The 144,179-nt window shown below is 36.8% G+C and overlaps 1 long non-coding RNA gene and 1 other non-coding gene across 2 annotated transcripts; both read right to left on the bottom strand.

Annotated features, from left to right (window-relative positions):
• Positions 1–9,913: 9,913 nt before the first annotated feature.
• LOC129037621 (U6 spliceosomal RNA) lies at positions 9,914–10,016 on the bottom strand. Its single transcript, XR_008502865.1, has one exon. It is a non-coding gene; the product is annotated as a U6 spliceosomal RNA (small nuclear RNA).
• Positions 10,017–53,362: 43,346 nt separating this feature from the next.
• On the bottom strand, positions 53,363–138,875 carry LOC129037384 (uncharacterized). The gene is made up of 4 exons (XR_008502787.1): positions 138,728–138,875; positions 138,416–138,543; positions 136,780–136,916; positions 53,363–53,505 (listed from the first exon to the last, which is right to left on the bottom strand). It is a non-coding gene; the product is annotated as an uncharacterized LOC129037384 (long non-coding RNA).
• Between the last annotated feature and the right edge of the window lie 5,304 nt (positions 138,876–144,179).

Here is a 144,179-nt window from a genome sequence, read left to right as displayed (position 1 = left end):
TAAACCACCATGCTGACTAGTACAGGCACTACCTGGGATATAATTGGCACTATCACCAAAAGTGCCCTTTCTGACATAATTTATAGTAGTTTACCTAGACATACATTACATCTATTTTATATATTTCACGAAAATATTGGTTTTATTTTATAGTTACAGAGTAATATATGAGCCTTTCAGCACAATTTGTTGGTAGTGATAGCATAGGACCCGTTTTTTATAAGCATGCACCATATTTTATTTATGTGATCCCCTGTTGTGTAACATTTGTCTCACCAGTAGCCTTTCATCATGGTTAGAGTAAACAATGATGTGATGGGCGTTCACTAAAAGTGTTGTGTTGAAAGGCAAACACATTACTGAATTTTTTTTAATACAGTGGCTATGTATATTCCAACATAGAGTCTACCAAATTTAAGTTTAATCTATCTGGAATTAATTTTGGTATTTGTTTTAAAACAAGGATCTTACTGCTTTTTTCTATAGTAAGAAAATTAACCTGGGAACAGTAGGAAGTTCTCCTTTCCTTTTGGTGATCTGAAATGTCACCTTTAGACTAATTTAAATCCTGTACTTACTTGAATTTAAATTTGAATCAACCTGTCTATTATTGTTCTCTTACCACATTGCTATAATTATTGTGGTTTCAAGCTTAGTTAATATTGAATGAATTAATTCACACACTAAAATAACATTTTAATTTTTTTTTGTTGTTCCCGATCCTTTTCTAGATGATGCAGAAGGTCAGAGAGGGATATGCTGGAGCCCATGCTTAATTCACAGCTGCTGTAACACCTACCAAATATAGCTATGTCACTTCTTGAAATAATTTCACCTGCTATATTCTAAAAGCATGCCGTTTGCTTTTCATAACGCACAGAAATTTTAAGCCTTGGTAGAAAGCTTTCTTTAGTCTATTCCATGTAGAGAACAAAAGTGGGAAGAGTAGTAAAACCTTATGCAAGTTTTCATCTGGTATTTCTTAATGTTGTTTGAAACATAAAGGTGATGTGACATGGTGGATAAGTGAAGCAGCATTTGAGTTTCAATTTAACTGCATCCTAGTGTGTGTGGCTTTGGTTAATCTTAACTTCCATGGGCCTCATTTCCCAGTAAAGTGGAAGTATCAATAGGTTCTTATAGCATAGAGTATTTCCAAGTAAGCACTCAAAGAAGGTAGTTATTCTTGTTGTTATTATTATTATGTGCCTTTAAATTCCCAAGTCATCATAGACAAGGGAAATACAGGTTATAGGACAACAATTATTCTTCTAAACATGAAAGATGGGTTTGATGGTGATGGACTCCTATTAGCAACAACAGAAAGAAGATAGGGAAAATTGTTGTTTTTCAAGTTGGACATTTATTTTCTGCTTTAAGAAAATCCATTATATAAATCACTTCACAAGAATGCAATTTTAAGTATTTAAATATGTGTCTTTGTCTGTGTGTTATAACAAAAAAGAAAATAGAAAATATGTAGTGGCTTGGTGGGGAGAAAAAAAGAACAAAAGGGTTAAGTGTGTTGTGTCTGTATCTGAAGTTTAAAAAACAAAGGGCAGATATTTCTGATATATTTAAGATGTGTCATATTTTGACCTAAACTTTTACATTCAGAATCCTTGATGCAGTTTTTCTAAGAGTGCAGGTGTTATGATTAAAATAAAAAAAGAAAAGATGAAAAAAGAAGGGAAAACAAGAAAAAGGAAAGAACAAAAAGAGGAATGCTTGCATATTTATTTGCCTGGGTAAATCAGGCTGGCCAGGCTTTCAATCAGGTCTCAGCTCCTGGTCTAGGCTGCCATATTTATAGGAGTTGGGACTTGGCCTCTCTGCCCTACTTTGTCAACGAGTCTTCAAATCACAGTCCCCTGAGCCTTGGGACAGCAGAGAAAGCAGCTGAGCTGCATGCTCTGCTTGTGATGTGAAAAAATAAACCCTTGACCAAAGGCACTGGCAGCAAATTCATTAGTCCCTCCCCTAGCTCTGCGGAGCTGCTGTCAGCTTTGATTAGCTTTTCTGACTGCGAGATTCTCCCGCTCTGTAAACTGTTCCGTCCCCTCAGCCCTCCTTGCTACTACTACAGTTGGCTCCCTTTATTGTTTGATGAGCTGTCACAGCTGGCTGATCAGACTGCCACCCAATCATCTTTCCTTTTACTCAGGCCCCTGACTGACCTTGTTCTGTCTTTGCCTTTCCTGTCCCTCTGATCTTCTGGCAGTTGAATCGCCTACCCCCGCTGGTTGATCCCACTGCTTGTCTAATCAGCCCATTAGACAGTTTGATTAGCTGCTCCTACCTCTCATCCTGCCAGCTCTTCCTGTGGCTACCAGCTGTGCTCAGGGCCTGCTAGTAACTCACCATCAATTCCTTCTGACCCTCCATTAGTGCTGCTGGGTGATCGACTTAATACTTGTTCTCAATAACTCTCTGATCTACTGTTGCCTCTCTCCACCTTAGTCTTCTGATTAGCCTCTGATGTCTTTCTGTGTTCTATGAAAATTTCTTGCTATTAATTGAACCACTCTGGTATCCTGTGCCGGGCACTTTTTAACCTTTGAGGTTAGATGGCTGTCTTTGGCAAAGGACGTCATTTCAGCGCAGTCAAAGTTCAAGTGCCCACTTCACGGCTCCCCCAAGATGTCAACAGCTGCTCTTGCATCTGACTTAATATCGTGAGCTGTATCCGTGATTCCATCACTCTTCCTGGGGTAGCCTGAATCCTAGCATTTTTTAACTAGGTGTTGAAGTATTTCCTGAGCATAATCTTCCTCCTGACCTTCCCTCTGAGTAATAATTATTTATGGTAGTCCCAGGCCCAGAGTGAAAACCTATTTGAATTCAAAGTCCATAGGTTCACTGTTTACCTGTGCGACCTTAGGCAAGTGACTTAACCTCCCTTTGGGCCTTAATTTCTTAATTTCTAAATTATTTCATGTATTCATTCAACTAATGGCTATTGAGTAACTACTACAGATAGTCATTGAGCTTAGAGTCTTCTGTAAACAAGACATTCAAGTTCCCTGAATACCTAGGGTTTACATACAAGAATGAAAGCACTAAACATATGAGAACACAGACAACAGAACTCCAAACGTGGCAAATGTTGTAAGAAAATACAGTACGGTAATGGAATTGAAAAGGATGAGATGGAAGGGTTAATTTAGATGGACTAATTGAAAAAGGGATCTTTGAGAAGACAATATTTGAGCTAGTATCTAAAAGATTAGAGGAAGACAGCCACGTGGGTTACCTAGGGAAAGGATGTAATGGGCAGATATAAACAAATGCAAAGGTCTCAACAAAGTTTTCTGTATCAGAGGGGCACAGAAAAGCCACTGTGTCCAAAACATAGTGAACAACAGAGATTGCTATGAAGTAAAGTCAAAGAAGTAGGCAAGGGCCAGAACATATCAGCCCAGGAATGCTACAGTAAGGAGGCTGGGTTTCATTCTAATTGTAATGGAAGTGTTAGTGGGGATCTAGTCTAAATAAGCATTGTCCAATAAAACTTTATGTTATGATGAAAATGTTCTATATCTGTGCTATCTGATATAGATTCCATTTGACATTCAAAATAGAGACAGTGGGACTTAGGAACTACATATTTTATTATTTGTAATTTTAATAAAAATTAAATTAGTTTTAAATTAAAATTTCTAATCTAATAAATTTTTTTGTTTTGATAATTGAATTTAACCTATTTAATTAAAATCCATAATTTAATAACAATTAAAAATTAATTAAATGGCCAGGTGCAGTGGCTCACACCGGTAACCCCAGAGCTTTAGGAGGCTGAGGTGGGTGGATCACTTCAGGTCAGGAGTTTGGGACCAGCCTGGCCAACACGGTGAAACCCTGTCTCCACTAAAAATACAAAAAGTAGCTGTGCGTGATGGCAGGTGCCTATAATCCCAGCTACTTGGGAGGCTGAGGCAGGAGAATCGCTTGAACCAGGGAGGCAGAGGTTGCTGTGAGCCGAGTTTGTACCACTGTACTACAGCCTGGTACAAACTATATATAAATTATTAAAAAATTATAATAAACAGTTAAATATAAATCATACTATGTGCTAGAGATGAGGACTACTCTAGAGAGTTAAGGGTTGCCTTAGGTAAATAATTTTCAATATGTACCTCAGAATACTCTTGGTCCATGGAGGGTCCACCTCAAGGAAGCAATGAGTCAAAGAGAGTTGGATTTATGGCCCCCTCATTTTTTGTTAAACTATAGAAGTTCTACTTTTCTCCTCTTTATTTATTGGGTTTTACAAGAGATTTCATTTAGAAAAGTATAGGCTGCTTAAAAACATTGGAAAGCACTCAACACTGGATTGACAACAGCGGTGCTGTCAGAGTGATATAAATTTAATTAAGAGCTTGATCACTTGCTAGCTTACAGAACATAAACAAAATATTTTACTTTATTTTTATTATCTGTAAAAAGAGATACAAATAATAATACCAATGTTATAGGTCACCTGTGTTGATTAGATGATGTCATCCAGGCAGAGTGCTTAGCAGAATGCGAGACCTATATCATGTGCTCAGCAGATATTAACCTCTACAGTTACTGTTATTCTGAGGTTAATCAGTCCAGAGGGTTTTTGCCCCTAGTCATATATAACTGGAAAGTCAGTTAGCTTGATAATCTACCTATAATATATAATATAATATAATATAGCTAAACCTTACTATTACCTTATTCAAGGTCATACAACTATGAAGGGTGTGAGTTGAGATTTGAATTTACTTTACTGTGATTCTAGCATTAGTGATACTAACCACTGAGCATTCATCTGTAAAATATAACTTCAGAGTTATACCGTAAACATATTCTTTAAATCAATAATTTTTTTTGTTTCTGAGACGGAATTGTTGCCCAGGCTGGAGTGCAATGGCATGATCTCAGCTCACCACAGCCTCTGCCTTCCGGGTTCAAGTGATTCTCCTGCCTCAGCCTCCCGAGTAGCTGGGATTACTGGCATGCAACATCATGCACAGCTAATTTTGTATTTTTAGTTGAGATGGGATTTCACCATGTTGGCCAGGCTTGTCTTGAGCTCCTGACCTCAGATGATCCACCTGCCTCGGCCTCCCAAACTGCTGGGATTACAGGCGTGAGTCACCATGCCTGGCCAAATCAATAAATATTTAATCCAGTAAAGGCAAATTGCAAAGGAAGCATGGTGAATAGTTATGAGAGGATCCTAATAATAATGAGAGGCTACTGCTATTTTAGTAATTTAAGCTCCTTTCAAATGATTGCAAAGAAAAAACTACTCTATGTTATATTCTAGAATTTAGTGCAAAAATGCTGAGCTGGGGCTATGACAGTTGTCTTCAGACAATTCTGATGTTTACCTCCCACTAAGAATCCCTGCTACTCTTGTTGACTGGATAGGTAGCTTACAGGAGCATTCATTTGTTCAATCATACTGTAACTCTATCACATGAATACTATTATTTCTATTTTATGTTAAATAAAGATAATACCTTAAAAGGTTAAGCAACCCATTTAAGGTCACATAGCTAGGAAGTATTTGACCTAGCATTTGAATGCAGTGACTGTGTGAGAGAACAAACTCTGGAGCTAAAGAGAGGAGTCAGTGTCTTAACTTATACAATGCAAACATGTATTATCATATGGATTTTAAATAAATTAGTCAAATTCAATTATCAAAAAAAATCTTAACCTGTTAAGTGAATGCAATAATTAAATAGGATCATGTGGTAAAACCCTTTCTGGTATTTTTGAACTGAAATTTCAGATTGCATAGAAGTTACCCTTTCTCTAGAAATAACTGGTTAGTTGGAAAGTGTGCAAAGCAGAGAGTGACAGAATTGATGTATCTCTAAAGCTGATGGAATAGGCAAGCTATTCAATTGGGTCCCTTGTCCTGGACTCTGCTTCTTGGTTTGTAAAGGGCTGATACACTCAGGAGAGAAAACGTCTTACGTATGACCACCCTCAATTGCCAACATAAGCCAAGTTGAGCTTTTATGACTTAAGCAGTTGCATCAATACTATTAATCCCAACAAAAATCTTAACAAATCCAGATTATATAATATACAAAACTCCCCAGCCTTTAACTGGGTTTCTGTTAAGCCCTGACAATTTAGAACACAGAGCACTTAACAAAAAAGGTAATTCATAATAGCTCAAGCTTAAAGATAAAAACTGACACCCTTAAACGAAGCGTTCTTTTTTGATATTTATTTCATGAATATTTGTTGAAGCCCCCAGGTATCAAATAGTTCTGTTAGGTGCTTGAGATACAGAACACAGCAGACGAAGTTCCTATATTCATGAAACGTACATTCCCACAGGTCAGATGATCAGTAAACAAAAAAGTAAAAGTATTACTAATACGTAGTAATGATTAATTCTAGGAAGAAAACTACAGCATTGTAAGTGGTTATATGGTAAGGGTATTTTGGACAGGGGAGTCAGAGAAAGCTGCTCTTAGGAAGTGGCCTTTGCCTGAGGATTTGATGAAGTGAGGAAATTGCCGTATGTACTTCTGGGAGAGGATCTTTCAAGGTATAGGATAGAAAGAGGGTGAAGGAGTTTTAAGGAGGAATGAACTTGGGCATTTGACTGAAAATAAAGAAGCCAGTGTGCCTGGAGCCCAGTGAGCTGGGTGAAGAATAGCAGGAGGACAGCATTGGGGAAAAAGGTGTCCTTCTAAACCATGATGAGGGCTTTAGATTACTGTCTTCTTGGAGGGCTTTGAGTAAGAGGAATGACATGATTAGATTTACATGATGAAAACATTATTTTGTTGCTAGATGAAAAATAACTGCAAGGAGGCAAATGTGGGAGCAAGGAAATTAGTTAGAAGGTTATTATATTAGGCTTGTCTAAAAAAGAAGATGGTTTGGACTAGAAGGGAGCTGTGACAGTGATGAAAAGTGGTCAGATTTCAGATATATTTTGAAAGTAGTGAACACAGAACTTACTGATGGATTACAAGTGGTTGTGAAAAAAGGGGGAATCTAGAAATAGTTCACTGAATGAATATAGCAAATGAAAACTTACTGAAGAGGCCATTCCAGGGATTACTTTAAACACTTTGCACAGAACATGGAGTTGAACAAATAAAAATTCCTAATAAGTGGTAGGAGTGATTTTTATTTTTATTAGCATTACTTCACAAGTATGTATTAAAACCCAAATAGGTGAATGTGTCAAGTGCTAATCTCTTTCCTATAGTAAACACAAATATCAAAAACCAGCTTACCTCATGATGTTCATACAGTGGTTAGCAGCTCTTCTCGTGCTTCTGTGAGTCTTTCTCAACAGTTTACTTTTTGTAGCAAACATCTTACATATTATACCTGTTCCTCTTTAATCTTATTTTTATCCTAGGCTTGTTTCTAAATCCACCATATTCATTATTTCTACTATATTCAAACACTTTTGTTGTTTATGGAAGCTTTGATTTATATAAAGTTATCCTCTGCTACATTTAATATTCTTTCAACCAATTTGACATATCAATCATGTTACATTAATTCAATAAAATATTATGCATCCATTAAAAAGAATAAAGTAGATTAATATGAGCTAACATCCGTAGATATTTTAAGTTAAAGAAGAGCAAGAGGAAACATAAAATAATAAAATATAAATATGAATACTGTAAAATAAAGAATAAGGCCAGATGACGTGGCTCATGCCTGAAATCACAGCACTTTGGGAGGCAAAGGTGGGAGGATAGCTTGAGGCCAGGAGATTAAGACCAACCTGGACAACATAGTGAGATCCAATATCCACAAAAAATTATTTTAAATTAGCTGGGTGTGGTGGGCACACTGGTAGTCCCAGATACTCAAGAAGCTGAGGTAGGAGGATCACTTGAGCCCGGGAGTTGGAGACTACAGTGAGCTATGATTGGGCCAGTGCTCTCTAGCCTGTATGACAGAGTGAGACCCTGCCTCAAAAAATTATTTTAAATAATAAAATAAATAAAGAATAATTAATCTAACTTCTATATCTATCAGAAAAGGCTGGATTATGCTTTGGAAATAAACAACCTCAAAATCTCAGTACATTGAAACAATAGTCTAGTTCTTTCTCATGCCTCATATCCATCACAGAGTGCTAGGGAATGCTACACTTTGTTGTACTCACTACAAGGACTAGGGCCTATGGGGCAGGGGATTAAAGAAAACATCCCATTTATTTTCAACTATGTATTTCTCTTTAATTTGACATATACCAAGGAAAACAACATTCAGGAAGTATTTTGCTATTGAAAAATATTTTTCTGGTGTTTTAGACATGAAGTCCTTGCCTATGCCTATGTCCTGAATGGTATTGCCCACGTTTTCTTCTAGGGTTTTTATGGTTTTAGGTCTAACATTTAAGTCTTTAATCCATCTTGACTTAATTTTTGTATAAGGTGTAAGGAAGGGATGCAGTTTCAGCTTTCTACATATGGCTAGCCAGTTTTCCCAGCACCATTTCTTATATAGGGAATCCTTTCCCCATTTCTTGTTTTTGTCACGTTTGTCAAAGATCAGATAGTTGTAGATATGTGGCATTATTTCTGAGAGCTCTGTTCTGTTCCATTGGTCTATATCTCTGTTTTGGTACCAGTACCATGCTGTTTTGGTTACTGTAGCCTTGTAGTATAGTTTGAAGTCAGGTAGCATGATGCCTCCAGCTTTGTTCTTTTGCTTAGGATTGACTTGGCGATGCGGGCTCTTTTTTGGTTCCATATGAAATTTAAAGTAGTTTTTTTCCCAATTCTCTGAAGAAAGTCATTGGTAGTTTGATGGGGATGGCATTCAATCTATAAATTACCTTGGGTAGTATGGCCATTTTCACGATATTGATTCTTCCTACCCATGAGCATGGAATGTTCTTCCATTTGTTTGTATCCTCTTTTATTTCATTGAGCAGTGGTTTGTAGTTCTCCTTGAAGAGGTCCTTCACATCCCTTGTAAGCTGGATTCCTAGGTATTTTATTCTCTTTGAAGCAATTGTGAATGGGAGTTCACTCATAATTTGGCTCTCTGTTTGTCTGTTATTGGTGTATAAGAATGCTTGTGATTTTTGCACATTGATTTTGTATCCTGAGACTTTGCTGAAGTTGCTTATCAGCTTAAGGAGATTTTGGGCTGAGATGATGGGGTTTTCTAGATATACAATCATGTCATCTGCAAACAGGGACAATTTGACTTCCTCTTTTCCTAACTGAATACCCTTTATTTCCTTCTCCTGCCTGATTGCCCTCCCCAGAACTTCCAACACTATGTGGAATAGGAGTGGTGAGAGAGGGCATCCCTGTCTTGTGCCAGTTTTCAAAGGGAATGCTTCCAGTTTTTGCCCATTCAGTATGATATTGCCTGTGGGTTTGTCATAGATAGCTCTTATTATTTTGAGATACATCCCATCAATACCTAATTTATTGAGAGTTTTTAGCATGAAGGGTTGTTGAATTTTGTCAAAGGCCTTTTCTGCATCTATTGAGATAATCATGTGGTTTTTGTCTTTGGTTCTGTTTATATGCTGGATTACGTTTATTGATTTTCGTATGTTGATCCAGCCTTGCATCCCAGGGATGAAGCCCACTTGATCATGGTGGATAAGCTTTTTGATGTGCTGCTGGATTCGGTTTGCCGGTATTTTATTGAGGATTTTTGCGTCGATGTTCATCAGGGATATTGGTCTAAAATTCTCTTTGTTGGTTGTGTCTCTGCCAGGCTTTGGTATCAGGATGATGTTGGCCTCATAAAATGAGTTAGGGAGGATTCCCTCTTTTTCTGTTGATTGGAATAGTTTCAGAAGGAATGGTACCAGCTGCTCCTTGGACCTCTGGTAGAATTCAGCTGTGAATCCATCTGGTCCTGACTTTTCGTGGTTGATAAGCTATTAATTATTGCCTCAATTTCAGAGCCTGTTAAAAATATGGAACTCTTCACGAATTTGCATGTCATCCTCGCTCAGGGGCCATGCTAATCTTCTCTGTATTGTTCCAAAACAATGGCAACAAAAACCAAAATTGACAAATGGGATCTTATTAAACTAAAGAGCTTCTGCACAGCAAAAGAAACCACCATCACAGTGAACAGGCAACCTACAGAATGGGAGAGAATTTTTGCAATCTACTCATCTGACAAAAGGCTGATATCCAGAATCTACAATGAACTCAAACAAACTTACAAGAAAAAAACAAACAACCCCATCAAAAAGTGGGCAAAGGATATGAACAGACACTTCTCAAAAGAAGACATTTATGCAGCCAAAAGACAAATGAAAAAATGCTCATCATCACTGGCCATCAGATAAATGCGAATCAAAACCACAATGAGATACCATCTCACACCAGTTAGAATGGCAATCATTAAAAAGTCAGGAAACAACAGGTGCTGGAGAGGATGTGGAGAAATAGGAACACTTTTACACTGTTGGTGGGACTGTAAACTAGTTCAACCACTGTGGAAGTCAGTGTGGCGATTCCTCAGGGATCTAGAACTAGAAATACCATTTGACCCAGCCATCCCATTACTGGGTATATACCCAAAGGACTATAAATCATGCTGCTATAAAGACACATGCACACGTATGTTTATTGCGGCACTATTCACAATAGCAAAGACTTGGAACCAACCCAAATGTCCAACAATGATAGACTGGATTAAGAAAATGTGGCACAAATACACCATGGAATACTATGCAGCTATAAAAATGATGAGTTCATGTCCTTTGTCAGGACATGGATGAAGCTGGAAACCATCATTCTCAGCAAACTACTGCAAGGAGAAAAAACCAAACACCACATGTTCTCACTCATAGGTGGGAATCGAACAATGAGAACACATGGACACAGGAAGGGGAACATCACACACTGGGGCCTGTTGTGGGGTGGGGCAAGGCGGGAGGGATAGTGTTAGGAGATATACCTAATGTTAAATGATGAGTTAATGAGTGCAGCACACCAGCATGGCACACGTATACATAAGTAGCAAACCTGCACGTTGTGCACATGCACCCTAAAACTTAAAGTATAATAAAAAAAAGAAAAATATTTTTCTAAGCATTTAGCAAAGATTATATCTAAAAGTTATATAAAATAAGCTTTTTAAATTACGTTTTTGTCTTCTTTACATTTATTTTCTTTATTAAAAATAATAAGGCTAGGCGTGGTGGCTCACGTCTGTAATCCTAGCACTTTGGGAGCTTGGAGCCCAGGAGTTCAAGACCAGCCTGGGCAATATGGCAAAAATAAAAAATACAAAAATTAGCCAGGTGTGGTGGCACACACCTGTAGTCCCAGCTACTCAGCAGGCTGAGGTGGGAGGATCGCTTGAGCTTCGTAGTCAGAGGTTACAGTGGGCCAAGATAGTGACACTGCACTCCATTCTGGACAACTGAGTGAGATCATGTTTCATCATCATCATCATCATCATCATCATCATCATCATCAATCTTTATATTATTTAAAGAGTAATTCAATGGTTTAACATTATGATGAATGTTTGTGGCACATGGGATGTGTATAAGGGCCAAGCCAATTTTTTTTTTTCCCCTATACAAGCTTGACTTTCCCATTGAGTTTTTGAGAAAAAAAGATCGATTGCCTTAATTTTCAAGCAAGCGTCCCTCAAAAAGAAGTTAGAACTTAAAAATAATATTTCTTTTATGGCATCTAACAAAATACTCTTCTCTTCTTCCTCAGCTGCAAAAGGGTCCTAATGTGGCTAATGCTAATATTCATGAAGATGAAAGATACGTTTTTCTAGTCCTTTCTGTTAGTAAAGGATGTATATATTCCATTTCCTGAATATGAGAAGAAAGTTTAGAGATAATAACGTAGTTATTAGCCCTCCTCTCTTAAAGAGTTAATAGAAAAGGAGAGTCAACATATGTAGTGGAATAAATGAATAATAAATCCAATTATTTTTATATATATACATATATGCCATATATGTGTATATATAATGATAATTGGATTTTTATATTGTATATGTATATATTATATATACATATATGGCATATAGGTATAAATAATAATAATTTGATTTATTAATTCTTTCAGTTCTGTTAGAAAAGGTTCATTTTTAACTCCAGAACACTGCACCCTGCCTATCAGAGAAAGTAGGTCAAATATTCACTTTTGAGGCTATATAGAGATAAAACTGCTAAATATGTAAAACACAGATTGAAAGCTCTCCATGATGCTTTTTCCTTATGATGTTTGGGAGTTGCTGATGACCAAACTCTTTAGAGAAATTACTGGATGCCCAAAGGCCTCTGACAAACGCAGGAACCTTGAGAGGAACAGAGTTTGTTGTCTGGGGAATTCTGAAAGCTCTATTAAAATAGGCCTAAAACTGCCATTGGCATAAACAAGGTGTCACTGGGATTTTCAGTCTTTATTCCTTTTTTTTTTTTTTCCTGAGTCATCTCAGGTAGACTGGCAAAGGGGTAAAATTTTATCTTTTCAGTACTTTTGACTCTCTCCCTATCTTCCATTTTTTCTTGTTGACTGACTACATATATTGGCTCTCCTTTCTATTAACTTTTTAAGAGAGGAGGGCTAATAACTACATTATTACCTCTAAACTTTCTTCTCATACTCAGAAAATATTGTATATTGCTTATTTTAAAAAAATGTTGAGAATATATATTACTTACCAAATAAAAGGTGGTTTGATTCCGAATTTACAAATTGAAATTGTTTTGTTATTTTAACATGCCATTCTTCTTAATATAACCCATAAATTGGATTTATTATTCATTTTCAGCAAAATTAAATGACTGGATTCACCCTAGACTACTTAATGTTTCAGGGAAACTGCATTGAGCTCTATGTGCTGCATATTGTTGAACTCAATGCTTGGGGTACAAGGACCAGTAAGATGTAGTTTTACACTTAGAAGAATAATGTTTGAGTAGGGAAATATAGATAAAGAAGCCAAATGTAAAAAAAAGTGCTACATTGGAAAACAAAGTAGAGTATAATCTTGAAAGTTCAGGGAAAACTTCCTACATATATGAACCTGGAACTGACTGGGTTTTGGAGAACAAAAAGATTTCAGACAAAAAGTATCATCCAGAATTACTGACCATAAATCTTGACATCTAATTATCTCTCCCACACCCACTCGCAGGCATAAATGAATAATCTACATTGAATACCTTTTCAGACATTTTGTCATAATACTTATCATCAATCTTTTCAAAACTTTATTGTTTTCTTTAACTCCTTCTGAATTACATGAGAAACTTTTCAAGGAGAACTACAAACCACTGCTCAATGAAATAAAAGAGGATACAAACAAATGGAAGAACATTCCATGCTCATGGGTAGGAAGAAGCAATATCGTGAAAATGGCCATACAGCCCAAGATAATTTATAGATTCGATGCCATCCCCATCAAGCTACCAATGACTTTCTTCACAGAATTGGAAAAAACTACTTTAAAGTTCATATGGAACCAAAAAAGAGCCCGCATCGCCAAGTCAATCCTAAGCCAAAAGAACAAAGCTGGAGGCATCATGCTACCTGACTTCAAACTATACTACAAGGCTACAGTAACCAAAACAGCATGGTACTGGTAACAAAACAGAGATATAGATCAATGGAACAGAACAGAGCCCTCAGAAATAATGCCGCATATCTACAACTATCTGATCTTTGACAAACCTGAGAAAAACAAGCAATGGGGAAAGGATTCCCTATTTAATAAATGGTGCTGGGAAAACTGGCTAGCCATATGTAGAAAGCTGAAACTGGATCCCTTCCTTACACCTTATACAAAAATTAAGTCAAGATGGATTAAAGACTTAAATGTTAGACCTAAAACCATAAAAACCCTAGAAGAAAACCTAGGCATTACCATTCAGGACATAGGCATGGGCAAGGACTTCATGTTTGAAACACCAAAAGCAATGGCAACAAAAGCCAAAATTGACAAATGGGATCTAATTAAACTAAAGAGCTCTGCACAGCAAAAGAAACTACCATCAGAGTGAACAGGCAACCTACAAAATGGGAGAAAATTTTCACAACCTACTCATCTGACAAAGGGCGAATATCCAGAATCTACAATGAACTCAAACAAATTTACAAGAAAAAAACAACCCCATCAAAAAGTGGGCAAAGGACATGAACAGACACTTCTCAAAAGAAGACATTTAGGCAGCCAAAAAACACATGAAAAAATGCTCACCATCACTGGCCATCAGATAAATGCGAATCAAAACCACAGTGAGATACCATCTCACACCAGTTAGAATGGCGATCATTAAAAAAGTCAGGAAACAACAGGTGCTGGAAAGGATGTGGAGAAATAGGAACACTTTTACACTGTTGGTGGGACTGTAAACTAGTTCAACTATCGTGGAAGTCAGTGTGGCAATTCCTCAGGGATCTAGAACTAGAAATACCATTTGACCCAGCCATCCCATTACTGGGTGTATACCCAAAGGACTATAAATCATGCTGCTATAAAGACACATGCACACGTATGTTTATTGCGGCACTATTCACAATAGCAAAGACTTGGAACCAACCCAAATGTCCAACAATGATAGACTGGATTAAGAAAATGTGGCACATACACACCATGGAATACTATGCAGCCATAAAAAAGGATGAGTTCATGTCCTTTGTAGGGACATGGATGAAATTGGAAATCATCATTCTCAGTAAACTATCGCAAGAACAAAAAACCAAACACCGCATATTCTCCCTCATAGGTGGGAATTGAACAATGAGAACACATGGACACAGGAAGGGGAACATCACATTCTGGGGACTGTTGTGGTGTGGGGGGAGGGGGGAGGGATAGCTTTAGGAGATATACCTAATGCTAAATGACGAGTTAATGGGTGCAGCACACCAGCATGGCACATGTATCCATATGTAACTAACCTGCACATTGTACACATGTACCCTAAAACTTAAAGTATAATAATAATAAAATTAAAAAAAGAAACTTTTCAGTACAAAAGCTCTTCAATAAGCCCAGTTTACATTTTTCATTCATATTCCACTGGTGTTTACAAAATGTCTTTTAGAAGCTTGAAACACTTTCAAAGGGACCAGTGGGAAATAGCTGTTTCACATTTGATTTATCATCACCACAAGTTCATTATTAACTCCATAACACTGCACTCTGCCTATTAAAGTAGGTCAAAGATTCACTTTCTACAAGGATATGTAGGGATAAAACTGCTAAATATGTAAAACATAGACTGAAAGCTCTCCATCTTCCCTTTAGTCAAGGCTTCTATGTGATAATGATTATTTGAGGTTGCAAACAGGACACAAGGTTGTGGCAGAAGTAATTCATAGGGATTGGATGGGGCAAATAAATTGGAGGAGTATTTTTTACATATTAGTGTTCTTTTATTTGTCATTCGATCTATTCAACAAATGTTTTTTGATTATCTGTGTGCATATTACCAATATCCAGTCTAGGTGATAGAAATAAAGCATTGAACAAGACAGACAAATTTGTCTTCTTGTGGGATTTGTATTTTAGCCATTTAAAAATTACAGCAAATTAAATTTAAAAAGTAACATGACTTCAGAAGATTAGTATAAAATGATATACATGTAGAGTGGAGAAATTTTTTTTACTGTAATGGCTAGGTAGAATAAATATTTGCTTAAAATTCTGTACAGTATTCACCCCCTTCCTCCTATAGAGGAGCAATTCTGCATTTCATGTGGTTTTAGTGAGAGATTGTACTCCACATTCTAGTCTGGAAGCTAAAAGGATCAGATCCTCTCTTACTTCAGTTTGACAGAGCCAGGGCTCAAAAATGTGAATTAGCTTAGTTAATTAGATATTCCGGTTTGCAATTTTTAATCTTGATCAAAGGATGCAAAGATGTGGTAGGATACCTTTAGGAGTCATTCACTACATCAACTACAGCAATGATGCCCAAACTTTTCCTCTTAGGAAGAAACAGACTGTGTTTTCTGTTCCAAAGCTATTTGACCCAACTTACATCTTTGTTTTCTAAGCCTGCATCTCCAAATTCCCACTAGCTCTGTGAATTCATAGTATTGCTCAAATAGATATCCATCTGTGAAGCAGGTCCACTGTGTACTGGTTACTAACTTGTCTGATTTGGTGAGACAGAACACCCACACACAAAACAAGTTACATGAGGCAGATTTATTATCTAACTGAGAGGCAACAAGTGACAATAAAAGCCTAGGATTCAGGGCATGCCAGTCCCCCAAGGCTCAGGAAAGCTGCCCAGGTTGGATGGAGTCTTGTTTGAATGTACCGCACTTGCACTGCAGCTACAGGACCCTTGAAAGCATCCCACCCTAGGTTTTATACGAGGGGAAGGAAAACATGACCCACTGGACTAAAACATTGAAGAGCAACTTGTTTCTAGGAGGAACTGGAACAGAGCCCTGGCTGTTCTAGTAAGTTTCTCCCTATCTTAGTGTGTCCAGAATTTAATCCTTCTGTTGGGTTCCTGGTCTCCCTGACTTCAAGAATGAAGCTGTGGACCTCACGGTGAGTTGTTACAGCTCTTAAAGGTGGTGCGTCCAGAGTTATTTGTTCCTCCCAGTGGGTTTGTGATCTCGCTGACTTCAGGAATGAAGCTGCAGACCCCCGTGGTGACTGTTACCGCTCTTAAAGTTGGTAGAGATCCAAAGAGTGAGCAGCAGCAAGATTTATTGTGAAGAGGGAAAGAACAAACCTTCCAAAGCAGGGAAGGGGACCTAAGCGGGTTGCTGCTGCTGGCTGGGGTGGCCAGCTGTTATTCCCTTATTTGTCCCTGCTCATGTCCTGCTGATTGGTCCATTTCACAGAGTGCTGATTGGTGTGTTTACAGTCGTTTAGCTAGACATAGAGCACTGATTGGTGCATTTTTACAGAGTGCTGATTGGTGCATTTACAATCCTATAGTGAGACACAGAGCGCTCATTGGTGCGTTTTTACGGAGTGCTGATTGGTGCATTTACAATCCTTTAGCTAGACACAGAGCACTGATTGGTGCATTTACAATCCTCTAGCTAGACAGAAAAGTTCTCCAAGTCCCCACTTGACCCAGGAAGTCCAGCTGGCCTCACCTCTCATTAAGATGTTACATCCTCAGAACATTCTACAGTTGTACTTAAGAACTACAAACAGGAAAGGGGGAGAAACTGGGTGAGTCTAAGGTCACCCAGAAAACTGTTCTGCAGTTTACCACTGATCCAGATGGCCCCCCTTAGCAAAGCTTGTCCATTTCCTATGCCCAATGACTTCCCCAGATTTGGAGTTGGAGATTGGTCTTGTCAGATTGATGTAACACCTGCACTGACACAATCTCTTTGCAACATCATTGAGCCATCGGCAGTATACATTTCACTAGGCCCAGGAGTATATTTGACTACTATCCATAAGCAAGGTGCTCAGGCCTGCCCAGAGCAGTGACCTAACAGAGGATCCCAGTGATACAGGTAAGAGGTTACTAAAGTTGTCAAAAAAAAGATCCTTCCAGTGATCCCACTGTCTGCAGCCAGTGCACCTGCTTCTGTACCTCCTCTACTTGTGCTTCTACAATAACTGAAGTTTATCTAGGTACAGCAGAAGGTGTTGGCAATTGCATATACTCCTCCAAGTTGGGCTAAATAGATCTAGATCCATTCTGTTGCCTAAAACAATCTTCCCAAGGAAGTTGGGGATGTCTGTTGGGCTGGCAAGGCAGTGGCTGTGGAAGAAGCAATATTTACTATGGTCAGAAATAGGTTTTGCATAATTTTTTCATGAGCACGGACTCCTGTATCTGGTATCAAAGAGCTCACAAAGGGCATAAACCCAGAGCCAGTTAGTAAGCCTGCCAGGCCAGTGGTGCATTTCATTTTCAGGGGTGATATCTAGGAGCACTTCCAGCATGCAGGATCCCACCATTCATCAGGCATGACATTGCTCATCCTATATTTGAGTCACCACTGAACCACTGAACCACCTGCAGAGAAAGATGTAACTTTCAGGTGTACACAGCAACCCTTCTCTCACTTTATTGTTCAGTGACACATTCATGGGTACGAAGGCATTGGAATTCACCAGCCAAGTCTTGAGTTAGTTACATGAACTCGGTTTTCTTAAAATATTGTCCATGAAGCCCCTACGCAGAGGGCTAACAACAGTTCAGTCCTTGTTTTCATTTTCACCAATGGGACACTTCTTGTTCAGGTGATCAAAGGAGCATAAAGTGTCAAAGTGCAAGCCTACCAAAGTTTTCTGTTATAGTTGTGACATTTTGGCATTGAGTCAGTTAAGTTAAAACAGAGCACCTCTGATTCTCTTCCATGTGGTGGGCGCCAAATCCACACTGAAGTGTGTGCTGTGGCATTAGGAATGTGTGTGTAGTTTACCACTGACAGGATGAGAAGTTGCTGCTGTCTGTAACAGAGTAAGGTCTAAGATGGCAAATCTAACCCTTAGTCAGGCTACCCAAGGTGGCTGCTGCCTGGGAGAGCCTAATGAAAGTGTTGTGCTTCCAGGCCTCTGCTGCCACATCGTTGTAAAATAAAACAGATTTATAGATGAGTGCCCTACACTTCACCCCTCTTGGGGTTTTAGGTGTTTCTACTTATTGGATAGGGTTTGGGCTGGGTAGACATAGTATCCAATTTTGTCTGTCCCAGTCCCCAGGTTACCACATCTGCAGGTACTAATTGTCCTTCTTGCTTGAGCCAGAACATTAAAACAGCTCTCCAGTTCAGAAAGGAAAGTCACATCCTGTACCAACAAGACATGTTTGGTAATGCTGCCCACTTGACTGAAGGGTTTAGATTTCCCCAGTGTCCCTAGAGAGTCCTGGCATTCTGGTATTCCTTGGTTCCATCCAATAATCCTGTGGGATCCCATAGAGAGCAGTGACCCAGGAGAGGCATCGTTTTCAGGTTAGACTTAGGGGTCCTGTCTGGGGTATTATGGTGGCCTGAACTGCAAACTGCCCCCCAGGACATGTACTCCAAAGGAAAAAGAAAGAAATAAATGGTTGGGAACACTGAGATTGGGATTTGCAGATGTAGCCTAATCAAGCATCTGACTGGTTACCTCCACCCCGACTGAGGCCATTGTTTCTCAATGGGTGCTGCAGTGTCATGTTTCCCTCACATCACAGTGCAGAGTTTAGTGTCCATGCTGCTCTAGTCAGATGGGGAACCACCCCACTAGCAGGACATCCTAATGCTCTTTCTTCAGTTGCTTTGCAAGTCGGATCACAAGCTCTCTTCCAGGGAGGACATGGTAGGCCTAGCATCCATATGAGTGATACACATTTGTCCTTTCCAGGCAGCAAGTTATTGTCATGGTCCTTGTCCCCATATAGGGGATCCTTTGATAGTCCAATCACTCAGTTGCTGTTCTCTTGACTACATGGCTAGGTTGTAGATAAAGGCCCATACATTGGTGAAAATGTAGCAAGATAGGCTGGTAAGTGGTGGCCTGCGTGGCCATCATTGGTGCATGTAGTTTGACCCTTGGGGCAGAATGTTCATGTTCAGCCTCAGTAAAAATATGGCCATTCACTCACCAGATGGGGGCTGCAGTCCAGTGGACCCTGTCTGCTTTTAGTTTTGTAGGGGCATCAGTGAATCATGCCATACCATCAGTAGGCACAGGAGGAGCCAAAGCATCCCCTGAGGGTCACTTGGTCCATTCTAGAAAGCTAGCCATTTATTCATGGAGCCCACTGCTTCCCTGGAAATCTGGCTGAAGCCAACCTTAAATGTATGCTTTCCATTTGATAAGTGGGCTCTGCTAAGCCTGTCCAATTTTATTGGTGAGGTTTGTAGGCAAACACATAAAAATAGGCAGTTCCTATTGCAGCAATCACATGTGGCATTCTGGCCATAAAACATTCTATTTTTATCAGTGCCCAATAGTAAGCAAGGAGTTGCCATTCAAAAAGGGAGTATATCTGTTGGCTATATCAGGAAACTTATAAAGTGCTAGGGCAGCCCAATGGCAGTTTTCTGTTGCCCCAGATGACAATCAGTGTGCATACAAGTTGCACACTTCTGTAATTCCAATGGGCTAGCAGGCTCTGAAAGTTGCAAAGGCAGTACCTGGGCCACAGCTTTTTGAATGGTTTCTCAGTCCTGCTGTTTCAAAGCCTTTCAGAGTTGATGGCTTTGTTGGCCACTTTGATTATGATGGCCAAAAGAACACTAAGGTGGGGTACGCTGTCTTCAGTACCCAGAGGCCTCTTGGCTGCTGGGCCTCCATGTTACTTAGCTGGTGCCACCAAGACCAATAGTATTTTCTTAACTGTATCTGAATATTCACTTGGCTTCCCATCTAACTGGCCCTGGCATTCAGCCTGTAACAGTCTTAATGTTCTAGAGGTCTTTTTGAGCAGCCCAACTGTAGTGTTACTTTGTGACATGGTGGTTTGTAATATTTTTGTTTATAGCAATTCCTCAGTTAACCAGGTAATGTGCTACTCTCTACTTAGTATGGAATACTACTTTAGCTGAATAACTCATTTGGACTTGGGTAGTTTAGGTGGCAAGCAGGAGTAGATATGCCCCATTGTTATGGCATGAATTTTTAGCTATGAGGGGTCATACCTCTGCAGGTGGCAGTGATGTTCTGCACCACAAATGATCAAAATGTCAATGTCTATAATGCACTGAGTGGGGGAACCATGGTCATTGGTACCTGAAATGCCCCAAAAGGCCTGACCCATAAGCAGATAAGCAACATGGGTGACCTCATTTGTCTCAAAACCTCCTAATGTCATCAGCTTAATGTTTTTCTCTTTTCCCCTTTAATCCTGACAGGAGTAAAGGCCACTGGCCTCCAGTGGGGACCCTATTTCTAACTGCACTATTTGGCCCTATCACTAATTACACCATTAAATTTGAGAAATTTGGGCCTGCAATGTCCTTTTATCAAACAAACACACCAACCAAGCTGCCTAAGACTTGCCTGGCTTTTCCTCATATTTGTCCTTTAGATCACAAGTCTCCATTTCTGTAAAGGCTCAAATTGCACATGTTGGTTCCCTCTCAAATGCCTCAGGGTCCTTATGAGCATTTACTTTTTGAGCCCTCTGGTCCCAGGAATGAGTGACCACATACATGTCTGACAACCAGAGAATTGTATTCTGTGCTTCCCCGTTTCCATATTCCTTTTTCTTTGCCTCAATCCATGCAGCCAATTCATTCACATCCATTGGGAGTGACCTATGTCCCATTTATTGCGCTTCCTTTCCCATAACGCATCCAGCTGCATGTCCAGTCCCTACATCCCCAGGCTGACATTTTTTCTTGGGTCAGGTCCTGGGGGTTATTGTCTTCTCAGCTTCACCAGGAAGCCATGATTCTATCAAGGAGGACACTGCTCACTGCACCATCTTTGTGAAGCAAGGTCACTGTGCACTAGGTACTAACTTGTCTAAGTCTAGTGAGACAGAACACACCCACACATAACAAGTTAATGAAGTTGATTGGACTTATTACAAACAGATTGGCAGCAAGGAACAACAGAGGTTTAGGATTCAGAGCCAGCCAGTCTTCCAAGGCCAAGGGAGGCTGCCATGGTGGATGGCATTTCCTCAGTGTATGTCTCACTTGCACCAGAGCTGAGGAACCTCAGAAACCATCCCAGCCCACGTTTTATAACAGAGAGCAACATGCCATCCTGGGCTAACATGCGAAAGCAGACCCTTTTTCTAGTAGGGACTGGAACAGAGCCTGAGCTGTTCTGGCCAGTTCTTCTCTATTTTAGGATATTGCATTCCCAGCACATTCCACAGTTACTCTTGATATCTACAAATGTGAAAAAGGAGAAAACTGGGTCCATTCAAGATCACTTAGAGAACTGTCCAGCACCACCCTTTTGCATGGAGCTGCCAGAGCTGGTTTCTGTTGCTTGCTGTGCTCATATCTTAACTGTACAGTAGATTTGAGTACTTCAGTGATTAAAAATACATTTCAGCACATTGATTCCTGGTGACTGGAATTACCTACTATTAGTTCTGCTATATTTTCAAATACCTGTATCTCCCTCAAAAACCCTGATATTTAATCCAAATAACTTACTTTTTATCTCTAAGAAGTTATATACCGAGAAAGATAATTTAGATAACAAGAGGTTTTGACATGAAAACTTGAAAATATGTTTTCATTTCCATAGAAGGTCATGATGTAATAATGCCTTTGCTCTTATTTCTATAATCCATAGTTTCAAAAATAGACATTGTGTAGATTTGTCTGAGAATTAACTAGGTTGGTTCTACACCTTCAGCAGTTTTTTAAACTGTTTATGAAGAAAGTGTACATATACATAAACATAAATTTATTTAGGCAACTTGTTGGTATTATATCAGTGGTAAAAACTTTGGAACTTATACTATATCTTATGTAGTATAGTATACATATTTATAATATAGTACATAATGTATTATTATATTATTATATTCTAGATATAATTTATTTACTATAATTATATTATGCTATGTACATTAATATTAAAGTATAAGTTTGTTAAGAACTGTAACTACTAAGTAGCTTATACTCTATAGATAATGGATTAGTTAATTTTCCTTTAATCATATGTAGGTAGCCAGCAATTTTGGTACAACTTTCTGGTAGTCGTTGCTGACAATATGTGCTCTAGAAAATATGCAAAAAATGAAAGACTTGTGCAATGTCTTTGAGGAATTTAAGTGTTTTCCAGTTTTTTCAAAGTCATGGCAAGGGATGTTTCAGAATGAAAGATTACCTTGTATGTGTGTATATGTATATTTAAACAGTATAATTAAAAATATATGTATGTTGCCTTCTGGACTAGCAATCTTTATATTGGAAAATGTTTTTTGACCTTTTATAAAGCAATTGACATATTATGATGTATGATTTAGTTTGAAATAATGCAAAGGGCATTTTCTTGTTCATATTTGACGGAAGAGGGGGGAGTTTTAGAAACAAAGGCATTTTGTGGCATTAAGCAGAAAATCAATATAGTAATTATTCTTTTAGCCAGAATGTTTACCTTATATTTCCTAATTCTTGCTCACTTCCTTTGTGCACTAAGGGAATACAATCACAAACTGAAGATGTGTGGTTCATCTGTAAGGAAATGTGGTCTTACGGTTGTTGATAAATAAGAAAGAAAAAATAACTCAGAGTTACTTATCTGCTAGGTTGGAACAATTATTATCGGGAATACAATGGAAGGGAAGATTGTGGAATTGGGATATTAATGGTGTACCCCATTGGGTTCATTTTGATTAAATCTCAAAGTACTTGATAATTGTTTATCCTTGACTTGTTTGTAATTTAGAAACAATAATGACAGATGAAGAATGCTTATGAGTAACTGATTAAGCAGTGATGGCAGTTGCCAAATCCAGTGAATGTCAAATACGATTCTGTTCTGCTCCATCAAGGGCCTATCATGGATGAAACAAAGTGTTTATTCTGGGAATCGACAATTTGAGTCACCAGTTGGCTGATATAAGATTATCTGTTGACTTTGGCAAATAGGAAAGTTGAATGTTACAATTTGTTATTGATGTTCTTGTTGCAGGAGAACTGTGATCCTCATTGTGTTTTTCTTTAATCAATCTTGGCCCAGTGGTTTGTGCTTTCAGGCACTAAACAAATATTTGTTAAATAAAATCATGAATGTTTAAGGAAATCAATTTCTATTTCCTGAGGACATATCAAGAGGATCTAAGGTAAAAAGAAGACAGATATGTTGGGCAGATGTGAATATAGGAAAATAACCTGGGTATAATGAGATGACAAAAAATAGTATGCAGTTTTATGAGTGTATCCTTGAGTTCTTGAATTGATTAACAGATGAAAACACAGGTTTTTTTGTTGTTGTTGTTTTACTGGTATAGTCTGTCCTACAGCAGACATATGCTTACATGTTTTAGAGAACTAGTGGTAAGAAAAGATGGGTTTGCATAATGGTAAAGGGATCAATTCAACATGAAGAGCTAACTATCCTAAATATATATGCACCCAATACAGGAGCACCCAGATTCATAAAGCAAGTCCTTAGTGACCTACAAAGAGACTTAGACTCCCACACAAAAATAATGGGAGACTTTAACATCTCACTGTCAACATTAGACAGATCAACGAGACAGAAAGTTAACAAGGATATCCAGGAATTGAACTCAGCTCTGCACCAAGCAGACCTAATAGACATCTACAGAACTCTCCACCCCAAATCAACAAAATAGACATTCTTTTCAGCACCACACCACACCTATTCCAAAATTGACCACATAGTTGGAAGTAAACCTCTCCTTAGCAAATGTAAAAGAACAGAAATTATAACAAACTGTCTCTCAGACCACAGTGCAATCAAACTAGAACTCAGGATTAAGAAACTCACTCAAAACCGCTCAACTATGTGGAAACTGAACAACCTGCTCCTGAATGACTACTGGGTAAATAATGAAATGAAGGCAGAAATAAAGATGTTCTTTGAAACCAACAAGAACAAAGACACAACATACCAGAATCTCTGGGACACATTCAAAGCGGTGTGTAGAGGGAAATTTACAGCACTAAATGCCCACAAGAGAAAGCAGGAAAGATCTAAAATTGACACCCTAACATCACAATTAAAAGAACTAGAAAAGCAAGAGCAAACACATTCAAAAGCTAGCATATTCTCACTCATAGGTGAGAATTGAACAATGAGAACACATGGACACAGGAAGGGGAACATCACACTTCGGGGACTGTTGTGGGGTGGGGGGAGGGGGGAGGGATAGCACTGAGAGATATACCTAATGCTAGATGACGAGTTGGTGGGTGCAGCGCACCAGCATGGCACATGTATACATATGTAACTTACCTGCACATTGCGCACATGTACCATAAAACCTAAAGTATAATAATAATAATAATAATAATAAAAGAAAAAAAGAAAAAAAAAAAAAAGAAATAACTAAGATCAGAGCAGAACTGAAGGAAATAGAGACACAAAAAAACCTTCAAAAAATTAATGAATCCAAGAGTTGGTTTTCTGAAAAGATCAACAAAATTGATAGACCGCTAGCAAGACTAACAAAGAGGAAAAGAGAGAAGAATCAAATAGACGCAATAAAAAATGATAAAGGGGATATCACCACCGATCCCACAGAAATACAAACTACCATCAGAGAAAACTATAAACACCTCTATGCAAATAAACTAGAAAATCTAGAAGAAATGGATAAATTCTTCGACACGTACATCCTCCCAAGACTAAACCAGGAAGAAGTTGAATCTCTGTATAGACCAATAACGGGCTCTGAAATTGAGGAAATAATCAATAGCTTACCAACCAAAAAAAGTCCAGGACCAGATGGATTGACAGCCGAATTCTACCAGAGGTACAAAGAGGAACTGGTACCATTCCTTCTGAAACTATTCCAATCAATAGAAAAAGAGGGAATCCTCCCTAACTCATTTTATGAGGCCAGCATCATCCTGATACCAAAGCCTGGCAGAGACACAACCAAAAAAGAGAATTTTAGACCAATATCCTTGATGAACATCGATGCAAAAATCCTCAATAAAATACTGGCAAACCGAATCCAGCAGCACATCAAAAAGCTTATCCACCATGATCAAGTGGGCTTCATCCCTGGGATGCAAGGCTGGATCAACATATGAAAATCGATAAATGTAATCCAGCATATAAACAGAACCAAAGACAAAAACCACATGATTATCTCAATAGATGCAGAAAAGGCCTTTGACAAAATTCAACAACCCTTCATGCTAAAAACTCTCAATAAATTAGGTATTGATGGGACGTATCTCAAAATAATAAGAGCTATCTATGACAAACCCACAGGCAATATCATACTGAATGGGCAACAACTGGAAGCATTCCCTTTGAAAATGGGCACAAGACAGGGATGCCCTCTCTCATCCCTCCTATTCAACATAGTGTTGGAAGTTCTGGCCAGGGTAATCAGGCAGGAGAAGGAAATAAAGGGTATTCAAATAGGAAAAGAAGAAGTCAAATTGCCCCGGTTTGCAGATGACATGATTGTATATCTAGAAAACCCCATCGTCTCAGCCCAAAATCTCTTTAAGCTGATAAGCAACTTCAGCAAACTCTCAGGATACAAAATCAGTGTACAAAAATCACAAGCATTCTTATACACCAATAACAGACAAACAGAGAGCCAAATTATGAGTGGACTCCCATTCACAATTGCTTCAAAGAGAATAAAATACCTAGAAATCCAAATTACAAGGGAGGTGAAGGACCTCTTCAAGGACAACTACAAACCACTGCTCAATGAAATAAAAGAGGATACAAACAAATGGAAGAACATTCCATGCTCATGGGTAGGAAGAATCAATATCGTGAAAATGGCCATACTACCCAAGGTAATTTATAGATTCAATGCCATCCCCATCAAGCTACCAATGACTTTCTTCACAGAATTGGAAAAAACTACTTTAAAGTTCATATGGAACCAAAAAAGAGCTCACATCGCCAAGTCAATCCTAAGCCAAAAGAACAAAGCTGGAGGCATCACGCTACCTGACTTCAAACTGTACTACAAGGCTACAGTAACCAAAACAGCATGGTACTGGTAACAAAACAGAGATATAGATCAATGGAACAGAATAGAGCCCTCAGAAATAACGCCGCATATCTACAACTATCTGATCTTCGACAAACCTGACAAAAACAAGAAATGAGGAAAGGATTCCCTATTTAATAAATGGTGCTGGGAAAACTGGCTAGCCATATGTAGAAAGCTGAAACTGGATCCCTTCCTTACACCTTATACAAAAATTAAGTCAAAATGGATTAAAGACTTAAATGTTAGACCTAAATCCATAAAAACCCTAGAAGAAAACGTGGGCAATACCATTCAGGACATAGGCATGGGCAAGGACTTCATGTTTAAAACACCAAAAGCAATGGCAACAAATGCCAAAATTGACAAATGGGATCTAATTAAACTAAAGAGCTTCTGCACAGCAAAAGAAACTACCATCACAGTGAACAGGGAACCTACAGAATGGGAGAAAATTTTCGCAACCTACTCATCTGACAAAGGGCTAAGATCCAGAATCCACAATGAACTCAAACAAATTTACAAGAAGAAAACAAACAACCCCATCAAAAAGTGGGCAAAGGATATGAACAGACACTTCTCAAAAGAAGACATTTAGGCAGCCAAAAGACACATGAAAAAATGCTCATCATCACTGGCCATCAGAGAATGCAAATCAAAACCACAATGAGATACCATCTCACACCAGTTAGAACAGCGATCATTAAAAAGTCAGGAAACAACAGGTGCTGGAGAGGATGTGGAGAAATAGGAACACTTTTACACTGTTGGTGGGACTGTAAACTAGTTCAACCACTGTGGAAGTCAGTGTGGCGATTCCTCAGGGATCTAGAACTAGAAATACCATTTGACCCAGCCATCCCATTACTGGGTATATACCCAAAGGATTATAAATCATGCTGCTATAAAGATACATGCACACGTATGTTTATAGCAGCACTATTCACAATAGCAAAGACTTGGAACCAACCTAAATGTCCAACAATGATAGACTGGATTAAGAAAATGTGGCACATATACACCATGGAATACTATACAGCCATAAAAAATGATGAGTTCATGTCCTTTATAGGGACATGGATGAAACTGGAAACCATCATTCTTAGCAAACTATCACAAGGAGAAAAAACCAAACAACGCATGTTCTCACTCACAGGTGGGAATTGAACAATGAGAACACATGGACACAGGAAGGGGAACATCACACACCGGGGCCTGTTGTCGGGTGGGGGGAGGGGGGAGGGATAGCATTAGGAGATATACCTAATGCTAAATGATGAGTTAATGGGTGCAGCACACCAACATGGCAAATGTATACATATGTAACAAACCTGCATGTTGTGCACATGTACCCTAAAACTTAAAGTATAATAATAATAAAATTAAAAAAATAAAAATAAAAATATAAAAGAAAGATGGGTTTGTATTCTAGCTCTACTTTGCCCTTTCTGTGGGACATAGAGCCAGTCCTTAAACTCTGTGGTTCTCAGTAATAGTCAATCTTTGGCTTAGTGGATGAAGGAATACATTAAATATTGTATTTATCAAAGGGGTCATGATGCATAAAGAATAGTAAAATCACACAGCTCATGTTGAGGGAGTCTTCAAACAGATTACTTCTGTGAAGTGTCATGCATATACCTAGCATACAGTCTCAAAGCATCCTCTTAGCAGCAGAACTATAGAGCACACGCAAGGGACTTCTTGTAATATAGACCAGTCAGGGGGATGTCAAGTCATGATTCTTTTCTCAGAAGTACAAGTCTCTATAAAGAGTCATGTAATCAAGGAAATGTATTCTGGTAACTTTTATTTATTTTTTGGTTTTTTATTTATTTTTTGAGATGGAGTCTTGCTCTGCCACCCAGGCTGTAGTGCAGTAGTGAGACTTTGGCTCACTGCAACCTCCACCTCCTAGGTTCAAGTGATTCTCCTGCCTCAGCCTCTGGAGTAGCTGGGACTACAGGTGTGTGCCACCATGCCCTGCTAATTTATTGTATTTTTAGTAGAGATGAGGTTTCACCATGTTGTCCAGGCTGGTCTCAAACTCCTGATCTCAAGTGATCCTCCCACCTCAGCCTCCCAAAATGCTGGGATTACAGGTACAAGCCACCATGCCTGCCCAAATTTATTTTTCATAAAACAATAACTAGTGGGGAGCATCACCCCATGTATGCTCCTCTGAAAGTAAAATTAAAGATAGTTCAATTTTAGAGAACTGTGTGAGTTCTACACTGTATATATTTTATATAACTGTATATATTGTATATAAGGAATAATTTACATATAATTTGCATGTTAATATTTGCTTTCTCATTTATTCTAGTTCGTATTCAGTAGATATGTACACAAGCAGTACTATACTGGTTGCTTCTGACTGTACAGTGTCTGTTGCTGGTGCATGTACCATACCAGTTGTTAATTTAAAAAATTTTTACACACTTGGGAGTACAAGTACAGGTTTCTTACATGCATATATTGCATAGTGGTGAAGTCTGGGCTTTTGGTGTACTCATCACTCAAATAATGAACCTTGTACCCAATAGATAGTCCTTCTACATTCACCCACTTCTTACTCTGCCATGTTTTATGGTCTCCAAGTGCCCATTATTACATTCTGTATGTCCATCTGTACCCATTGTTTGGCTCCCACTTATAAGTGAGAACATGTGGTATTTGATTTCTGTTTCTGAGTGGTTTCACTTAGGATAATGGCCACCAGTTCCATCTAGGTTGCTGCAAAGGGCATGATCTCATTCTTTTTTATGTCTTAGTAGTATTTCATATATATATCATTATCCAATGACATTCTTTGTCTTTTTCTTGACTGTTCTTGTTTAAAGTCTATTTTATCTGGTACAAGTATATCTACTCCTGCTTGCTTTTGGTTTTCATTTGCATGGAATACATTTTTCCACTTCTTTACTTTCAATCTATATGTTTCTGTGGGTCAGGTGATTTTTCTTGTAAGCAGCATATAGTTGGATCATGGTTTTCTGAAATACATTCTGCCTAACTGTGTCTCTTAAGTGGAGCATTTAGTCCATGTACATTCACAGTTAATATCGATATGTGAGACTTTGTTCCTGTTACATTGTTTATTGTTTTCATGTTGTTTTACATATTATTTTTTCTTTTTCTCTGTCTTTTTGTCTTTGTGCTTTGATGAAATTCTAACATGTTGCCATTTGATTTCTTTGTCTTCTTTCTTTGTGTGATTCTTTTATATGAACTGTGCATTTTGTATTTCAATGTGTTTTGTGATAGTGAATATTGAACTGTGTTTCCATGGTAAAGACCCCTTTGAACATTTCCTATAGGCCTGGCCTAGTGGTGACAAATTCTCTCTGCATTTGTTTGTCCAGGAAATACTTTATGTCTCTTTCATTTATCAACCTTGTTCTGAAAGGATACATAATTATTGGCTGGCAGTTTTTGTTTGTTTGTTTGCTTCTTCTTTTCAACACTATGAATATGCCATCCCATTCTCCTCCGGCCTGTAAAGTTTCTGCTGAAAAGTCTGCTGTTAATCTGATGGATGACTACAGGTTTATAGGTGACTACATGTTTCTCTCTTGGTATTTTTAAAATTATTTCACTTTGACTTTAGACATTCTAAATATAATATGCTGTGGTGAAGTCCTTTTTGCAGTGTATTTTCCTGGGGCTCACTGGGGCTTTTTCTATTGGTGTCTAACTTTCTTGATAGACTTGGGAAGTTTTCATCAATTATTTTCTTACATATGTTTTCTAAAATTTTTGATCTTTTTTTCCCCTCAGGAATACCAATAATTTGTAAGTTTTGTCACTTTATTAATCCCAGATGGCTCAAATACTTTGTTTATTCTTTTTAATTATTTTCTTATTTTTATCTGACTACATTGTTTCAGAAGACCTGTCTTTAAGTTCTGAGATTTTTTTCTTCTGCTTGGTCTAGTCTACTATGGAAGCTTTCAAATGTATTTTGTGTTTCCCTCAATAAACTTTTTATTTCCAGAACTTTTGCTTAATTTGTTAAAGATATCCATCTCTTTGGTAAATATCTCATTCCCATATACTTAATTGATTTTCTCATTTCTTTGTGTTGGTTTTCAGATTTCTCTTGCATCTCATTGAGCTTCTTTAAAAATCAATATTTTGAATTATTTATCTGGTATTTCAAGGAATACTTTTGGGTTGGAATCTGTCGCTGGACAGTTGTTGTGGTCCTTTGGTGGCATCATATTTTTCATGTTTCCTGTGTCCTTCCATTGATATCTGTGCATCTGGCATAGCAGTTGCATGTTCCAGTTGTTTGAAATTGCTTTTGTAGGGGACATTTTTTTTCCTAAGGATATATGTATGTTGTTGATTAAGATATTTGGCTTTGATTTTGAGTGCCTGCATAGTGTGATGTTCATATGACTTCCTCAGTAATACACAGAGTGAGTAATTGCTGTGATATCATCAGTGACTTAGGGTACAGTTATTATTTGTGGCTTTGATGAAGCATAACTGAGAACTTGGGATGCAAACTGAACCAGTCTTTGGGATCCAGTGGTAGCAGCAATGGGGTGAATGTGACTGTTTTTAGGCCCCAGAGCACCTTACACTGACTTCAGTGTTAACAGGTCCTGGAGGGCTGATTTTTGGGTCTCCTGATGGCTTGCTTAGAGTAGACGGAATAGTGAACAAAGCATGTAGGTAGGTTCTAAGGCCCTTGGACAGCTGGAGTGGTGTGGGTGATGGCAGTAGTGGTATTGGAACAACTACTGGGACCCAAGTGGTTTGTGTTGGTGCTGCTGGAGGCTGTGATGGGTTAAGCTAGCTCTCAGTCTTATACTGCCTATCACAGGGTGGTGAGTATTGTCCTAAGAGTGCATAAGAGAATTTAGTCTTCCCTATTCCTCCCCAAGCTGGATGGTGGGTCCAGCTGCAGCTCCTCAAACTTGGCCTGAGGATGGCACATAGTCCAGCATTAAATTCAAAATGGTTCCAACCATGGACTTGTTACCTGGGAAAATGGGGCCCCTGCCAGGCAAGCAGGATTATCAAAAAGCTGTGGGAGCGCAGTGCACTCACATCTCAATCTTACAGTATCCCATTACAGGGCAGTGGGTATTGTCCTAGATATGCATAAAATAGCCTGTTTTCCCTATCCCTTCTTGGCCGGAGCAGCTACAGCCGAATCAGCCTGAACTCAGACCAAAGGTGAAGCACAGTCTAGTGTTAAACTCTTAAAATGGCACCTTGGGCCTGGGACCAGATAGTAAATGGCACATTCCAAGCAAACAACATGGTCAAGAAGCTGTAAGAGGTGTAGGCTCTCACATCTCAGTCTCAATAGAAGCTTGCAGCAGGGTGGCAGGAACCCTCCCAGGGGTGTGTGGCAGTGCCTGGTTTCTTTTTGGAGCATCACAGTGGCCACAGCTGTGTCTGAAGATCCCTATACCCAGCCTTTCAAAATGGCTCCCAACTGAGGCTACATACCAGGCTTGAATGCTTGAGGGATTCTATGTGGGTTCCCTTTTTGGAGCAATGTCTCTGTGCAATCTTTAGGCAACTCTATATGTGAGGTTCAGGGGCCTAGTAAGTCAAGGGTTTCTCCCATAGCCAAGACAGTAAAAGCCCATGTCTCAGGCCTCGGGGTTTCTCTCTTTCTGTTTCCCCATGTCCAGGAGCCTCTCTCAGATCTCAGTCAGCTCCTGTGTGGGCAAGCTGCCTCAAACTCTCTCCTTACTTACTTCTTGTGCTTCCCATCTCTTCTCTGGGGAATCCTAATATTATCTCCTAGACATTCTGTTTAAAATATGAGTATCTACTTACTACTCTGGTTTCTCTCCATATAGAAGGCATATGCTACCTGTGTCTAGTCAGCCATCTTGTTGTTAAATATTTTGAATATTATGCCTACTTTCTTCAATCTATTCATTCAACCAGCGTTTATTTGTTAACAACTTACTATGAATAAAGTATAGTTGGCACTAGAATTTTAGTGGTTCCACAAATGAATACCAGACATAGCTGCAGGCCTTACTGAGATAATAATACCATGTGCCAAGATCTTTGCAAAATGTTTATTAGGTTCCTTAACCCTCACAGCCCTTCTGTATGGTACATACAGGGTTTTATTTCAGTTTAATATTGAGAAAACTGAGGCAATAAAATTTAAGAAATTCACCAATGGTAACCCCAGTTTCTGGTTTTCAAAGATTTCCCTATTGCTGAAAATGCCTTCAGTAGGTTATTACTATTACTTCCTATATTATAATAACCTGTCAGTAAATGTTGCATTTTGGAAACTTCTGAATTTAAAATCCAAAAGTTTTACTCCAATTAATTTCTTTCTGGATGTCCTGATAATAGAGGTGTAGGTCTGGGTCCTAGGCTAGGCTGGAGAAAAGTTCCCACTCCCATATGATGGTTCAGGACCTTACTTCTCTCTTGAACTCAGCTCTCTTCACTTTACTGACCTGACCCATTCCCAGAGAGGACCTCTCCCTATTGTCACACAATGGCAGACAGAGGTACCGGGGGAAAATCTTTCCAACTTTAGCTCCAGAGCAAAAAAGGTGGGTACCTTTTCTCGTATTCTTAACAAAGACCCTAGGACTTATCCTGTTGTTGTTTAAACTGTCCTGATTTAAACCCGCATGTGTCCATCCTGATTCACATAAACTGAGACTGTTTGCATGGGGGAGGAGCATCCTCTAATAAAAACTGAGGGGTTTTCTAGAAGCCAGATACCTCCACGTAGGCAAACACAAATGAATGCTACCCAAGGGAACTTGAGGTTCATCTGCCCCCCAGGCTGGCCTCAGAGGATTCCTCCTTTTCCAGAAGATTTCTGTCTGGAAGTCCTGAGTAGCCTCAACACTCAGGAGTGTCTGGATGAGGGAAGTAGAGAGAGAAACACAGTCAAAACCTCTGAAACACAAGCGAAGACCACAGGAAGTAATGATGGAACACACAGCACTCTGAGTACATGTCAGAGTACTTGAAGCTGATTTGAAGCTTCCTGCCCAGACTCACTCAGGCATTATGACTGTTGTGCACAACTGGCTTTTCACTCCCTGAGGATTCTCTCTGGCTGCCGGAACCTTCTCTCCCCAGGTCCCTTGAAGGGCCAGAGAGTTAACATCTTGTAGGAGCAGCCCCCAGCCAGTGATCTCTCCTGTTGGATGGCCCTGAGTCACATGTGCCACACTGACTCCCAGCTTTATCCCAGTGGGAACTACTGCTCCTCTACCAGTGCCTCTGGGGTCACCTCCCAAATAAACCACCTGTACTTGAACCCTTTCCTCAGGGTCCTCAAATGCTCACGTGGGCCATGATTGCATAGAATCCAGGCTTATTTTTGCAAAATACTTATCGTTCATTGTCAAATGCTTCTTACATAAGCATAAAAAGTAAGGGAGAAGAAAATGCATGATTACCCTTCTAGAAGTACACAAACCACACGTGTGCACCTACATACATGCACACATATACACACTTAATAATCACAATTATAATTTTTAAAGTTTGCTTATTTTAAATTGAGATATAAAATTGTATGTATTTGTTGTCTGCAACATGAATTTTTTTTTTTTTTTTTTTTTTTGAGATGGAATTTCACTCTTGTTGCCCAGGCTGGAGTGCAATGGCGCGATCTTGGCTCTGCTCACTGCAACCTCTGCCTCCTGGGTTCAAATGATTCTCCTGCCTCAGCCTCCCAAGTAGCTGGGATTACAGGCATGTGCGAACACACCCAACTAATTTTGTATTTTTTGTTTTTAATAGAGACAGGGTTTCTCCATGTTGGTCAGGCTGGTCTCAAACTCCCGACCTCAGGTGATCTGCCCTCTTCGGCCTCCCAAAGTGCTGGGATTACAGGTGTGAGCCACCGAGCCCAGCCACAACATGATGTTTTAAGGTGTATATGCACTGTAGAATTGTTAAATCTAGCTAACTAATAAACGTTACTACGTTATGTAGAATCATTTTTTTTGTGTGGTGAGAACACTTAACATGCATTCTCTTAGCACTTTTTAAGAAAATAATATATTGTCGTTCACTGTAGTCACAATGCTGTACAACATATCTCATTTCTCATATTTAACTATAAGTATACATCCTTTGACAAACATACCTTCAATCCCTCCTCTTTCCAAACCACTTCAGCCTCTGGCAAACCACCAATGTACTCTCTGCTTCTATGATACCAACTTTTTTAGATTTCACATTGGCATGAGATTATACAGTAATTGTCTTTTTGTATCTGGCATATTTCACTTAACATATTGTAATTCAGGTTCATCCATCTTGTTGCAAATGACAGGATTCTGTTCTTTTCATGGCTAAATAGTATTCCATTGTGTATATACACCACATTTTCTTTATCCTTTCATCCATCAATAGATACTTAGGTTGATTTCGTATCTTGACTATTGTGAATAGTGCTGTGATAAACATGAGAGTGCAGATTTATTTTCAACATAATGATTTTATTTCCTTTGGATAGATACCCAGTAGTGGGGTTGCTGGATCATAAGGTAATTTTATTTTTACTCTTTTGAGGAACTCCATATTGTTTTCCATAATGACTATACTTATTTTCATTTCCACCAGCAGTGTTTTAGAGTTCCCTTTTTTCACATTCTTGTCAACTTTTGCTAGTTTTTGTCTTTTTGATGACAGCCATTATAACGGGAGGTAAGGTAATATTTAATTGCGGTTTTGATTTCCATTTCACCAATGATTAGTGATGTTGAGTATTGTTTTACATACATGTTGGCTATTCGTATATCTTCTTTTGAGAAATATCTATTTAGGTCTTTTGTCCATTTTTAAAACTTGGTTATCTATTTTTGTGCTATTGAAGTGTTTGAGTTTCTTAGATATTTTGGATATTTACCTTTTATGAAATGTAGAGTTTCAAACATTTGATCTCATTCTATAGGTTGTCTCTTCACTCTGCTGATTGTTTTCTTTGCTGTGCAAAGGTTTTTAACTTGATATAATCTCATCTGTCTATTTTTGCTTTTGTTGCCTGTGCTTTTGGGGTAATATCCAGAAAATCATTGCCTAGACCAACATTATAAAGCTTATCCCCTAAGTTTTCTTCTAGCAGTTTCACAGTTTTGGATCTTACATTTAAGTCTTTAACCTATTTTTAGTTAGTTTTTTTTACATGGTGAGAGATAAGGGTTAAATTTTATTTTTCTGCATGTGGATATCCAGTTTTATTTAATGAAGAGTCTGTCCTTTCTCCATTGTGTGTTCTTAGCATGTTTGTTGCAAATCAGTTGGCTGTAAATGCAGTGGCTTATTTCTGGGTTTTCTACTCTGCTCCATTGGTCTATGTATCCACGGGGTGTGCTAGCACCTCCCTCCTGCACGGGGTGTGCTAGCACCTCCCTCCTGCTGTGTCACTCTTATGGTATATTCAATACAGGATATTTTTCTCATTCATGTTTTTTGGGAAGGTGGATTATGTTGGATAAAATTCAAGTTGGGACTGAGCTCTACATCTGGGTTGATCCAAGGCAAGACCAGATTATATGGAGAAGCTGGAGTGCAGAACAGAAAACTTCCTAAGAATGTGAAGATTTAGAAATAAGTAAAAAATTCTTCGAAGACTCCAGTCTTTGAAGACCTTGAAAATTGTGAAGTAAAAGCCAAAAACTCCCAGGAGTAAAGCTAGAACCAGTTAATGTATGACTGTAGGTAGAAGAAATAGAAAGACTTATCAAAGTTTTTAAATTTATATAATTGTATCAGATGAGAGACATTGAGTCATAGCCACTTTCCCAGGTCAACTTTCCCTTCTCAGACACCCTTGGTTCAGGAGTAGACTCCATAGCCAAAGTTCCCAGTTCCTTGGAACAAACCATTAAGGTCACAGAGAACAGGTGATTGCAAAAGATGGTGCTACCCACCCTGGATAGTGTTCTTTCTAAACCACACATGGGGGTGGGGAAGGCCAGACAGCCTTGAGATGTTCTCACTGTGATCCTGGCCATGGGCATGCAGAGGCACATCGCACTGAAAAGAAAGCAAACAACATTTCCAACTTCACACCCAGTGTCAAAGACCAAATCTGGCATAGGGTGACTGAACTGGAGATCTGGAGGGCAGAGGGGGCACACTGAAGCGAAAGGAGAAGGGATCTCCTGAATTTCCATTTCTAGGAAAGAGCCAGCACCCAAATTTAAGCCAAAAAAGTAGAAAAAGAAGACTTCAAATCAGGAGAGCCTCCAGAAGGAGGTGCAGGTTTGGGAACCTCCCTCACCAGAGTGAAGGCAAGCCATCTTCCCAGAACTGAGACCCTGTTGAGAAAGACGTCTCAGTTCCCGCTCCAGAAGGGACAGACTCTTTGAAAATGTAAATCCAGACAAAGGATCAGGCATCTGTTACCACAGAACTGTCGGAGGAGAACAGGGAAATGTCAGCAAGTTCCCCTGAAACAAAGCAGTGTCAGCCTCTGAGCAGAGCCCAGGCCCGATCCAACCAGACTGGACTTGGGATAGTAGGAACACTGAAGGTCACATACTCACAAAAGAGAAAATTAGAAGTCAGGGTAGGCTAGGACCTGTGTTCTGAATTAGTGGGAGGAAAATCTTTGTTCCTGCTTCTCTAGGTGGGAATAGCTGACATAGCACTCAAGGCTTCTTTTCCTTCCTGAAGAATTATTCTGCACTACTATCAGTTATTTATAATTTACAAAACTCTATGATAGCTCTCATAAAAATGGAATTAGATAATCAGAAAGATTTGCTTCAGGCAGTATATAGTTTTCACTGCAGCTCGGATTTTTTCTTGTAGTCTCTCCCCTTATAATAAAAACAAAAGAAAACAAACAAACAAACAAAACCCTCATAGAGCGATGTTTTTATTTGGTCACAAAATAAGGCTACCAGTCTTAGTAGTTTTGACCTGATTATTTACATAAGAGCAGAAAGACTGTAACTTTCTATACAGGCCTTCTTAAGTTGCCTCCCTGGATGTTTTCATAAGGAATCTCAGATTGGACTTTTTATTCCTCTATTGCTGTCCTGAAGCTAGGAAGAACAAGCCCAAGAAATTACCTCCACTAGATTTCACCTGCAAATAGTATAAATTTTGGCAAGTTCTTCTCTTTTCAAGGCCCCCAAAATATGCCATTTCCTGGACTCTCTGGGAAGTGACTTGTGTTACCACCTGTAAGTCTGGATCCTGTAAGCGAGATACCAGGCTACTGTTCCTGGGACAGCTTTGTAAGAAAGGGCTCCATAAATTATCTTAGAAGTGGCCTGGTCAAACCTGAAAAAAAGAGCATCATTTTTGAAGATGACATTCTGGCAAGTCTTGGGTTGCATAACCAACTTTCCAATTGTATCCTGAAAAGAAAGAAGACAAATTTTTCATGAATGTATGCAAATAACTGCACTGCTATGAATAGGAAGGAGACTCAATTAGAGTTTCTGGATTTCTGGATGTCAGAGAAAATTTATCATTTAAAAGTTTTCCCTTAGCTTACCAGTGCAGAGTCTATTAAATGATTAAATTGTTATGATTTACACACAGCACAGTAACAAAGTTTGTATGTTTGTATGTGTGTCTAACAAATAATAAAGGATATTTGAATATATGTCCTATATATATTTACATATATTTTCTTTATATATAAATATATATATTTCCTTTATATATGTATATTTATATATATATATAGAGAGAGAATATAGATATGTAATATATATTAAAATGTCAGCAATATGAAAAATAAAGCTATAGTCATCCATCATCAATTTATTCAGTCCCATATAATTAATTCTGGTTCCACTGGGTCTTGGGTTAGTAGTCTCATGAACCTCTCTGCTTTTCAACTGCAGAAAATTCTTACTCAGTACCCCTATATGGTATTAAAGTTGTCTAAGGGATGCCATCAGATATTGGAAGCCTATACTCAAAAATCTAGTTTTCAATGAAACAGTTGTTGGAAATACCTGTTATACCACTTTTTCACAGGGATCTGAGACAGTCCTTCTTTGAGTACCAGAAAAACTCTGGCCTGTAGCTGATTATAGAACATTTGGGGAAAGATTAGAATAAAACAAAACCGATCTGTAGAAGACAGAGATACAAAATGGCTGTAGTGAATTTATTACTGATAATTTTCAAAAGTGAAAAGTCTGATGAGAGTTCATGAAAAGAATAATGCAACTGACAAGGAAATTAGGTTGATGCTGTGTCTTGTGAAATAAAGAAGAAAATAAGGTTAAACCAAAAAAGGTTTTGACAAAATGCCTGTAAGCATAATGATTAAAGATATTTTCCAGGAATACAGTGAATATTTTATTTCATAAAAATGAATAAATAATTTTTATGAAGAAAAATATTTTGAGATGTAACTATAATAATCTTAAAACAATATATTACCATATCCCAAGAATATACCAAGCCCTTAGTAAGAATATATATCAAGCATACATGATACTATCAAGAAGTTTAGTAAGTTTGATATAAATTCTAATTATCTGCATTTTCAACAAAAGACAAAACAAAACCATCTCCATTGTTAATAATGATGTGCATCATCAAATGTAAAGTATTGGCCTAGATGATGCTAGATCCAAATTAAAGAAATGAGGTTATTCACACCTGTAATCCCAGCACTCTGGGAGGCCAAGGCAGGTAGATCACCTGAGGTCAGGAGTTTGAGACCAGCCTGGCCAATATGGAAAAACCCCAACTCTACCAAAAATACAAAAATTAGTCAGGGATGGAGACAGGCAGGCGCCTGTAATCCCAGCTACTCGGAAGGCTGAGGCATGAGAATCTCTTGAACCCGGGAGGCGGAGGTTGCAGTGAGCCGAGATTGCGCCACTGCATTCCAGCCTAGGGGATAGAATGACACTCTGTCTAAAAAAAAAAGAAAAAGAAAAGAAAAAAGAAATGAGGTTATGGTCATATGAACATTTTAAATAATAACTGAATTTATGACTGATAACACTTTACTGTTGTTGCCTAATATGGTCAGGCCAATCACATGTATATACCCATATATAAATATAGGAAAACTTGGCAGAACTATTGCTTGCTATTTATTTCAGTGTTTCTGAGGTTATGACATATGGAAAGTAAAGGCATTGACTAATAACTGTAGACTTCCCATAAAACATGCCATCTCTGAAGTAGTCATGCTTTGTTTAATGAAAAGGATACACTCTGATATATATATTGTTAGGCAATTTCCTTATTGTGTGAACATCACAGAGTGTACTTACATAGACCTAAATGGTATGTCCTACCACACACCTACATTGTATAGTATATAGTCTATTGCTCGTAAGCTACAAACCTGGATGGTATGTTACTATACTGAGTACTGCAGGCAATTGTAACACATGGTAAGTATTTGTGTTTCTAAACATATCTAGACATGGAAAAGGTATGGTAAAAGTACAGTATTTTATTTTTTTATTTTATTTTATTTTATTTATTTTATTTTTATTTTATTTTATTTTATTTTTTTTTATTTTATTTTATTTTATATTTTATTTTATTTTATTTATTTTATTGAGACAGAGTCTCACTCTGTCACCCAGGCTGGAGTGCAGTGGCACAATCTCAGATAACTGCAGCCTCCACCTCCCAGGTTCGAGTGATTCTCCTGCCTCAGCCTCCTGAGTAGCTGGGATTACAGGTGCCCACCACCACACTTGGCTAAGTTTTGTATTTTTAGTAGAGACGGGGTTTCACCATGTTGGCAAGGCTGGTCTCGAACTCCCGACCTCAAGTGATCCAGTCGCCTCAGTCTCCCAAAGCGCTGGGATTACAGGCATGAGCCACTGCGCCCGGCCAAAAGTACAGTATTTTAACCTTATGGAACCACTGTCAAATATGTGGTTCATAATTGACTGAAACGTCATTATGGGGTGCATGACTATAGTTATTTTAATGATAAAAATTTAACCATTGGAAGGCTGAGCAATGTGTTTATTTGACAATTCTTTCAATGAAACTCATAAATCATAATATATCAAATACACTAATTATGCCTAGAGCTTTTCTTTTTATAAGGTGAAAAAATTAAACTGTATGATGTTTCAAGGTACCATAGGGAAATCTCAAAGACAGTTTTAGGTGTAAGAGATATTCTGAAAATTTTATTTTATTCCATTTTATATTAAAGATTTGAACTGGAAAGCCAAAATCAAATCTGTTAGGAAACTTGAAAATTTAGCTCAGAACCATAAATACCTGATAAATGATAATTGACAACACATTTGAAAGGGACAATAAAGTACTTTAAAATAGAAGGTAATGTAATCGTAAATAATCTTAGCTCTTTCATAATTGAAGAGCCAATTATTCTATAATAGATCCAAAGATGCTTCTTTGTAGCATATAAAAATTGGAGAAGGCTGGGCGCGGTGGCTCACGCCTGTAATCCCAACACTTTGGGAGGGCTGAGGCAGGCGGATCACGAGGTCAGGAGTTCAAGACCAGCCTGGCCAACATAGTGAAACCTTGTGTCTACTAAAAATACAAAAAAATTAGCCGGGCGTGGTGGCAGGCACCTGTAATACCAGCTACTCAGGAGGCTGAGGCAGGAGAATCGCTTGCACCCGAGAAGCGGAGGTTGCAGTGAGCAGAGATCGTGCTACTGCACTCCAGCCTGGGCAAGAGTGTGAGACTCCGGCTCAAAAATAAATAAATAAATAAATAAATAATAAATGGAGGAAAAAGTATATAAACCTAAAATGATGCTTAACAATTAATGTCTTAGTATTCTAGTCTTACTAAGAAGTAATAAACATCTAATGATTTTCAATTAATTTAATATTTGTTCAAGGTTTTAACTTACTTAAAGGCTTTAGAAATTATGTTCAAGCTAACGTACTATAAAATATAGTTACTACTGAAATAGTTTGTCAAAATTTATTTAGTTAAAAACAAACTTACATGTTTTATGATCTTAAAACATTAGGAATTATTTAACTCATTTTTATCAGAAAGCATATATACATTTAGAAAAACATACCCATGGATCTGTCTCAAAAAATTAAAAATGGAACTACCACATAATCCAGCACTCTCACTACTGGGTGTGAATTCAGTATGGCAAAGTGAGGTCACTCCCACGTTTATTGCATCACTATTTACAATAGCCAAGATACATAATCAACCCAAGTACCCAAAAATGAATGAATGGATAAAGAAAATGTGGTATATATACACAATTGAATTCCATTTAGCCATAAAACTCATAAAATCTTGTCATTTGAGGCAAACATGGATGGACTTGCAAAATATTATGTTAAATAAGCCAGATGCAGAAAGACAAATGTCTCATGATCTCACTCATACGTGGAATCCCAAAAAAAAAAGTTAATATACTAGAAGCAGAGAATGGAACAGTGGTTTCCAGAGACTGAAGAGAGGAGGGAAGAGGAGAGCATGGGGAGAGTTTAGTCCACAGGCACAAAGTTACAATTAGATACGAGGAATAAATTCTGGTGTTATTTTGCATAGTAGAGTGATGATGGATTAACTGTAAGGTATTGTATATTACCAAGTAGCTACAAGACAGACTTTTGAATGTCTTTAACACAAAGAAATGATAAATGTGTGAGGAGATGGTCATGCTAAATACCTTGAATTGATTATTATACAACATATATATGTATCAAAATATCAACTTGAACTCCATAAATACATAAAATTGTAATGTATCAATTTTTTAAAAAAATGTGTTCAAGAAGTGGTTCCCAAACTAAAGAAAAAAAACAGAATGGTAAAAAAAGCTTGTATTATATTTGACACTGATAGAACTGAGAAGATATGGTTGTTTTATTGAACCAAATTTGTTAACGAATTTGCCAAAGATTTACTTAAATTATGTGAATTTGGATTTTTAAAAAGCTTCTGAATTGGTTTCTTTAAAAATACTTGCTTAATTCAGCACATTTAAAGCATTAGAAATCAAACTTTTTTATTTTCTTAGGAATTTAAAAATATTCCATTTACACAAGTCCTTATGACTCCTATAGAATGAGAATGAGGACACGCTGAAGGGTGTGCTATAATTAGTGTATGTTTTCCATTGAAACATGGATTGCTTTCCTATATTATATTCAGGTAGCACTCAGGTCACTCTCTAGGCATGAGATCAGTTTGACTCAAAGGTAAGTACAAGAAAATTGAGCCCTGGCTAGGGCTAGATCTCTGAATCTCTCGCTCATCACAAGGCAGTTCTTGTTTTAAGTGATTCATGAAAAGAGGTACTTTTTTAAAAACCTGAAAACAGTTGCTTTTCTGAATTTTAGAAAAAGTAGCCAGAATCCATGGATTCAGAGCTAAGTGATCTTTGGGTGAGTTGAAGTCTTTGGAAGGGATTCCTTTGGTAGATACAGTAATGGCTGGAGTAAAGATTAAAAGAAGATTTTTAATAACTGCGGTCTTAATCTGTCTGAGAGGAAACTTTGAACTGAACCATGTCTCCTTTCCCACAGAGCCTCTGCCTCATACCTGGCTTTATGGCATAATTGCAAGCCAAAGAGAAAAATATCCAAAAATAGTGCAGTCAGAAAAGCCCCTAAAGCCCCCTGTTATGCCACTGCCAGTCTTCACATCTAGAGGGGTGGGTAAGGTGGTGTGTCTCATGCTGGCTTCATCCAATAGCTTCATATTGCCTTAGCTCCTGAATGCTGGACCTAGCAAAGAACATTGATTCTAGTAATTAAGTTTCTGCTTAATTCTGGTCTCCGAAATCTTTCCTGTAGCTTAGTTAAGTAATGTTGATGCTCGTCTTCTGTGTTTGAGGCCCTACCATGGTTCCCTGTCTTCTGCTCCAAATCTCTGTGAACTGTATATCTGATTCATCCCATTTCTAATTCCTTTAAAAGCTCAACTTCTTTTTTTTTTTCATTTTTTTAATTATACTTTAAGTTCTAGGGTACATGTGCACAATGTGCAGGTTTGTTACATATGTATACACGTGCCATGCTGGTGTGCTGCACCCATTAACTCCTCATTTACATTAGGTATATCTCCTAATGCTCGACTTCTTTTTATAAACAACAATCATAATGATTGGCTTACCATTATGTTTTCAGGCTTTTCTAATGTATTGTGCTAACAAGTGGTGTTGCTGGGATTCCAGAGTCTGGATTGTTATTATTTTCAGAGACAAGGTCTCTGTCGCCCAGGTTGGAGTGCAGTGGCATGATCATGGCTCACTGCAGCCTCAACTTCCTGGGCTCAAGGGATCTTCCCAACTCAGCCTCCTGAGTAGCTGAGACTACAGGTGCACACCACCACATCCAGCTAATTTTTTTGTAGAGAAGGGTTCTTTCTATATTGGTCAAACTGTTTTAGAATTCCTGGTTTCAAGTGATCCTCCTGCCTTAGCCTCTCAAAACACAGGCATTACAGGCATGAGCCACCATGCCCAATCCCTGAATTCTTAAACACAAAAGTCTGACTATGATATTTTCATTTCCATATTGCCTATTTTATGGGTCAATGAGAGGAAACGCTAGCACATAATGAATTTCTGCTCTGTAGATATTAAATTTTGATAAATCTTTTTCTAGTATATAAATAGTCTTACGACTGTTGACATTTCTATGTTAAAATCCAAAATATTATGAATTAACTGTGAGAAATTATATAACTTTTAATAATTAAGGAATAAGCTAAAGCATGCATGAACATTAGTCTAGCCAAAAAGCACCCTTCAGACAGTCAGAAATTATGTGTGCTTTTGCCTTAACCAGTGAGATATGTTATTTTAGTCACTATGTCAGTTTATTATTAATAATAGTTACCCCAACCAAAATAGATTGGCTAAAAGAATAATGCATTTAATAATTGTACGCAAACAACTTTCCAGATCTCACCTCTAAGTTGTCATAGTGCTGCTTTGCTTTCAAATTGCTATCAACAAATTATGCTTAATGTAATAACTCAAGTTATTAACAATTAACTTGGTTGCTACCTCTTAATGCAATTGCAAGTAAAATTTTCATTCTGTGGGCAAACTGAGTAGGAGACTAATCACTTATTATACTGATAGGTTAGCATTTTCAGTGTTAAATAGTGGCCCACGGGGCTGTGTAATTGTCAAAATAAAAGTAAAACACTGGAAATGAAGGATTGGATTTTTTCCATTAGGGATAAATATTGAAATTTGTAACAACTTAAATGAATAATCAACTGCATACATTTCTATACCTATCTTTCCCAAATTGATAATACAGTATATTATTACTGTTACTGAAAGGGGAAAAGTTCCCTTGTCCCCATCGCAGGGCATTCAATGAGAGTGTGGCTCACTTCTTCAGTGCCCCACTGCTCAAACTTCTAAGAGGGCATACAGACGGGCAGGCTGTGGGGCTCTGACACCACAACAGTGTCTAGGGGTGAATGTTTACAGCTCCTGAAGCCCCAGTGGGCGTGTGTTACAGGGTGCTCTTTTAGTTTGCTGTCTGTAGGCAGCTTGTGTTAACCAGCTCGATTAGACCCTCTACCTTGTCAAAAAGACAGAGGTTTTCTGTATCCTTGGTTCCTGCCCTTGGTGTACCAGAAGAATCAGATCACACTTGGGCTTAGAGAATGAGTGCAAGGTTTTATTGGGTGGAGGTAGCTCCGGGGAAGTCAGAAGGGATGGAATGGGAAGGTGTCCCCCTGGAGTTGGGGTGCTCAGTGGCCTGGGCTCTCCTCCGACTGCCCTAGCCAAACTCTGCTCATTCTGCTTCTGTCAGCCAGTCGGTGGCCTGCCATGGTGCAGGTGCCTATTGGTGCATTGCTCTCAACATTGAGCCACCTGTGTGTCTGCCTGCTAGGATCTCCACGGGTTTTAGAGGCACAGGATGGGGGCGTGGCAGGCCAGGGTGTTCTTGGGAAATGCAACATTTGAGTGCTAAGGCAGGACTGCCTGTTCTCACCTAGGTCCATCAGCACAGGCCCAGGGGGTGGAGCCCTCGCCAGGGACCTGCCCTTCCCTTCCCAGCACCTCCCTGCCCCACTTCTGTATCATTACTGTGGGCTTAAAAAATGGAAAGGTGAGAGTCATAAGAGTTTTGAGTCAGCGTCATTGCGTTATAACTCAGAATAGTAAGTGTGGTTCAAAGTTTCTGTATATAAAGGCCAAGCCAATATTGTAAAAACAAGAAAGATTTAGAAATCTATCACTGACTGTTCAGCTCCATCACAGCCACGCATGAAGCCCAAGCTTATAAACAGAACAGGATTTAGGAGAATATATAAAAAAAAAACCCATTCTTCTGAGGAAGACAAGCCACAGACAGAGACCCATGGGGGCAAAGTGGTCCAGAATGACTTCGTGACAGGTCATGACAAGATCAGGGATGAGTTCTCTGATGATGAGAGGCACGCTAAGCAAGGGGCACCTCACTGGAAAAAGCAATGAGGCAGGACTGAAGGCAACACTTTCTGGAACAAGCAGAAAGCAAGATATACCTAATTCAGATAATATTAGCTTCATAAAACTGAAAAGATTACAGCTTCTGGAGCCAGCAGGCATTGGTTCGGGCTTCTGTTCTGTATCTTACTAGATCTGAAGAGTTGTGCCAGTGGCCTACCCTAACTGAGCCTCAGTTTTTTCATCTGTAAAATGGTGATATTTATTTGTATGCTTTTCACAGAATTGTTCTCATATTCAATTTAAACATAGCCCTCAATTATTATTATTATTATTTATTTGTAGAGATTTAGAGGGCATAAGGGCAGTTTTGTTACCTGGATATATTGCATAGCGGTGAAGTCTGGGCTTTTGGTGTAGCTATAACCTTAATGGTTTACATTGTACACATTAAAGAATTTCTCACTCCTCATCCCGCTCCCAACTTCCCACCCTTCCGAGTCTCCAATGTCTATTATTTTATACCTTATGTCCATGTGTAGACATTATTCACCTACACGGAGAAGAACTAAGACAGTTATACTCAGAATAAATTTGAACACAGAGAGGCTGGAGGCAAGGAAAATAGGAAAGAATTTATGTTGGTGTGAGGGCAGTGAGAATAGATAGGAATAGGCAGCTATATGAGATGTGGCAAAGAACAGATTATATCTTATCTTCAAGTACTATATACCATAGATAACTTACCATTTGCCATGAGCAATTGGAACAGAAAATAAAAGTTCCATTAATAGTATAATGAATAATAAAATGGTCGTGTAAACATACAAATGAATATTATATAATAGTGAGAATTAAAAAACCCCAGCTATCACTACTTGGAACAACAGGAGCATGTGTCACAAGCATCATGGTCAATGAAAGAAGCCAGACACAAAACAGCATATGATCTACAAGCCATTCCTATAAATTACAACAACAGATATGGCAATACCAGCAAGGATAAAATATTAAAGAATGTCTTCTGTGAAAATCCATCAAGCTTACATGTATATTTTTGTACATATCTCCATTTTTGCTATACTTCAATGGTTAATTTTTCCTTTGGAAAAGCTACCATTTATGGAATTCTTTCTTTATGACAGATGTCCTCACTACTTCAAATACGTGATCTTTTGAATGCCTTCAACAAACTTCAGATTAGGTTCAGGTATTAACCCCATTTTTTATTGAAACAACTGACAACTTAACTTAATGATCCTAAACAAAATAATACAGCTGTTTTGCAACAGATCTGTGATTCCAGTTTCAGTTTGTATGACTGTGAATCCTATGTGCTTAGCCACTGTACTGCATTGCTACAGTTCAAAATGCCTCTGAAGAGTACTGCAAAAATTTAGATTAATTGTTAATGCCCTTCAAAGGTGTTTTGTGTTTGAAATAATGGAAGGGTATGAATCAATAAATATCCCCATAGTGAGACCCCTAAGAACTTCAGTAAAACAAAGACCAAGTGTGTTGTCCTTGGCTCTGTGATTGCAAGCAGAACCTATAGTTAAGTCTTCAGGATGCCTGAATCCTGGGTTGGAAGATTAAAGAATAATCACCTTAACTAACCCAAGTAAAAACAGAAAAATAATTTTTACTGTGTGAGTTTTCTAAAATCTGATTTTAATAAATATTGCATGAATATCTATGATCTGTATGCATAGCTTTCAAGAAACATACTGTGGGATCTACTTTTAAGATAAATTTACAGCAAGTTCATGTGCACTGACAAATTATATTTTTCTTTAGAGATGCACTTTTATTTTGCAAGTTTCCAGCAATTTCATATTATAATGAAACCTTTACTTTCTTGGCTGATGGCATTCTCATTAATCATTGTTTATCCTCCTAACCTATTCTTCTTTTCATATGATTGAAATAAATGCTTGAATGATTAGTTCTTTCCTTCAATTTACATACACAAAGGGAAGAAAAGCTTTGTATATAAACCTTTTGCTAATCTTTTCCTTGGCACTGTGGTTAGCACCCCATGAATATCTTATCAAATACAATTTAGGAAAATAAAAAAGGACAAAGAGAGACCCTCTTGCCCCAAGAGAGGTTTTTACTATATTGTCTGTTACAACATGGTAAATGAATGTAGCATCTTTTTATTTCTAAGTCCGATTTATAGGGCTGTCAATGACTAAGAGTGATTTTGCTTTTGAGGACAGATATTCTAAAGACTAAACAGTTTAGCATTGTATTTGGTAAATATTTTGAGCCTTGTAATTCTCCCACAGTAGCATGTAAGCTTATAATTCTCTCATTTTTTTAAGGAAAACATTTTTCACTTCATCAGTATTCTTTTCTCTCTACCTTCTTTTGTATGCCAAAAATGTAAGTGTTTATATATGTAAATTTGATGTTATGCCTTAAATTTACTGTTATATTTCATAAAGAAGTAGCAATTGGTAATTAGCAAAAACAATACAGTGTTAATGAGTTATAATTTAATTTTGAAAGTCAGCTGTGGGATATCTAAATTCTATTTTAGCATAAGTCTTTGAACCTCCCCACAAAGGCCCAAAAAACATTTATGCACAAAAAAGGGCAAAGAAAAATAAAGCTGCCTTATATTTTTAGCTGGATATTTGCTAGGTTTAAGGAAAAATAAATTGTATGGATGATTATATTTACCTGAAACTTTCCTCCATTATGCAGATCCATTGTGATACGCTTTTCAGGTTAAGCCTACTAGAATTAGAGTAAAGGGACTCAAAAAGATATAAAGCAAGGCCAAATATTTTCTCTTGTATGAAATTTGTTAATTTTTCCAAAAAAAAATTATTGAACAAGTATTATGTGCCTGGCACCTTCCTAAGTATGGGGATTCACTAGGGAATAGAATAGATGTGCTCCTTCCCCACAAGGATTCATGTTTTATTGGTGAAGGAGAGGACCTTAAATAGACCAAGAAATACATAAATATAATCATCTCAGATTGTGAGAGCAGTCATGTAGAAGATGATAGTAAGATAGAGAATGATGGAATGAGAGAGAGGACAACTAAGGTTTTAATTAGGTTGTTTCTTAGGTAATTTGTTCAGAGAAAAGTACTCTGAAGAGGTGACATTTAAAATAAGTGCTGAACATTAAGAGGGAGCAGAATATTCCAGGAAGAGCTGATCAACTGAGGATCAAGATTTCAAAGGAAAGAAAGGCCAGTGTGGATATTCAATAGAACAGAATCTGCTCAGTGGTGCCCTTTAGGGAGTTTGGTTGCATTCTGAATATAATGTAAGGTTTCTGATATAAAAATGATTGGATCTGATTTATGTTTTTGAAAAGGTGCTGGGTGCTGTATGGAGAATATATCTGTTAAGTGGGTGGAATGGTGATAAAACAAAATTAGAAAAAGTTGCAGAAATCATCCTTATGAGATATAAATGAAATAGGTGGAATTGCACTCTCTCTTAACATAATTTGGAAAATATTCCAATTAATTGATATTTTGATTAATTGGGAAATTACATGTATTTTAAATAAAGTTATTTCTCTTTTAGTAAAATCCACAAGAGCAAAATTGTACTTAACATTATACAGCTATATCTCAAAGATATTATGGACTCAGTTCCAGACTATCAGAGTAAACTGAATACTGGAATAAGCAAGTCACATGAACTCTTTGGTTTTCCAGTGCATGTAGAAGAAATGCTTACACTATACTGCAGTCTGTTAAGTGTGCAATAGCATTACATATATGTGTGTATATATATTTAAAGTATATACCTTAATTTAAAAGATCTTTGCTGTTGAAGATTACTATTTATCATCTGAGCCTTCAGGGAGTTGTAACTGTTTTGCTGGTGGATGGTCTTGCCTCCATGAGTGCTCACTGATCAGGGTGGTAGCTGCTGAAGGCTGGGGTGGCTGTGGCAATTTCTTAAAATAGGACAACAGTAAGGCTTGCCACATCTCTTGACTCCTCCTTTCATGAAAGATTTCTCTGTAGTATGCAATGCTGTTTGGTAGCATTTTACCCACAGTATAACTTCTTTCAAAATTGGAGTCACTCCTCTCAAACCATGTCGCTGCTCTATTAACTAAGTTTATGGCATATTCTAATTCCTTTGTTATCATTTCAGCCATATTGACGGCATCTTCACCGGGAGTAGATTCCATCTCAAGAAACCACTTTCTTTGTTCATCCATGAGAAATACCTCCTTATCTATTAAGGTTTTATAACGAGATTGCAATTCCATCACATCTTCAAGCCACACTTCTAATTTTAGTTCTCCTCCTATTTCCACCACATCTGCAGTGACTTTCCCCCCACTAAAGTCTTGAACTCCTCTAAGTCATTCATGACAGTTGGTATCAACTTCTTCCAAACTTCTGTTAATGTTGATATTTTGACCTCCTCCCCTGAATCATGAATGTTCTTAATGACATCTAGAATGATGAATCTTTTCCAGAAGGTTTTCAATTTATTTTACCCAGATCCATTACAGAATGTGTTACTTAAATCGTAAGACTCAAAAACCAAAATTACTACTTGATTCATGGGCTACAGATTGGATGATGTTCTAGGAGCACCACCCCCCGAAAAAAAAAAACACCATAAACCTTCTTGTACATCTCCGTCAGATATTTTTGGTTACCCTTTGCATTATCAATCACCAGTAATATTTTGAAACAAGTCATTTGTTCTGAGCAGTAGGCTTTGACAGTGAGCATAAAATATATGGTAGTGCCTGCTGTAAACACATGTGCTATTATTCAGGCTTTGTTGTGCTATTTATAAAGCACAGTTGGAGTAATGTCAGCATAATTCTTAAAGGCCCTAATATTTTCAGAGTGTTATATGAGTAGTATATTGGCTTCAATTTAAAGTAACCAGCCACATTAGCTTCTAACAAGAGAGTTAGCCTGTCCTTAGAATCTTTGAAACCAGGAATTGACTTCTCCTCTTTAGCTATGAAAGTCCTAGATGGCATCTTCTTCTAATAGAAGGCAATTTTGTCACCATTTTAAGTCTGTTGTTTAGTGTAGTCACCTTCGTCAATTATTTCAGCAAAATATTCTCGGTAATTTGCTGTAGCTTCTTTCTACATCAGTATTTGTTGCTTCATCTTGCACTTTTATGTTATGGAGATGGCACCTTTCCTTAAACCTCTTTAACGAGGCTCTGCTAACTTCAAATTATTCTTCTCCAGTTTTCTTGCCTCTCTCAGCCTTCACAGAATTGAAGAGAGTTAGGCTCTTGCTCTAGATTAGCTGTAGTTTTTAAGGAAATGTGTCTGGTTTAATCTTCTATCCAGTCCGCTCAAACTTTCTCTGTATCAGATATAAGGCCGTTTCACTTTCTTATCATTTGTATGTTCATTGGAGTAGCATCTTTAATTTTCTTCAATAACGTTTCATTGCACTCACAACTTGGCTAACTGTTGGGCTGATGAGGTTTAGCCTTCAGCCTGTCTCAGTTTTCCACATGCCTTCCTCACTAAGCTTAATCATTTTCTAGCTTTTGATTTAGAGAACGGGACATGCAACTCTTTCTTTTACTTGAATACTTAAAGGCGATTGTGTGGTTACTAATTGGCCTGTTTTCAATATTGTTGTGTCTCAGGGAACAGGGACACCCAAAGAAAGGGACAGAGATGGGAGAACAGCCTTAGTGGAGGAGTCAGAACACACACAATATGTATTGATTCAGTTTGTCTTCTGGCCAAGCATGGTTGCTCATTCCAGTAATCTCAGCTATTCTGGGGGCTGAGGCAGGAGGATGGCTTGAGCCCAGGAGTTTGAGGCTGTAGTGCTCTGCGATCATGCCAGTGAATAGCCACTGTATTCCAGCCTGGGCAACATAGTTAAAGACCATACTAAAAAAAAAAAAAAAAAAAGAAAAAAGAGAGAGAGAATTGTTTGCCTTTTTATATGGGCATGGTCAGTTGCACCCTCAATTACAACGGTAATATCAAAGATCACTGAGCACAGATTATCACAACAGATATAATGGTAATGTAAAAGTATGAAATATTGCAAAATTGCAAGAATTACTAAAATATGAAGCAGAGACACAAAGTCAGCACAAGCTGTTGGGAAAATTGTAATGATAGACTTTCTCAATGCAGGGTCACCACAAACCTTGAATTTGGAAAAAAAACACAGTATCTGTGAAGTACAGTAAAGTGAGGTATAATAAACTGAGGTATTCCTGTAAGCAGCTGTTGATGGGTCAAAAGTTACCTTAAAATATTATGTAGTTAAATTGCTTGTATAAATCAGGAAGAAAAAAATCAGTGTTAAAAAAATGTGAGTAGTTTGAATGAGAGTAAAATTATGTTAAAGAAAGCCAGTGAGGCCTTGCTATTTGAGCACAGGGATACTTTGAATAAAATGTTTTCTGTTTATCAGATATGCAAATTAAATAACTTTATAATATCCTTTCTGCATCTCATAGTAAATGAAAAAGTCAAAGCAAATGCTTATGTTATCTAGTTGATGAAAAATGCCTGTTAAACAAGGATGTTTATTTGTGTATAGTAAGCTCTTATAATGTGCCAGGCCCTGTACTAAGTATATCAGCATGACCTCATGAAATTTTCTGAACAATTTTATGAAAAAAATATTATTTCTGGCCGGACGCGGTGCACTCCAGCCTGGCAACAGAGTGAGACTCCATCTTAAAAAAAAAAAAGAAAAAAATATATTATTTCTTCATTTTAGGAATGAGGAAGCTAAAACTTAGAAATTCAAAATAAGTTGCCTACATTCACATAATGTGCAGGTGGCAGACATAACTTTCATCCCAGACAAAACAATTGAAGACAACAAATTCTATTAAAAGAAAGCTTTAAATTAAAATGATATCAATAATCATCAGTAATTGAATGTCTTTTCTGGAATTCATACCTTGCTATCAAAATGTTGTAATTCTAGTAATTTCTTTTACTAGCTTGAAGGAAAATAAAACAAGAATTGATTGGGATTATAATCCAGTGACTATGAAAGTAATGGGGCTGGCCATGGTGGCTCACACCTGTAATCTTGGCACTTGGGGAGGCTGAGGCAGGAGGATTGCTTGAGCCCAGGAGTTTGAGACCAGCCTGGACAACATACCAAGACCTCATCTCTAGAAAAAAAATAAAAATAAAAATAAATGAAAAGCAAAAAGAGCCATTAGAAAAGTAAACAGTAAAGATAGAGATAAAATATAAGATTTTATTCCAAGTGTTTCCATCTTGGGAAGTAAATTCAAATGTGCTAGAGCTGTACTGCTCAGTTTGGTAGCCACCAGCCACATGTGGGCACTGGACACTCGAAATTTAATTAATCCAAATTGACATATACTGAAAGCTTAAAACACACACTGGATTTCAAAGACTTCATACCAAAAATGCAAATATCTTATTAATAAATGATATTGATTATATATTGAAATGATAATATGTTGATTACTGGACCAGATAAAAGATATTACCAAATTAATTTTACCTACTTTGGTTTACTTTATTTAATGTGTCTACTAAAAACTGTTCAATGACATACGTTGCACACATTTGTGGTTGGCATTATGTTGCTGTAGGATGGTGCTTGTCTAGGGGATTTTCTCTGTTCCGTCCGGAGCCTGAGTACCTGATAATATCAACAGAAAATTGTTTTCTGTTATCTTTTCGCAGAAGAGATATTTAATAGATGAGCTTAAAAAGAAAAGAGTTTTATGAGTTCCAAGGGATTGATTCTTATTTCCTGTATTTCCCACGGGCCTAAGTAAATTGTGTTTAAGTAATATCGCGAGTTAAAAGTGAATTGTATAAAAATGAGTTTTACGGTGTTTAAAGGTGAATGAATAGCTTCCATTTTCACTTCAGTGTCCAAGATCACACAATAAAAAGCATAATTCTAAGGTAAGAAGAGTTTTTAAGCTTAAAATTCATTTTGCTGAGAAGGATAGAATTGAGAGCTTGAAACGCTAAGGGGGTGGGGGAACAAAAACAAAAAATGATAGGTTGCCTTTCTCAGAACATTGCCAAATTAGAAATTTGATCTCATTTCTCTTAGCAATTGTACGCAAACTTGATGAAACAGTGTTCATTCTACTACGTGACATCTACATGACGTAACATATTATTTATTATTCATTGATCAAATCGACACATTGGTGCCATTACCTTTCTTAGTGAACCTACACATAAGAAAAAAAATGAGGTAAGGTTTTAGTTCCTGTCTCTGCTTCAGGAACTTGATGTTTAATTTCCAACAGTGAGGATTACTGAGTTTCAGTCACATTAAAATTTAACAGTGCTTATTCAACATGCCTCATTTCTTCTCCAGATCAGTTTAGGGTAGGTTTGCCTTGGAGAACAACATGCGGAGTTTTTGGAAGTGACAAATACACTGTTGAGGGACATTAATCACATGGAATTTAAAAGACATTTGCTTCTGGCCTTAAAGTCTTTGGTCTGGAACAAATGGCAGTCAAAATCATTCAGTCTGAAGTGTTGGAAAATGATCAGAAGTTTGAGTGAGTGACCAAGCATCTGTTGTATGTGAATCTGTCTGTGCATGTCATTAAGAAAAAGAGCCTTTAAAAAATTTCTGTCAGACTTACACTTGAATACAGTCTACCATTTCAAAGGGGGGTTTTTAATCAGTGAGAATGAAACACTTTGAAGGAATTAGACAATTCGTAAACCTTAATGAATAAAGTTTAACTTTCCTTTCCCAGTTCCCTTGACTACACAGACCCCAGTTTTAGATCTGTAGTCCATATTTGGTAATATAAATCTCAGAAATAAAAATGACAATTACAGAACTGGTTCATTCCAGCTCCTTTAAACTTTTAGATCATCAGAAAGTTAATCAAATGCTAACCATGAAATAAGAGGTATCCTACTCTTGGAACTTGGTAGGAATAGGTACTTTCAAGGTATTTCATTAGTAAAAAGAACACAGTTGGGGTTGGCACAGAGAAACACACACATTTGATATGTTTTTGTAATTATTCATGCCAAAACCCTGTTGCTATAACCTATTATGACTCAGTCTGATTATGACTCTTACAGAGTGTAAGATAGGATTTTTATTCATTATTAATATGTGGAATATTTAAAAGAAAAGAGAAAGAAATCATAATTTGGAGATTAGCAAAGATTTTTTTCTTTAGACAAAAGTGCTATCTCAAAAAATTTTAAAACAAAAAATTAGACCAGGTTGTCTTTATAAATATTATTAAGAAACACCATTAACAATAGCTCAAGATTTGAAAACAACCCAAGTGTCCATTAATAGACAAATGGATAAAGAACATGTGGTATAGATACACAACTGAGTACTATTCAGCCATAAAATAATGAGATTCTGGCATTTACAACATGGATGAAACTGGAGGTAATTATGTTAAATGAAATAAGCCAGGCACAGAAAGACAAATTTTTCATGTTCTCACTTATTTGTGGAAGCTGAAAATTAAAACAGTTGAACTCATCGAGATAGAAAGTGGAACAATAGTTATCAGAAGCTGGAAAGGTTAGTGAGGTTGGGGGTAGTAGAGATGGTTAATGGATACAAAAATATACCTAGGCAGAATGAACACGATCTAGTATTTGACAGCACAACAGGCTGTCTACAGTCAATGATAATTTATTGTCCATTTAAAAATAACTAAGAGTTTAATTGGATTATTTGTAATACAAAGAAAGGATAAATACCTGAGGAGACAGATACCCCCATTTACCCTGATGTTAGTTATTATTATGCAAGCCTGTATCAAAATATATCATGTACCCCATAAATATGAACACTTACTATGCACCCACACAAAAAAATTGTAACATAAAATTTACAATAAGAAAAAAAGAAATACCATTACAGAGGGAAAAAGGCCAAACTGTTGGCTGAGAGAATATGGTTACAACCCATGCATTACACAAAGGACTTGCATACAGAATATATTTTTAAAATCTTAAAAATAAAAAAACCTAAAAATCAATATGAAAAAGGGAAATAATCTCATAGAATTATCTCCCTTCAATTATTTTGGAGATAATAATTCAAAGTAATCTTCCATTTTTTAAATTATTTTGAATAGGGATTTCACAAAAGAGTATATTCAAATGACCAGTAAATATACAGGAAATTATTTAACTATACTAGCTTTCTGATCAGAGAAACACAAATTACAATGACAAGAAATATCACAACATAGCACTAGAAGAACAAAAATGTAAAAGAAAGAACAAATACCAACTGATTGGATGAATTAGAAAACTCAAATATTCATATATTGCTATTTGGGTCATAAAATTATAAACTATTTGAGAAATGCTTCTTCAGTACTACTAAATCTAAACATGTGCCTAACATCTAACCCATAAATTTGACTCCTAGATATATGCTCAATGAGATACACACATATGTGCACCAACAGAAAAGAGTGATCACAACACTAATATTTATAACAACTGGATAACTAAAAGTGATCTAGATATATTACTAAGCAAAATGCATAAGTAAATGATAGGGTGTAGATATACTGTGGTATTATACAGCTATGAGAAAAATACACTATTACTAGATAAAGCAACATGATTTAATCTTATAAGAAATAGATGAAGTGGAAAATATCAATCACAAAAGAAAACATAAAATGTGGTTTCAGTCATATAAGGGTATAGATTAAATTTGATACACATATGGGAAAAATAGGTATTGGTACAAAAAATCAATTGTAGATGGATTCTGAATCAAATTATAAAATGTTTCTCAAAGGAAACACAGCAGAATATTTTTATTACCTGGAGGTAGACAAATATTTCTTAAATAGTATGCCAAAAGTCACTAATTATAAAGCTAAAAATGTAATTTAATTATATTAAATAAAAAAATTCTGCTAATTGAGAGACATAATTAAGAGAGTGAAAAATTATGACACACAGTGGGAGAAAATATGTGCAATACTTGTGTGCAAGGAAGGACATACTTGGAATGAATGTCTATATATATATATTTTTTTCTATAATCAATAACAAGGAGGTAAACAATCTAATAGAATATCTGGACAGACTTGACAGACATTTCATAAAAGAGGCTATCCAAATAGACAATAAACATATGAAAATGTGCTCAACAGCATTAGTCACCAGGAAATGCAAATAAAACCACAAGGAGATACCGCTATATATTCACCAGAATTGCTAAAATAAAAAAAGACTAGCAACACGAAGCACTGGTGGGAATGTGGAGCAATAGGAATTCTCACTCACTGATGGTGGGAGTGTAAATTAGTAAAATTAATACAACTATTCTGAAATATTTTCTTAAATGCAGCATATATGCAGTTTATGACACCACAGTTCTACTCCTAGCTATGTTCCCAGCAGCAATAATTTTTCATAGTGTTGGAAACAACCCTAATATCCATCGAGAGTATTATGTATGTAAATTGTGATAAATACATACAGAAAATCTTGTATAATAATGAGAATTAATGAAATGTATCTATACAGTATAGTATGATGAAAATCATAGCACAGTTTGTTGGGTGTGATTCCATTAACTCAACATTTCAAATCAGGCAAACTTAACCTATGATGTTAGAAGTCAGGTAAGCTATTATTTTTGGGATAGGCTTTGTGATTAGGATGGCATGGAGGGGACAGCTGGGCTGTGGTAATATTTAATTTTTCAATCTAGATACTTGCTTCACAGACGTGTTCTCTTTGTGAAAATTCATCAGCCTGTGCACTTTTATTATAGTCCATGTTTTATTACGCATGTCACGCTTCAATAAAAATGTACTTGAAATGTATAAAACATTCAGTAATTGAAGGCAACTTTTAAATATAAGAAGTGATGGATCAAATATGAATTTATGTTTCAAAATGCAAAATAAAGAAAATAATGTTCATGATGAGAGAGACTATGGATGTGTGGGAACATGAGTTACATGGAAATCTGTACCTTCTGCTCAATTTTGCTAAACCTTCTCTAAAAAATAAGGCCTATTACAAATAACAAATGAAGTGATAAATGTGGGAATACAAGCACATTTAAAAATTATGGCTAAGATTAGTGTCACTAGGGTTTTATGACCTCATTTACCCACAGAAAGTCATTTCTGTAATTATGGCTTGCTTGCATTTCCTTCTGTGATTCCATCAATATCAATACTGATTTAATAAGGACTTTATTTGTCCCAGACGCAGATTATAAAATGAGGTTAACTTATACATTCCAGTTGTCTACCCTCCCCAAAACAGCAATTGCCTGCTGGTCAGTTATATATGGGTGTCCAGGAGCCTCAGTTCCTCTCAGCACGGAACTCTTAAGGTGGCTTCCTCTTCTTAGGATGGGTGAGGTACAAGGGTGAGCACCCTGAAAGAGAACCTACTAGAAAATATATCACTTTGTTTTAAAATGTACAGAATGTCACTTCTTCATTACTCTATTGCTCAAGGTAGTCATAAAGACCCATCTAGGCTCCAGCAAAGGGGATTTGGTGCCATTTACTGATGGGAGAAGTGGCAGGGTTTTGGAAGAGCCTGTGAGGCAGGCGGTTTACTGCAGTGGTTTTTGGAAAATACCATTTGCCACAGGTTTGCCTATAAGGCTCTCTACTATCACCTCCTGCCCATTTCCTCAACTCTTCATCAACTCCGTAGCCATAATGCCCTTCCTTCTGTTTCTATAACTTGTCAAAATCAGTTTAATCTCAGGGCCTTTGTAGATGCTGATTGTAATACTTTTTTCAGAGAGGAAAGAGTAGAATGCTTTGTCCCAGATCTTGGACATTCTTTATGTCATCCGTCTTATTTTCTTAATAGATCTTTCAAACTGCAATACAAAATATCGATTCCCTTGTGTAATAGCTGCTTAACTGTGAGAAAACTACCCTGCTTTTTGTATCATTATTATAACACAAAATATTATGTTATGCATTATTATTTCCTCAGTGCTTAGAATGGTACCTATATATAGTTGGTATCTAATAAGCATTGTTTTAAAATGAAAACTAAATGACCAATAAATGAGAAATAGTGCTCACCCACAAGAAACTCGAAGCATGATGAACACGGCAGTTCCATAAATAAACACTTGTAATAGAATGAGTCCTATAATGTATTTATGAACTAAAATCTAGGAAGTCATAGAGAATAGGTAAAATGATTCTTCAGAGGGTAAGTAGAAGAGCTGGTGAGAATTCCCACAAAAATAAATATTTGGGTCTTCAAGGGCGAATAGGCTGAGATAGGAAAACAAATATTTATCATTTTTAGATCCACTGATAAAATCATGATAAATTTTAACATCCCTGTTGTTTCTTAAAATTATTCATTTATTTCAGTTGTATTCTTTAGAAAAGTCTTTAAATACTAACTTTGATCCAGATGTATGTGAGTACGATGAGGTGTAATGTAATAATAGGCTCAACTAAAACAAGTCTGGATTCATATGATAAATCAGATGTAGGCCAACCATAGCCTGAAGACAAAATCATGGTTCCTGCCTGTTTTCAAAAAAGTTTTATTAAGACATAATTGCACCCATTCATTTACATATTGTTTAAGACTGCTTTGTTGTTACAACTGCGGAGCTCAGTAGTTGTGGCAAAGACTGGATGGCCCATAAATTCTGAAATATTTATTATCTGGCACTTTAAGGAAAAGTTGCCAACCCCACTGTCAAATGAATGATTGCATGGGCTTATAGTGAATAGGTTCTGGAGAACTGACTTTCAGTAGAGAAAATACTCCATTTAACCAACTATGCCATTACACCCAGTATCTCCTGAATATCCATGTGTCTTAGTCCTGTTCTGTACACACAATGCCATAGAATAAAAAAGCTTACAGAACAATCTCAGACCAAACTTATGATCTTAGCATCACATAAGATAAACTAATTTAATAAGTTGATACCAGATACTGTATTTAGCAATAATGAATTAGAATTTTCAATCATGATTCCTCTCTATTGCCAGTTTCTCATCTCATTGCTACCACCCTAGAGCCTAGACCAAGGCACTATCAATTCTTACTTTTTTAGGACAATACAAAGTTTTTGGATCTCCTAACTACCCTTCCAATCCAATCTCCATATAGCAACCCCCAGAATACTCTTTTTAGTACACAAATTTCATCACATTAGGCCTTCAACTAAAGCCTGCCAAAGCTTCCTAAAATTTTGAATAAATCTAATTTTTACTCTCAAGGTTATGAACAATCCAACTAATCTTTAGCCCTCTGTTCCATCTTGACTCCTCTTCCCTACTACTGTCTTGTAACCACATTAACTCTTTCTCCATTCCTTGAAAAACATATGTGTGGGAATTAAAAAAGTCGATCTCATGGAAGTAGAGAGTAGCATGGTGGCTACTGGAGCATGGAAAAGTTGGGGGATATGGTGGACGAAGAAAAGTTGGTTAATGGGTACAAATATTATACTCATTATAGTATGCAGGTATCAAAATATCGCATATATACCCAAAATATGCACAACTATATCAATAAAGTACCAAAAAAAGAAAAGTTAAATTTTTTAATGATGCAACAAAGTTTAGATGTAACCTATTTCTTCTGCCTGGAATATTCTTTGAACACAACTGCCACAGTTGCTGGCTCCACCTCACCCTTTCTGTCTTCCCTTAAATGTTACTTCCTCACAGAAAACTTTCCAATCTCCTTTAATATCTCTGATTTCTATCTTTTGTTACACTGAAATGTTCATTTCTTACAAAACCCTACTCATAATATATATTTGTCTCTTTAATTTTATTGTCTGTCTACTAAATGATTAGCTTTATAAGGAAAGTGGCTGTCTGCTTTACTTATCATTGTATTCTCAAAGTGTAGTACAGATTATGGAATATAATACTCATTCAGTGGATGATTGAGTAAATAAATAAATATATATATATATATAGATGGGGTAAATATCTACATGACAGCTATTAAAGATAACATATCTAGGAATATGGAAATGCTCAAATACACATTCACCACCTATTTATAATAGTAAAATAAATTAGTGACTTTTTCATTTAGGGCATATTATTAAACAAATGGGAGTCAGAGTAAATTAAAGCAGTTTTTTTTAGTTAAGTAGTTTCTTTCTTGATTTTTATTTTATTTTTTGCATTGGCACATAAAATTGTATGTATTTACCATGTACAACATGATGTTTTGAAGTATATATACATTGTGGAATGACTAAATCTAGCTAATTAACATATGTATTACCTCACATAGTTAATATCTTTGTGGGAAGAACACTTTACATTCCATTTAACGAATAAAATAGTGATTTAACTGTATCAGTCACTTCATAAAAAGAGACTTTCATAATTTTAGGTTATTCCTATTACTATCTTTTATACATATCCATTAAAGAAATACTAATTTTACAACTATTGTCTCTAGGATTTGTGCTAGACTTTGGAGATATGAAGATGATTGAATCAAGGTCTTTAACTGAGATGTTCATAATAATATCACAGAAAAGAAGACATAAAAAGATCATATACAAATAAATACAATACAATGTGGTAACAGGTATGTACAATTAGAGTACTACTATAACTTATTGACAAATGCTGCCAATTATGCCATAAATAATCAGAAAAGTCATACCCATGCATGCTACATTTAAGAAGGAACTTAAAATATGAGTCAGAGTTTGGTGGATTAAGTAGGAGGTGGGTAGAGAAAACAATACATGCAAAACCAAGATGGCCGTAAAGAAAATGTTATGGGCAGCTAAATAATAGTGTACCCTGAGTTCATCCAAGATATTGAGTAAGGCTAATTTAAGTTTACAGCTACACTAGGAAGAGCTTTATACAAGATACAAAGAAGTTTGGGTAACTTTCTCAACCTCTCAGAAAGAAGTTTAGGAGACAGATCTATGTTTTCACACATCATGAAGACTAAGGATGAATTGATTATGGAGAGGCTACTGGGGAACAGTTAATTCAGATAGATATTATATTATAAGGAACTGAATTAGGTTTGTAGCAGAGATAACAGGAAAGAGGAAATAAAATAAATTTGTTCATTTAGGAGGTAGTATTGACAAGATTTATTCATTAATAAGAATGTGGATTGCAGCATAATAAACAGTCAAGACCCAAGATGAGCATACTTTCTGTAAAGGGTCAAATGGTAAATATTTTAGGCTTTATGGACTTCCTGTTGCATCTACACACCTCTGCCATTGTAACACCAAAGAAGTCATAGACAGCAAGCACAGAAATGAATGTGGCTGTGTACTAATACAAACAAAAAAAAAAAAAAAAAAAAGACAGCAAGCTGGATTTAACTTGTGGGAGTGCTTGCAGACTCCTGGTCTAAACCATGTTTCAGGTTTTGATCTTCAGTAATTTACTGGACAATAATTATTAACTTATGAATTTCATTGATTTACTAGTCTTGTGGATATTTGTGTAGAATTCTTGAGGTTCAAAATTTCAAGATTCAAAGAAGATAATTTTGGAAAACATCATTTTCTGGATCCCTAATGTGGTTAATTTTGTACATTATGTGCATGTGCCCTGACAATTACTCTTATGAAAATAAATCTATTTCTATTTTTATTATCTACAAGTAGTACTTTACAAGAAGCAGATGAGTAATATTTATGTGCCTTAATAAAATTAAGAAATTTGCAATTAAAGAGATATACTATGAAGCACAACACATTTACAGTTATTTATATCTTCCTGAAAGTGGGCTCCAAGGGCATTACTTTCACACAGATCATCTAGCAATATATTAAGAAAAATGTGTACAACTATGAATGTCATATAGTTCCAGGGACCCAAACACATGGTATCTATATAGTCAATTAATTTTTAAGTAGCCCACCTTGGTCCATAAATTACTAGAAAAATCTTGCGAAGGAGAAAGATTTTGCAAGATCACTATTTCAAATAAATTTAAAATCTCTCTCTTCCAAAGTATAAAGACCAAAGACTCCGAAAAGAGATGTCTGTTCTGGTTCTTCTGAAACAGAATTGAAATTTCTGTCAGAGTCTCATATAGTTTAATTTTTATCTTAAGTCTAAGAAAAATAAAGAGGACATTATAAGCATTAGCCATCTTTACTTTTCTCTCAATAAAGTAACAGATGATATCACATTCAAACTAAATTCATGGTAAAGGCAAAACCAATAAGCTATTGATCTTATTTTGTACCTCAAAAATTAACAGAGATTAATACCTGCATATTACACTGAGGTGCATTTTTTCACATGGTATATTTTTTCTGTTTAACTAAATGAAAAGTTGTAGGTTTTAGCAAGAGCCAGTGCTAGATTCTATACCCATTAGCTCAATTGAGTAGAACCTAGTGCGATGGTTCAGTACCTAGGGCTTTACTCAGCTGTAGAGTCATTTTCTATTTCACTGCTCTTAGCAATTTATTGCACCAACAAATAAACCTTGTTCTCAATCTGAGATGCCACAGCAAGCACCTGTATTACCTTTTAGTAAAAGCCAAATTTGTAATGGTGTCTCTATGACAAAGTTGGTACCAAATTTTTTATGTATACAAAGTCTCTCTCTTTTTTTTTTTTTTTTTTTTACTTCCATAGGGATTTTACAAAAGTCTCTGTGTTTATGAGCTTTAAGATGTCTAACACAGGTTCTGGCACCTAATATGTGCTCAATAAATAGTTTCGGAATAAATGAATGAATGAATAAAATTGTCATCTTTCATTTTTTTCCATTTTATGATCAGTTATCCTATATTTTAGTTTGTAGATGTAGATACCCCAATCATGGATCTTCTTTACTTTGGGTGCTTAATTAGAGTCCTCAACTATGGTTTAAACTCTCATAGATTTTAATCTAAACTATTTATTATTGATAGTTTTGTGCACCATTGTTCTTTTTTTCCCTTTCTTGTAGATCTCAGTGTCCATAACTTTAAAAATGGTATAAATTATATTGTTTAAAAATTGCAAGAAGAAAACTGTTGCAAACATTTGCAGTCACATGACCTGAAAGGACCTTTGAAGATACAATTTTGGAATCTTAGTCTCCATTTTGAATATATACTTTTGCTGTTATAACCAGTAGAAGAGAATTTCCAGCAACTTATAAATTATTATTTTTCCAGGTGACTGAGCATTGAAAGAACTTTACTCATAAATGGGTTGTCAACACTAGCATGGAGTGTTTTAGGCAGCAGTAAGTTCACCATTCTTGGGTATTTAAACAGAAGATGGATGAACATCTGAAAGGGATCCCGTAATGAGGTTTTGGCATTGCTCAACAGATTAACTTTTAAAACTCTTCCATCTTTGATCTTTTTTACATTCCAACTTCAACGTAAAACTTTCTTGAAGCCAAGAAGTATTAATTTTAAAATGGAAAAAACACCATATTTATTTGTGTTACTTATTTATATCACATGAATATACTTTCAGATATGTGGATATTCAATACTGTCTACAGTTTGTAACATAGTAAAAAAGTATCATCTTTAATAAGTCAAATATTTTGCTTAAAAGTATATGTAATTTTTTCTATGAAATGTTGGTAAACTGTTGATCTCACAATAGTTTTAATATTCTAATGTCAGGTTTCAAATGAATTTGATTTTTAAGAAATGTATTTTCACCTTTACTTTAATATAGTTATTTTCTTCTTTTATGTAATTAGAAGTAGAACTATCAAAGAACATTTAAAATTAAATTAGAGAGTTTTTCAACTTGACTGTTAAATATTACTGCTACCTCTCCACTGTACTTAGACCTGCACCTTGTGTTAAGAAAAACATTTTAACAAATTTAAAAAATAAACAAGTGATCTTGTGGACTTCACCATACATCTTTATGTTTCATGATATATGTATGAGTACAGGAACCACTCATTTTTTTTTCAATGAGGCATTATTTTCAATGAAATCTCTAAGAGCAAATGGCTATTACTGTCATTAAGAAGAGAAATATACAGGAAGGGGAACATCGCACACCGGGGCCTGTTGTGGGGTGGGGGGAGGGGGGAGGGATAGCATTAGGAGATACACCTAATGTTAAATGACGAGTTAATGGGTGCAGCACACCAACATGGCACATGTATACATATGTAACTAACCTGCACATTGTGCACATGTACCCTAAAACTTCAAGTATAATAAAAAAAAAAGAATTTAAAAAAATAAAAAATAAAGAAGAGAAATACAGGAAAACCAATATAAATTTAACTTTTTCTGGAGTAAAGCTCTTAGACTGTTATTTTAAGATTTAGGCTTTTTTTTTTATTCTGACCTATTGGATTTAGTATGTCAATACTCTATTGCTTCTTTATTATAATTTCCACATTGGAAACAGGCTGTGTAAAGAAAACATGAGCCACATTTTAATTAGTAAATATTACTAAATCTTTCTCTTCCTACTATCTTAAAAAAGGTATTTCAGCCAAGTGACAATACATCAAGATATAATCCTATATCTCACATTTCACATATAGTTTGATATTGTTTTTACAGTCTCTACCTTTGGCTACAAAGGAGGAGCATTGCCTACCTACTGAAGAGTCAGAGTCTAGAGATGTTTCTGTCATCTTGACTTCAGGATATCAGTGTCTTTAATATTCAGTGGAGTGCTTAACAATTACCAGGTGCTATTCTAGGCACTGAGGACACAGCAATAAACAACCCTGACCAGATTCTCTGCTCCTTGTAGTTTTTATTATAGTGTGGGGTTGGGGGTGAGAGGTAGCATTGATGGCAGCAAACAGATAATAAACACACACACAATCAATCATACTGACACAGATACAGATCAAGTAGCTATAATTACTTAACGTTTGATAAGAAAGTGGTGGAGTGGGGGGATCTCTGATCTAAGGCAGGGTAATCAAAAAAGATTTCTCTGCAAAGAAAATTTATATGGAGATCTTGTGGTAGATTGAGTTATTGGCTGGCACAGTTCTTTAACCCTCTATGTATCCACATCCTTTTTCATATAACGGTGCTGTTTCTACCACAAGGGAGGGGTATACCACCCCCTGCTTTTTGACTTTGGGCTCAGTGATATGACTTGCTTTGGACAATGGAATGTTTGCAGAGGTGGAGAAAACAAAGTCTTGAAACTTACATGTGCAGAGCGGTATATCGATTTGTGCCTCTATCATCTGCAGAAGAAGCACTCCTTATGAGAAGTTGTAGCCCCTTACCAGGAGCCAGAGAATACAAATATAGGAACAACTCACAGTAAGAAGCCCAGTCCTTCAGGATCACAGCTTGGAACACAGACCCCCAGCTAAGCCCAGTCTAGCTCATCAGTCTGTCAGCTAATACATACAATTATGAATAACAATAAAATAATGTTGTTTAAGCCTCTGAGTAGTTTGTTATTCACCACATATTTTTGTATTGATCTGAAGGAAATGGGAGAGAAGCTTGCAGATATTTAGTGAGTAATGCCCCAGGAAGAATTAGCAGCAACAGCAAACATCCTAAGGAGTATGTGTTGTGTTCTTCTAGCAAGAGGATTGTGGCTGTAGTAAAGTGAGCAGCGGGTTATTATTATTGTTGTTTTGGTTATTATTACGATTGTCAATGTCCTCCAGTCAAAGATAGTCAAGAACACACCTGAATAGGCTGGGTCTGTTATTCATTGCATGAAGAACAAATACACACCATGGGGAACCATGGAGAACCATGGAGTATTTCAGTAAGAGGGTGTTTAAATGAAACTATTGAAGGATTTGAGCTTCGGTTGGGTTACTGGGGGAAAGTCTAAAGAAGTGGGGTTCTCTCTAGATTACATGCATCTAGAAAGTGAGGGCAATTCTGTGGTTGGCTATCTCAATAAATATTAACTATAACAACAGGAGATTAGAATAAAAGCACAATTCCAATGATTAAAGAAGTAGCAGTCATTTATTTATCTGTGGGTTCCACATGGACATAGTTTTTGACTGTGCTTAGACAAAATTATAAATTGGATTTATTTTATCTAATCTTATCACAACCTCAGAGTAATCTCATCTGAGGTTGTTATTCTGTGAGATGGCTTATGTCTATCAAGAGAATAACATGGTCTAACATGAGTCTCAGGTCGATTTCTGAATGTCTGTAGATGGTCATTTTTCTCTCCTTCAAGACACTGTCGTGATCAGCGATATCCTCGGGATCTCAACTCCAGTCACGTAGGACACTTTTCCATAACATTTTTTAATGTAGCAATAGTTGTGTACTATCCCCATGGTTAAATACGAAGGGATCTAGCAGTTACACACACACACACACACACACACACACAAGCTATAAGATGGCCTTATCAGTTTTATAGTTATTTAAAATATCCATGTATCAAAGAAAGAACATAGCTGACAACAAAAGTTATATTTCATTGTGTCCTGTAAACTTTCACTAAAATCAAGGTGTAGGCAATCTACTCTGTTCCAGGTACTGAGTATTTAGTGAGTAAAATCAGTCCCCCTCCCTTATGGGATCCAGAATCTGTGTATACATGTAAGCAAATTATTTACTGCCCTGTAAATGCAAAACAAGTATCAATGTTGTTTCAAAGTAAATCAATTTACAAAGAACATGATACATAAAAATAATGCATCACTACCATTTTTAAAAATTTATGTTATTAAAAGAGCATCAAATATGGATTGACTGAGCAATGTAAACCAAAAATTAGTCAGACAAATAACAGTAAAAATCAATTTTTCAGTATCACAGTAGTCAGTAGCTGTGGAAAAAACATACAATCCAAAATGCAGTCTGATTTTTAAATTAAACTGAATGATCAGAATCAAGCCTATAGGTGGAAATACATGGGCTGTTTTGCTGAAGTGCTAATTGAAATCTGACTGTTTCTTTCCGAGTAGCCATCCAATTGTTCCCTTTAACTCTTATAAATTTAGAGAACACAATGTTCTTCCAGTCACAAAAGTATTCTTATGCAAAATTCATCAATTTGGATTTTATTGTGCCCCAATTTTAGTTAGCTGTAACAAAACTAATAAAAGCTAGGACTTATTAAATGATTTATAATAACAAGAATATCAGTATGTTGGGTAAATGTGATTTCCAGGAGCTAAAACACTAGATTGCTTCAGATTTCAAACACAATTATCTGTTTAAAAACCACTAGCTTCTCTCTTCGGCTTCATCCAGTAAATAATACATTTCAATAACATACCCTCTTCTCTATAGAAAGGCAATGCAAATATTGCTCCAGTTTATATTTATTTCCACTAAGAAGTGAAAGACTTAATCAGATGGGCTGTGACAGGAATAATAATTAGGACTCAGCTTTTAAATAATTTGCTTTGGAAAACTATATGTCATCAGAAAACGGAAAGTAAATTTCTATGTATTTTCCACTTGCCAGCTTGACTATATGATAGAGATGGTATTATCAAAGTTTAGAAAAGGGCATAAAGTAAGATATTCCCCTGCCGTGTTGTAAGTCTATGAAGAGATGCTAAAATCCAATGGCTGGAAGCTTCTTTAAAGGATTCATTACGCCTAGAGGTCAAAAAAAGGAGTCTGTGGACTGGGTCCATGCTATATGACCTTCCCCCATCTCCCTCTCTCCTGTTCTTCCTTCCTTCCTTCAATAACTGTCAAACATTTCAAATTAACCTTTTGACATGAAACTCTAGATTCTTGGCTACTCTTGAAGAATGGAAATGTCTCTTGCACCTGGACTGTGTTTCTGCATGGCTGCTGTCAGCAAAGGTAGACTGGGAGCAGGTCTTTCTAGGCTTGATATCTTTGCTCATTTATGTTCCTTCCTAGTTTCTTCTGGCTTGCAGTTTGTGATGTCTGATTAAGTCTAACACCTTGCCTCCAACAACTAAATTATTTAAGAGAGATACATGGTTCCTTCACCTTCCCCACCATCCTTTCCTCGGAGTCTTGAAGTTCCACATACTATGTAGAATATATCTTTCTTTTGTTAATTTCAGTACATTTTCTCCAAATATGATTAACATGACTATGGATAATACCATGTAAGTCATAATATCCTTTCTGAGTTAAAGACAGATGCTCAGTCACATAATTCCTTTTTAACGTTCCTGTGCTTCTTGTTCTCTTTCCTTTCAATGCAGGTAATGACTTCATTCTCTAATGGCTATGGAGTTTAGTAAAATAAAAGTGAGTAAGAAATTTATTACCATTCATCTAAGAGAATCATTTATTTTAATTCCAACCCCTGAAAATTCAGCAAGAGAGTGCAGGAGAGTCATTATTCACATGGCAAAGTAAAAACCAGTGCCATAACATTTATATTCTGGCTGCTATGACTACCACTACTAAGGGCCCTGCAAATCAAAACAGGGTCAGAAAGTAGCAAGAGGGTTTCATGTCCACAGAAAAATTCAAGTGTTTAAAAAGTTCAAGAAAACCATCAAAATGATAATCATATCAGAAGATGTGGTTAAACAATGCTGGGGTTGCTTTCTTAATATTTTAATAACATGGATTCAATTGTTTCCCCTAATCCAAAGAGAACATTCCAAGACCCTCACTAGATGCCTGAAACCAAGGATGGTACCAAACCCTATATATATATGTTTCTCAGACAAACCCACTTATAATAAAGTTTGAAGTGTGACAGCAAAACCAGCAAATTTTTTTTTCTTCTTCACAATTTCATGGATAAAAGATTTGTCCTATGAATCTTAGCAACCTCAGTATACATTTTTTTCTTTCCCATTAAGTCAAGAACTTTCACCTTTTCACTTAAAGGAAGCACTTTATGGCTTCTCTTTGGCATATCCAAATTGCCAGCATCATTACTCTTGTCATCATTATACTCTTTGGAGCCATTACTAAGTAAAATAAAAGTTACTTGAAAGCAAGCTGTGATGCAGTGACATTTGATCTGATAACCAAGAAGTTTCTTAAGTGACTAATAGGCAGGTAGTGTATACAGCATGAAGACTCTAGAGAAAGGGATGATTCACATCCCAGGCAGAATGGAATGGTGCAGTGTTGGATTTGATGCCCTAGTCAGAACGGCGTGCAATTTAAAACAAGAAAATTAGGGATCCAGTCTCATTATTTTGCATATGGCTAGCCAGTCATCCCCACATAAATTACTGAATAGGGAGTCTTTTCTTCATTGCTTATTTTTGTCAAACTTGTCAAAGATCAGATGACTGTAGGTGTGTGGCTTTATTTCTGGCTTTTCTATTCTGTTGCACTGGTACCTACATTTTGCCATATCCAAAAATCAACTCAAGATGGACTAAATATTTAAATGTAAGACCTCTAACTATAAGAGTCCTAGAAGAAAACCTAGGAAACACCTTTCTGGACATCAGCCTTGGGAAAGAATTTATGACTAAGTCCTCAAAAGGAAATGCAACTAAAACAAAAATTGACAAGTGGGACCTAATTCAACTAAAGTGCTTCAGCATAACAAAAGAAACTATCACCAGAGTAAACAGTCAACCTATATAATGGGAGAAAATATTTGCAGACTATGCATCTAGTAAAGGTCCACTATCCACAATCCATAACAAATTTAACTAAACAACCAAAAACAAATAACCCTATTAAAAAGCAGGCAAAGGACATGAACAAACGCTTCTTCTCAAAACAATAAATGTGGCCAAGAAACATATGAAAAAATGTTCAAAATCACTAATCATCAGAGAAATGCAAATCAAAGCCACAATAAGATACCATCGCACACCAGTCAGAATGGCTATGATAAAAGGTCAAACATTAGCATATGCTGTGAACTCTGGGTGCAAGGGAATGCTTATGCACTGTTGGTGGGAGTGTAAGTTTGTTCAACAACTTTGTAAAGCAGTTTGGAGATTTCTCAAAAAACTTAGAGCTGCCATTCAACCCAGCAATCCCATTACTGGATATATATCCAAAATAATATAAATCATTATACCAAAAAGACACATGAACTCACATATGTATCACAGGACCATTCACAATAGCAAAGACATAGAATCAACCCAGACGCCCATCCATAATAGAATGGATAAAGAAAATGTGGTACATATACAGCATGAAATACTATGCAGCCAGTAAAAAGAGTGAATGCTTGTCCTGTGGAGCAACATGGATGCAGCTGGAGGCCATTATCCTAAGCAAATTAATACAGGAGCAGGGAACCATACTGCATGTTCTCACTTATGAGTGGGAGCTAAACATTGAGTACGTATGTTGATAAAGACGGTAACAATAGAAACTTGGGACTACTAGAGCAGGAGGGTATGAAGGGGACCAAGGGTTGAAAAACTAACTATTGGGTATTACGCTTACTACCTGGGTGATGGGATCAATCATACCCCAAACCTCAGTGTCATGAAATATACCCATGTAACAAACCTGCACATATACCCCGTTAATCTAAAATAAACTTTGAAAGTATATTTTTAAAAATTAAAAAAAAGATGTATTATACATTTCTGGAATTTTTCATTTAATATTTTTGAACCATAGTTGCTCAGAAGTAATTGAAACCATAGAACACAAAACCATAGATAAGAGGGAACTAGTGTATAACATATTTATAATTTCTAAGTAAAATTTTAAAAGTAATGTGTTTCTGTGTGTAAAGAGTTACATTATTCTAAAATTCTTACTTTAGAATTAGTATTGTTCCAGCAATCACTGTCCCATGTTTTTGATCCCGAAAGAAAATTATTCAAACATTAGATTTACTTTTGCCTGAGACAGTCCACAGTGCTTCTAAATAATATTTGCATATTGCTTTTCCATGGTTTATCCAGTTTAGCAATGCCTCTCCCACTGTAGAAGATTAGTATTTAAATCCTTTACTTGCCATCTCCATCTCCACCACACATAAATTTACTTCTATTTCTCCACTTTAATATTTCAGTTACATCATGAGTTTGTTTAGATCAACCATGCTAAATTTGTTAAAATATTTATATTGTGCTTTTTATATGTTAAGTATTCGGTAAGAACTTTACAAATACTTATTCATTTAATCCTCAAAGCATTATTTCCTGATCTTGGAAGCAGGTATTATTATTTATTTATTTATTTATTTTTTGAGACAGAATCTCACACTGTTGCCCTGGCTGGAGTGCAGTGGCGTGATCTCTCTCACTGCAAGCTCCACCTCCCAGGTTCAAGCCCTTCTCCTGCCTCAGCCTCCCGAGTAGCTGGGACTACAGGCGCCTGCCACCACACCCAGCTAATTTTTTTGTATTTTTTAGTAGTGACAGGGTTTCACCGTGTTAGCCAGGATGGTCTCGATCTCGTGATCCACCCGGAAGGTGGGTATTATTTTTATGCACATTTTGTAGAAATAAAACTGAAGCAGACAGGAGGTAAGTAATTTGGTGAAGTTCTGTTAGTAACCTGTAGATTTGACGTTCAGTCTCAAGAAATTTGGCTCCAAAACCTATGTTTTTAACTGCTATGTTATATTGTCTCTCAATTTTCAGTGTTTATATTATGATTTGATAACCAATAAACAGCTTGTCTCTGTCAGACCATTTAATATATTAGAATTTTTTTGAATTTAATAATATATATTAGTTAGAGTGGTTCTGTTTATGCTCTATTTTTCTATTTCTTTTTGTCTGCCTTTCATGTTAGATGCTTTCTTGAGATGTCTGGTAATCCTGATTCATATTTAAGAGCAGGGACACCATAACATGCATTGAAATTTCTGCACGTATGTAAGAAAGATGTTTGTCAACTGTCATCTTTACTGTACGGTAGTTTGAATGGGTTCCTTAGAGAACCTCCAATGTCAATAGCTTTCTGGATTACTTTTATATATGTGTGTGGAGTAGGATGATAATCCTTGGCAAAGAGGCTTCCAATCTCCTGCATAAGTGGCAGCATATCCCCCTCTAGGGACTCCCAGGCTTCTGCTGGAGAGTGGAAGAACTGACACATTGTTGCATCAATATGGTCATGGGATTTGGCACTCAGATTACTTCATAAACAGATTTTTTGTTTTGTTTTGTTTTTTGAGAGGGAGTCTCACTGTGTTGCCAGTCTGGAGTGCAGTAGTGCGATCTCAGCTCACTGTCACCTCCGCCTCCCAGGTTCAAGCAATTCTCCTGCCTCAGCCTCCCAAGTAGCTGGGACTACACGCACGTGCCACTATGCTGAGCTAATTTTTGTATTTTTACCATGTTGGTGAGGATGGTCTCAATCTCTTGACCTCGTGATCCACCTGCCTTGGCCTCCCAAAGTGCTGGGATTACAGGCTTGAACCATTGCACCCTGCCCATAAACAGAATTTTAAATAATCCTCTTGTTTATAAACCCCATTACCTGATGCACCCAATTAATACACCATTTGAATATTTTGTGAAAGTAATCTCTGAATGACTTTCCTAATTCCAGCTTAAGATTCATTTTCTTAAACTACCACACAGTCACCAGTCGATTAATTTTTACCTTACTGTTTTCTCATATTCTACACAGTTATTGAGGATATGTACCTTTGTGCACAGCCATGTTGTATCATTTTAGTAAAGTTTTAAGAAACAGAAAAGATAAATGGCATGTTCACTATGCCAAATTTAATCAGGAATCATTTTTTTTCTTCTCAGAAAGATTTGTGGGCAATGTCATGAAAATTTAATTTCAAGTATGGAGCTATATGCCATATAAAAACAATCACTGTTTGACTACAAAAATCATTCTATAAGTTCCACTTCTGAATTCTACTGGAAGAACACAGCTCAGCCTTTGCCATTTATGCATAAGAAACTGGTCAAATTAACAAAGAAAGCACACTGCCTGTCAATCTGGCAAGTGGCCATTTCAAAAATAAATTGTACCAAATTTCTATTTAATAGCCACACAGTAAAGTATTTTGGGAGGATGTGTTAGCAGTGAGAGTCATCAATAAAACAAAAATACATGATGTATTTTGTTGGTCAGCTTTTTCTGAATTGAGTGTAATGTCACTGCAAAAATATATAGAGAGAAGGCCTGGGACAGTGGCTCATGCCTGTAATCCCAGCACTTTGGGAGGTGGACCACAAGGTCATGAGATCGAGACCATCCTGGCTAACATGGTGAAACCCCGTCTCTACTAAAAATACAAAAAATTAGCCGGGCGTGGTGGTGGGCACCTGTAGTCCCAGCTACTCAGGAGGCTGAGGCAGGAGAATGGCATGAACCCGAGAGGCAGAGCTTGCAGTGAGCTGAGATGGAGCCACTGCACTCCAGCCTGGGTGACAGAGGGAGACTCCGTCTCAAAAAAAAAAAAAAAAAAGAAAAGAAAAGAAAAAATATATATAGAGAGAGAGAGAGATAGAAAGGTCAGTAATTTGCTACTTGCTCAAGAATCATGTATGTCCAAAAGTATGACCTTTATTGTGTTTTGTATTTGATAAAAAATAGAGGGGGAGTTTCATGATTTCCAAAGAGATAAATCAAGATAAATCAAGCAGTGTTTTATTATCTTTATTTATTCTCTAACCTTTAGATTAGTTAACTTTGAATATACTTTGGCATGCTTGAAAATGGGGGTTTCTAATTTTTCCTTGTTCTGGTAAAAAAATCATCTTTGTGCCTTTTCCCTTACCTATTAATATGAAACACAGTTATTTAAGAGCATGGATTGTGGTGGAATGAACATAGGATTTAGGGCCCCTCTACCACACATTGTACTGTTCATGTATTGATCTCTTAAAGGCTTGGTGTTTTCATGTGGCAGTGGGTCACATAATTCTGCAATTCACATGTGGACGGCGTATTTCTTTTCTCCTAGTCTTACAATGAGAGTTTAATTATACAGCCCATGTGCTTAACATAGTACTCAGAATATAGTAAATATGTAATAACTGTTTAATATTTATTATTGTCATTATCTAATTCAACTGGCTAATAAGATGTCCTTAATTTAAATAATAAAAGCAAGGTCTTGATTTGTCTTCTTTTGAAAAAATGTATGTTTTTTGGTATTACAGTAGTAAATAATTTTACTCTTCATAAAAAGATTACGTAGATAGGCTTGTATCTCCCCGGTCCAGTTAATGTTTCAGAAGTGGTTAAATCAGGATCAAGCCTCTAGCAAACTATTCCTGAGCCCTGGGAAGAAAGATGAACTTTTCTGTAGCCAAATGTATTTAAATATTTGGTTTTGGTTATTATAATATAAACTTAAGTGTCATCACTGAGAGTAAACATACAGTGCAAAGTTAATAGAAAAAATATAATACACCTCACACATTATTTTGACATTTAAAAACTACAACCCAGACTGTTAGCTCAGTTGGTTCCAGCATAGTGATGATAAAAACTACACCCTTATTTATTTGTTAAGGCACAATGACCAACACCCAGATCACAACATAACAATGAATAGAGAGTTGCTTGAATATTTAGAACACAAATTATAACCAGCTGGCAGTGATGATCTATGGTATAGCCTGTTTTGTCATTTCTCACAGGCTTTTTACAGATAGGCTCAGTTTTTTCACAGCCATATATATCTTAATATGACTTAATATTGGGAAGTTGCTTTAGTCCAAATTCCCAGAAGGAACCAAGATCTGCCCTATATTTTGAACTATGTCTCTCACATTTAATTAACAACTGGACATGGACTCAAGAAAGAAAATCACCATTTGGTAGGGCCTCGTAAGAGACATTAACATGAAATAGAAAAAGTGCTGGAGATGGATTATATTTTTCCACCTATGTGAAACTTTGAGAAAGTTATTTCATATTCCTAAGCCTCAGATGTCTTCATCTGTAAATCAAAAAAAAAAAAAAAGTTGGCCTGCCACATCGAGCTATTATGGGGTAAAAAGATACGATGAACTAGGGCTAAAATAATATCGATCCCTACACATCCCTCAGCTAATCTTTACATTTTCTTCACCAGATATGCATTATCTAGACAAGGCCTACTGGGACGAGTGAAACATACGTATGCTCATCTCTACCTTCTCCACAGGGATGCCAAATCTTTAAAAAATGGCATGGGAAGTCTTTCTTCTAAATCGCATCTAATCATCAGTCACTCCAACCATTCATCTATCCACCCATCCATCCATCTATCCATCAATTATTTGTCTATAGATATCTATTTAGCATGAAATTTATACTATAAATATCCTAGGTTCTTCCATAGAAAAATAAATAACAATATTAACAATAGCATTTTTGTTATATTTTCAGTATTCTCAGAACCTGTGCTGAGTATGTTATATGAATTTTTCATTTAACTTTCACTATGTTCCAATGAGGTACATATTATTATCTTTCTTCATTTTACAACTGCAAGACTTAATCCTTCCCAGAAAGAAAATTGTAATCGGAAACACAACAAACGTTTACATTAATACCAATAATAAAAGATAATACTAATATATAGGTAAAAGAGAACTCATTGAAATTTTATGGTAAGTTAGAGTAGAAAGAAGTTGCATTTATTTTTTCCAATATGAATTTCTGATCTTAAGAAAGTTAGAGTACTTTTAAAAATCAATAGTGAAAATATGGTCACTATAATTTAATGTTTCTGCAATTATTTAGAAGTTATATCTACGTTATGATGTTGCCAAGATCACAATTATAAATGATACAGACCTAAGAACAACTTTCAGTCATTCAAATTGCACAGTGTTTGAAGTCTATACTCTTAGAAATTCATCAAGGACAAGAAAAACTGCACGTTTTAATTAGTTAAACTTATATTTCAGGGAAAACAAGTTTATTCAATTTCTGAAACAGAACAAACCATGACTAATAATATCTAAAGTATTCTTTTGGAGAGACTAGCTATAACTACAGTAGATCTTACAAAAGTGTGTGAAAATAATCTTATTTACCCAGATTCAATAAGATATTATTTTCAAAGTTTAGGACAAAAAGAAATTGAAGATGCAGAAAATGCAACAAAATGTAATTGCCTTCAAATACCTAAGACTTTTAAGGAAATAATATTGTGCTTCATAATTGTCAAATATATTTTTCATTCAAAACTTTTGCTATTAGAGTTCATAGGAAGGAGAGCTCACTGTGAACAGTACAAATAATAAGATAAAGGATGTGAACTAAATTGGAAGGAAAGGTCAGGCTAAGATGTAGCAAAAAAGAGGGAGTGGCATAAACAAAAACTGGAAAACCTAAGCAAATGCCTGACAGGAGAGGATGTTTGACATTTATTTATTCATTTATGTAATCATTCCACAAAATTACATCAAGGACAAACTGCATACCGAGCATGCTGATGTATTCTAAAGATAGAAATGCAGAAATGAATATGACACTGTCTCTGGTCCCAAGATTCTTGGTTTTAAAGGGAAAGTCAATGTGTATGTACACAAATGACAAAATGCATATTGTATATGATGGAGGTGTCACAAAGAAAGATATAAGAGAGAAAGGGGCTAGAGAGTGATGCGCGGCAGTGGGGGCTCAGTGGAGCATGGCAGTTTGGATAGGTTGGTTAACAATATCTGCTTTGTCAAGGAGATATTTGAATTGAGACCAAAAGGAATTGAAGAAGTGAAGAAAGACACAATTAGATATTTAAAGAAAGAGTATTCCAGGTAAAAATAAAAATAAGTGCAAATATTATAAGGTGGAAGTATATTGGGCATATCGAGGGAGGGGGAAATGGCTGGTGTGGTTAGAGCAGAATGAGACAGAACAGGATGTGAAACAAGGCCTGTGAACCACGTCAAAGACATTTACTTATTTGTTTTTCCCCTGACTGGCAAAATAATCTTCTAGAGGCTTGTCTGCAGAAGAATGACATGATCTGGCTTACAATATTAAAAGAATCACTTTGGTTACCCTATAGATTTAAATAGGAAGACAGGGTAAGCATGATGGGGAAACAGCGTGAAGACAGAGTGAAGAATGAAGGACCACCTTGCCGTGAACTGAGTGGATTTGAGATAGCAGACACAAATTGAAACATTAGTAGAGGTCAAATTTTAAAAGACATTAAATATCATGGCAAATATTTTTCTACTTTATTTTGTAGGCAACTTATTAAAAGTTAATGCTGAAGTATGTAATCATATACAAAGGAAGCTGAAGCGACAAGTTTGAGGAGTTTACTGAAATAGAGATCATCTGGGCTGCTGTGTCAGGGAAAGCTTGCTTCATGGATAGCTTATCACACAGGGATTATCCAGACCTTGGATTGTATCTGGCTTCTTGAGCAGCCTTGTTACTATCACCCACAGTACCCCCTGGTCATCCAAGAGAAAGAAAGATGAGTCTTGGCCAAATTGTGGAACGCAGCCGGCCTCGCTGCTGGGAAGAGCTGCTCTACCATTAATCTTTTGGACTAGGCATATGCAGAGAATGGATGGGCTCAGAGCCCAAGGACAGCTATTTTGAAGATAGCTGAAGCAGAACACTACAGACAAGAAAAGCCAGAGATGTATTTTGGTCATTCACTGACATTCAGTGAAACTGGCTGAGCCCTAGCTGTAAAATTCTGAGAAATGGTGGCATCTCCAGGTGAAGTGGGGTAGCGGATAGAAAGGAGGCTGTTCTTAATCTAAGGATAGGACAAAATCAGAGCTAAAGAGGCAGAATTATTAGTAAGACTAGAAGTTAAATTGTCCCCGATACCAGAACCTTCTTGCCTCCAGTAGCTATGTCCCTCTAGGTCCCCTGCACAGAGACACACACATGATGGAAGCAAGAAAATAAAGTTTAATTTGGAAATCTTATAATATTTTATCAATGAAATGGTGTTCTCCATGTCATGGGAGTCAGGTAATATCTCACCTGGGCCCAGGGAAGGAAATTTTACACAGATTATATGAGACCAAATGGTATAATTTCCTCTTTCCCTCTGATTTTCCTCTGTACCTCTGATTTTTATCACTGCAACACATTAAAGTGGTTGCTTCTTTATAATTAATATCAGACCTTACATGAAATCAGGCCTCAGTTACATTCACTTCCTAATATTTCTTAACTGACTATATACATATATATATGTTTTGTTTTTCTTTTGTTTTTTTTTTTGAGACAGAGTCTCGCTCTGTCACCCAGGCTGGAGTGCATTGGCACGATCTTGGCTCACTGCAACCTCCATCTCCCGGGCTCAAGCAATTCTCCTGCCTCAGCCTCCTGAGTAGCTGGGATTAGAGGTGTCTGCCACCACACCTGCCTAATTTTTGTATTTTTAGTAGAGACTGGGTTTCACCATGTTGGCCGGGCTGGTCTCAAACTCCTGACCTCAGGTAATCCGCCCTCCTCAGCCTCCCAAAGTGCTGGGATTACAGGCATGGGCCACCTGGCCTGGCCAATTGACAATATTTTATTTTTCTGTGGTATTAGAATAGCCATTATTCTTCATGTAGACTTACAGAACATTAGAGATAGAAGACACCTTGACATTACAATATATGCATTGACAGGGAGGAGAGAAGAAAAAAGAATCAAAATCTATTTGACATCTGTAACAGTTACATTACAATCTTTTAATGGTAGGAGTTATTCCCATTTTACATAAGAAAGAGAGAAAAATCAAAGAAACTAAATAACTTATCCAAAACCACATGGAATTTAAGCAATGGCTTCATTATCCATAAAGCTCATACTCCTTCCCTTCCTTCCTCCCTTCTTTCTTTCCTTTCTTCCTTCCTGCCTTCCTTTCATTTAACCATTTATTCAACCAATATTTATCAATATTCTGCTTTGTAGCAGCCATGATAAGCATTGGTGATACAATAATGAATGGTTCATGTCTTCAAGCAGCACAAAATGTATATTTTAGTTGTCCTTTTTCTCTCTGTATCCCCTTGTACATTTGGTGCTGCAGAAAGAAAAGAACAAAATTCTAAGAAGAGTCTATCAAGAGAAATTTACAAGAGGAAGACATTTATTCTAAGACTCAAATGTTGAGTAAAGGATATTAAGAGAAACATAGTATAAAGCTGTTTCAGGCTGGGCGTGGTGACTCACGCCTGTAATCCCAGCACTTTGGGAGGCCGAGGTGGGTGAATCACCTGAGGTCGGGAGTTCGAGACCAGCCTGATCAACATGGAGAAACCCTGTCTGTACTAAAAATACAAAAAATTAGCCAGGCGTGGTGGCGTATGCCTGTAATCCAGGCTACTCAGGCTGAGTGAGGAGAATCGCTTGAACCCGGGAGGCGAAGGCTGCAGTGAGCCAAGATCGCGCCATTGCACTCCAGCCTGGGAAGCAAGAGCAAAACTCCATCTCAAAAAAAAAAAGCTGTTTCAGACAGTGGAGACAGCATATGTGAAGCTCTGTACACAAGAGAGATAACAACTGTAGTGGATGCCACAATGAATCACTGACTTTGTTCTTTGAAGATGAAGGAAAATATTTATTCCCCCTAGTTGCTGGAAGTGCTGCCAGCAGACAGACCTTAGCTGACAGCTGTCTTTGAGAAGTGCTTTGACTCAAGAGAACAACTGTGCTCAAGGTCATATCGATTGCCTAGAGAAGTCTGCATCCAAAGACTGGTCAACTTGGAAGTATAGAGAGCTAACAGCTTCTCTCCAACTCAAGGCAATGCTGAAGGACTACCTCAGTTTCGGAGCTCCCATGTGATTGACTAAAGTCTTTGCTGACTTTGTATCACAGTTCAATATTCCTCTCTGTCTAATCCTGCCTCCTTCCCTTACCTGCCATAAGTATTAATCCCCAAAGTTCTCCTAAGCATCCCCTCTGAACACTAGCCTCCATCTCAAAGTCTGCTTTATAAAGAACACAATTGGCAACAAGTGGCAAAATGGTTTTGTAAAAATTAAATATGACCACTATGCTGGAAGTAGCTAAGATGGGATATGGTTAAAATAGAAAAGGAATGTAAGAAATACAGCCAGAGAAGTGTGCAGGGTTCTGGTCTTAAAGAATCATGTTGACTGCAATCTCTCAAAGAACAAAGCCCACAACAACTGACCTCAAACAGGAGCTCTTCACAACCTGACAGAAAGCATCTCTATCATACTTATCACACATCCTTGTCATGCATAGCACTTATCAAAGCCACTATTTTATAGCTGGTAATTGGTAGTTTACCCGGCTGTGAACTCAGAGAGCAGAATATGAATCTGTCTTGTATACCACTGCAGCCCTCAGGGCTTAGCACTGGCCATGCAGAATGAGTTCAGTATACATTTGTTGAATCACTAAATGAATGTTAGCCATCACCCAACCAAGGGCAGCAAATAATTTTGAAAAGAACTCCCTTTTGCCAAGGATGTGGGACTCCTCTCATGGACATATAAAACATGTGACCCATCAAGACCTATTGCTATCTTATGTCTGCATTAATGTAATCAAATTCCACTTTGCTAGTGAGCATGCCCTTGTCAAATCCATTGTGTGACTACATTTTTCATTTGTATCCTGAGAGGCGCTGAATAATTACGTTATTAGGAATTTATAAAAGCTGGAAATTTGTCTGTTGAAGGTCCTGGGTGGATGAAGTGCATCAATGATTTGAGAACCTATGTCAGGCTATAATATTTCATTAAAACAGCTTTAAATTCATGGTGCTCTAGTTTTTTTCACTTAATAGAAATAAGAGAAATAGTGGGCTATAAATTCTCTGCTCCTGTTAGAAGGTGAAAATTTTCTCCTGAAAGCTTCACCCCAGCTCTTAATTGCAGACAAGATGAACCTGAGAATTCTAAAAATTGTTTGTTCTTAAGCTCTGTAGAGCTCATCATTGAAAATGTGGGTCTCCTAGACATGTGACTGTTTAATAAAAGTAATTCCTGTAAAGCAGGCACTTGGAGCATCTGGAATGGGCAGATGATCATCCCCACATTGTGAGTTTATAAGAAAGAAAAAGCTGCCAAAAATCAGACAAGCTGTAGGAATCCTAGCTCAAAAGGAGTTTCTCTCTTTATGAAATTATTTAGGTATTTTTCTGTTGTATTAAAGCAGATTCCTCAAATATCCTATCAGCTGGATTGTTGAGTTTTTATTGAATGGACTTTTGAGAAATTAAAATAACAAAGAATTTGCAAAGCCACTGAAGATATTTTTCCATGATATTGTACAAGAAACTTTGTGAATTTACTGTGAGAGGATTGAGAATAAGATGAAGAACCAAAAATGGTATACAAAAGTGTGAATAATTGTGAAGGATATAAGATTACACTACTTGCAAACTTACAAGGTAGCCTCCCACACTTTTATGGAGGCTGGCAGAAGACACAATACTCCTGGGTGAGAGACAAAAGACTATTATTACTCATGGCACAGCAGGCAGTGTGGGCTTCATATTTGCATCAGTTCCCTTTGCCTCTACCTCCCTGGTCCCATGAGTGTGATGCAGGGGAGGACTGCTGAGGAATCTCAAGTTTAGGGAGCCTCAATCTTATAAGAGAGCTACTAGAAAACCTTTCCAACTTTTACCCTAAAGAAAGACATTTTTTTTTTTTTTTTCTTTTTGTGGGTGAGTCTCGCTCTGTCGCCCAGGCTGGAGTGCAGTGGCGCCATCTTGGCTCACTGCAACCTCCGTCTCCGGGTTTCAAACGATTCTCCTGCCTCAGCCTCTTAAGTGCCTGGAAATACAAGGGCCCACCACAACGCCCGGCTAATTTTTGTATTTTAGTAGAGATGGGGTTTCACCATGTGGACCAGGCTGGCCTCAAACTCCAGATCTCAAGTGATCCACCTGCCTCAGCCTCCCAAAGTGCTGGGATTACAGACGTGAGCCATCACGCCCGGCAGACATCATTTTTTTAATCCAGGCCTAAAAATAAATCTTCTCTCTGCCATACAAGAATATGCTTTCTGTATTTACCAAGGCTGTTTGCTATCCAAATAGCTTTCAAAGTGTAGTCTGGAACAGAAGCTGTCAATGTTTCTTCACAAAAACTGCAAAAATCCAAGAGACACAAGACATCTCTCCCAACAAAAGGGCTATAAGATTGAGTGCCTTTTTTTAAAGATAAATACATTATCCTTTTCTATAGCTTATATGTTATATACAAGATTTTCTACTTTGTATTGCAAGAAAGACATGAAATACAAAATATAGAAAACCAGGGAGACAATGATCTGATAAGAGGAATATAAGTAAAATTCAAGTGATCTAAGTTCCATTATTTCCACCACTACCCTTAGTAGTGAAAGAATTATGCTAACAATGAAAATCACTTCAATTTAGTGAACACTTATTACGTACTTGGTAAGCATTTATAGACATTACTTAATACAACAATCATAAGAAATGCAATATGGTATTTTATCTGTATTTAAAATAATCAATGAATTAAATTAAGTTCAAAGATTAAATATACCATTGATATTCTATGAATCCTTTTCAAGGCCTCAACCTATTTAACTCACCACAAGAAACAAGATAGATGACAAACTCCTATGATATAGGGATAACAGGTTGCTGTGAAGGTAATAAAAATGTAATGACGATTTGCATTGCTCAAGCTATAAAGCTTCCCACCCTCTCCCACTCAAGAAAGGATATCAGAAAGTGACTTTCTTATGAAAACCATTTTGAATCCACCCTAATTACATTATTCCCAAACTTCTTACTTTATAAGATGCAGAAAATTATCTCTGGCACACATTAAAACTGAATATGATATGTCAGTGAGTTGTAACTCTATAATTAAGACCCTCCCCTGATGTATATGGAGATATGAATTATAATAACATAGAACCATTAATATGTAGATACATATATGGTTGTAATTATTTGATATGCACACTTAATTTCATAGCCCTGTCATGAGGGAGTGTGGAGTGTGTAAGGCTAGTCTTTGATTTAATTTTGGGGAAGGGATGTTGAAAGGAGGATGAGTAACAAATTTCCAGAAGGGAAAGCTTCCTATTGATGTCAATGCAAACATGCAAACATACCAGATAGCCCTTCTTCATGCCTTTCTTCTTTCCTTCCCTTCCTCTCTTCAATCCTCTTTCCTCCCTTTCATTCCTAGGATTATTATTAAGACAGAATTAGTCTTAAAGCCATTCGTTGGAGCAGAGGAGGGTGTTGGAACTGACCAGAGGAAAGAGTCTATCTGTATAGAAGTTTTGCACAGCTTGGGGTTTAGAGTCTGACTGGAGTAAGGAGGCCATCCAGCCAGTCACAGGCAGTGGTAATGATTGGTGATTAGTCATACACAGGGTGGTTGACTAAATCAATATACGCATTAGGAATAATGGGAGCTGGGCTTCTCATTGATGGAGGACAGAATTACAGATGGTAAAGGGAAAAGTAGAAGAGATATGGTGGTATTTATTTGAAATTGGAGGTATAAGTATTAATTAGTAGTTTAGATAGATGAATGGACATAATAAGGAATGGAATATTTAAATTATTTGAAAGTTCTTTTGCATAAAATCAATAAAAACACTAATGGATAATTCATGATTTTTATAGTGGAAAAACCCGGTACACAATACCTTTGTGATGCAATCAAATTGTACATTATCAAGGACAAGACAAACTGAATTTTCATGTTACCCAATATGTTGCAATGCAAAGAACACAGTATTACTTTGTCCTATGGAGGTAGACCTAATTCTATTGAAGAGGGAACATCACATAGACTGAATTGCAGAGAAAGTCTACAAAATAACTGCCCCGTAATCTCTAAATGTGACAAATTCATAAAAGTCAATGAAAGATTGAAGAACTAAAGAGACCTAACAAAAGTTCGTGCATGGTTCTAAACTGAATATTGTGCCAGTAAAGTTATTATTGCGGCAGCATCAAAATTTGAATGAGATTCAAAGATTAGGTGGTAGTAATGTAATATATTAGTGTTAATTTCCTGAGGTTGGTGGTTATATTGAAGTTAAATAGGAAGATATCCTTGTTTGTAGTTAATACACACTAAAAAATGATGGGGGTGGTAGGGTATTATGTTAACAACTTGCTCTTAAGTTGTTCAGGGAAAAAAGTGTATCCCATATTTGCTTACAACTTTTCTGTATACTTAACGTGTCTTCTAAATACAAATAAATTAATAACTAAATAAGTAGATGTCAGAGATATTATTTTTCAACTAAGTACTAACAATAAGAAGTATCTAAAGGGGACCTAGATAAAGGGAAACTTCAACTGTCAGGCACAATAGAGAATATGTTTGGGCCTAAGTACTTTTCAAGGGCCTAGGAAAATATCTAAGACCTAGAGAACAAACAAAATCATCAACTTGAAATTTAAACCACAAGATGAAAATTAATAAATATTTCAATCAACATATTATGTTAGCCTCATTAACTGCCACAGTTAATATTTATAAAATTTTCATTATGTTTGAAAGCATCTTGCAGGTTCAATTTCTCACAGTGAAAGATTTCTCAAGCTTGTGAAATAATTGCTTAAAATGTCAGTCAACCATAAATAAAACACATTTCTCAGTTCTTAATTATTTTTAAAGGTAAAATAACAAAATATTTTCAAATCTTTAGAACAAAACATATATTTAATGTAGGATGGAGATATATTTTAACAGATTTCATATGGCAATGAGAGGGTTCTACAAAAGTACTTAAAAATGATTTCCCGGTTAGAAGATAGCTCAATACGAAGTGTGATGTTCCCCTTCCTGTGTCCATGTGTTCTCATTGTTCAATTCCCACCTATGAGTGAGAATATGCGGTGTTTGGTTTTTTGTTCTTGTGATAGTTTACTGAGAATGATGATTTCCAATTTCATCCATGTCCCACCATAAAACCTAAAGTATAATAATAATAATAATAATAATAATAATAAAAGAAAAAAAAAAAAGAAGATAGCTCAATACGCATTAATCAGTCAGTGCAACTCTAAATCAAGAAGGAAAACTCTAACACCTATCTTTGAAGAATCTGACAAAGCGTAACAAAATTTGGATTTTTAGAATGAACAACCTGTCTTTTTAAAGGACATCTCTTCCAAGTGATTCAGGTGACCACCCGATAAATACAACACACTTCCTTAGCTTCCTACTTCCCTATCAGCCCTCACAATTTTCAATTCCCTTTAGCCAAAGATCACCAGGAACAGACTTGTGCTTGAACAGGTGGTTTTATTTTTTATTGCTTCAAGGAGGAACACACCATAGGGAACCATAAGGTATCTAAGCAAGACAGGTTAGAAAAATCTGTTTAAGAATTTGGGTTTTGATTAGGTAATTTGGAGAGGTGTCTAAGGAAGCAGGGGTTTGCTCTACATTTGTTCTGTCAAAATGGGGGCAATTCTACAATTGAATATTTTAATATACCCCATCGACAGGAAGGGGAGATCAGTAAGATAATAAAGTTTAATTGGTAAAAAAGCAGCAATCCTTCATTTTGGCTGAGAGTGGAAGATACTTGCTGTTATGTGAAGTGTTATGTGATGTGCCTAGATATTGTTTTTGAATCAGTTTATAATGATCTCAGAATGACTTCTTGATGTTTTATGAGTTTTTTTTACGGTGAGCGGGAGAAACATCGTCTAGCTGGGATTGTCAGGCCCACTTGTCATAACTTTGGAGGCTAGCTGTGAGCATTACACAGTTCCCAGATGTCAGTGGCTACTTTTTTTACAATTCTTGGCAGGATCTTTCTGTTTCAAGAGTAAGTAATTTGCAGCAGAAGCTTCCAGCCTCTTCCCTTCTCATTGCCCATCTTAATTATTACTTCTGCTTTTGTTTGCATTTTGGAAATAATTGTAATGCATAGGACAAGAGCATAGGTTCTGTAGGGGTTTGGTTGCCTTGATTGAAGATGAAGATGTCCCTTCTTGATTTGTAAACTTGGGCAAGTTATTTCACAAGCCTATGCAGGTTCTTCATCTATAAAATGGAATTAATAACTTCACAATCAACATTATGTACGTAAAATGTTTACCATATTGTCTGATAGAGTGATCATTCAATAAAACTTTTGTTATAATCATTCTTCATGGAGACTAGTAATTATAGCCACACTAACTTCTTCATTATGTGGCAAATTTGTCAATGTCCCAGTAAAACCCCTGATCTAACCTTACCTTTGTCATTCAAGAAATATTTATTAAGTTCCTATTGTTTGGTTTACTGGGTTTATGGCTTTGAACTCTTAGGGACCTTACGTTCCAATGGAATAGATGGATAATAGGCAAAACAATATGACAAAATTAGACATGACAAAAAGATGTTTGTTCAATAATGAAAATAAAATAGAATGTCTATTGTGACTGTTATAGAATGATTGTTTGGGAAATTCTTTTACAAGGAGGTGAACATTTAAACAGAAGTGGGATAATTTGAAGAAACCAGCTCTATGTCTATCTGGGGAAAGAGCCTATCAGACAGAGGGAACAACTGGTGTACAGGATTTAAGGCAACAAAGAGTTGGCCTGTTCAACAATCTCCCACGATGCTGCCATTTGGTCTTGCATAACAATGGAATTAAAACTAGTCACAAAGAGACTTGAACACTGGAATTGAAATCATAGCAAAAGTAATAATGGGATATTTACCCCATTTTAAGGTTTCATCACTTGTTGTACATGACACTGTTGATTTAGTAACAACTATTCTGAAAAAAAGTAAAATCATTACTACACACTCATTTATAAGATTCCACTCAAAGAATCATCAAATATGAGGGAGACAATATCTTTGAACCAATAAATCCTACCATTTATTGAGTTCCTTTTACTGTGTGCAAGTCAGTGGGTAATATGCTTCACTACTATTACTTAATCCTCAGAACACAACAGGAAATAAATACACACTCTTACTATCTTTATTTATAGATGAAGAAATTGAGTCCAGAAAGTTAAATGACCCAGGGTCATACTAAGTGACAAACACTGAATACTAGGTATTGTATGATCTCAGTCTTTGCCCTGAAACACTGTGTGATCAAAGCAAGGTCACCCTCCCTGAGCCTCAGTGTGCCATCTGTAGAATGAGTCATTTTAAGCAGACATGAAGTCCCTCCAACTTTAATGTCTATTAACATCTAAAGAATAATAATTGTTAGAATTTAACCAACTCTGTCTAGAAAAATTCATTAGTATTTGCTTCTGACCGTCATTTTTATAAATCAGTTATTCTCAACACTTAGCAGTTCTCAAACTTGAATCTGCATCAGAATAAGATAAGTTGGAAGGCTTGATTCAGTAGATATGGTGTTAGACCTGAGAATTTCTGTTTCTTCCAAGGTCCCACTTCATGTTTATGTTGCTATTCTGATGACAATAATTTGAGAAGTGCTGTGATAAATACAGGTCAAACAAACTAGGTGAAATATTTGTGTTTCATTTAAAAAAAAAGATAAATAGCATACAGATTTGCTATGTGAATGACTGGTTTGGAATTGGGATTGGGAATTTATTTCATTTTTGGTTTTTTGAAACCACTTTATTGAGATAAAACTGACATATAAAAAACTGTACACATTTAATATACACACATCTTGATGAGTTTGGGGATAAGTATATACCCATCCTTACCACCACTAATAACAACTTAAAAATTTCCTTTACCTCCTCCTACTCCTTTTATAGTTATTTTTGTTTTGTTTATTTTGATTGTTTGGGTAAGAGTTAACATACCCACATACCCACTTAGCAATTTTAAATATATGATAAAGTATTATTAGCTGTAGGTAGTATGACATATCGCCAGAACTTATTTATCTTGTATAACTGAAAATTAGTACCCTTAAAACATCACCTCTTGGCCGGGCAGTGGCTCACGCCTGTAATCCCAGCACTTTGGGAAGCCGAGGCAGGCGGATCACCTGAGGTCAGGAGTTTGAGACCAGCCTGGCCAACATGGTAAAACCCTGTCTCTACTAAAAATGCAAAAGTTAGCTGGGCTTGGTGGCAGATGCTTGTAATCCCAGCTACTTGGGAGGCAGAAGCGCTTGAACCGGGGAGGCGGGGGTTGCAGTGAGCCAAGATTGTGCCATTGCACATTGCACTCCAGCCTGGGTGACAGAGCAAGACTCCTTAAAAAAAAAAAAAAAAAAACAAACAAACAAACAAAAAAAACACCTCTCCATTTTTCCTTCTTGGCAGCTCCTGGCAACCACTATCCTACTGCCTGTTTCCATGAATTTAACTACTTTTGATTCCACATATAATTTAGAACATGCAGTATTTTTCTGGCTTATTTCACTTAATGTCCTCCAGGTCTATTTGTGTTGTAAATAGCAGGATTTCCTTCTCTTTTGAGGCTGAATAATATTCTAATATACATACATACCACAATTTCTATATTCATTCATCTCTCGATAGATTCATCTGTTATTTCCATATTCTAGTTTTTATAAATAATGCTACAGTGAGGCACAGACAAGGTGGCTCATGCCCGTAATCCTAGCACTATGGAAGGCCGAGGTGGACAGATCACTTGAGGCCAGGAATTCGAGACCAGCCTGGCCAACAAAATGAAACCCCATCTCTACTAAAACTACAAAAATTAGCTGGGTGTGGTGGCATCCACCTGTGATCCCAGCTACTTGGGAGCCTGAGGCAGGAGAATCACTTGAACCTCCGCCGGAGGCAGAGATTGCAGTGAGTCAAGATTATACCACTGGTAGATGTTAGGGGGAGCCAAGATGGCCAAATAGGAACAGCTCCGGTCCACAGCTCCCAGCGTGAGTCACAGAAGACGGGTGATTTCTGCATTTCCATCAGAGGTACCGGGTTCATCTCACTAGGGAGTGCCAGACAGTGGGCGCAGGTCAGTGGGTGCACGCACCGTGTGCGAGCTGAAGAAGGGCGAGGCATTGCCTCACTCGGGAAGCACAAGGGGTCAGGGAGTTCCCTTTCCTAGTTAAAGAAAGGGGTGACAGATGGCACCTGGAAAATTGGGTCACTCCCACCCGAATACTGTGCTTTTCCGACGGGCTTAAAAAACAGGCACCAGGAGATTATATCCCGCACCTGGCTCAGAGGGTCCTACACCCACGGAGTCTCCCTGATTGCTAGCACAGCAGTCTGAGATCAAACTGCAAGGCGACAGCAAGGCTGGGGGAGGGGCACCCGCCATTGCCCAGGCTTGCTTAGGTAAACAAAGCAGCCAGGAAGCCCCAACTGGGTGGAGCCCACCACAGCTCAAGGAGGCCTGCCTGCCTCTGTAGGCTCCACCTCTGGGGGCAGGGCACAGACAAACAAAAACACAGCAGTAACTTCTGCAGACTTAAATGTCCCTGTCTGACAGCTTTGAAGAGAGCAGTGGTTCTCCCAGCACCCAGCTGGAGATCTGAGAATGGGCAGACTGCCTCCTCAAGTGGGTCCCTGACCCCTGACCCCCGAGCAGCCTAACTGGGAGGCACCCCCCAGTAGGGGCAGACTGACACCTCACACGGCCGGCTACTCCAACAGACCTGCAGCTGAGGGTCCTGTCTGTTAGAAGGAAAACTAACAAACAGAAAGGACATCCACACCAAAAACCCATCTGTACATCACCATCATCAAGGACCAAAAGTAGATAAAACCACAAAGATGGGGAAAAAACAGAGCAGAAAAACTGGAAACTCTAAAAAGCAGAGTGCCTCTCCTCCTCCAAAGGAACGCAGTTCCTCACCAGCAATGGAACAAAGCTGGACGGAGAATGACTTTGACGAGCTGAGAGAAGAAGGCTTCAGACGACCAAATTACTCCGAGCTACGGGAGGATATTCAAACCAAAGGCAAAGAAGTTGAAAACTTTGAAAAAAATTTAGAATAATGTATAACTACAATAACCAATACAGACAAGTGCTTAAAGGAGCTGATGGAGCTGAAAACCAAGGCTCGAGAACTACGTGAAGAATGCAGAAGCCTCAGGAGCCAATGTGATCAACTGGAAGAAAGGGTATCAGCAATGGAAGATGAATCAAATGAAACGAGAAGGGAAGTTTAGAGAAAAAAGAATAAAAAGAAATGAGCAAAGCCTCCAAGAAATATGGGACTATATGAAAAGACCAAATCTACATCTGATTGGTGTACCTGAAAGCGACGGGGAGAATAGAACCAAGTTGCAAAACACTCTGCAGGATATTATCCAGGAGAATTTCCCCAATCTAGCAAGGCAGGCCAACATTCAGATTCAGGAAATACAGAGAACGCCACAAAGATACTCCTCGAGAAGAGCAACTCCAAGACACATAATTGTAAGAATCACCAAAGTTGAAATGAAGGAAAAAATGTTAAGGGCAGCCAGAGAGAAAGGTCGCGTTACCCTCAAAGGGAAGCCCATCAGACTAACAGCGGATCTCTTGGCAGAAACTCTACAAGCCAGAAGAGAGTGGGGGCCAATATTCAAAATTCTTAAAGAAAAGAGTTTTCAACCCAGAATTTCATATCCAGACAAACTAAGCTTCATAAGTGAAGGAGAAATAAAATACTTTACAAACAACCAAATGCTGAGAGATTTTGTCACCACCAGGCCTGCCCGAAAAGAGCTCCTGAAGGAAGCACTAAACATGGAAAGGCACAACCGGTACCAGCCGCTGCAAAATCATGCCAAAATGTAAAGACCATCGAGACTAGGAAGAAACTGCATCAACTAACCAGCAAAATAACCAGCTAACATCATAATGACAGGATCAAATTCACATATAACAATATTAACTTTAAATGTAAATGGACTAAATGCTCCAATTAAAAGACACAGACTGGCAAATTGGATAAAGAGTCAAGACCCATCAGTGTGCTGTATTCAGGAAACCCATCTCACGTGCAGAGACACACATAGGCTCAAAATAAAAGGATGGCGGAAGATCTACCAAGCAAACGGAAAGCAAAAAAAGGCAGGGGTTGCAATCCTAGTCTCTGATAAAACAGATTTTAAACCAATGAAGATCAAAAGAGACAAAGAAGGCCATTACATAATGGTAAAGGGATCAATTCAACAAGAAGAGCTAACTATCCTAAATATATATGCACCCAATACAGGAGCACCCAGATTCATAAAGCAAGTCCTGAGTGACCTACAAAGAGACTTAGACTCCCACACATTAATAATGGGAGACTTTAACACCCCACTGTCAACATTAGACAGATCAACAAGACAGAAAGTCAACAAGGATACCCAGGAATTGAACTCAGCTCTGCACCAAGCGGACCTAATAGACATCTACAGAACTCTCCACCCCAAATCAACAGAATATACATCTTTTTCAGCACCACACCACACCTATTCCAAAATTGACCACATAGTTGGAAGTAAAGCACTCCTCAGCAAATGTAAAAGAACAGAAATTATAACAAACTACCTCTCAGATCACAGTGCAATCAAACTGGAACTCAGGATTAAGAATCTCACTCAAAACCGCTCAACTACATGGAAACTGAACAACCTGCTCCTGAATGACTACTGGGTGCATAAAGAAATGAAGGCAGAAATAAAGATGTTCTTTGAAACCAACGAGAACAAAGACACAACATACCAGAATCTCTGGGACGCATTCAAAGCAGTGTGTAGAGGGAAATTTATAGCACTAAATGCCCACAAGAGAAAGCAGGAAAGATCCAAAATTGACACCCTAACATCACAATTAAAAGAACTAGAAAAGCAAGAGTAAACACATTCAAAAGCTAGCAGAAGGCAAGAAATAACTAAGATCAGAGCAGAACTGAAGGAGATAGAGACACAAAAAATCCTTCAAAAAATTAATGAATCCAGGAGCTGGTTTTTTGAAAGGATCAACAAAATTGATAGACCGCTAGCAAGACTAATAAAGAAAAAAAGAGAGAAGAATCAAATAGATGCAATAAAAAATGACAAAGGGGATATCACCACCGATCCCACAGAAATACAAACTACCATCAGAGAATACTACAAACACCTCTACGCAAATAAACTAGAAAATCTAGAAGAAATGGATAAATTCCTCGACACATACACTCTCCCAAGACTAAACCAGGAAGAAGTTGAATCTCTGAATAGACCAATAACAGGAGCTGAAATTGTGGCAATAATCAATAGCTTACCAACCAAAAAGAGTCCAGGACCAGATGGATTCACAGCCGAATTCTACCAGAGGTACAAGGAGGAACTGGTACCATTCCTTCTGAAACTATTCCAATCAATAGAAAAAGAGGGAATCCTCCCTAACTCATTTTATGAGGCCAGCATCATCCTGATACCAAAGCCGGGCAGAGACACAACAAAAAAAGAGAATTTTAGACCAATATCCTTGATGAACATTGATGCAAAAATCCTCAATAAAATACTGGCAAACAGAATCCAGCAGCACATCAAAAAGCTTATCCACCATGATCAAGTGGGCTTCATCCCTGGGATGCAAGGCTGGTTCAATATATGCAAATCAATAAATGTAATCCAGCATATAAATAGAACCAAAGTCAAAAACCACATGATTATCTCAATAGATGCAGAAAAGGCCTTTGACAAAATTCAACAACCCTTCATGCTAAAAACTCTCAATAAATTAGATATTGATGGGACGTATCTCAAAATAATAAGAGCTATCTATGACAAACCCACAGCCAATATCATACTGAATGGGCAAAAACTGGAAGCATTCCCTTTGAAAACTGGCACAAGACAGGGATGCCCTCTCTCACCACTCCTATTCAACATAGTGTTGGAAGTTCTGGCCAGGGCACTTAGGCAGGAGAAGGAAATAATGGATATTCAATTAGGAAAAGAGGAAGTCAAATTGTCCCTCTTTGCAGACGACATGATTGTATATCTAGAAAGCCCCATTGTCTCAGCCCAAAATCTCCTTAAGCTGATAAGCAATTTCAGCAAAGTCTCAGGATACAAAATCAATGTACAAAAATCACAAGCATTCTTATACACCAACAACAGACAAACAGAGAGCCAAATCATGAGTGAACTCCCATTCACAATTGCTTCAAAGAGAATAAAATACCTAGAAATCCAAATTACAAGGGATGTGAAGGACCTCTTCAGGGAGAACTAGAAACCATTTCTCAAGGAAATAAAAGAGGATACAAACAAATGGAAGAACATTCCATGCTCATGGGTAGGAAGAATCAATATCGTGAAAATGGCCATACTACCCAAGGTAATTTATAGATTCAATGCCATCCCCATCAAGCTACCAATGACTTTCTTCACAGAATTGGAAAAAACTACTTTAAAGTTCATATGGAACCAAAAAAGAGCCTGCATCGCCAAGTCAATCCTAAGCCAAAAGAACAAAGTTGGAGGCATCACGCTACCTGACTTCAAACTATACTACAAGGCTACAGTAACCAAAACAGCATGGTACTGGTGTCAAAACAGAGATATAGATCAATGGAAGAGAATAGAGCCCTCAGAAATAACGCCGCATACCTACAACTATCTGATCTTTGACAAACCTGAGAAAAACAAGCAATGGGGAAAGGATTCCCTATTTAATAAATGGTGCTGGGAAAACTGGCTAGCCATATGTAGAAAGCTGAAACTGGATCCCTTCCTTACACCTTATACAAAAATCAATTCAAGATAGATTAAAGACTTGAACATTAGACCTAAAACCATAAAAACCCTAGAAGAAAACCTAGGCATTACCATTCAGGACATAGGCATAGGCAAGGACTTCATGTCTAAAACACCAAAAGAAATGGCAACAAAAGCCAAAATTGACAAATGGAATCTAGTGAAACTAAAGAGCTTCTGCACAGCAAAAGAAACTACCATCAGAGTGAACAGGCAGCCTACAAAATGGGAGAAAATTTTCACAACCTACTCATCTGACAAAGGGCTAAGATCCAGAATCTACAATGAACTCAAACAAATTTACAAGAAAAAAACAAAGAACCCCATCAAAAAGTGGGCAAAGGACATGAACAGACTCTTCTCAAAAAGAAGACATTTATGCAGTCAAAAAACACATGAAAAAATGCTCACCATCACTGGCCATCAGAGAAATGCAAATCAAAACCACAATTAGATACCATCTCACACCATTTAGAACGGTAATCATTAAAAAGTCAGGAAACAACAGGTGCTGGAGAGGATGTGGAGAAATAGGAACACTTTTACACTGTTGGTGGGACTGTAAACTAGTTCAACCATTGTGGAAGTCAGTGTGGCGATTCCTCAGGGATCTAGAACTAGAAATACCATTTGACCCAGCCATCCCATTACTGGGTATACGCCCAAAGGACTATAAATCATGCTGCTATAAAGACACATGCACACATATGTTTATTGCGGCACTATTCACAATAGCAAAGACTTGGAACCAACCCAAATGTCCAACAATGATGGACTGGATTAAGAAAATGTGGCACATATACACCACGGAATACTATGCAGCCATAAAAAATGATGAGCTCATGTCCTTTGTAGGGACATGGATGAAATTGGAAATCATCATTCTCAGTAAACTATCGCAAGGACAAAAAACCAAACACCGCATGTTCTCACTCATAGGTGGGAATCGAACAATGAGAACACATGGACACAGGAAGGGGAACATCACACTCTGGGGGCTGTTGTAGGGTGGGGGGAGGGGGGAGGGATAGCATTGGCAGATATACCTAATGCTAGATGACGAGTTAGTGGGTGCAGCGCCCCAGCATGGCACATGTATACATATGTAACTAACCTGCACATTGTGCACATGTACCCTAAAACTTAAAGTATAATAATAATAAAAAAAAAGATCATACCACTGCATTCCAGCCTGGGCAACACTGTGAGACTCCAGCTCAATTATAAGAATAAGAATGAGAATAAGAATAAGGAATAAAAATATACTGCTACAATGAACATAGGAATGCAGATATATCTTCGGGATCCTAATGTCAATTCCTTTGGTTATATATCCAGAAATGGGATTACTGGATTATATTGTAGATCTACTAATTTTGTGAGGAAGCTTCAAACTGTTTTTTGTAATTAGTGCACCAAGTTACATTCCCACCAACAGTAACAAGGGTTTCCTTTTCTCCCACATCCTTGCCAACATTTTTTATATATATATATATATATATACACATATATATATATAGTTTCATAACAATAGCCATTATTTTATATATAAAATATATATATATTATATATATATATATATATAAAGAATTTTTTGTATTTTTACTGGAGACGGGGTTTCACTGTGTTAGCCAGGATGGTCTCGCTCTCTTGACCTCGTGATCCACCAGCCTCGGCCTCCCAAAATGCTGGGATTACAGGCGCGAGCCACCGCATCCGGCCCTGTTTCCTTTTTTGAGTCACATCCAAAAAAACATTGCCAATGTCAAGGAACATTTTTCCTGTGGTTACTTCTATGAGTTTTGTGGTTTCAGTTCTAATGTTTAAGTATTTAAATCATTTTGATTTGATTTTTGTATATGGTATTAGATAAGGGTTCAATTTTTTTCTTTTTCTTTTTTTTTTGCCTGTGGCCATCCAGTTTTCATATTACCATTTATTTAACAGATTTTTCTTTCCCCATTGTATGTTCTTAGTACCCTTGTAAAAACCTTATATGCATAGGTCATATTTATTTATTTCTGGGCTCTCTATTCTAATGTATTGGTCTATCTGTTTTTTTTCTTTAATGTTAGTACCATACACTTTTGATTACTATAGCTTTGTAACATAATTTGAAATCAGGAAAGATGATAATATCATTGGAATACTGATAGCAATTGCACTGAATCTTGAGACTGTTTTGTGTCATATAGAAATTTTAACAATACAAATTCTTCTAATCTATGAACATGAAATATCTTTTTGTTAATTTGTGCCTACTTCAATTTCTTTATTGATGTTTTGTAGTTTTCAGTGTACATGACTTTCACCTCCCTGGTTAAATTTATGCCTAAGTATTTTAAATTTTTTGATGCTATTGTAAATGAGATTGTTTTCCTGATTTTTTTTCAGTTTGTTGTTTGTGTATAAAACTGCAACTAATTTTTGTGTGTTGATTTTATATCTTGCAACTTTCCTCAATTTGTTTACTAGTTCTAATATTTTTTGGAAGAATCTTTATGTTTTCTACATATAATATTATGTCATAAACAGAGATAATTTTCTTTCTTTCTTTCTAATCTGAATGCTTTTTATTTCTTTCTCTTGCCTAAGTGCTAGACTTTTTGTTATAGGTCCTAATGGCTAGATAAGATTTCCAGTACTATGCTTAATAGGAATTACAGGAGTGGGAACCTAAATTTATTCCTAATCTCAGAGAAAATGCTTTCAGCTTTTGACCATTGAATATGATGTTAGCTGTGGGCTTCCATATATAAATATATATGTATATATACATATACATATACACACACACACACACACACACACACACACACACAGACAAGTTCTTGCTATGTTGCCCAGGCTTGTTTTGAATTCCTGGCCTCAAGAAATCCTCCTGTCTCAGCCTCCCAAAGGTCTACAATTATAGGCATAAGCCACCACACTCAGCCACATTTTTTTCTCTACCTAAGAGTTTTAATCATGAATGGACATTTAATTTTGTCTAGTGTTTTTTCTGCTTCTTTTAGATGACCATGATTTCTATACTTAATTCTGTTAATGTGGTGTGTATTTATTGATTTGCATATGTTGAACCATCCTTATCCCACAAGTAACTCATACTTGATTATGGTATGATTCTTTTCATTCACTATTGAATTTGGTATGGTAGTATTTTGTTGATGATTTTTACATCAATGGCTACTAGCAATTTTGGCATGTATTTCTTTTCTTGTGGTGTCCTTATTTGGCTTTCCTGTAACAATAATATTGGTCTAATAAGGTAAGTTTGAAATATCCTCTCTTCTTTAATGTTTTGGAAGAGTTTGAGAAGGTTGGCATTAGCCTTCTGTAAATGTTTGGTAAAATTCCCTAGTTAAGTCATCTTTTTCTGGGCTTTGCTGGGGTGTTTTGATTACTAACTTAATCTTCTTCTTTATGATAGGTTGGTTCAGATTTTCTATTTCTTCATTGTTCAGTCTTGCTAGGTGTGTGTTCTAGGTGTTTATCCATTTCTTCTAGGTAATCCAACTTATTGGCGTACAATTATTCATAGTATCCTCTTATGATTCTTTTTATTTCTATAGTATCAGTTGTAATGCCTCCTCTTTCATTTTTAATTATATTTATCTAATTCTTCTGTCTTTTTTCTTAGCCTAGTTAGAGGTTTGTCAATTTTGTTTAATTTTTAAAGAATCTAATTCTTAATTTTGTTGATTTTTTTTATTGTTTCTCTATCTCTATTTTATTTGTATCTGTTCTAGTATTTATCATTTTCTTCAATATGCACACTTTGGGCTGAATTTGTTCTTTTTCTAGTTCCTTGAAGTACAATGGTAGATTATTTATTAGAGATACTTATTTTTTTAATGTAGGCATTTATTGCTATAAAATTCCATCAAATAACTGCATTTGCCACATTCCATAGCTTTGGTATACTTTGTTTTCATTTTTGTTTGTCTCAAGATAGTTTTTGATTCCTCCTTTGATTTCTTCTTTGACACATTGATTGGTCAGAACTGTCTTGTTTAATTTCCACGTAATTGTGAGTTTTTTTAAGATTACCCATGATCTTGATTTCTAGTTTCATACTATCATAGTCAGAAAAAAAAACTTGATAAAATTTCAATCTTATTAAATTTGTTAAAAGTTCTTTTGTGTCCTAATATATGATCTATACTGGAAAATATTCCATGTGGCCCTAAGAAAAGGATGATTTTTTTTTGAAGTTTAATGGAGTGTTCTTTATGTCTGTTAGGTTCATTTGGTCTAAAGTATAGTTCAAATTTGATGTTTTCTTATTGATTTTCTGTCTGGATGATCTATCCATTTTTAAAAGTGGGGACTGAAGTTCCCAACTATTACCATATAACTTTAAATTTTTCCTTTCAAATATGTTAATTTTTGCTTTATATATTTAAATACACCAATGTTTGGTGTGCATATATTACTATTGTTACAACCTTTTGAAGAGTTAACTCCGTAGTCATTATATAATGGCCTTGTCTCTTTTAGTATTTTTGACGTGTAGTTTATTTTGCTTGACATAAATATAGCTACTTTGTTTTCTTTTGGTTTTCATTTGCATGGAGTATCTTTTTCCATTCTTTACACTTTTAGCTTCTGTGTCTCATAGGGTGAAGTGAGTTTCTTCTAAGCAGCATATAGTTGGGTTTCAATATTTAATCCATTCACCATTCAGTTACCTTTTCTTTTTTCTTTTTTTTTTCTAGATGGAGTCTCATTCTGTCACCAGGCTGGAGTGCAATGACATGATCTCAGCTTGGCTCACTGCAACCTTCAACTCCTGGGTTCAAATGATTCTCCTGCCTCAGCCTCCAGAGTAGCTGGGACTGCAGAGACATGCCACCACACCCAGCTAATTTTTGTATTTTTTAGTAGAGACAGGGTTTCACCATGTTGGCCAGGATGGTCTCTATCTCTTGACCTTATGATCTGCCTGCCTTGGGCTCCCAAAGTGTTGAGATTACAGGCATGAGCCACAGTGCCCAGCCTACGTTTACTTTTGATTGGATAATTTAATATATTTACATTTAAAGTAATTACTGATAGGTAAGAAATAGAGCCTATATATTGCCATTTTGTTCATTGCCATTTTTTTCATTGTTTTCTGTTTTGTGTTTCTTTTGTTCTTTTCTTTCTTACTGACTTATTTTATGATTTGATGATTTTTTTTGTAGTGGTATGCTTTGATTTATTTCTTTATATTTTGTGTATCTACTTCAAGTTTTCTCTATGATTATCTTGAAGCTTATATAAATGTCACTTTTTTATTTATACAAGTGTATTTTAGTCTGATGACAACAAAATTTTGATCACATACAACAGCTCCCTGATTGTCTGATTGTCTGTAACTTTACTTCCTCCCTCATGTATTATGTTATTGATGTCACAATTTACATATTTTTATATTCATATCCATTAACACATTGTTGTTACCATAGTTGTTTTAAACACTTTTGTCTTTCAATCTTATATTAGAGTTAAGCTTAAAATACACACCATCATTAAAACACTATAACATTATTAATTTTACTATATAGTTACCTTTACCAGTGAGCTTTTAACCTTAATATGTTTTCATGGTGCTGATTTGAGTCTTTTCATTTCAGCTTGAAGAACTCAGCATTTTTTACATACGCTAGATCTAGTGCTGATGAACTCCCTCTTCTTGTTTTGTCTGAAAAAGTCCATATCTTTCTCCTTTATTTCTAAGGGACAACTTCACAATGTATAACATTCTTGGTTGGCTTTTTTTTTTCCTTTAGCACTTTGGATATATTATCCTACTCTGCTATCCTGCTAGGTTTCTGTTGAAATCTGCTGATAATTTTATGTAGGTTCCTTTATATTTGATAAGTAACTTTTCTCTTGCTATTTTCAACATTCTCTTTGTTGTTGATCTTTGATAATTTTATTACAATGTGTCTCAATGAAGTCCTCTTTATCTTTAACCTATTTGGAGTTCCTTAAGCATCATGAGTGTTCATGAAGGGATGCTCATTTCCCTCTTCAGATTTGGAAGACTTTCTGTCTTATTTCTTTAAATAAGCTTTCTGTCCCATCTTTCTCTGCTTCTTCTGGGACTCCTTCTGTGTATATTGGTTTAAATCATTGTTTCCCATGAGTCATATAGGCTTTCTTCATTCTTTTTCATTCTTTTTCTTTTTTTTCCCCTCTGACTATATAATTTCAAATGATCTGTCTTTGAATTTATTGACTCTTTTTTTCGTTTGATTGATTCTGCTCTTGTGTCTCTCTATTGAACTTTTTACTTCAAACACTAAATTCTTCAATACATAATTCCTGGGTTTTAAAATAATGATTTATATCCTTTACTGACTTTGCCATTTTGTTCATGCATTGTCCTCTTGATATTGTGAATTGCTATCTCTGTTCTTTTGGAGCTCACTGAACTTCTTTATAAAGATTGTTTTGAATTGTCAGGCAATTCATAGATGTCTGTTTGTCTGGGGTAAGTCACTAGAGCTTGATTTTGTTTCTTTGGTGTTATTATAACTCCTTGACTCTTCATGTTCCTCTAAGTCTTGCATTGCTGTTTTTGCACTTGAGGAAGCAGTTCCTTTCTCTAGTCTTTACTGACTAGCTTTGAAGAGAAAGACCTTCACCAGTCAACCTGCTTAGAGATGTTAGCGGCCTCCAAGGCCTTTACTATGAATGTTCCTGCTCCGCTTGTCTTGTTACATTTGAGTGGGAAAATCTGAGGATTATGTGTCTTCTCTTGATCCTGCAAAGCCAGGATGGTTCTTAGACCCTCTAATTTACTTTTCTAGGACAGTGCCTTGAAACATTCACCATAGTTTGCCCTCTCCCAAAACCAACAGGGTAAAGCTAGCTGCTAAGATCTGTACCTGCTGTTGAGATCCATGTACTGCCTACAAAAGCTCATGTGGGGCATTGATAGAAACACATGGGGTGCCATCCATGCAGGGGTGGGTGAGCAAGTACATAGAGTGCTGGAGGCATGTGGTGGCTGGTTGAGAGGGTTCCTCAGGCGAGTCATATTGCAGGGGTTGTGGGTGGGCCACTTGGGGGAATCCAGTAGCAGGTTAGCAGGATTTGCAGCTGGCTCTCGAGAACTGCCTAATGGTTGCTATATGCTCCCTTGCCATTCCCCTGCTTTTTGCTGTCCCCAGATGATTTAGTTGTGCTGACCCCTCAGTGCTCTGGTGGGATGAAACAGAAGCAGGCCTCCTGGGCAGTGTCCCACAAGACTGGGGAAGCCTAATGCTTACTTTTCTCCCACTTTCCCCCATGTGAGAAATTGCAGGCTGAGGGGGCCTCTCTTGGCATTGAGCTGTGCTACTTTGGAGAAGGGGTAATGCACATAATGTGAAACTGCTCTATTATCGTCTTTAGTGTGTCTACTCATAGATTTTTTTTTTTTTTTTTTTTTTTTTTTGTCTCACTGGGATACTACACTCTGTGGCTAGACTCTGCGGCTCCCACGAATGTACTCTTGTCTATGGTGTTTCCAAATGTGTGTGTCTGTTGGTGGATGGGAGATGAAACTTCCTATTCTACCATCTTGTTAACATTATTTTCTGGAAACTGGTTTTTGTAACACCTAGAATGCCCCTTCTCCTGGTGTTATTTTAAAATTTAAAATAATTTTATTACACCTTAAATGTTTGAGCAATGTTTTTTTTCAGCACAGAATATGTATCCATATTTATCCTTCACCCAGCATTCAGAGTGATCTTTTAAAAAATACATGTAGGTTTTATGTAGCTGTTGTATTTTAAAATGTTTATTGGCTTCTGATTGTCTTTTGAATAGGGATACAAATTTCTTAACGTGCCTTATATAGCTCAGTATATTTTGAGATGATCACCCTTGCTCACCAAGTTTCAGCTGCAAAGGAATTCCTTCAATTTGCAGAGTCCTTTGTCTCCTTGCAGAGACATCTTCACGAAGTCAGTCCTTTGGTTGGCCCACAAAGCTCCCTTCCTTTACCCCAATTCATTTTTGCCTAGCAAGTTCTTATTGATTCCCCACTTAAGTGTTTTAATATTTCTCCCTTAGAGAATGATTTCTTTTTTCTGACAACTGCTCCTTGCTATCAGTAGGTTATTTTAAAAAAAAAAAAAAAAAGGAAGATAAAAAAAGAAAGAAAAAAACACATGCTTCCCCAAAGGATATAAAGCATCTGTAATTAACTATCTCATTGAATTGTTTGTTTAACAGCTGATCCCTCCTCTAGTAAGTTCCTCAAGTTCCTCAAGGATAATCAACATGTCTCCATCACTCAGTGTTGAAACCCCAGTGCCTACCACAATTCCTGGCACACAGTTGGCACAAAAATTTATATTTGTTGCAAGAATGAATGGATGAATGAGCACATGAACAAAGGTACAAACTACACATTATATGAACAAATAAAAATTACAGGAAAATTACTTTTGGGCTTAATAGAAGGTATAGGCTTAATATTATAAATATTTTTGCTATGCTAATATTTGTGGATTTATATTTTAATACATTAGTTTGATTGAATTTTGGAATAACTTCTAGAGTTGTTGAACAATTGAGATAAGACCAGTGTCTACATATACTTGTTCTATAAATTGGAATGTTCTTTATTCTTCTCCCTGGGGTAGGGTGACATAACAAAGGCATGTTCTCTAGTTCTGGCAAGGCTGCTGCATCTATAGAGACTCCCTGATTAAAATTCTGTCTCTTTACTAAACAGAAAAAGATGACTCAGAACACTTGGGGATCTGAAAGTGATCCCCAACATGAATTTCAAATTTCTACTGTTAGAATGGAGAAAAGCAAGTGAGATTGTAAACAGTTCCTTCTTCTATGGACCTCCCCTATGTCTTTTTGTGAACCAGTAGATGAGGACAATGAATAATGAAAATGTTTACTTGCATAAACATGTACATATGTGTTTCTTGTTGTTAGAGACAAAATACATCTTAGAGAATATAGAGAGGTCTGTGCCTTAGGCAATGTTGCCTGGACATAACTAACCTAATTTTCTAGTAAATCTTGGCATCTGTAACATTTATGATATAATCTACAATATTCTTTTCAGATCAGTTGGATGCCACTAAACATTGCTGATTTAGACTTGGTAAATAAAATGAACACAATGTGAAAGTGAAAGGTCTCTGGTTACTACTGATGATTAAAAGAGTCTAAGACATTCTTGTTAAAAGGTGAAAATCAAATATCAGGAGGTGGTGTTGGCATATCTTATTACTCAAAAGGGCAAAATCTGCTTCTTTTCTCAAACTTGGCTGAGGCAGTTACCCTGATCTCATTAGAGTTAACAAAATGCCAAATACTTGAATCTGTTTGTTATTTGAGTTCTTCTATTCTTCTAGATTTCAATATAAAATATAACCTGAGTCCAAAGCCCTATTTTCCACCTTAACGCACTCTACTCTATTCTAGCCCTTAGCTTGATCTCAGAGCAAAAATAACTTGCTGAAAGCGGTCATTCTTGATCACTCTATATCGAAGAAGTTCCTCCTTCACCAGTATTTTCTATTTTTCTATTTCAATAACTTATATGTAGGGTATGTATCACAATTTCTTTATCATTTATCTTTTTATTTCTTTTAAAAAATATTTACTGATAGTTCTTAAGTGTCAAAAGGATAGAGACCATGTTCACCGTTTTTTCTTCCTTTTTATTTCTGCAATTCCTAGAAGAGTACTATGCATAGAGTAAATGCTCAAGAAATATCCAATGAATGATCTGATTGAATTGTTTATTTCTTCAATAATTTGAGTGTATGTTATCTAACTGAATGAATATATATTAATTATTACTCATGTTAAGCAGACAGACAACTCAGGCTAAAAGAAAATGCATGACTTGTCCATATTTGTTCAGCTAGTGAAGAACAGAGGTAGAATTTGAACTTAGGACTTCTTTTTTCCACATCACTATTCTAAAAGCATTTTTCTTACTGTTCCCAGTATCCTGGAAAAAAGAAAGGATAGGAAACTAATATTTCTGAACCCTCTGCTAGTATTCGCCCATATTATCTCACTTGCTATATATTTTTTTGTTGTTTTTTGAGACAGAATCTCGCTCTGTTACCCAGGCTGGAGTGCTGTGGCATGACCTCGGCTCACTGCAACCTCCACCTCCCGGGTTCAAGCGATTCTCCTGACTCAGCCTCCTGAGTAGCTGGGACTACAGGTGTGCACCACCACATCAGGCTAATTTTTGTATTTTTAGTACAGATGGAGTTTCATCATGTTGGTCAGGCTGGTCTGAAACGCCTGACCTTGTGATCCGACTGCCTCACCCTCCCAATCACTTGCTATTTTTAACAGTCCTGTGAGGAAGGTATCGCTTATTGCTACTGTCTTTTTCTACATACATGTCCTTTCATCTTTGCTGAGCAACACATTAGATTTTGGAGTTTTAAAGCACTCATACATATTCTGTTTCTCATTTGATAAGCTCTGGGTTTGACACTCATTTTCTCTATTTTTCAAAAGTTAAACCAGTGGTTATAATATATAGTTAGACTTAAAATATTTTTATGTGAGTAAAAGGGGCTATTAGATGGTAAATCTCCAAGGTTAAATGGTGAATTTGGCACTTGAACGTCAGCTTCCAAAGCCCATCTATTTTTTTTTTTAGCCATACTGTAGAACAATGTACTTTCTCCTTCTCATTAAAATTGATCTCAAAATAACCCACCAATTTCACCACATAGTTTGCTCCTATAATTTTCTTGTAGAATCTTATGTAGCCAAACATTTTTTCTTGCAATAATTCTTAACCAGACAGAACCTCTGTACACCATCTAGGAAGAGATAAATCCACATGAACACATTTTGCCTTAGATATTTAAATACTTATAAAATCTATTTTCTCTGAGCTGACATAAAACACTCTTTGGCTGATTAAAATGTACAAATGAGTATTAATATTCCACCATTTTTAATATTTATTTATTGAATATTTATAAATTTCCAGATAGTTTACTAAGTGTTGGAGATAGAATGATAAATGATATGAACACGGACCCACCCTTTAAATACAGTTAATATTTTAGAGGAAAGACAGATGTAATTAAATTCTTATGAGCACTGCAAAGAGATATAGAGGTTACCAAAATTTATATGGCAAGGAAAAGTGACCCTTCTTGGGGAATCAGGACAACTTTATAAGCTATTCATTGCATACATCTGGGGGTGGGGGAGAAAATGGAAATTGGAAGAAGAGAAGGGAGTTGTCAAGGTGACATGATGATTCTGGCTTGCAAAACTGAATACAGATGGCTGTGCCATTTACTTAACTGGGTAACACTGGAAGAATGCCAGGTTAGTATAATAAAACAGAGATGATCACAAGAGGAGACATGTACATGTTGAGTTTGGGATGTAGATATCTCCAGAAGTCCTGGAGATGTATACTCTAGAGCTTAAAGAAGTGGCCTGGGATATGTAAATATAGAGGTATTCAATATTAGGTGATGAATGATGAAGAACTCACCTAAGGATAGAACACTAAGTAACTACATTAGAAGTCTTAAGACTAATCTTTGAGGAACTCTAGTATCTAAAATCCAGATGGCGGCAAAGGATCCAGGAAAAGAAATAGAAATAAATAGACAGAGAGGTGGGAGGATGAACATGAAAGGATGGCATTATGAAGCCAGAGGAATAAGTACCGAGAGGTCAAGAAAATGAAAAATAAAATATGATGAAGTGTTCCTTAGTGATCTTATCTAGGGACATTGTGGCTTATTGACAGAAGATAAAAGACAAGTTGCAATAGGTTGTTGAGTGAGTGGCAAGTAAAGGAAAGAAGAAGATGCTGAGACTCCAGAGTTCCAGAATTCAAATGGAGCAGCTGGCTTTAGATAGGAGGAAATACATTTTCTTTTTTACTGAAGGAAAAGTTGAGGAGAGATTTGATACATTTTCAGTAATTTGTAAACATGGCAGCAAAAAGTAAGGGATATTTCTGTTTGACGGTTTCTATTTTCTCTGTATAAGAATATGTGGTATTCTAAGAGTGATGGGGCATTATCAGTTAGCTATTGCTGAGTAACAAACAACCAACCTCAAATCTTAAGGGCTCAAATTGGCAGCCACTTATTACTTCTCCTGCATTTGTGGATGGCAAGGCAGTTCAGTGTATCTGGACTAGGTTCCATTGATTTGGGGCTGGGCTTGCTGCCTGTAGTGAACTGCCAGGTAAATTATGAGCTGGTTGACCTAGAATGACTTCAGCTGAGACCATGCACTTCCCCTGCAAGTTTCCTATAGTCCTACAGCAAGTTCGATAAAGCTTGTTCTAATACTAGTGGCAGTATTCCAGAAAAGAAAACAGTTATGGACTGAATGTTTGTGTCACCCCTAAATTCATATATTAAAGCCCCCTAACCATTATTGTGACTGTATTTAGAGATAAAACTTTTAAGGAAGTAACTAAGATTAAATGAGATCATAAGAGTGGGGCTTTGATCAGACAGAACTAACATCTTTAGAAAAAGAGATACCAGAGAGCTATCTGTTTCTTTCATTCTCTCTGTTATGTGAAGACACCATGAGACGGGGGCTATCAGCAAACTGGAAGAGGTTCTCCATGAGAACCTGACCATGATATGCTCTGATCTTAAACTTCCACCCTCCAGAACTGTGAGAAAATAAATTTCTGGCATTTAAGCCACCCTGTCTACATTATTTTGTTATGGAGCCAGAACAGGTGAACGTAGAAACAAACAAAAAATACATGTCCTTTATTAAGCTTCTGCTCGCATCAAGTATGCTATTACCTCATTGGCAAAAGCAGGTAGCACATCCACACTCAGATTCCAAGTGGGAAAGAACCCCAAAGTTATAAGGAGGGCATTCACTAAAGCTAGTTATGCAACAAATACAACAGTGAGGGGAAAGTGGTTATGACTATTTGGGAAGAATGAACAATGTTTGTTTGCTGTGCATTATATAAAATTGATTGACAAGATAAACATATTAGTCATTTTAGTCTGTGATGAAGGCCTGGTTTCAATTAGTAATCACGAAGTTGGAGTCATACTAATCAACTTTGTCTTATGACTTTTTTCCCCAAGAATGCTAGGGTCCCAGATGTGTTAGTCAGCTTGGGCTACCATGACAAAGTAGCATAGACTAGGTGGCTTAAAAAACCAGAAACTTATTTTTTCTCAGACTTCTGGAGGCTGAAGTCTGAGAGCAGGGCTTTCTTCCTGGCTTACAGAGAGCTGATTCTCACTATGTACTTATGTAGCCTTTCCTTGGTATATATAAACCATGGTCTTCTATATAATAAAGAGACTCCTCTCTCTTCCTCTTCTTATAAAGCCACCAATCATGTAGAATTAGGACCCCATCCTTATCAAATCATTTAACCTGAATTACTCCCTACAGGTTCTATCTTTATGTACAGTCACAGAAGATGCTAGCTTTCAAAATACAAATTTTGTAGAGATCATTCGGTTTATAGCACTAGGCTACAGAAGTGAGAAGATGGCATTGTTTTTTCTTTATAAAGGTTTTGCCAGATGATAATGAAAATACTGAGGATCAGTGGAATCTGTTATTGGTTAGAGATGATTTAAAGTACAATCTGAAAATGGAGGGTAAATGAAGAGGAAGAAGGTGATGGAGAGGGAGATGGAGAGTAAGAAAACAGTTGCCGCTAGATTGGAAATGCAATTGCATAAAATAGCAGTGGTGAAACAATCAAGCTGAAAATATGTCAGTTAAGCAACTAGAATTAATTATTTGGGATATAGAGTAGTTTTAGGTATGGCAAGATTCAGAGTGTATTCATGGACATGGATCATGGAGGAGGTTAAGAAAATCTCATTGCAGAGGAGGATTAAACAGAACTGAGAGGGCAAGTGTGTTGTAAATGTTGCCCATGTGTGTTGATGTCTTCGAATCCAATGGCAGGGACTTGGGGGAAGGAAGCCCATGCAAAACAGTGGAATTTTCCATAAATGAAAAGATTGACTCAGAAAGATGTGAATGACACCAACTAGGACATTTCCCTCCCTTTAATGTTTCTGGATTATCACCCGTTAAATGCACACATTGGGCCTTAAAATTTTATTTATGGGAATAATCACCTTACAATTTGCAACGTGAAGCTCTTCCAGTAACAGGAGTAAGTGTTTTGTTTTCTGAAGCACTCAAAGAAATGAGATAGGTCAGTTTTTCTACATTTAGATAATCAGCCAAAGGAAAGGCCAAGACTGAGGTTATGTGACATGCTATTGTATTTGTTTTTCTAGCTTTTTAGCTGACAGATGGCTCTTCGATTTCTTCTCCCCTCCAAGCTTCTGCTTTGCTAAGTCAATCTTCCATTCTCACGTCTCTGAGATCTGGAGGGGCTCAGATGCCTGAGTTATTTTTCTGTGTGTTTATATAGCACATCTCATTGTAGTCTTTTTGGAGAAGGTTAACAATCTTCAAGAAAGATGCCATCAGTCTTCTTCCCAGATGAAAAATGCTAAATACAGGAACAGCCAAGAATGATGGTAAAATTCCTTGAACAGACGTTATCCTACACCCACTCTACCTTTCTTTACATGTTTTTCACTTGGAAATAACAGAACTTACTTTTAAGATGCATGGTTTCTGATAGGCCTTTCAAAATATTTTACTTCCTTTTATTTTATTCTCTGTAGTTGCACATAGAAGACATACGATCTGGGGTTTTAAGTACAACATACAAGTTTCCTTCTTCATTTGGTAAGCCTTTCTGATATCCCCTAGGAGAAATTGGCTTACTTCCTCCCAATCAATACAATAATAATTAATAGTACCGCTATAAAAACAACACATTCATATGCTTATCTTCTCAATTTTTTTTTTTTTTTTTTTTTTGGAAACAGTCTCACTCTGTCACTTAGGCTGAAGAGCAGTGGCGCTATCTCGGCTCACTGCAACCTCGGCCTCCCAGATTCAAGTGATTCTTCTGCCTCAGCCTCCTGAGTACCTGAGATTTCAGGCACCCGTCACCATGCCCAGCTAATTTTTGTATTTTTAGTAGAGATGCTGTTTCACCATATTGACCAGGCAGGTCTCAATCTCCTGACTTCATGATCCACCTACCTCAGCCTCCCAAAGTGCTGGGATTACAGGAGTGAGCCACCGTGCCCAGCCAATTTTTTTTTTTTTTTTTTTTTTGAGATGGAGTCTCACTCTATCACCCAGACTAGAATGCAATGGTGTGATCTCGGCTCACTGCAACCTCTGCCTCTGGGGTTCAAGCAGTTCTCCTGCCTCAGCCTCCCAAGTACCTGGTCCTACAGTCATGCACCACCACATCTGGCTAATTTTTGTATTTTTAGTAGAGACGGTCTCACTATGTTGGCCAGGCTGGTCTTGAACTCCTGACCTCAGGTGACCTGCCTGCTTCAGCCTCCCGAAGTGCTGGAATTACAGGCATGAGCCACCATGCCTGGCCATCTTCTTAATTTTGAAATGACCCACACTTAGCACAAGGCTTGACAATTAATAATAGCCAGCATGAATGTTATTTGCCAAGAACTAGCTAAATACTTTACTATTGTTCATTTATTTAACTCTTCTAAAGAAACACATGATAGTAGAAACTGTTCCGCTGAATAAAGTTAGGGGAAATAATTCGTGGCAGAGGGACTGTTTGTAAAGAAAGCCTCAAGTCAAAAGAGTTTGGCATCCTTAAAGATATTAGAAGTCCATTATGTCTTGGACTGCAGACAGTTAAAGACTGAATGATGGAGAACAACCTCAACTGGCAGTCAGGAGTCAGATTGTAGAAGATCATATGTCACTTTAGGATATGGAATTTTATATTAAGCAGAATGGAAAGTCATTCAGAGTTTCAGTAAATAATTACCAACTAAGTGTTGAGTGAAGAGAATATTAGTAATATTCATAATATTATATGAAGTATATCATAAGAGATTTCAGTATCTGCAGGCTACCATTGGTTTTTAAATACATGTCTCTACCCAGCTGTCTTAACATAAAACACATATTATTCTGTGGCCCTTATGTACTAAATATGATATGATAAAGACTGGGGAAATTTGTAAAGGAAAGCAACCAAGGCTGCCTTGAAGACAGGTCTCTCTCCTGCTTTCTCTGATTTCCTGCTGAGATCCAACAGAAAAGCTCAACCCATAGGGCAGTGAGAGGGGAAAGCAGCTCTGATGTGATCCTTACAGATCAACCTCCTGGGGCAGAGTAGGATGGAGAAGAATGGGTCAGGACAGAAGAACAGTGAGAGCTTGAGGTGAATGTTAAATTTGTGCTCTAGGCACCTAACTTTACCCTTGCCCTAGCTCTGGATTGAGAGTGAATCTGATTTTTATTTACTTGTAGCCAGAAATATCCTCAGTAGTGGAAGGTATTTAGAACACCTGGATTTGAATAGTTTACAGTTGTTTGTCTTTAGCTAACTTGCTTTATCTTCTCTAAACCATACTGCCCTCATCTATAAAATGTGTTTGCCTTAAAGGTTCATATGAAACAGTTAGATAAAACGCTTAACACACTAGCATTGTAATGCCAAGAAAATATAGTTGCCCCTCTGTGTTCTTGGAGGATTTGTTGTTCCAGGGCCCCTGCAGATACCAAAATGTATAGATGTCCAAGTTCCTTATATAAAATGGCATGCTATTTGCATATAACCTATAAACACCCTCCCATATACTTTAAGTCATCTCTAATTGCTTATAATACCCAATACAATGTAAATGCTATGTAAAAAGTTGTTACATTATATTGTTTTTATTTGTACTATTTTTCATTATTATATTGTTACTCTTCATTGTTTTTTTTTTTCTTAAATATTTTGGATTGGCAGTTGGGTGGATGCAGAACCCTCCGATGTGGAAACTGCAGGTGCAGGGGACCAGTTATAGTAGAGCATAATTATTATGCTGATGATGGATTGGAATTAGATTAAGTTTCTACTCAGAGTTGCTTGTCTTTGTCTTCGTTGAAGCTTTATGTCTTTCCAAGAAGTGCAGGTCATTGGATTTTAAGCCACACAACAGGTAAACAGAGGTACTTTGAGACTGGAGAGCATGGGTGTTCATAAATAATATCTTGGAATATAACATGCCTAGTTTAGTTCAAGATGCATTGAGGTGGTATTCTAGTTACTCTGGGTGAGTCAAAGAATATGAACCTATTCTCTGCCGACAAGGAGCTTGCTGACAAATTTTAAACGTTAAGAAAAATATGTATTAATGGGAAGTAAAGCTATGTTTCAGAATTTATTTAAATTTTTCTTTGAAGTTTTTTTTCACAGTGCCTAAAGGAGCAGGGTTAAAGCATAAAATGACTCATCTCAACCTGTACCAAAATTGGAGTCAAGATTTGTAACATTTTTTCAAATGAATACAATTTCGGGGCTATATTAATGCATAATGTAAAATGCAATCTATAAAATACTTTTTGAAGAGCGATTAAATTCTATACTATAAGACATGAAAATCCTACAAGCTGTCATAGTTCTTTGGCATCAGAGAAAAATACATGACACTCAAGTTAGCTGAGAGTGCACAGTTGCTGGAGAATAGATTCTATTACCATGGCAACCTGATTTGAGATTCACAAGGTATGTTTTAACCTAGGCTCCTGACTTAGGAATGAATACAAGCAAATCATTAGATAACTAAATTGCTGAAACAGCACGTGAGAAGTACATTTAAGTAAAAATCTCTCTCGAATCTAAATTATCATCTGTCTATGATGAATCAGAATAATACCAGCTTGCATTCAGCAGTGATTTCTATTTCAAGCTGTTCTATGTAAAGGTTTGGTTCTTTGCTTTCATCTAGATCTATAATATATATATTTTTGAAATTGTTACTTAATTGCATACAATGTGACCAAATAGAGAGTTCCCTTATCTATAAAATGAAAGGGTTGGAATAGATGGTGTTTCAACTTCGTAATTAATGAGGCTAATGAGATGGATGCTGTTGGTTTGTGATCCCAGCAGTGGTTTTGTGGGGCCTCTTAAATTCTTCCTCAATAGTCTTAAAATGCTTTTTTCTCTCAGTTATTTGCAATGTGCTTAGGCATGGAACAATTTAGAGACAAGTGTGAGATACCTGTTCAAATTACCTGAAGCTAAAAAAAGGACAATTATTGGAAACATGCAAACATTAGCACATGAACTTCACGGCAAGAAAATGCTCCCATGTCTTAATAATGGCTGGAATTATAATTGAAAAGTTATTGGCAACTTTGCAGCTTCTCTCTCTCGTCATCATTATCATCATCATCATCATCATCATCATCATCACTTCTCTACTTTTCTTTCTACATTTGCTTTATTATTTTTTCTCTGGTGCCAACTTTCTTTGCTGTATATGCATATGGGCCCAACATGGCCACCCCACACTCAGATCTACATTATACTCTAGTTTAGGTACTTAGTAGACATGGTCTAGGACCATGATTTCCAAAATATTTCCTCATGAGATCCAGAGCTATGTATTCTTGTGATATACCAGATAGACACAGGTAAAAAGAAAAGAGTTCAGTACAGATGCAACCATCCGTAAAGCATCCTTAAACCATCCAAAAACAAAGATATATATATATGTATATATATGTGAGTGTGTGTGTGTGTGTGTAGGCATGTACACACATACATATCCTCCTGTATTCACTAAAATAATATTTAAATTATTTAACTCCTTACACATTTTAAGTTGTCAACTGAGATTTTTCATCACAAGTTTAGTAGTTTCAAAAGATGTTTTCTGGCTAATTGTTTATGCTGTATTGGCTTTTAATACATACCCTCCCCAATATGTTTGGCCATCATGCAATCCACTGAGTGACCAAATAGAACAAAAGACAGAGGAAAGAGTAATTTACTCATTTTTCTTCCTGTCTCACTGCTTGGGCTGGGACCTCTCATCGCATCTTCTCCTGCCTTCAGGCTGAATTCTACCACTGGCTTTCTTGACTCTCCAGCTTTCAGATGACAGTTTTTGGGACTTCTCAGCCTCCATAATTGCATAAGCCAATTCATACTAATGATGTATAAATAGACCAATATCTATCTATCTATCTGTCTATCTATCTATCTATCTATCTATCTATCTATCTATAAATACAATATACATGTATTCCATTGGCTCTGTTTCTCTGGAGAACTCTGACTAATACTAATGACAGATGAATGGATGGGTAGGTAGGTAGATAATGAAGAGACACATAGATGGCCAAAGGCAGGAGCCTCTGGAGTAAAATTTCTATACTTTTCACTAACATTCTGACTTTTTTGTTTGTTCTCTTGGCTCTCTTTCTTAGCAACGATGGACTTTGACATTTCCCTTTCTTTGGTGCTTGAATTAATCAGACCAAAGGACAACGAAATCTGAAAGATTCACTGCAGGCAGGAAAATGCTATTCTTCATTTAGAGCATGGAGAAAAAACCAATTTAAAAGGGAGGGAATAGTTATGGAAAATTAGAAGACAATACACTTTTTTCAGCAATATCACCTTTAGGAAAGACTACATGCAGAAGCTGAGTATCTGGAGGTAAATTTCCCTAAAACCATGCATGACTGTATAAACCCTGGAAAGCCTGCATGTGGATAACCTCATCATGCAACTTGCTCAGTTTGAAGACTGAATTCTGGACTCTGTCAGTGCTTCATATAATATGGTCTATGGAAGAAATGTTCTGGAAACATGTGGGATACTTATTTTGAAAAACAAAAAAGATATTGTAGACCCAGCTCCAAATCTGATGGTGAACTCTGGAGGTGTGGCCACAGAATTAGGCTTAAAGCTCTCCAGGTGATTATGATACATATGACCTTCTAGATCATTCTTTTGGAAACACTGCTCTAGTCCAAACAACAACAAAGAAGCAATGAAAGGGAACTTTAATATAAAGATATATATATACATACATATATATATAAAAAAAGAACTTTAATATAAACAACAAAAGAGCAATAAAAGAGAACTTTAATAATTTCCCTACCTCTCAACTTACGTAAAAGGAGATCAAGTTCATAACTCCTAGCAATATTTCTCAAATCTCCAATTCTTTCTCCCCAACTCTATCACGCCCAACATTCCCCCTGCCATTGCCCTCCAAAAAGCAAACCAACCAGCCAAACATCCCCCACTCCACCCTCCAACTCCTGATTATGTGGATTGACCTCACAAAGTCCTTCTCCTTCTCTCACTTCTTCCTACCATTTTTATCTCCAATTCTGTGCTAGGTCATCACAAAAATGCACTAGAATAATGAGATCAAATACAAATTTGCTGCTGTGGGCAGAAGACAGGCAGATGCTTTGATGCAGAGAATGTGGAATTTGATGCCCTTCTCCTGGCTCCTGTACTCTCATTGACTGGAGAAAAGCCTCATGAAAGAGGTGTTCCAGGGAGTCTGCGTGATATGTACAAAAAATAATAATATATGCTAAGTCATAGGCTTACTATACCTTACTTACTGCCTTCCACACTCACACATAGCTCCATGAACTTGTGAGAGAGGTTTTTGGTGCTACACAAGCCACATGGCTTGGGTTTCTCTCACTTTGATCAGAGCAATGTGCACAGAGAAATAATTTTTTAAAACTCACTTTAAAAAAAAATGAGTTCATCTATATGTGAACTGGCAGATATACCTTCTGAAGAATAAAATAGAAGGAAAAGTTACAGCAGGCTGAGTTCTCTGGAAATGTGTGCAGAAATGTGTGGGCTGCAAGAGCTTTATCAGGGTCAAAACTGGTGAAAGAAATGGGAGATAGAAGGATTGGATAAAGGGAGAAATTTAATTGCCATGCAGGATTGACAAAGCCTCGGCCTACCCTGATGGGACCTCTGGGTGTATGTGGATGGACAGTTTCCCCATTTTGGCTGAAATTGCCAGGTCCTTATATCCTCATTTCTCTCAGTCACAGAAGTGGGCCTCCCTGGGAAAGAAATGACCTGGCTTGGTCTCCACAGCTAAGGCAGACCCTCTGAATGGGCTCACTGCTAAAGATTGCCTGCTGACCACACTCCCCTCAACTTGGGAGCCTCTATGAAGGGGAATGTAGGTCATGCCTTTCTAAGTCTATCTTGGAAATGAGAAGTGAAATAAAGAAAGAAGGAGAAGGAAAAGTAACAGTGGTTTTGAAAATGAAAAGATAGAAGGAGCTTTCTTTGGAAAGGGGCATGAGAAGTGGAAAAAAATAGCTATTATGCTAGAATGGCTTCAGGGAGATAGATGGTGAAACAAAATTCTAGGGTATTCTGTGCTTTATTCAATTAAGTCTCCTATCAGCATTTTTTAAAGAGAATCATTGTATATAGAATAATTGTGTCTCCCAATATTCATATGTTAAAACACTAAAACAAACCCCACCAAATGTGACAGTATTAGAAGTAGGAACTTTTGGAGATAATTAGGATTAGATTGGGTTATGAGGGCAGAGCCATTGTGAATAAAATTAGTGCCCTTGTAAGAGTCATGAGACAGCTTGCTTCCCCCTTCTACTCTCTGCCACGTAAGGATAGGATGAGAAATTGGAAGTCTACAACCCGTAAGAGGGCTTTCACCTGACCATACTGGCACACTGATCTTGGACTTCCAGCCTCCAGGACAGATATTTAAGAAATAAATAGCTGTTGTTCATAAGCCACCCACTCTGTGATAGTTTTGTTGTAGCAGCCTGAGCTAAGATAAGACTTAAGTAAACATTTCAATTCCTTTTTCGTTCTTGTTCTGTCTGCAATACTGGGAATAGGCTGAATTCAAGTTTTCTGTGAGTAACAAAAGGATTGTCATTCCCTTGTTTAAAATGCTTCTGTGACTTTCCATGATCCTCGAGATACAAACTTCCCAAAATGACAAACAAGACCTTGTCTTTAGTGGACTCTACTCTCCTCTCTTCACCCTTCCTCTTATAGAAGGGTACATTCAAGCTACATCATAAATACCTAGCTGGTGTGTACCCATCCTTCTAACTTTTCACACATACCTTTTCCTCTGTTTGAATCACTTCTCTTTACTTAGCTTCCTTTTCTCTCAAGTTTCAACTGAAACACTACTTTCTCAGAAAGCCTTCCATAATGCCAACACCACAATTGTACTCTCTGTCACAACTATATTTTTCTTTCAAAACATTCATAGTACTCCAAATTATTAATTTATCTTAATTTCTATATTCCCTAAGAGGCTGAAAATTTGATGAGGATAAGGAAGCATCTGTTTTGTTCATCACTGCATCTCAGTGCTTCATGTGGGAAAGGAAGGTTTTAATGGTGGAGTTAGTTATCAGTGATAAGCAACTGATCATGGTAGAGAATTCTAAAATGGGCAGCTGTGATACTGAAAACAGAATTAAATTATTGGTGGTATCTACAGATTTGGAATAAGAGTAATTACCATTATAACAATGATAATAATAGTAAACACATCAATTATACAGCATTCCATGCACAGATCTAGGTGTTCTAGATACATTATTTTGTTTCTTGCAATAATATGAGATGGGAATCATTATATCTACATTTTTCAATTGCAGGAACTAAAGAACAGAGAGGCTCAATAACTTCTCCAGTGTCACACACTTTGCAAGTATTAGAGCCAAAGATATGACCTCAGGCAGTATGGTTCCCAAAGCAACACTCTCAATATTCAATTCTGTCACTTTAATATTTGAGTTTGACATTGATAATAATAGAAGTGGGTCTTTATTAGGATTTTTTTAAAATTAAAAAAGTAGAGAGTATGTAGTTCTATAATTTTCCTGGTGAAAAGTTAACTCCCTCCTCCATCCACTCTTATATCAGATGAATGGGCACCTACCAGGTACTCTGATCAGTTGTTAGCTGTTTCTGCCTACTTTCTGTTAGCTATTTAGCTGAGGGAATCTACAGAAAGTATGGATGATTTAACATGGTCTTTTGAGGTTACATAATGAAACAGTAAAACAATTAAAGGCATGGACTATAGAAGAGTTGGACTTGGGTGAAACTATCACCTACTTTGGAGCAAAAAGCTTTTGAACCTATTTCCACATTTGTAAAAGGAGACATTCCTCATATCTTACTTAAAAGGATATAGGAAGGACAAATAAGCATAGTATTTGCTACAGAATAAATAAATGACAGAGAGAAAAAGTCCATTTTATTTCTTCACCCTCATCCCAACTTTTTCCATGCTACCTGTTGTATCAACTTATAACTTCTTTATAAACCAATAGTAGCAGTTTAGTTTATGTACAGTCAGATAATAAAAGTTGAACAAAATTTATCCAATGGATTATCACTAAGATTTTACTGGCTTATGTTCAAGGTTATAATAACTATGCATTGCATTTGCTAATACTTTTATGCCCAAGGCAAATGTAATTAAGGTTATCATAATCCTGTTTGTACATTCATACTTGATTGCATGTTAATGTGTGTAATTTTGAATTATACCAGTTCCTAATGGGTTTTAAAAATATTTTAGTATTTTTGTGCCATGAGTCCTTTGTTGTTTTCTCAGATCTAATCTAGTCTAAGGGCAACCATTTTCTCCCATCAGCACCCATAGCATACACTGCTAATCATCAAAGTTTTCTTTCCAACTGAGCCTTGACAGATCCTTCAAATCCTTCTCAAACAGCCAAACAACTGATCAGAGTTGGCCTGGGAAACATTTGTCATTCCAGGAATGAGAAATCAGAAAAGTGACGTTAGTGAGAGCTAAAGAAAAAGGGAGGGTTAGTAAAGTTTTATGAAAAAGGACTTGAATTATAAAGGCTTGAAAATGCTTGGACCTAATTCATTTCATTGCACACTCCCTAAAAGATGTCTATTACTTCCTGTACCTCCACCCAGTGCTCTTCTGGCCCTAGCTAAACCTGGGATCATTAGATATCTCTTCCATTCTAATAGCTCTAAGATACACCATCAATAAAGTATTTATCTGCTTCCGTTGGCTACAGTCCGTTTCTAGTAGCTCAAATAAGAATTTTAAAAGATGCTATTCTTGTTTCTAAATTTTCCTCCGGAAGGATCAAACTAATTTACATTTCCATCAATTGTATATGAATGTGTTAAGGTAGTATTCTGAAGAAAATAGCAAAGATATCCAAAAGGCAAATGGGAAATGGCAATGTTTTCATTTGAATTTGCTTGATCAGAAACAACATTTTCTCTTTTTTCATTAAAGCAAACTGATCTTGGCTTGCAGTTAATATCACAGTAAATAAATGACACCTCTACCTCAAAGTTAGAGAGTTCATTTTTCATGGGGTTATAATTCCTTTAGCAAACACAAATATCTTGATTATGTTCTGTGAAATTTTTCTTTATAACAGTATGCTCAGATCTCCTTTGGAGTTGCTTTGAAACTTGTCCAATCTTGCCAGAAAGTGATCATCAACTAGATGTTTCTGTGAATAAACATCCAATTTACTGCAATGATTTGCAGATATAATTGTGCCTGTCTCCTTATCTGTCTTTATTCAATTGCATATAGCAGCAACTAATATATGAGTGTAAAAATAGCTATGTATATATTCTTTTGAATGGTAATTAGAAAGCAAATCACCTGTAAAGCTGATGGAAAGATTGTTAGGCTCTACCGAGCTTGAAAATTCTCATTTATGCTTAGTGTTAAATTTAAATGTAAAAAAACACAAAAGGATTAGCCAAAAAATATATACAGGCAGTGAGCTATGAAGATGATGTGGTCACTGACACTGAAACTGGTGACAAATGTTAAGAGTAGATTAAAGTATTTCCTTCCTTGGGAATGAAGACAGAGAAGGAAACCTGTAATTAAAGCATTTGTGTTGTGGGTAGAGGAGTCTCTAGCAGCAACGGACCTTACAAAATATACAAGTTGACTGATTCAGATCAAAACAGAACAAATGCTGTTCAATAAAGGGAATGTTTTTAGAATTACGAGAACTAGGTAAGTTCTCATGATTGTTGGTAGAAATCAGTACATCAGTTTGAAATGTTGACAATATTCAGACAGAGGAGTGTACTTCCATTTCAACTAACAAATTTGAGTTTCAGAATCAACTATCCTCTGAGATCATTCCGTTAGAAATATCACATTCTAGATAGCCAGAGTGGAACAGAAAATTTATGGTGAATGATCATATGCAAATTTCTAAAGGGAAAAGACACTCAAAAACCATTTCTTCCCCTTTCATATCACTATGCATACATAAATCAACTCCAACAAAACCCAGAAAATATTTATCGAACATTTATTAAGTGCAAGGCACTGTACAAGAGACTGGAGATATAGTTGTAAACAAGAGGCTCAAACTGGCTTTCCTCTCTAGAAGAGAGACATGTAATGTATTTGTGTGTGTGTACATGTATGTGTGTATAATATTATTTCAGCAAGTTATATGAGCCACAAAGACTGTTAGAGCATGACAGAAGGTAGATGAGACCAGTTGAAAAATCATGGTCAGGAATAAGCTTTCTAAAGGTAACATTTGAGTACATTCTTGAATGAATTCAGGAAATTAGCGAAGATTTCCTTGCCAAGGAAACAACAAATAAAAATGCTCAGGTGTGGGAATAAACTTGACATGTTTGAAGATGAACATGGAGGTCTACATTTCTAAAGTTAAGTGGGAGAAGGGGAGAATAGTAGGTAATGATGGAAGGGAATTATGTAGGAGAAGAACATGTAGGGTCTTGTAGATCATGATATTGAGTTTGAATGGTATTTATTTAATGAATGGAGTTTGACAGTGAGCCATTTGAGTCCTTTGATCCTAGAGTCATGATCAGCCATTTCCTTGTTTTCTATGTTTTCCCCATTAGATAGAAGAGTCTGCAAGATTTTGGTGGTATTTGCCTTATTCACTGTTTATATTCCTGGTATCTAGCATTGTGTGTATGTAAAGCATTAAGCATACATTAAGCAGCTGTAGAATGTAACTGGATATAAATCTGGTTCCAAAATATTAGCAAAACTTCATGTTTTAGCTACACTTGGCAAAAATGAAGAGAACATACTGAGGTAATTAGAACTTAGAATCAAATACATATATATTTTAGCTAAATAGGTGATTGGGACAGTACTCTCATTCCCCACTTGGGCATGAGTCTTTTTTTTTTTCTATTTTCATAAGGAAAATAAAGGAATATGTAAATGCTATTACTTCAGGCAGTGCCTTTGTAGACCAAACTTTGTCCTTCAAACACAGTGCTCACGTTAATTACAATAGACCAGCAGGGAATATTAGGGGCTTAAGAAACTCTGTAGGTTGACATCACCAAAATGCATCAAATTGAATATTTGGCATATTTCTCTTTGTGATAACTGAATCATCTCAGCTTTTATTTAAGACAGCACATTAAATACAGAGTAAAAGGGCTTTGGCTCTCTTTGTAGTTTTTAGGCAAATATTAATCTAGGTTTTCCCAGCAAATATAGAGGATTTTTTATTAATCAAAATGAAACTATGTTAAATAGTAAATTCTATTTACATGGTTGTGTGCTAAAGGTTGGGGAAACTTTTATTATGATTTTGAAATATTACTTCTGCCTGGAAATTTCCTAACTCTTTCCCTAATTTTTATCCTAATAAAGTCATATATATTCTTTAAAACCTAGACCCAGATTAAATATATATATTGATATGATCACACTGGGCAAAATTAATTACCCAATTTTTATGTCCTCACTACCTTTCATTCATAAGCTTGTCATGCTTTTCTGAATTCATCAGATCACAAGTCCATCACCTCCACTTTGTTGAGAGCATCCCTAGAGAATGGATTCAAATTCATCTTCTCCATCTCCTCAAATTTTAGCAAAGTCTGGCATTTGATGAGCTCTTGTAAAAGACTAAATAAAACAATACACATTGATATACTATTATATATTTTCTAGATTGGGGCTCAGGGTTTCCAATTACCCTGGAAGCAGCACACACTATCAGTTTGATGTTCAAAGATAATTTACAGTTTATCTCTGGAGATAAAATGAACATAGTTTAGAGAGGAGCAAACAAGTCAGTGTTTATTACAGAACTAGTTTTTTATGCTGAACATATTGGCTGATCAAGTTCTGGAAGCCAAAGATAAATGTTTTTTATAAGAGATTATATGAGGTGCAGTGGCTTGTGCCTATAATCCCAGCCACTCAAGAGCCTGATTCAGGAAGATTGCTTGAGGCAAGGAGCTTAAGATGAGCTTGGGCAACATAGCAAGAAAAAATAAATAATAGAAAAAAAAAAAAGAAGAGATCATATAGACGAGTCCATTAAAGAATGAGAGGGTGGGATGCCTGGTGAATGTGAGTGCCAAAGAAAACTAGCTTTAACTAGACCCATGGCCATAATTTATAATCTACAGGACTGGAACAGTAATGCCAAATAACATTTTTAATTTTATTTAGAGACAGGAAGAAAATAACCAAACTCCTTAATCTGGGGATGTTACCTTTATACTCACGAAGTGAACTTCATTTGGAGTAGAGGCTCCATATGATTAGATGGGGAAATTTTTAAAGAAAGTTTGAATTAATCATTCATGGAAGACGGAAAGACGAAAAGTGATTTTCACAGATTTTTTTCACAGTTTTTTCTTTTTCTTTTTTCTCTCCGTTACCATTTTTTTCTACCTCTTCTTCTCTGTCCCTTCTAACTCTTCACCCAGCTTGCTTTTTTTTTCTAAAAAGTGCTGATTGGAGGAAAAAATATATAAAAATATATAAAAGCTGAATATTGATCTTAATTGTCTACATGACAGATTCATATCAAGTAACTCCAATAAAAAATCTAATATTCCCTTGAAATAGTGGTAAATTTGATTCAGAGCACGCTATAGAACAAATTGGTAAATGAAAAAAAAATTTGAGGAAAATTTTTTTGAAAAAATTTAATTTTAATTTTTTAGATATCCGAGAGCCTTGACTTACTTTCACTTTACTCATGTGTCATAAATTGCATTGCCTTTTTGCCTCTGACTCTGCTCCAGTACAAGGCTTAGCTGGCAATTGTAAAGAAGCAAGGAGAAGATTCTGATTTCTGCAGAAATGGCAAGTGGTCAAGGAGAAAGTGTAAGTCAGTACTGTAGCCATGACATGTCAGTGTGGATTCGTGGGGTGCACTGTTCATGGCCAGATGAATATGTGCACGCTGAAGACTGGCCCTGAGGAGGGGCTGACGTCAATGCAGCATCTGCCCTTCTGCAGCATGCTGGGCCCTTCTATTACTGAAACAGCTTCACAGAGTGGCCTGGGCTGGCCAGAGATACAGCAGCAGCTGTGTTTTTTTCCTCCTTCCCTAAGACCACAAACGACTGCATTTACAAGAAGGGTCTGCATGGAAAAACAGATTTCTCCTTTTTTTTTTCCCCACTGAGCTACAAACATCTCCACAAGGAGGTGGGGAAACTTACTCCATGATCTAGAGCATCCTCAAAGACTTGCTGAATTTAAAAGTATTGATTTAGAACTTTAGTACATGAAACTCTAAAAGGGTGTTGTGGGAGGCTCTTGGAATTTGATCTTCCTTTTCATGATTCTTGATATATTAGTGAGAGTCGCCACCATCCAAGACAATGTTATATAAAAAGTACAGCACCTAGGACCGAAAAGCTTTTGAAGGGCTTCTGAAAACATTTGAAATTGTACATAAAATTTACATATCCATATATAAACCCAGAAAAATTAAAATTATAATGATTTAATTGCCCATGAATTATTTTATAACTAACCAATTGCTCAATGCAAATCTTATATAAATGTAAAAATCAAAGCGTAGATTTAACCTAATAACGTTAAAATTGTAAGAAAAAATTAATAATGGAATTTATAAGAACTCAATTATAAAAATTAGAGAGTTCCACTTCGTTATAATTACTTATGATATTCAATAGGTTTGTAAGTATTTTGTAATATGCCTAATACAATATAGGGTAAGGATACCCAAAGTGGAAATGCATGGACCAAGAGGGCACCAGAATGGTCCTAAGGTCCCACAGAAATACTTATGAGTTCTTTCTCCTTACTACACCATTCATCTATTTACTTCTTTCTATTACCATGCCACTAGAGTCCCCTTCACTACTGTTTATCATCTAAATTCACTTCAATTTTCTAATAATGGTTCTTCCTACCTCCAACAACTGTACCAACTCTTTTAGATCATCCCCACTGCAGCTTAGTGTAATCCACCATATTCTGACCCTGTTCTTCCTTCCAAGGAGCTCCCAGTGTGGTACAGTTTGGCAGTGTCCCGAAACTTATCTTGAATTGCCCACAATCCCCACTTGTCATGGGAGGGATAATTTAATCATGGGGGCAATCACTCTCATGATGTTCTCATGGTAGTGAATGAGTTCTCATGAGATCTGATGATTTTATAAGGGGCTTTTCCCCCTTTTGCTCAGCACTTCTCCTTGCTGCCACAATGTGAAGAAGGGCATGTTTGCTTCCCTTTCCACTATGATTGTAAGTTTCCTGAGGCCTCCTCAGCCGTGCTGAACTGTGAGTCAATTAAACCTCTTTTCTTTATGAATTACCCATCTCAGGTATGTCTTTATTAGCAGCATGAAAATGGACTAATACAGTAAATTGGTACCACAAGTGGGGTGCTGGAGTAAAGATACCTGAAAATGTGGAAGCAACATTGGAACTGTGTAACAGGCAGAGGTTGGATAAGTTTGGAGGGCTCTGAATAATACAGAAAAATGTGGGAAAGTTTGGAACCTTTAAAAGACTTGGAGAGTTCAGAAGGCAGGAAGATGGGGGAAAGTTTGGAACTTCCTAGAGACTTGTTGAATTGCTTTGCCCAAAATGCTGATAATGATATGGACAATGAAGTCCAGGCTGAGATGGTCTCAGAGATAAGGAACTTGTTGGGAAACTGGAATAATGGTGATTCTTGCTATGATTTAGCAAATGGACTGGCAGAATATTGCCCCTGCCCTAGAAATCTGTGGAACTTTGAACTGGAGAGAGATGATTTAGGGTATCTGGCAGGAGAAATTTCTAAGCAGCAAAGCATTTAAGAGGAAGCAGATCATAAAAGTTTGAAAAATTTCCAGCCTGATGATGTAAAAGAAAATAAAAAACCCATTTTTGGGGGAGAAATTCAAGCCTGATGCAGAAACTTGCATAAGTAATGAGGAGTCGAATGTGAATCATGAAGACAATGGGGAAAATGTCTCCAGGGCATGTAAAAAACCTTCAAGGTATCCCCTTCTATCAAAGGCCCAGAGGCCTTGGAGGGAAAAATGGTTTCATGGGCTGGGCCCAAGGGCCTACCTGCTACATGCATCTTTGGGTCATGCATCTTTGGGCCCTGTGTCCCAGCTGCTTCAGCTCCAGCCATGGCTAAAATGGGTCAATATACAGCTCAGGCCATTGCTTCAGACAGTGCAAGCCCCAAGCCTTGGCAGCTTACATGTGGTTTTGGGCCTGCAGGTGCACAGAACTCAAGAATTGAGGGTTGGGAACGTCTGCCTAGATTTCAGAGGATGTATATAAATGCCTGGATGTCCAGAAAGAAGATTGCTGCAGGGGTGGAGCCCTCATGGAGAACCTCTGCTAGGGCAGTGCAGAAGGGAAATGTGGAGTCAGACCCCCCAAACAGAGCCACTCCACTGTGGCACTGCCTAGTGGAGCTGTAAGAACTGTCCCAACTGTCCTCCAGACCCCAGAATGGGAGATTCACTGACAGCTTGTATTCTACATCTGGAAGAGCCACAGACACTCAATGCCAGTCCATGAAAGCAGCCAGGATAGGAGCTTTATCCTGCAAAACCACAGGGATGAAGCTGCTCAAGGACATTGCAGCCCATCTTTTGCATGAGCATGACCTGAATTTGAGGCAGGGAGTCAAAGAAGATCATTATGGAACTTTAAGGTATAATGGCAGACCTATTGGATTTCAGACTTTCATGGGGTCTGTAGCCCCTTTGTTTTGGCCAATTTCTCCCATATAGAATGGCTGTATTTACCCAATGACTGTAGTCCCATTTTATCTATGAAGTAACTAACTTACTTTTTATTTCACAGGCTCACGGGGGGAAGGGACTTGCCTTGTCTCAGATGAGACTTTGAACTTGGACTTTAGAGTTAATGCTGGAATGAGTTAAGACTTTGTGGGACTGTGGGAAGAGCATGATCATGTTTTGAAATGGGAGGACATGAAATTTGGGAGGGGTCAGGGGTGGAATGATATGGTTTGGCTGTGTCCCCACCCAAATATCATCTTGAATTTTAGTTCCCATAATCCCCACATGATGTGGGAGGGAGCCAGTTGGGGGTAGTTTAATCATGGGGGTGGTTACGCTCATGCTGTTCTCGTGATAGTGAGTGTGTTCTCACAAGATCTGATGATTTTATAAGGGTCTTTTCCCTCTTTTGCTTGGCACTTCTCCTTGCTATTTCCATGAGAAATAGGATGTGTTTGCTTCTCCTTCTGCCCCAGTTGTTAGTTTCCTGGGGCCCAGCCATGCTGAACTGTGAGTCAATTAAGCCTCTCTCCTTTATAAGTAACTCAGTCTTAGGTATGTCTTTATTAGCAGTGTGAGAATGGACTAATACACAGTGCTTTCAGAGTAAAATCCTACCTTTAAATGCGATGAAAAATAGCCTCCAGGTTTTGGCCCAAGCTAAGCAACCTCCTACAACTCATCTTTCTCAATCCCAACTATTGTCTTCTCTTCCCTTTCCCATGCATAAACGCTTTATCTTTTAATCATTTTGAACTTTTTGTGGTTCCTTAAGTAATCAATACTTTAGTCTCCTTTGGATTTTTGTGGATGTCATTCTTTTTACTGGAAACTTTTTCAGATTCCTTACTTCCACACTGCAGAGTCGGTATTACTGCCTCATCATTAAGGTCTTAATTTATACATAACTTATTCTGTTCCCCCAAATAAACTGCTTGGTGGGTTTATCAGCTCTCAAAGTTCTTTACCCTCCTCTCCTTGAGCCCTTCCCTCTTCAGCCATAACACTTTTCTGATTCTTCTAAATGTTATACTCAGACCTCTTCTCTATCATTCTTTCACACTGTTTTCCTCTTTGGAAATTCCTAGCTTATTCTTATACTATTCAACTCCTAAAATCTCTAATTCATACCACCTCCAAGAAGATTTTTCAGGTTACTCTTCTTCTCTGTGATTTTATACTCAGAGTACATGATATATACTCAGAGTAAATTTTATACTCAGAGTACATGATATATATTATCTGTTTAACTTATTCAACATTTACCATACACTTCTCTGAAATGTCACTGATGTCATTGTCAGATATCATTATTCAGTTCTGGTAATAACAGTTCTGGTATAAAAAGAACTACTTTGAGAGCAAAATATATATATATATGTGTGTGTATATATATATATACACACACATATATATGAGATATTTATTGTTGAATGAATATGAGTGACAAATGGGAAGGAAATATTTTAATTTCCAGCAGAGAGAACAAATTATGACAAATTATTTTTTAAAACATTATCAGAAATTTCAAAAGAATTATGAATCTTTAATAAATGTGGTTTAGAGACATCAGTTTGGGGACTTGTCATGAATTATTTTTTAATATAATTTTAACTTTTATTTTAGATTTATGAGATACATGTGCAGGTTTGTTACATGAGTATATTGCGTGATGCTGAGGTTTGGGTATGATTGGACCCTTCATGCAGGAAGTGAGCATAATACCTAACAGTTTTTCAAACCCAGATGCCCTCCCTTTTTCCCTCCTTTAGTAGTCCCCAGTGTCTATTGCTGCCATCTTTATATCCATGAGTACCCATTGTTTAGCCCTCACTTATAAGTGAGGACATGTGGTATTTGGTTTTCTGTCCCTCTGTTAATTTGCTTAGGATAATGACCTCCAACTGCATCCATGTTTCAGCAAATGATATGATTTGTTTTCTTTTCTGGTTGCATAGTATTTCATAGTATACACGTACCATATTTTATTTATCTAATTCACCATCGATAGGCACGTTGGTTGATTCCATGTCTTTGTTATTGTAAATAGTCCTGCACTGAACACATAAGTGCATGTGTCTTTTTGGAAGAACAATTGATTTTCTTTTGGATATATATATAGTAGTGTGATTAATGGGTCAAATGTTCTGCATTAAGTTCTTTTAGAAATTGCCAAAATGCTTTTTATAATGGCTGAATTAATTTACACTTTCAACAACAGTGTGTAAGTGTTCCCTATTCTCTGCAGGCTCATCAGTAACTATTTTTTGACTTATTTTATATATATATATATATTTGTATATATATATATTTTTCACACTAGCCATTCTGACTGGTGTGAAATAATATCTCTGTGTAATTTTAATTTGCATGTCTCTGATGATAATGATGTGGAGCATTTGTCATATATTTGTTGGCTGCTTGTATGTCTTCTTTTGAAAAGTGTCTGTTTATGTCCTTTGCCCATTTTTTTAATGGGGTTGTTTTTCATTTGTTGGATTAAGTTACTCATAGATTCTGGATGTTAGAACTTTATCACATGAATAGTTTCCAAATACTTTCTTCCATTACATAGGCTATTTACTCTATTCCTTCTTGTTGCTATGCAGAAGCTCTTTGGTTTAAATAAGTCTCATTTGTCAATTTTCTTTTTTGTTGCAGTTGCTTCTGAGGACTTAGTCGTAAATTCTTTCCAAGACTAGTGTCTAAAATGTTGGTCTCCTGGATTTTCTCCTAGGATTCTTATATTTAGAATTCTTACATTTAAATATTTAATCCATCTTGAGTTACTTTTTGTATATAGTGAAAGGTAGGGGTCCAGTCACATTCTTCTGCATATGACTAGCCAGTTATCGCAGCATCATTTAGTCCTTTCCCCATTGCTTGGTTTTATCAACTTTGTTGGCTATAGGCATGTGGCTTTATTTCTCAGTTCTCTGTTCTGCTCCATTTTTCTATGTGTCTGTTTTTGTACCAGCACCATGATGTTTTGTTTATTGTAGCCTTATAGTATAGTTTGAAATCAAGTAATGTGACACTTCCAGCTTTTTTCTTTTTGCTTAAAATTGCTTTGACTACACTTTGGGAGGCTAAGGTGGGTGGATCATGAGGTCAGGAGATTGAGACCCTCCTGGCCAACATGATGAAACCCTGTTTCTACTAAAAATACAAAAATTAGCTGGGTATGGTGGTGCATGCCAGTAATCCCAGCTACCCAGGAGGCTGAGGCAGGAGAATTGCTTGAACCAGGAAGTTGGAGGTTGCAGTGAGCTGAGATTACGCCACTGCACTCCAGCCTGATGACAGAGTGAGACTCCATCTCCAAAAAGAAAAAAAAATGCTTTGATCAGTCAGCCTCTTTTTCATTACATATGAATTTTAAAATAATTATTTCTAATTCTGTGAAAAATGACATTGGTAGTTTGATAGGAATAGCTCTGAATGTGTAGACTGCATTTCCATTTGTTTGTGTCATCTGTGATTTCTTTCAGCAGTGTTTTGTAGTTCTACAAATTCTATGATTTTAGTAATAGTAGTACGTAGTATTATGTAGTAATTCTATGATTTTTGTACATTGATTTTGTATCTTGAAACTGTCATTTATCAGTTCCAGGAGCCTTTGGGCATAGTCTTTAAGATTTTCTAGGTATGGAATCATATCATCAGCAAAGACGGATAGTTTAATTTTATCTTTCCCTATTTAGATGCCTTTTACTTCTTACACTTGTCTAATTGCTCTGGCTAGGATTTCCTGCTATGATTTATTGACTAAAATAAAATTGACTTTTGTGGGAATCTTAATAGGGAAAATTATCATACAAAACAAGTCAGTGCCCTGTGCTTGTCTCTGTATTCTCTTAGTTTGCACATAGCTTTGGTTAGTTTAGACTCCTTATATCCAAAATTAAATGAATTAACATAATAAAACATCTGCTGATAAATTATCTGATTTGCCAGTGTTTTATCATTGAACACAGTATTGTGGTAATTGCCACCTGTTTTTGTATTTTTCATTCAGTAAAATACTGTTGAAACTTTCAGTCTTCGTATTTGCGAAGATGGTAAATAGTACACTACTATATTAAACAAACCAAATAGAATACTTTAAAAAGCAGTTAATTAGCATCATCTTGACAGGACAGAACACAGTAAATTCAGACATTGGAATTATATGTGTTAAAATCAATTCTTTTGGGTTAATACTTAAAAATATTTTAAGAAATAATGAAAGAGGCCGGGCGCGGTGGCTCACGTCTGTAATCCCAGCACTTTGGGAGGCCGAGGCGGGCAGATCACGAGGTCAGAAGATCGAGACCATCCTGGCTAACACAGTGAAACCCCGTCTCTACTAAAAATACAAAAAAAAAAAATTAGCCGGGCGTGGTGGCGGGCACCTTTAGTCCCAGCTACTCTGGAGGCTGAGGCAGGAGAATGACGTGAACCTGGGAGGCGGAGCTTGCAGTGAGCCGAGATCGCGCCACTGCACTCCAGCCTGGGTGACAGTGCGAGACTCCGTCTCAAAAAACAAAAAACAAAAACAAAAAAAAAAACAAAACAAAAAAACAAAAAAAAAGAAATAGTGAAAGAACAAGTTAAGATTTGAGAGAGAAATCACAAAAGTCTGTTGTCACTCATAATATGCCAGCCTGAGGTTGTATTTCCAATGTTTCTTAAAGCAAAAAGAAAACACAAGCAGCAAGAAACAGAAAACGGAAACAAAACCATAAAATGGGAAATAGCTCAACACGTTTTGGTTTCTTTGATTTTTGATGTTTTGTTTTGTCTTTACTGCATAAAAAATAGTTGCATGCCTGAATTGTTCATACTGCTGCCAATTTTGTTGATACTATGCATTGTAGTTTTTCAAATCCTCACAATCAGCTTACTGGAGCCTTATTTAAGTGTAGTGGCAGACATAAATAGTTGTCCACCAAATATTCATACTTAATTCCACACATAATATGCAGCTGGGATTGGGCTGTGCCTGGCTAGCTAGGAGTTACATTTCCCATCCTTCCCTGCGTCTAGATGGGACTAGTTCTTGCCTAAGGAATGTACGCTACTGCTATGTGTTTCACTTGAACAAAATGTGGTTAATAAAATGAAACATGCCCTCTCTATACCCTTGCTCATACCCCATCTAATTGCCAGATACAAAAGATCCTAAGTTCCTAGAGAGAGTGAACCTGTAAGATGGAAGAACTCTAGGCTCCCGAATTACCAAATGGAGACTGGCCAGGAGCATCTGCACAGAAGTTATGTGAGCAGGAAATATACTTGTATGTATAAATTAGTCAAATGTGGCAGCATATATCTTAAAGAAACTAGAACTACCTTGTGGTTATTAACACTAGTTTGAAGATTTTGAGTGTCCCCTGATAGCCAGAGTGAAATTATTTTTCTTTGTCAATAGGAAAGTATGATTACATACTAGAAAGAAGTTGTACTAACCACCACAGTTCTAGAGGTAGCATTATTTTAAATCATTTTTTCAATCATCAATCTAAGCTAAAATGTTTTGGCCTTGGATATATTACCAACAGTTTATTGCCAACATGCGGAGAATAGAACAGAGTCAGGGGATGAGGAGTACCAGCCAATGACATTGCTTAAATTCCAAGATCCAGTTGTACCTAATGATAACTACAAATTCTTACATTCTCTTCCTCCTCCTCTCTGTTTCCCTGTTATTCTTCCTTTTCTTCTTCCTCTTATTTCCTAAGCTGGTTTGAGTAAAGCCAACTAACATAAAGTATGCCAGGATATATGAAGACCTATAAATCAGGTAAAGGAGTTTAGCTTAGTTACAATTAGGCATGGAAAGCAAAACTCATTGCCACTTTAAAAAGAGGAATATTTAAATATACAGTTAGGCCACTCAAGGAAATACCTATTATATATGAAGTCATCTTAGTAAAATATCCCAGCAAAAGTTTTGGAATTAGCAGAATGAACTTTTTATAAAAGTTGTTGAAGCATAGCAGTGCTTCACAGCAATACTTAGACTTATTAATAGTTACATAACACTGTATGCATGCTTTAATTAAAAGGTGAGTAAAATATAAGTGCTGAGGCATTTGTTTCATAAAATATAAATGAGTTACAGTCAAAAGCTTCTTTCATTCTTTTCCATTTTTTTAATGACCTACATATTATAAACCAAAAATATATTCCTCTTAGAACCTAAGCCTAATGGACAAAGTTTGACCAATTTATGTGGCATTTTACAGCTAACTTTTAATTATGACTCAAGCAGCAGTCATGAAAGATTGAAGACTAACGTATACAGCCTTAAGCCATACCATAATAGGTTCTTACAGAAAAAGCCAAACTTTGCTCAAAGAATCATGATGAATAACATTTCACACAAATTCAAACAGAAGAAAGCAAAAGCAAAACACTAATACCTTGAATGTGGCTGATGCCAAACCTTCTGTCATGGTAAATCACAGGCAGAAATCTGAGTAGCATGGGCACAGATTTTCCTAGCTAACTGAGTCTCGTCCTCCTGCTTCATAGGAAGCACTGATTTACCGAATTTTCAAGATGGTTTATTCAAAACCTATTTCAGATATAATTATCATCAAAGTCAGTACTTTAGGTATAAAGTCTATTGTACACAAACAATATTCACACGAGGGATTACAGACTGCTACATTTGGAACATTTACCTTATTGGTAAATTTCACTGGAACCACCTCAGCATCCAAATGTGATTTGAAGAACACCTTATTAAAGGCTCAGTCTTTAAGGAATCTTCCCCACCTCCATCCTTCAGCCTTGACAATAACTTTTCTCTATACTTATTTCCTAATTTTGACTTTGGTTCTAGTTTGTCTGTGTTCATATTCTTGAACTTTAGCTAGCAGAATAATCTTTGTAAGTCCAGGTACCCTCATGAGGTAGCCATTGGTTGTGCCATAGTCCACACTGAACACCTTTCCTCATCCCTGACTTATGGAACATTAATCCAGGCTCACAGTTTTCAAGGAGGAACATTTGAGCAATTCCAGATGACTCTTAGATACAGAAACCAAACCAAAACTGGATTAGGTAACAAAGAAGAATCAGTGGCTTGCATATCTTAACAACACAAAGGAAGGTAGCATGGTTTTCCAGCAATGCCAGATACATGATCTCAGATGGCACTACCAGAACTCATTTACTTTATGTTTTATGACTTTCCTCCATTTTGGATGTACTTGGTCAATCTATTCCCACATGGAACACTCCAATACAGTATGGCTTATATGCAATCCTCTGAGCAGTCAGTCAGCATAAAAGAGTTTCAGAAGTAACAAATAATAGTTAACAGTTCCAGAAAAATGCAAGGATTGAGTTTCACTGTACTGGCTGACTTGAGCCATGTTCTCATCACACTGTGGCTAGAAGGGAGAACCTGCTGATTGGCCAGCACTGGCTCACATACTCATAATCAGAGCCAGAGTATTGACAATGAGAAATTAGTGGTTCCAAAAATTAAGGTCAGTGTGCTTTTATCAAAAGAAGGAAAAATGGATGAGGAGCAGGCAAGCAAATCAAAACAAAACTAATCAAATGTACTTTATGTATCCACTGTAATAGTATAAGGGCACACCTAACTACTCCTGTAATCAAAGAATTATTTCTTTTCAAAATGCTATACATGATCCCATCTAGAAATTGCAGCAACTGCAATGATTACAAATGGTAATAATTTGTGGAGCTCTATATCACATACAACATTTTCCTACCTGCAGTCTCTACGAACCTGGGATGATTAATCAAGATCTAAGTGTGTCTCTAAAGGGAAAATGATGATTGTATAGCTAATCCCATGAGAAGCATTTCTAGTTTAAATAGCCCAAGTAATCACAGTGTCATTTTCCCAAAATCAAAGAGCCTATCCATCAATAGTGAGCTGAAGCCAAACTCTTCCTGGGAGACTAAATGCAGGAAAGGAATTGATTTTGTTGGGTTTCCCATTAACATTAATTACTACTCTTTGATGTGATTCAAATGCTTCTTGACAAGGATATGATCTACTTGTGGCAAGAAACCATTCATATTCAACTGTAATTAAGCTTGTTTTTCTCTGAGCTGTATATACAGTGGTTACAAAAGTCCAGCCACACTACTTGAAAATGTGTCACCTGACTCATAGGGACAGATATTGATATGGAATAATACTTTATATTATTTTTTTTTTATTGAGAAGACATTTGATAAAGTTAATGCATAATTTGAGAACACTGAATGGCTTTTAATGGAATAAAGTTAGGACACTATCAAATGAGTGTCTTGGACCACTGTGATAGGATATGAAACAAACTAATGGGTACATAATATATAGTTTCAAAAGATCAGGGACCTTTGCTTTTTATCTATACTTATGATAACAATGCCTGGTAAATAATAGGCACTCAAAAATATTGGTGAACAAATAGATTACAGGGTAAAATAAAAGTAAAATTTTGAAGCAGTTCCAATTCTAAAACATATTGAATCTTGAGAAAAATTCAATTCCATCTACAATGAGAAAAAAAAGTAAATTAAATAGGTCATATAGCTAGAAGATCAATGAACTGAATCCGGCTATGTTTGATTCCAGAGTCCACTCTATAGTTTTAATTCATTTTTTGTTTGTTTTTATGTTTGAGGAGCATGAATTCTGCAGATAAACTGCAAGTTTAAAATGTAGGATCCTCAATTCACTACCAGTGTGACTTTGAGAAGGCAGTTGCTTAAATTCCTTGTTTAAATTTCAACATCTGGTAACTGGAAATAGTATGATGATTAAATACACTATTTTAAAAATGATTATAAGAGTGCTTTACCAGCAGAAAATTCTACATATTTTTGGTTAAGTAAGTTTCAAAAACAACTGTATTTTTCAGAATAGAAAACACAAAACAGCAAGTATTCTAAAAACAATTAATTTTATCAAACATCACCCATATGTATTTTAGTAGATTTTACTCTAAATTAATGAGAAAGATAGAAATACATAAAATATTTCATGATCCTCAAAGATCACACTGATCTATAACATAGCAGAAGTGTTAGAGGGCCTTAAAAGACATGGGCACATCTGGTCATGAATTGCTGCTCCCAATGGTAATTTATTTCAGTTACTTAAGAACTTCTTGGTATAGTTATTTACCTTCTTTGCATAATCTTAATTCAAATATAGTTCTCCACCATATTTCTTTGACATTGATGGTTACCTGATCAATTTTATCTGATTATTTGAGCCTTCTGTTCTGAGGCTTATCCCCATCTTACCTTCTGTACTTCACTCACAGGCCGGCCTTACCCTGATATCAAAACCAGACAGGGACACAAGAAAAAGAGAAAGACAAGAAAAAGAGGAAGCCAATATCCCTAATGAAAAGAGATGCAAAAATATTTAACAAAATATTAAAAAACTGAGACAGGTGTGGTGGCTCATGCCTGTAATCCCAGCACTTTGGGAGGCAAGGCGGGTGGATCATCTAAGATCAGGAGTTTGAGATCAGCCAGGCCAACATGGCAAAACCTCATCTCCACTAAAAATACAAAAAATAACCAGGAATGGTAGCGCATGCCTATAGTTCCAGCTCCTTGGGAGCCTGAGACAGAAGAATTGCTTGAACTGGGAGGCGGAGGTTGCAGTAAGCTGAGATCGCGCCAACTGCACTTCAGCCTGGATTACAGAGCCAGATTCTGTCTCAAAAAAAAAAAGTAATAACAAAATGAATTCAACAACCCATTAAAAAGATTCACCATGAGGAACTGAAATTCATTGCAAGGAGGCGTCAACATATGCAAATCAATAAATCTGACAAATCAGATCAACAGAATCAAGATTAAAAACCATAATAGCTTTTCAATAGATGCTTAAAAAGCATTCAATAGGGCCAGGCGTGGTGGCTCATGCTTGTAATCCCAGCACTTTGGGAGGCCAAGGTGGGCAGATGACCTGAGGTCAGGAGTTCAAGACCAGCCTGACCAACATGGAGAACCCCATCTCATGCTTGTAATCCCAGCACTTTGGGAGGCCAAGGTGGGCAGATGACCTGAGGTCAGGAGTTCAAGACCAGCCTGACCAACATGGAGAACCCCATCTCTACTAAAAATAAATAAATAAATAAATAAATAAATAAATAAATACAAAATTAGCCAGGCATGGCAGAACATGTCTGTAATCCCAGCTACTCGGGAGGCTGAGGCAGGAGAATCGATTGAACCTGGGAGGGGGAGTTTGCGGTGAGCCGAGATGGCGCCATTGCACTCCAGCCTGGGCAACAAGAGCGAAACTCCATCTCAAAAAATTGAAAGCTTTTTGACTAAGATTTGAAACTTCCACCACTTCTATTCAAAATAGTACTGGAAATCCTAGCCAGAGCAATCTGGCAAGATAAATAAATAAAAGCCATACGAATTCAAATTAAAGAAGTCAAATTATCATTGCTTGCAAAGAACATGCTCTTATAGTTAGAAAAACCTAAATACTCTACCAAAATACTCAGAATTAATAAATTAATTTAATAAAGTTGCAGGATACAAAATCAACATACAAACTCAGTAGCATTCACATATGTTAACAGTGATCAACCTGCAAAAGAAATTAAGAAAGCAATCCCATTTACAACACCTACAAAAAACAAAAAACAAACAAACAAAAAACTTTGGAAAAAATTTAACCAAAATGTGAAAGATCTCTGCAAGGAAAGCTATAAAACACTGAGGAAAGAAATTGAAGAGCATACACAAAAAATGAAAAGATATCCGATTCTCATGGATTAAAAGAATTAACTTGTTAAAATTTCCATACTACTCAAACAAATCTACAGATTCAGTGTAATCCCCATCAAAATTTCAATGATTTTCTTCACAGAAAAAAAAACCCTAATATTTGTACAGAGACACAAAAGTCCTTTAATAGTTAATCTCAAACAAAAAGAATATAGCTGGAGGGATCATACTACTTGATTTCAAATTTTACTACAAAGCTATAGTATTCAAATCAGCATGGTATTTGCATAAAAACAGACATATTGACCAATGGAACAGGATAGAGAATCAAGAAATAAGTCCACCCACTTATAGTCAACTTATCTTTGACAAGCCACCAATAATATACATTGGGAAAATAACAGCATGTTTAATAAATGGTGCTGGGAAGACTGGATATCCACATGAAGAAGAATGAAACTATATCCCCATCTTTCACCACATGCAAAAAACCAACCCAAAATGGATTAAAGACTTAAATATAAGACATGAAAGATAAATATAAGACATAAAAGAAAACATTGGGGAAACACTTTAGGACATTGATCTGAGCAAAGATGATTTGGGTAAGACCTCAAAAACGCAGGCAACAAAAACAAAAATAGACAAATGTGATTACATTAAGTTAAAAAGCTTCTGCTTTTTAAGGAAACAATGAAGTGAAGAGCAACCTAAAGAATGTGAACACTATTTGCAAACTGTTCATCCAACAACAATATATTAGGAAAATATAAGAAGTTCAAATAACTCAATAGAAAACAAAGACATAATCCAATTAAAAATGGGCACAAGGGCTGGGCATGGTGGCTCACTCCTGTAATACCAGCACTTTGGGAGGCTGAGGCAGCTGCATCACAAGGTCAGGAGTTCAAGACCAGCCTGGCCAAAATGGTGAAATCCCATCTCTACTAAAAATACAAAAAATTACCTGGGTGTGGTGGCAGGTGCCTGTAAGGCAGCTACTCGGGAGGCTGAGGCAGAGAATTGCTTGAACCTGGGAGGTAGAGGTTGCAGTGAGCAGAGATCATGCCACTGCACTCCAGCCTGGACAACAGAGCCAGACTCCTTAAAAAAAAAAAAAGGCACAAGAATTGAATAGACATTTATCAAATGAAGACATATAAATGGCTGACTGGTATGTGAAAAAATGCTCAACATCACTAATCATCAGTGAAATACAAATCAAAGCCACAATGAAATATTATCTCACTTCAGTAGAATGGCTATTATCAAAAAGATGAAAAAACAACAAATGCTGTTGAGGATGCAGATAAAGGAGAACGCTCATATGTAAATTAGTATAGCCAGTATGAAAAGCAGCATGGAGGTTCTTCAAAAACTACAATTAGAACTACCATATAATTTGGATATTTGTCCCCTCAAAATCTCACGTTGAAATTGATCCCTGAATTTTGGAGGTAGGGCCTAATGTAAGGTGTTTGGGTCACAGGTGTGGATTACTCATGAAGGGCTTATAACATCGTAGTGGTAATAAGCGTGTTCCATTAGTTCACACAAGAGCCGGTTGTTTAAAGGAGTGAAGGAGTTTAAAAGAGAGAAGGAGTTACCCTTCTCTCTCGCTCTCTTGCTCCCTCTTTCGCCATGTGACATGACTGTTGTTTAAAAGAGAGAAGGAGTTACCCTTCTCTCTCGCTCTCTTGCTCCCTCTTTCGCCATGTGACATGACTGCTCCTATTCTACCTTCTTCCATGAGTAAAAGCTTTCTGAAGCCTCACCAGAAGCTGGGCAGATGTGGATGCCATGCCTGTACAGCCTGCAAAACCGTGAGGCAAATAAACCTCTTTTCTTTATAAATTACCCAGTCTCAGGTATTCCTTATAGCAATGCAAAACAGACTAAGATACATATGATACAACAATCCTATTGCTGGGTATTTACACAAAATAAAGGAAATCAGTGTTGTGAAAAGATATCTACACTTCTATGTTTATTGCAGCACTATTCACAATAACCAAGATATGGAGCCAAAACACATGTCCATCGGCAGATGAATGGATAAAGAAAATGTGGTATATAAATGCAACAGAATATTATTTGCCCGTATAAAATAATCAAATCCTGTTATTTGCATAAACAAGGATGAAACTGAAGGTCATTATGTTAAGAGAAATAAGCCAGGCACAGTAAGATAAATATGGCATGTTCTCTCACTCATGTGGAAGCTAAAAAAGTGGATCTCATGGAGGTAGAGAGTAAAATGGTGTTTATTAGAGGCCTGGAAGGGAAGGGGGTTTGAGGGCAGGGAATGAAAAGAAGTTGGTTAAAAGGTACAAACATGTAGTTAGAAGGAATAAGTTCAAGTATCATAGTACATTAGGGAAATTATAGTTAACAATAATGTATTGTATATTTCAAATTACAATAGAAGAGAAGAATTGCAATGTTCCCAACACAAAGAAAGATAAACATTTGAGGTGAAGGATATCCTAAATACTATTATTTGATCATTATTATCCATCGTATACAGGTATCAAAATATCACAAGTGCCCCCAAAATATATACAACAATTATATATCAATAAAATTAAAAATACTCTACTCACATTTTTCAACTCCTCTGCTTAGTCACTTGCTCCATCTCATCTTTATTATGCCAAACAATTTAGATTTATAGCCTTTATTTGGCATTGGAGTCTCCCTTGTGTTTCTGAAGATTGATTAAGGTGCTCACCTGGGAAAAAGACAACGTGAATCTTGAATCTCACACTTTATCCCTGCAGGAAATTTGGCATTTCAGTCTTTCTTTAAATACCCCCTCACTAACATCTATAAATAAAAGACATTTAATTTGCCACTGATATGAACTATACCACCTACTCCCCACCTACCCCCTACCCCCCACACACATATCTTACATGGAAGATTCCACTTTAAGTAAACAAGTTCCACTATTTTGGAAATGTATGTTTTTAGAGGGGAAGAAGAAGGAGATATTTCTTCGATAATTCTGTGCTGAGAGATTGAAATAAGGGTTACCTGCTGCCTAGCATCCTACCTGCCAGTAGTTCTAGAACTACAAAAAATTCTAGAACTGTGCTTTCTAATATGGCAGACACGAATCACACATGGCCATTTTAATTAATGAAATTAGAAGAAAATTTAAAGTTCAAGTCTTCAGTCTCACTGCCCAATTCCATTTATTCTTTACCCACGTGTGGCCAGTGACTAACATATTTGTTGCTGCAGCTTATAAAACACTTCCATTACTGCAGAAAGTTCTATTAAACAATCTTCAAAAGGATACGATTGTTGGAATTTTCAAATAGATGTTTTGAAGAGTTCAATCTTGCCCTGTAATTTCTATAAGATCTTGCATATGGAGTTCACTCAAAAATTTTCAAAAGACAGACAAGCAGTTAACAAACATGAAAAATGCTCAACATCACTAACCATCAGAGAAATGCAAATTAAAACCGCAATGAAATTCCATCTTACACCAGTCAGAATGGCTATCATTAACAATAATTTTTAATAATACTAATTCTGACTGTATACAAAAGTCAGAAAACAACAGGCTCTTCATAAAACTTATTTTATAAAGAGATCATATATAAAAAGTCAAAAAACAACAGAAGTTGTTGAGGCTGCAGAGAAAAAGGAATGCTTATATGCTGTTAGTGGAAATATAAATTAGTACAATCTTTAGGGAAAACAGTATGGAGATTTCTCAAAGCACTAAAAATAGAACTATCATTTAATTCAGCAATCCCACTACTGGGAAATATCCAAAAGAAAGAATTTATTATATCAATAAGATACCTGTACTGGTATGTTTATTGCAGCACTATTCACAACAGGAAAGATATAGAGTCAACCTATGTCCATCAACAGAGGATTAGATAAAATGCAACACAGATATACCACGGAATACTACTCAGCCATAAAAAAAGAAAGAAATCATGTCCTTTGCAGCAACATGGATGGAACTAGAGGCCATTATCTTAAGTGAAATATTTCAGAAACAGAGAGTCAAATGCCACATGTGCTCCCTTATAAGTGGGAGCTAAACAGTGAGTACACATGGACACATAGATTAGAATAATGGACACTGGAGTCTGCAAAACATGGGGAGGTGGGAGGGGGTGAGGGTTAAAAAGTTACTTATTGTATACAATGTTCATGATTCGGGTGGTGGGTACAGTAAAAGCCCACAGTTCATCACTACACAACATATACATGTAAGAAACCTGCACTTGATAATCTCTTGGGAGCTCTATGGCCCTGCTCACCACCTAAGAAACCCGAATACTTATCCAGGTCACCCTAGGGGAAGCTACACTACCACAGCTGATGCTGTCTTGAAAACACTACCTCCTGGCTGGAGGCCAAACAAGACAAATCTAGCACACTAAACAAAACTACAATGAAGGACCCTCACAGAGTCCACTTCACTCTCCTGTTATCTCCACTAGAGCAGGTGTTGGTATCCACAGCTGAGAGACCTGAAGATGGATCACAACACAGGACTCTTTGCAGATACTCCCTAGTACCAGATTGGAGCCTGGTAGCTCCACTGGGTGGCTAGACCCAGAAAATAAATAACAATCACTGCAGTTTGGCTTTCAGGAAGCCACATCCCAAGAGAAAATGGAGAGCACCACATCAAGGGAGCATCCTGCAAGACAAAGAATATGAACAACGGCCCTTAAGTCCAGATCTTCCCTCTGATATAGTCTACCCAAATGAGAAGGAACCAGAAAAACAATTTGGTAATATGACAAAACAAGGTTCTTTAACACCCCCCAAAAACCACACTAGATCACCAGCAATGGACCCAAACCAAGAAGAAATCTCTGAGTTGCCAGAAAAAGAATTCAGAATGTTGATTATTAAGCTATTCAAACAGGCACCACGGAAAGGTGAATACCAATATAAAGAAATTTAAAAAAAAATGGTACAGGAAGTGGATGGAAAAATCTCCAGAGAAATAGATAACATAAATAAAAAGTAATCACAACTTCTGAAAATGAAGAACACACTTAGAGAAATGCAAAATACCTTGAAAAATCTCAGCAATAGAATTGAACAAGGAGAAGAAAGAACTTCTCTTGAAGTTCTTTGAGTTTGAAGACAAAGCTTTTGAATTAACCCTATCCAACAAAGACAGATAAAAAAATAATGTAAAAAATGAAAAAAGCCTCCAAGAAGCTTGGGATTATGTTAAATGACCAAACCTAAGAATAATTGGTGTTCCTGAGGAAGAAGAGAAATCTAAAATTTTGGAAAGCATATTCGAGGGAATAATTGAGGAAAACTTCCCTGGCCTTGCTAAAGACCTAGACATCTAAATACAAGAAGCTCAAAGAACACCTGGAAAATTCATCACAAAAAGATAATCCCTCAGGTACATTGTCATCAGGTTATCTAAATTTAAGAGGAAGCAAAGAATCTTAAAAGCTATGAGGCAGGCCGGGCATGGTGGCTCATGTCTGTAATCCCAGCACTTTGGGAGGCCGAGGTGGGTGGATCACGAGGTCAGGAGATCGAGACCATCCTGGTTAACACTGTGAAACCCCGTCTCTACTGAAAATACAAAAAATTAGCTGGGCGTGGTGGTGGGCGCCTGTAGTCCCAGCTACTTGGGAGGGTGAGGCAGGAGAATGGCGTGAACCCAGGAGGCGGAGCTTGCAGTGAGCTAAGATCGCGCCACTGCACTCCAGCCTGGGCGACAGAGTGAGACTCCGTCTCAAAAAAATAAATAAATTAAAAAAAATAAAGCTATGAGGCAAATACATCAGGTAAACTATAAAGGAAAACCTAACAAATAAACAGCACATTTCTCATCAGAAACTCTACAAGCTAGAAGAGATTACGGTCCTATCCTTAGCCCTCTTAAACAAAACAATTACCAGCCAAGAATTTCATATCTGGTGAAACTAAGCATCGTGAATGAAGAAAATATACAGTCTTTTTCAGGCAAATGCTGAGAGAATTTGCCACCACCAAGCCAGCAATACAAGAACTGCTGAATGGAACTCTATATCTTGAAACAAACCCTTGGAATATACCAAAATAGAACCATCTTAAAACATAAATCTCACAGGGCCTATAAAATAACACAATGGGAAAAAAGGGTATTCAGGCAAAACTAGAATGTTGAATAGAATAGTACCTCACTTCTCAATATTAGCAATGAATGTAAATGGCCTAAATGCTTCACTTAAAAGATACAGAATGGCAAAATGGAAAGGAATTCACCAACCAAAAATCTGCTGTCTTCCGGAGATTCACCTAACACATAAGGACTCACATAAACCTTAAGGTAAAGGACTGGAAAAAGATATTCCACGCAAATGGACACCAAAAGTGAGCAGGAGCAGCTATTCTTATATCAGACAAAACAGACTTTAAAGCAACAACACTTAAAAAAGGCAAAGAAGGACATTATATAATAATAAAAGGGCCAGTCCAACAGGAAACTATCACAATCCTAAATATGTATGCACCTAACACTGGAGTTCCCAAATTTATGAAGCAATTATCACTAGACCCGAAAAATGAGATAGACAGCAACACAATAATAATGGGGGACTTCAATACTCCACTGACAGCACTAGACAGGTCATCAAGACAAAAAGTCAACAAAGAAACAATAGACACCAACTATACCCTAGAACAAATGGACTTAATACATTCTATTAATCAGCATATGAAACATTCTCCAATATAGAACATATTATAGGTCACAAAAACAAGCCTCAATACATTTAAGAACACTGAAATTATATCAAGTACTCTCTCACACCACAGTGGAATAAAATTGAAAATAGACTCCAAAAAGATGCTCAAAACCATGTAAATACATGGAAATTAAATGACCTGCTCCTGCATGATGATTGGGTCAACAATTAAGATGAAAATTTTAAAAATTATTTGAACTGAATTACAGTGACACAAGCTATCAAAACGTATGGGATACAGCAAAAGGAGTGCTAAGAGGAAAGTTGACAGCATTGAATGCCTACATAATAAATTCTGAAAGAGCACAAATAGACAATCTAAGATCATGCCTCAAGGAACTAGAGAAACAAGAAAATACCAAATCCAAACCCAACAACAAAAAAAGAAATAGCAAAGATTGAAACAACAACAAAAGATAAATGAAACTGAAAGCTGGTTTTTTGAAAAGATATACAAAATTGATAGACCATTAGTGAGATTAACCAAGAAAAGAAGAAAGAAGATCCAAATAAAAAATGAAACTGTAGATATTACAATTAATCCTACAAGAATATGAAAGATAATTCAAGGCCACTGTGAACAACTTATGCACATAAACTAGAAAACCTAGAAGAGATAGATAAATTCCTGGAAATATAATCATAAATTAAACCAGGAAAAAATAGAAACTCTGAGCAGACCAATAACAACCAGCCAGATTGAAACAGAAATTAAAAAATATTGCCCACAAAAAAAAAATTCCAGGACTAGATGGATTCACAGCTGAATTCTAACAAACTTTCAAAGAAGAATTGGTACCAACCTATTGGAACACTATTCCAAATGTTAGAGAAGGAGGGAATCCTCCCTAAATCATTCTATGAAGCCAGTATCACACTAATACCCAAACATAACAAAGGAAAGGAAAGAAAAGGAAAGGACATAACAAAAAAAGAAAATTACACACCAATATCCCTGATCAACATAGATGTGAAAATCCTCAACAAAATCTAGCTAATTGAAACCAAAAGCATATGAAAAAGATAATTCACAATGATCAAGAGGGTTTCATATCAGGGATGTAGGGATGATTTAGCAAGTCAATAAATGTGATACACCATATAAACAGAATTGAAACAAAAATCACATGATCCTTTTAATAGATGCAGAAAAAGCATTTGACAAAATCCAGTATTCCTTTATGACTAAAACCCTCAGCAAAATCAGCATAGAAGGAACATACCATAAGGTAATAAAACAAACCCATAACCAACATAATACTGAATGGAGAAAAGTTAAAATCATTCCCCTTGAGAAGTGGAACAATGCAAGGATGCCCATTTTCACCACTTCTATTCAACATAGTACTGGAAGTCCTAGCCAGAGCAATCAGACACAAGAAAGAAATAAAAGGCATCCAAATTGGCAAACAGGAAGTCAGACTGTCTATGCTCACGAATATATGATCATACCTAGAAAGCCCTAATGACTCCCCAAAAAGCTCCTGGAACTAACAAATGAATTCAGTAAAGTTTCAGGATACAAAATTAATGTACACAAATCAGTAATACTGCCATATACCAACAATAACCAAGCTGAGAATCAAATCACAAACTCAGCCCCTTTTACAATAGCTGCAAAAGAATA

The sequence above is a fragment of the Pongo pygmaeus genome, chromosome 4 (genome assembly GCF_028885625.2).
Source record: "Pongo pygmaeus isolate AG05252 chromosome 4, NHGRI_mPonPyg2-v2.0_pri, whole genome shotgun sequence".
Lineage (NCBI taxonomy): Eukaryota > Metazoa > Chordata > Mammalia > Primates > Hominidae > Pongo > Pongo pygmaeus.
The sequence above is the reverse complement of the archived record's forward strand: the minus strand, read 5'-3'. Positions and strand labels throughout refer to the sequence as shown.